Consider the following 144,179-nt stretch of genomic DNA (forward strand, 5'->3'; position numbering starts at 1 on the left):
TCAGATTGTAACCCTGAAATCACTCTCTTATCTAAAGCCGAATACTCTATGTAACGGACCGTTTCAGCATAAAAGGGGAAAAATCGGTTTAGGCGATAATCCCCTTTTTCCCAAAAAGGCACAGCTACTGTAAAAGCACCAAAACTCACGAACTGGATATAGGTGAATAAGGTAGCACTCCAGCTGGAACCTCACAAATAGCTGCTAGCAGATGAATAGGAAAAGCAGACATCAGCTTACACTCCTAGCAGTCAAATCTCCAACAGCATACAGTGAATCCCCCCAAGAACGAGACAAGGCTCCGTGTTGAAGGTCAAGCAGTGGTCTGAGGTGCTGGGCACCCAGCCTGGTTTCTATTACATGAGTACACATACAGGCCACACCCAGGGGGAGGCATAAAATAACCAATCACATACATGGTTCAGCCCACACATCCCCTCCCCTCAGATAACATTAAACCCAATTATCCGGTACACTTTTCCAGCCAAGTTCTGGATGTACCCCAAAAACAGGGGGTACACCTTTAAATCCAGCATCGCTGGATAGCCCTTATTCAGGGGGGAAACATATCCAAGATTCAAGTCATTCGGATGAACAGTTCGGCAGATATGGGTTTCCAAAGATTTGACCGACCGCATGGGTAAAGTATCCGAAAACAGTTCCATGCATTTTGGCCCTGCGGTCGGTCACAAACAAGGGAATGAAAACAGATGAATTGCCTGTGTTATAGAGCCTGGAGAGGGTTTGAATGAATTCCCTTGTTTGTGGGGTTCTTTCTACCGAACGGCGGGTCATTCGGTAGTTTCCATACGAATTTCTGGAAGTATGGAGGTCTCAGCGGTGTTTGCCTAGTCAAGTGTCCGATTTTAGTTCCAGACACTCGACGGCAAAACACCGCTGTTCGGTAGTTTAAGATGGCCGCCGCCACGTGTTTGTTTCCCGAATGGCGGCCACCCAGAGGACAAAGAATACATTACATGGATTGCCAATTACCTGTTTGCAACATTGTTGCAAACTGTAATTGGAGGCACACTTATTCCTGGGTGGTCTGGTTGTTCGGTAGTTTCACTCAATATAATGAATGGAGTGATTCTACCGAACAATCAGATGAATGCTGCATACATATCACCCAGGTTAAACTTAACACATGAATACATATACAATATTACAGGCAGTACACTAGAATATGCTTCACAGTCTTAAAGGGACAGTAGTCCCAAAAGTCCCAATCTGTTCATAGATGATTTTAAAGGGCCAGTAGCAGCCATATACATTATTACATGCCCAAATATAGTTTTTATAGAGCAATATGTCCAGGGGCCGTAGTCGCAGGGCAGGAGGCGGGCAACCAGGCTCCTCCAAAACAATGTGGCAAGATTGGTTTCGTCACACTCTGCCCTAGCATACACCTTGGTAGGAGTCCCAGGCTTAGCACTGTATAATACCCGAGTAGTGAATGCTATAGCCTGTTCCCTTGCAAAAGGTTTGAATGCCACTTTACAGGCCCTAGAAGACCTACTTATGGACAACCAGGCAAATAAGAAGGCAATCCTTGAGAATAGAGCAGCCATTGACTACGTATTAATGAAACATGACTTAGGGTGTGAAGCTATTGAAGGTATGTGCTGTTTTAACCTATCTGACCGTGGCATTATGATCCATAAACATATAAAAGATTTACATGACTTAGTACAGGATATCAAACAAGATACTGGCTTCTTTGGGGATTGGGATTGGACATTTGGGCTAGGAACATGGTTGACTTTACTAATTAAGAAAATTTTGTACTTTAGTTATTAGCTGTATTCGTCATTATGGCCATTTTTCTAACCTTTAGATTTTTTTCATGTCTACTAACCTCTCTATGTAAAAGCAAACCTACTGTTGGTCGTACCTTAACTTACATTCCAGCTCCGACTTCTGAAGGGTTTTATGATGTTACCTCACCTAACAAATGAAGGAACTCTCCTCCGCTGATTCTGGTGGTCTCTCAGTCCAAGGGAACCGTGGTGAAGCAATAAATGAAAGTCCCACAGGCTTTGGCTAGCAGGCCTGGATATACCTTGGACAATTGCATGACCCTTGGATCAAAAGAGGGGATTGCGATAGAATTTATCTTGATTCCAAGGCTCAAGCTTATAGGTGTCATATAATGATATCCTATATTAAAATTGGCTAACTTGGAATCAGGAAATGCTTGATGCTTGAACAACACTTAAGACCATATATGTCTAAGTTCCGGGAGCAGAGAGCCCCCACCTAAGATGTCTCTACTCTAATCTTGTTCTCTCTTACCTTGAAACTTATTTGTTATGTGTACATGACGCTCATCCCTATGTCTTATCTGTACTCCCTTGCTATTACTGTTCTAAGAGTATTTGCAAGTAAGCATTTACTTTTTAATGTATAAAACCCAGCTGATGAATAAAACGTCAGAGGCTTATTTTGAATATCAACACGTGTCTGGTGTCTAATTCTCGCTTCTCCAAGTATACTTGCAACAACAATTTGGGCTTCCTCTGAATATAACAAAGATCATTATTTGGATCCACAACAGAGCCGACATGAAAAAAAAGATAGATGAGATGCTCAGGCATTGAGTCTTCCGATAGTCCCTGGGCGTCCCCAATAGTTTTGGTACCAAAGAAAGACGGCACTACCAGGTTACATAGTTACATAGCTGAAAAGAGACTTGTGTCCATGAAGTTCAGCCTTCCTCACATATGTTGTTGCTGTTGATCCAAAAGAAGGCAAAAAATCTAGTCTGAAGCGCTTCCAATTTTGCCACAAACTAGGAAAAAATTCCTTCTTGACCCCAAAATAGCAGTCAGATGTCTTCTTGGATCAAGCAGCTATTACCCCACTAATTAGAAATTATATCCCTGTATGTTATGTTTTTGTAAGTATTTATCCAATTGCAGTTTAAACCTCTGATTCTGTGGTTCTGTGTAGATTATCGGAAGCTCAATAATAAGACCGTGACAGACGCCTACCCAATGCCCAGGGTCAACGAGCTACTTGATCCTATAGCCAGGGGAAACTATCTAACTACCATCGACCTCTGCAAAGGTTATTGGCAGATCCCCCCGGCCAGGGAGGCTATCCCCAAGTCGGCATTTGTCACCCTGTTCGGCTTGTACCACTTTAAGGTTATGCCATTCGGGATGAAGAATGCCCCAGCTACATGTCAGCGCTTGGTTCCTTGATGGCTTCCAGGACTTTGCCTGTGCATACCTGGATGACATAGCGATCCACAGTGAGTCCTGGGAGGACCACTTGGCTTATGTAGGAATGGTTCTGGATCAGATTCAGGCCGCGGGCCTGACCCTGAAGCCAGAGAAATGTAATTTTGTGATGGCGGAGGTACAGTACTTGGGTCACCGAGTAGGATGTGGGAAGCAGCGACCGGAGCCAGGCAGGATAGAGGCGGTCGCAAACTGGCCCACACCCCGCACCAAGACCAAGGTCCTGGCCTTCCTGGGCACCGCTTGGTATTACAGGCGGTTCGTGCCTGACTACAGTTCTATTCCAAACCCAAACCCCTGACGGACTTGATGAAGAAAAACCTTCCCAGACAGGTCCTGTGGTCTCCCCATTTTCAAACCGCTTTTCAGGCTCTCAAAAATGCACTGATCCATGCTCCTGTCTTGACTGTATCAGCCCCTAATAAACGCTTTATCGTTCATACAGACACTTCCAAGTTTCGGACTGGGGGCAGTTCTCAGTCAAGTAGGAGAAGACGGAGGGGAACATCCTGTGGCGTACATCAGTTGAAAGCTTCTGCCACGTGATGTCAGCTATGCCGCAGTAAAAAAATAGTGTTTGGCCCTGGTGTGGGCACTAAAGAAGTTGACTCCCTACCTCTTCGGACAAGAGTTCACTCTGATTACAGACCATAACCCATTGGTGTTTCTAAACTGGGTCTCGGGCGATAATGGCAGACTATTGCAATGGAGCGTATCCCTACGGCCCTTTAATTTCACCATCTCTTACCGACCCGAGAAGCAGAACGGCAACGCCGATGGGTTATCCAGACAAACCGACCTCAGTCCGGAATAACTTCGATTCTGGACAGCCTTAGTTTGCCCCGAAAAGGGGTCAGACAGTGTCTGCCAGAGTGTTCCACAAGGAGGGAGCCATGTTACAGAGATCCCCTCTGTCGCATACATACAGTTACTTTGTTTTCACTTTGATACTTTGTTTCATACGAACGCATTATACCAGTCATTCGCATATATACGAATGACCACCCACCCGGCCCTTGGCGTGTGCCGCTAGTTAACCTTGCTGACCTTGAAACCACTGAAAGACTTGATGAACAACTGACCACCCTACCCCAGGAGAGTGCGGACAATTAACCACCCGGGAGCTGCGGTTTGAGGTTAACAGCCTAATTGACTGTCATCAGATGCACTTTTCTCTAATTGGTTAGGACATTGCACTGTCCAGTGTACCATCAGGTCCAGAGGGGCTGTCCTATGGCCTGATCACTTGCATAAATTATCGTTCATGAGTGCCATTAATGCCTGTTCGTTTTACTCTCAACTCGCAGCCTTGACTCGTGTTGTAGGGAACAGTGTATCCTAGCTCTACCATAGCTAGTGGGATGTTCTACATTTACAGGAATACTGGTGTATGCTGATCCGAGTGACGCTCTCCCTCTCCGGGTTCGGGAACCAGGATATCCAAGCGATCCAGCTTCCAGCTAGCCTGGAGGTAACCGTAGCACACACAAACTGCTGAATACATACAGACTGCTGAATACATCCACACAGAATGATGAGTACACATACAGACTGCTGAATACACACACACACACACAGTCTTCTCAATACACAAGGTCCGCTGAATACACACATACAGTCCGCTGAATACACACACATACTGCTGAATACACACACACACATACTACATGTGTGTGTTTGTGTGTATGGATGTGGAGTACTGTGTTTGGGTGGGTGCTGTGTGTGTGTTTGGGGGTGCTGTGTGGGGGAGGAGTGCTGTGTGTGGGGAGGAGTGCTGTGTGTGGTGGGTGTGCTGTGTGTAAGGGGGGTCGCTGCAGTTAGAATTTTTTTTCTTTTATAATCGCTAAAATCTCTATCCCCCTCCCTTCTTCTCACCTTTGGTGAAGGTGAGGGGGGCACAGCCTGCCCCGATGGTCCGGTGGTGGTAAGTACTGTATGTGTCTGGCTGCAGCTCTCCTGTCCTCCTGTGCAACGGTTTGTGGAGCATTGCCATTGGAACGCGCAGCAACACTCCTGACAACCTGCATTTTGTTAGACAATCTTTATTTGGTTATCATGGTTGTGGCGAAAATAACCTTGCCACTGGGTTCTGGAGAAGCCTGGTTGCTCGCCTGCTGCCTCAGGATTATGGCCCCTTTGTTAAAACCTTTGTTCTTCCTGGTAGAAAGGCTTGTACATGCTTTTCTATGTTGTTCGGTAAATGGAATTTACCAAACAAACCACCGAACAGCCAGGCCACCTACAGAGGGAGAGAGGCAATTTACCACCCAGAAGCTGTGGTTAACCGCAGCTTAATTGTCGAACGCTGGGTGGCCGTCGTTTGTATAGCTAAACACGTGGTGGTGGCCATCTTAAAGAGTCGAACGGCCAGCGGTGTTTGTCAACAAATCTCTGGAACTAAAAACAGATACAATTTCATACAAACACCGCTGAAGCCGCCGTCCCCCTTCGTTCTTGTTACGGTTGCCTCCAGGCTGGCTGGAAGTTGGACCGTAGAAAGGATGCTCCTAGCGCTTTCCAAAGGACCATCAGCACCGTAGCCACCATAAGCACTACGAACTCCACGAACCACCGCTGCTGGGCTGGTATCTCGCCGTCTGCTCTGCGCCCTGGACCTACGACCAGGCTCCAGGTTCCAATAGGCGAACCTCTTCCTTCTGTAGAGCGAAGCAGGATCAGGAACAAGAGCTCTTACAAGAGCTCAGTAGCTAAGGGAGTATGAAGAGCATAACAATCCCTGTAGTGATTATAGCTGTCCCCTACAAACATGAGTCACGGCTACAAGTTAGAGGGTCAGAAGAGGTCTGAGGTGCTGGGGCACCCAGCCTGGTTTTTATTACATGAGTACACATACAGGCCACACCCAGGGGGAGGCATAAAATAACCAATAGTATCACGGGTGCAACCCACACATCCCCTCCCCTTAGTGTGACACATAATCCCATTATACATACAGTAAAAATACAGTTTCCACACATACTCTGTAACTTTAAAACCATACATCACATTCACATAAAAATACATATCCTCAATCGATCCATTCAGGGGAATGTCAGGGTACCTGTGGTCTCTACCTCCGAAAGAGGTAGAGACTTAGCTGTTCCTCCATCCAGAAGGTCTGATGGCTCCCTTCCCCGCGGTCTATCCGGTCATGCTAGGCCGGCCGCGAGGGAGTGACTGCCTTTTACAGCATCTAGGCAGGAAGTAGTCATCAGGACACTCCCCCGGAACGACCTGTCAGTCAATTGCTGCAGGACCAATCAGGACGCCTCGGAGGCGTGGTTACTGCTCTGAACAGGGTATTTAACAGAGCTTCTTTCATTAGCTCATTGCCCTGTCGTGGTTCTAGCTTGTTCTAGTCACTCAGTGCTTGTGTATTCTATTATCCCTTTTGGTTTTGACCCGGTTTGTTTACCTTACTCTGCTTATCTCTGTTACCCTTGATTCGGCTTGTCTCTCGCTTACCTGTCTTCTGTTACCCTCGACCTCGGCTTGTCTTTGACCATTCTATACTGTACTACTTACGTTAGTCCGGCCATTCTAAGGTCCGGTATACGTATCTGGCTACTGTTTGTACTCTGCGTGTTGGATCCCTGTCCCGATCCTGACATTACGACAGGGCCAATGGATCCTGCAAGTACAAACAGTCAGCTGGCTGCTCCTGATCCTAGGTTTGAAGCCATGGATCACAGAATGGATCAGATGGCGCTTGCGCTACAGGCTCTATTAGCTTGTGCCAATAACCCACCAGAGGAGATACGTAATACTCCTGTTTCTCCTGTCGGTTCAGGTCTAGAGGTAGCCACAGTGGGTGCTTCTTCTCGCATTACCCCCCCAGTACGCTATGGTGGGGCTCCTGAGAAGTGTCGTGGTTTTTTAAACCAAATTAGTATCCACTTTGAATTGCAACCTCGCTCTTATCCTACAGATAGGGCAAAAGTAGGATTTATTATCACCCTACTCATTGAGAAAGCTCTGAGATGGGCCAACCCACTATGGGAGAACGATAACCCATTAGTTTATAACTATAACGCATTTGTAGCTGCTTTTAGAAGAACATTTGACCCTCCAGGTAGAAAGGTTAATGCAGCCAGATTACTGTTGCGCCTGAGACAGGAGAACCGAACACTGGTGGATTATGCACTAGAGTTCAGGTCTCTGGCGGCAGAAATAAAGTGGAATGAGCAGGCGTATATGGATGTATTTTTGAATGGCCTATCTGATGTAATCCTTGATGAGGTTGCTACCAGAGAACTCCCTGAGAATTTAGAGGATTTAATTTCGTTCATCTCTCGTATAGATGAACGTCTAAGAGAGAGACAGAACACTCGAGAGAGGAACCAGAGACCTTCTTTTAGGTTAGCTCCCGCTTTTCCAAGTCCTGACTCCACGATATCTTTGCTTACTGAACCTATGCAGATAGGGTATACCCGCCTCTCTGAGGAGGAAAGACAGCACAGGAGAAGAGAGGGTTTGTGTATGTATTGTGGAGCCAAGGGTCATTTACTCTCGAACTGTTCTAACCGCCCGGGAAACGCTCGCACCTAAGTCTCTCTAGAGGACAGGCCTTGGGTGTTTCTATTTTGTCCTCTACTCCTAATTATAAAGATCACAGGCTTCTGCTACCAGTTTCCTTAACTTGGGGGAAGGAAGTAGTAAGGGCTATGGCATTGATAGATTCCGGTGCTGCTGAGAATTTTATCGACCAAGCCTTTGCTAGTAAGAACAATCTCCCATCCCAGCTAACGGAGACACCATTGGCCGTTGAGGCCATAGATGGTAGACCACTACTAGACCCTGTTATCTTTCGTGAGACCATACCCATTGATTTAAATGTTGGTATCCTACACGTGGAGAATTTATCTCTTATGCTCATTTCATCTCCTTCCGTTCCCATAGTTCTGGGGTACCCATGGTTGAAGAAACATAACCCTATTATCGATTGGGAGTTAGGAGAGATACTCTCGTGGGGCCAGGGCTGCCAGGATCGGTGTTTGTGCAAGGTTTCTCCATTAGCTAATATTAACATACCGGAGAATCCTACTCAGTCCACAGAAAGACAAATACCAGACCTTTACCTAGACTTAAGGGCAGTGTTTGACAAGAAGAATGCCGATTCTTTGCCTCCACACAGGTCATTTGACTGTAAGATTAAGCTTCTACCCGGCACTATGCCTCCGAGGGGCCATGTATATCCTTTGTCTGTTCAGGAAAACTCGGTTCTAGAGGAGTATATTCGGGAGAATTTAGAAAAGGGATTCATCAGGAGGTCTTCTTCTCCGGCCGGGGCTGGGTTCTTTTTCATTAAGAAGAAGGATGGCACGCTGAGACCTTGTATCGATTACCGAGGCTTGAATAAAATAACTGTCAGAAATGCCTATCCTATCCCACTGATTACTGAGTTATTTGATCGTCTTAAGGGCTCCAAAATCTTCACCAAGTTAGATCTCAGAGGGGCTTACAATTTGGTGAGAATCCAGCAGGGTCACGAGTGGATGACGGCATTCAATACCCGGTATGGCCATTACGAATACACTGTTATGCCATTTGGACTATGCAATGCTCCTGCAGTATTTCAAGATTTGATTAATGAGGTACTTAGGGAGTTTCAGCATGATTGTGTTATTGTTTACCTGGACGACATACTAATACACTCTAAGGAGATTGAGACTCACCATAGACAGGTCAGAAAGGTATTACACAAGCTGCTGCAACATGGTCTATATTGCAAATTGGAGAAGTGCAGTTTTGATCAGTCTCAGGTAGACTTTCTTGGATACGTGATTTCTGGGGAAGGTTTTAAAATGGATCCTGTAAAACTCCAATCTATTTTAGACTGGCCTTTGCCCAAAGGACTCAAGGCTATCCAAAGGTTTATTGGTTTTTCCAACTACTATAGGCGCTTCATTAAAGGATACTCCTCTATCATTGCGCCTATTACCAATATGACCAAACAAGGGGCTGATACTAAGTTCTGGTCTAAGGAAGCTCTTGGTGCTTTCAAGACTCTCAAGGAACTTTTTGCCTCGGCTCCCATTCTAGTCCATCCTGATACGACTCTGCCTTTCTTGCTCGAGGTCGATGCCTCTGAGACAGCAGTTGGGGCTGTTCTGTCTCAAAGGTTAGGGGTGGATAAACCGTTACACCCTTGTGGTTTCTTCTCTAAGAAATTTTCTGGGCCTGAGAGCAGATATGACATCGGGGAAAGGGAACTGTTAGCAGTCATTAAAGCCTTAAAGGAGTGGAGACATTTGTTGGAGGGGACCCTACACCTTATTACGATTTTGACGGACCACAAAAACTTGTCCTATATTGGGGAGGCTAAGCGCTTATCCTCTAGACAAGCTCGTTGGTCCTTATTCCTGACTCACTTCAATTATGTACTGACTTACAGACCTGGTTCTAAAAACTCTAAAGCCGATGCATTATCTCGCCAATATGAACCTTCTACTGTACCTGAACCAGTTCTTTCTTCTATAGTTCCGAAATGCAATATCATTGCTAATACGAATCTCAGGATTCATTCTCCATTACTGGCCGAGATCATTAAGTTGCAACATCTAGCACCTAAACAGACTCCTGCGGGCCGTCATTTCGTTCCTCCTGCTCTTCAACTGGAACTTTTACAGTGTTTACATAATAGCAAGATGGCGGGACATCCTGGTATTCGCAAAACTTACGCGTTGATCTCTAAGGACTTCTGGTGGCCTGCTTTACAGAGGGATATTGAGGAGTTCATCGCTGCATGTGAAGTTTGTACTAAAACCAAACAACCCCATACGCTTCCATGTGGATTCCTGCACCCCTTGGAGGTTCCAGAAAAACCATGGTCCTGTTTGGCCATGGACTTTATTGTCGATCTACCTATCTCTAAAAGACAGACTGTTATCCTCACCGTGGTTGACAGGTTTACTAAGATGGCACACTTCATTCCCCTGCCTAAACTCCCGTCTTCTCCCGAATTGGCAGAGATATTTGCTAAGGAGATTTTTCGCCTACATGGGATACCCTCTCAAATTGTATCGGACAGAGGCTCCCAATTTGTTTCCCGCTTTTGGAGGTCCTTCTGCTCTCAACTTGGTATTAAATTAAACTTTTCTTCTGCCTATCATCCTCAGTCTAACGGAGCTGCTGAACGTACCAACCAGAAAATTGAACAATATTTACGATGCTTTGTTTCTGAACACCAGGATGATTGGGTCGGTTTGATTCCTTGGGCGGAGTTTGCACACAACAATCTCGTTTGCGATTCTACTCATTCAAGCCCCTTCTTCATGAATTATGGTTTTCATCCGTCTATTCTTCCTTCGGATTCTCCTTCCCAGGGGGTGCCGTCGGTTGATGTTCATGTTGCCAATTTGAGGAAGTTGTGGGATCAAACTCGACAAATCCTTGTGCACAACTCTATGTTGGTCAAGAAACACGCTGATAAACGTAGAAGGGCGGCTCCGGTCTTTGTTCCAGGTGATAGGGTATGGCTGAGCACGAGGAACATCCGTTTAAAAGTGCCCTCCATGAAGTTCGCTCCTCGTTATATTGGACCCTACAGGGTGCTGACCCGTATCAATCCAGTTGCGTATCGTTTAGCTCTTCCTAATACCTTACGCATCCCGAACTCGTTTCACGTTTCATTGCTGAAACCACTCATATGTAACAGATTTTCCTCCACAATAGCCCCTCCTCGCTCCGTTCAGGTGGAGGGTCAGGAGGAGTATGAGGTTAACTCTATTATTGATTCTCGAATCTCCCGGGGGAGAGTACAATATCTGGTTGATTGGAAGGGATATGGTCCTGAGGAGAGGAGTTGGGTACCTCAGGAGGATGTTCATGCTCCCCGTCTCCGCAGGGCGTATCACTCTCGCTTCCCATCTCGTCCCGGTTCATTCCGCCCGGTGGGCGTATCTGAGAGGGGGGGTACTGTCAGGGTACCTGTGGTCTCTACCTCCGAAAGAGGTAGAGACTTAGCTGTTCCTCCATCCAGAAGGTCTGATGGCTCCCTTCCCCGCGGTCTATCCGGTCATGCTAGGCCGGCCGCGAGGGAGTGACTGCCTTTTACAGCATCTAGGCAGGAAGTAGTCATCAGGACACTCCCCCGGAACGACCTGTCAGTCAATTGCTGCAGGACCAATCAGGACGCCTCGGAGGCGTGGTTACTGCTCTGAACAGGGTATTTAACAGAGCTTCTTTCATTAGCTCATTGCCCTGTCGTGGTTCTAGCTTGTTCGAGTCACTCAGTGCTTGTGTATTCTATTATCCCTTTTGGTTTTGACCCGGTTTGTTTACCTTACTCTGCTTATCTCTGTTACCCTTGATTCGGCTTGTCTCTCGCTTACCTGTCTTCTGTTACCCTCGACCTCGGCTTGTCTTTGACCATTCTATACTGTACTACTTACGTTAGTCCGGCCATTCTAAGGTCCGGTATACGTATCTGGCTACTGTTTGTACTCTGCGTGTTGGATCTCTGTCCCGATCCTGACAGGGAACAACATATTAAAAATGGCATGAATCAGACCAGGGGTTCAAAAGTTAGTAAAAGTATCTTTTGTTCCCCCTGGCTGGCAGAAAAAACATCCCCACAATGCATCCTGGTTTCCCCCCTTCTGCCCTGGAGATAATTGGAGAAGTAATCCAATTATCCAGGACTAGAGGCAGACTCCATTAACCACATGGTTGCAAAACGACATAAAACACTTTAAAATACATAAAGTTACATTTTATACATTAAACACAGACATGTAACATATCCCCAGATAGCTCAGGTCTGTGTGCACATTATTAGGTGAATGGCACGCAGACCACACAAATACAGTTTAATTGCCATGGAGCCAAAGCATTTCCCATAGTCTTTCATTATATGAATAGGCTCCATGGCATAGCTATCTGGGGGTATCACTGCTCACACAGGGCAAGTACCGAATGGCCCCACTGTGTTTAAAGGGCCATAGTCATAAGGAAGGAGGCTGGCCATTAGGCTTCTCCACAATCCAGGGAAGCAGGGCAATGTTCCATTTAAAGGGCCAGTTACAAATAACGATTTGTAACATATCTCCCCTTTCGGAGGGAGACTAACCAGGCTCCTGACCTTCTGTCGGTCAGTGCCTAAGTTAGTCTCGCAGCCCACCCACAAATAAACATTAACAGCAAAGTAGCCCCCCCACAATAAGTAGTACTGGCCTGTAGGTCCCAGGTTGTAGGGTAACAATGCAGCACCCGCTGCCTTCCTGGCGCAGCTGGGCAAATAGCTGGTGGTACTTGGGGGGCAGGGGCCAGCGGCACTCTGCCCTGGTGCCAGCGCTTCTGCTGGGGTGGGGGGTTTGCAGGCCAGTCCTGTAACAAGGGGGTCTGTAGGGCAGAGGCCAGCGGCGCTCTGTACTGATGCCAGCTCTTCCGCTGGGGAAATTAGGGCATAGTCCTGCCCGGGGGCAAAGGGAACGTGGGGGTCATCTCCACTGTTAACCCTGGGCCCAAGTTAGGAGTTAGCTGGGGAGGGGGAGATTGGCTTACCTCCTCCTCCGGATACTCCTGCGGCCGTTGGGGAGGGAGGTCGATGCTCTCCGCTCCCTGTGGAACATGCTGTGGCTGGGGAGAGAGACCGGTTGTCTCCTCTCCCTGGAAGGCACACTCCGGCTGGGGAGGGAGGTCGATGCTCTCCCCTCCCTGTAGCTGGGTCTGCTGCTGGGGATCTGGGCCGCCTGCCCAGCATCCCTGTAGGGCCGGTAGAGAGACTGCGGTCCCATCTCCACCTGCCTGCTGTGGGTCCTTCCAGGACCAGTCTATGAGGCCTGCCGCCTCGGGTATCTCTGGTTGGGGTTGGGGAAAAAGACCGGTTGTCTCTTCCCTCTGCACGGTGCACTGCCGCTGGGGAGGGAGGTCGCTGCTCTCCTCTCCCTGTAACTCAGGCTGCCGCTGGGGAGGGAGGTCGCTGCTCTCCTCTCCCTGTAACTCACCCTGGGGTTGGGGATCTGGGCCGCCTGCCCAGCATCCATGTAGGGCCGGTAGAGAGACTGCGGTCCCATCTCCACCTGCCATCAGAGGTTCCTCCCAGTATACCTCTACGATATCCTGCCAGCTGAAGGGCTCTCGAACTGGCTCTGCTGCTGTGCTCTCCTGGAGTACCTCTGGATGCTGTGGAGAAAGGGGACCGGGTGTCTCTTCCCGGGACCCATTGATGAGGTGCTGGTACTTCCACTCAAGGTCCCATTCGATGGTGACTAGGTACCGCAGAACGGCCTCTAGGTTAATAGTTCTAGGGAGACCCAGCTTGTCTTCCCGGTCATCATACAGGTCCCAGAAGCGTGAATCTGTAGCCCTACCAAAGTCATCATCGTCCATATTCTCCCAGAATAGATCAGGGCCATCGTAATCCCCACACTCTGGGAATTCATACTCAGCCATCTCTGGAGCGAGCTGAGTTGCGTACCACTGTAGTGCCTGGTATGCGGTGTCGAGCCACAGTTCGTTGTATACTAGTTTCTCTAGTTTAGCTACCCACACTGGAAGGGGTTGTTTGCCCAGGAAGGGCATCCGCTCTGCCATTCGAGCCTGGATTTGCTGCTCTCGGCTGATACTACGATCTCCTCTCCAACGTTGAACTTCCTGTAGGGCTTCTTCCCACAGCTCAAATCTGGCCTCATGTCTGTACCCACACATCTCCTCTTCTGAGACTTCCCCATCTCTCCAGGATAGGAAGCCATTTCGGCTGCTGTGCACGGACTGGCTGGCTCCATGCTGCTCAAGGTAGGGACGCTGCGCAGTGGCTAGCGTTGCCCTCAATAACTCTCATACGATACCAGTGCTGTTGGGGTGCTGCTCCTTGCGCTAGGACGCCATCCCACCGCTGCCACCAAATGTTACGGTTGCCTCCAGGCTGGCTGGAAGTTGGACCGTAGAAAGGATGCTCCTAGCGCTTTCCAAAGGACCATCAGCACCGTAGCCACCATAAGCACTACGAACTCCACGAACCACCACTGCTGGGCTGGTATCTCGCCATCTGCTCTGCACCCTGGACCTACGACCAGGCTCCAGGTTCCAATAGGCGAACCTCTTCCTTCTGTAGAGCGAAGCAGGATCAGGAACAAGAGCTCTTACAAGAGCTCAGTAGCTAAGGGAGTATGAAGAGCATAGCAATCCCTGTAGTGATTATAGCTGTCCCCTACAAACATGAGTCACGGCTACAAGTTAGAGGGTCAGAAGAGGTCTGAGGTGCTGGGGCACCCAGCCAGGTTTTTATTACATGAGTACACATACAGGCCACACCCAGGGGGAGGCATAAAATAACCAATAGTATCACGGGTGCAACCCACACATCCCCTCCCCTTAGTGTGACACATAATCCCATTATACATACAGTAAAAATATATTTTTACACAACTTTCATAACTTTAAAACCATACAACACATTCACATAAAAATACATATCCACAATCAATCCATTCAGGGGAACAACATATTAAAAAATGGCATGAATCAGACCAGGGGTTCAAAAGTTAGTAAAAGTATCTTTTGTTCCCCCTGACTGGCAGAAAAAACATCCCCACAATCCATCCTGGTTTCCTCCCTTCTGCCCTGGAGATAATTGGAGAAGTAATCCAATTATCCAGGACTAGAGGCAGACTCCATTAACCACATGGTTGCAAAACGACATAAAACACTTTAAAATACATAAAGTCACATTTTATACATTGAACACAGACATGTAACATATCCCCAGATAGCTCAGGTCTGTGTGCACATTATTAGGTGAATGGCACGCAGACCACACAAATACAGTTTAATTGCCATGGAGCCAAAGTCTTTCCCATAGTCTTTCATTATATGAATAGGCTCCATGGCATAGCTATCTGGGGGTATCACTGCTCACACAGGGCAAGTACCGAATGGCCCCACTGTGTTTAAAGGGCCATAGTCATAAGGAAGGAGGCTGGCCATTAGGCTTCTCCACAATCCAGGGAAGCAGGGCAATGTTCCATTTAAAGGGCCAGTTACAAATAACGATTTGTAACAGTTCTGTTCACCAGTGCATACGAATGCCGGGCCATTCGGGACATATATAATACAAACGGAGCTACCCCAGATAGCCTTTCAATGAAAAAATGATGCGGAAGAATTTAATTCCATGGCGATTGAACTGTATGTATGTGATCTGAGTGCTATTCGGTAATATTGTGCGCTCAGATCTAAGATATCTGGGGATACGTTAAATGTGGGTGTTTCATTCGGTAGTTTTTGAATTATAGATTTTTATGTTTTTTTATTGTGTATGTAAAATGGAAGTTATGCTCTATCCCTGGAGGTAATTGAGTTACTTCCAGAACTTAACCCAATTATCTCCAGGATAGAGAGGAGGGTTTACAATGTTCCTGTGAGTGTTTAACCATGTGTATGTTTGTAATTGGTTGCTGTGTAAGCTTGTCATAGTTTTTCATCAGGTCCCTCTGGGTTGTGTCCACCTGGTGGAAGACATGCATAAAAGGCGGGCAGGTAGCACAGATCAAACAGATTCCTGCTTGACCCTCAATACAGAGCCTCGTCTCGTACTTGGGGGGGATTTATTCGTGTATTTTCCTGTTCGGCTGTTTGGAGTGTTCGGTAGCTGACTTCGTATTCGGGAAGGGAACATCTTTGGCGGCTCTAACCCCTTCTATACCAGGGGTGCCGTTACACCCCTCTCCTCCTCTCTCTCTCCATGTCCCCCCTCTCCTCCTCTTTCTCTCCATGTCCCCCCTCTCCTCCTCTTTCTCTCCATGTCCCCCCTCTCCTCCTCTTTCTCTCCATGCCCCCCCTCTCCTCCTCTTTCTCTCCATGTCCCCCCTCTCCTCCTCTTTCTCTCCATGTCCCCCCTCTCCTCCTCTTTCTCTCCATGTCCCCCTCTCCTCCTCTTTCTCTCCATGTCCCCCCTCTCCTCCTCTCTCTCTCTCCATGTCCCCCCTCTCCTCCTCTCTCTCTATATGTCCCCCCTCTCCTCTTCTCTCTCCATGCTCCCCCCTCTCTCTCCATGCCCCCCTCTCTCTCCATGTTCCCCCTCTCCTCCTCTCTCTCTCCAGGTTCCCCCTCTCCTCTCTCTCTCCATTTCCCCCCTCTCCTTCTCTCTCTCTCTCCATGTTCCCCCTCTCCATTTCCCCCTATCCTTCTCTCTCTCTCTCTCTCTCTCCATGGTCCCCCTCTCCCTCTCTCTCTCCCCATGTTCTCCTCTCCTTCACTCTCTCTCCATGGTCCCCCTCTCCTTCTCTCTCTCTCCATGCTCCCCCTCTACTTCTATCTCTCTCCATGTTCCCCCTCTACTTCTCTCTCTCTCCATGTTCCCCACTCTCCTCCTCTCTCTCTCTCTCTCTCTCCCCATGTTCCCCACTCCCCTCCTCTCTCCATGTTCCCCACTCCCCTCCACTCTCCATGTTCCCCACTCTCCTTCTTTCTCTCCATGTCCCCCCTCTCCTCCTCTTTCTCTCCATTTCCCCCTCTCCTCCTCTTTCTCTCCATGTCCCCCCTCTCCTCCTCTCTCTCTCCATGTCCCCCTCTCCTCCTCTCTCTCTCCATGTCCCCCCTCTCCTCCTCTCTCACCATGTCCCCCCTCTCCTCCTCTCTCCATGTCCCCCCTCTCCTCCTCTCTCTCTCCATGTCCCCCCTCTCCTCCTCTCTCACCATGTCCCCCCTCTCCTCCTCTCTCTCTCCATGTCCCCCCTCTCCTCCTCTCTCTCTCCATGCTCCCCCCTCTCTCTCCATGCCCCCCTCTCTGTTAATGGCTGCATGTTGCCCATACTGCCCTCATCCATCATGGTGCCGGACGGATCGTTCTCCGTGACATCACTTCCTTTCCCCATATCTTGGGATTCCTTAGCAGCTTGGAGTGACAGTGACATGAGAAAGCAGGAGAACCTTTTCATTGCTCAGCTACATGGTCATACGTTATATTTGGCGGCAAGATGTGTAAGACAAAGAACTTCTATATACATGATGTAATTAATAATTGCCTGTAGAAATGTGAGTCTTCAAAGGAATTCAGGCTTTCAAGGCTAGGTCAAAGGTTACTATAAACAAGCCCTTCAACATCACTCTTAAAGTGAACCAGATGTGGTCTCCATTCCTATACAATGAAAGTCTGTAATACTCTATAGGCCAAGGTATGGCTTCTCAATTTCAGTGTTCTGGAAGCAATCTGAATAAAACTTATAATATTTATATCAACACATTAAATACATTTAAAGTACATAAAAAATATTTTTCAAGCCCCTCTTTGATGCTTTATTTTAATGAATTTTAAAATATTGCATCATAATAACTTATACCAATTACTTATGGGATTTTAATTTTGTTTTCTGATATTGATCTAAGTATCAGTTTACAAGGAAAGGCCTTTTAACACAGCCATTTCCAGTTGTCTGTATTGCTTTTTACACTCCAAGAGGGAGAAGCAAGCCATTTTAACCCTTTCATTTCTGAACTCCTAAGAACAAAATTCTTGTTACGATTACCTTTACATTTTTCACTAATTCATTAATTTACCTTGGGCATTGATTTTACCTAACATTAATAATAACAGTATCATAGTTATTATGCTGTGCAATTGTATACAGTTAACATTAACCATAAATCACAATCGGTTTGATTTAGTCCATGAAATACTGTCCTCTCCAATCGAATCCACAAGCACAGTCTCTTTGAAAGTCCATAATGTCCTTTGAAAGTCCAAACAATTTGTCCTTTTATTTAAAATCATACAGGTTTTTGTCCATGTAAAACAGTATTAGTTCTGTAATGAAAAACAGATGGCAGTTTACTATTCTTATACATTAGTACATTTCTTATACCTTAGTACATTTCTTATACCTTAGTACATTTCTTATACATTAGTACATTTCTTATACCTTAGTACATTTCTTTTACATTGATCACTAGACACAAGAATTGATTTCTTACACTTTGTACCAATGTTTGCTTTTTAAACCTGTAACACAGTTTGTTCTAATTTTTATTCTTAGACCAACATAAGGACCATAAGGACCTTCCCAACTTGCTTTTCATAGACCTGGTGTTTTAAATGATTTACCATTGCCTTGTAACCGGGTTTAAGCATATCTGCATAATTTCCCTGTGTTACTTCTTTATATTTATTTAATTTATTTATATAGCGCCATCAGATTCCGTAGCGCTGTACAACTTCAAAACATAGTTTACCATAAGGGACGACATTTGAAGTAGCAAACTTCAAATCTAACAATAGATGTTCCTGTAATACTTTCAACTATTCAGCTTGTTCTGCTGTAACTTGGAACAAAAGGTTCATTAGGGAAAGTGATTACATAGTTCTACATGTCACTAACTCATGAGGTGACACTTGAGTTTGAATTTGCAGGAATAGACATTAATACTCCTGGTAAATATGTTAACCAATTACTCTTTATCTTTTTTTTTTTTTTTTTTTATTTATTTATTTATTTATTTTTTTGTTTTTTATTTCAGACAGTACCTGCCGATGATTTTCTGCTGCCGTTCATATAGTTCGGACTATGGTACTAAGTCATCATTAATATTTCACATTATCAAAAACAAAAAACATAAAGACAATACAATACAAACATATAGATGGTGACAAAGGTCCTCAGTAATATTCCCATAGTAATAATTAGAGTAACTAGCTGATTATCTTAACATTTATTCTTATTTTCTTTTCTTTTCTTTTTCCTTTCTTTTCATTTTTTTCCCCCTTTTTCCCTTCCCTTTTCTTTTTCTCCTATTTTCTTTATCAAATTAGAATGCGCACAGCTTATTTAGCCATATATCTATATCCATCTTTTTTTTTTTTTTAGATTTATATTTAAGCCGCTTTCCATTTTTAGCTGAAAGATTAACTGATTTTTTATAGTTTCCCAATTTGGTATACTATTAGTTCTCCATCTTCTAGCTATAGAGATCTTTGCCGCTATTAGCGCATGAGTAAGAAAGTATTGAAAATCCATATTATATTGGCTAAGATTTAAGTGTAGTATAAATAATTCTGGAGACAAGGGTATTTTAGTATCGATTATTTCTTGGATTTTGCCTGTAAACATTTTCCAAAATTCTATTATCAAGGGACAGCTCCACCAGATATGTAACATGTCTCCCGTCGCACTATCACACCGCCAACAAGTAGCTGATATGTTATGATCCATTTTATTCATGCGACTTGGGACCAGGTACAGTCTATTTATAATCTTAAAATGTAACTCAACTAAATTTAAGCATTTAATATGTTTAACCACAGACACCCAAGCTTTTTTCCAATCGCTTTTTTCCAATTTTTTCTTTATTTTCAAATCTTTCTCCCATTTCTCAATGGCCGGAAAAATAAGATCTTCTTCCTCGAGTCTTAGTATCGAATTACACTTTTTTAATAGATTTTTCGTGTCATTCGCTTTCAGCAGATGACATAACTTACATTTAACTTCTGAATGTTCTTTATCTAGTACTTTGCTTAAGTAACTGTTAATCCTTATGAAGTTATATTTTTCTTTTTCTGGAAGAGCGAATTCTGTACTTAATTGTTCAAATGATTTAAGATTTGATCCAATCATTAGGTCTTCTATATTTTGAATACCTGCTTTGGCCCAATTTTTTAAATTTAGATCTTCTATATTGTTTTCCAAAATTAGAATTGGTAAAGTGTTAATGATACGATTGTTAAGACCCATGTTTTTTCTTATTTTGTTCCATGCTTCTCCAATATTTTGTAACACTATACTTTCAGAACATGGTTGGCAGTTATCTTTCTTTTTTTGCGTCAACCAAAAAAGGGTAGACAGATCTTTATTATATGACATTTTTTTTTCTATTGCATACCATCTCTCATGTTTAGACTCTGTATGTTGTGAAATAATGCAATGAGAGAGAGTACTCGCTTGATAGTATTGTTGTATCAGCGCAAGTCCTACTCCTCCATTTGCTTGTTTAATTGCCAAGAATTTTCTTGCCAGCCTAGGTTTCTTTGATTGCCATATAAATTTAGAGAAGGATTGTTGAATAAGTGATAGCCAGCTGTCGGGTACCTTCAAAGGAAGCATTCTGAATAGGTATAACCACTTTGGTAGAACATAGGATTTAACTATATTTATACGGCCCCACCAGGAGAATTCCAGATTTCTCCAATCTTTTAATAGCTTGTTCATTTTTAGAAGTAATGGGAGGAAATTAATCTCAACAATTTTGCTTGGATCTGTACAGATGTTAATTCCCAAATAATTAAATGATTTTTCAATCCAAGTGAAGTCGAACCTCTTTTTTATCTCTTTTTTTTCTTCCATATTTACATTACTCGCCAAAATAGTTGATTTGTCTGTATTTAATCTGTAGCCAGAAACCTGTGAAAACTTTTCTATAGTTGTCATGAGCTGTGTTATTGATTGTAACGGATTTTCTAAAGTTATGATCACATCATCTGCGTAAAGGTTTATTTTTATGTTTTCTTTCTTATGGTCAAAACCCGAGATGTTTTCTTCTTGTCTAATGGCAGATGCCAAAGGTTCTAATGAGATTATATAGAGTAAGGGGGATAGCGGACACCCCTGTCGTGTTCCATTAGATAATGGGAACCACTCTGAGCTAAAGCCATTCCCCCTTATTCTTGCTGTTGGACCAGTGTATAGGGCAAAAATGTTCTCAAGAAGTCTTCCCTCCAATCCAAATCGCTGAAGTGTTTGTCTCATGAACTCCCAGTTGACCCTGTCGAATGCTTTCTCAGCATCTAAGGACAGGGTCAACATGGGAGTTCCAGTGGTCCAAGCGGAATCCAATATGTCAATCAATCTTCTGATGTTATGGGTTGAAGACCTCTCCGGGACAAACCCGACTTGGTCTCTGTTTATTATTTCTGATATAATTTTTTTTAAACGTTCTGCTATCATAGCAGAGTATATTTTAATGTCGGTATTCAACAATGAGATTGGACGATAATTCTTTATCTTCTCTGCATCCTTTTCTTGTTTAAGGATAGGCACTATATTTGCTTGTAACAGTTCTGCCGGTATGCTATTAGGTGTAACAAAGGAATTGAAAACTTCAATTAGGTCCGTTTTAATATTATTTCTTAACAATTTGTAAAAAAGGTTATCAAATCCATCTGGACCAGAGGATTTATTCTTTTTTAATTTGTTGATACAAAAAATCAGTTCTTCTTCTTGAAAAGTTTTATTAAGCTCCTGCAGTTGTATTTGTGAAATTTTTGGACTCTTTATGTTCTCGAGAAATGCACTAATGTTCGCCGTTTCGGTAGGATCTTTAATATTGTATAGATCTTGATAGTAATTTTTGAAGGCTTCTGCTATTTTTTCAGGTCTCAAGATAGTCTCTCCATTATCAATAATTTTGGTGATGATTCTTTTCGATTTTTCTTTTTTTATTCTGTTCGTCATTAGTTTTTCTGCTCTATTTCCGGTGTAGTACCATTTCTGTTTTAAGTAATGCAACGCATTATTAGCCTTTGTCATAAGGTGTTCATTAATTAATTTTTCAGTGTCTATAATTTCATTAGTAATACTCCGAGATGGTTTATTTTTATTTTGTTCAAGTAAATTGTCTAGTTTTATGTACAATTCAGCTAAATTTGCCTTTTTTTTATTTAATTTATTCTCTTTTGCTGCTAAGCTTATAAAAAGGCCCCTTATTACTGATTTATAAGCACACCAAGTCATTGCTGGAGAGACATCTTTGTTTCTGTTTTCTTTGAAAAAATAATCTGTTGTATCTTTGATTTGTTTAAGATTGTCTTCATTTTTAAGTAACCAGTCTTTCATTTTCCAGTCAGCTCTTGTTCTTTGATGTTGTTCTTTTATATCTAGGATGACCGGATTATGATCTGACCATGTAGTGGCTATTATAAAAACCTTTTTAATTTGGCTCGCTAAGTTTCTGTCCCCCAAAAAGAGATCAATTCTAGAATATGAGCAGAAAGCTTTTGAGAAACAGGAAAAATCCTTTTCCTTCGTATGAAATATCCTCCAATAATCTAAAAGTTGGGCTTGTTTAATTAATTCTGAAAATTTTTTAGCAGTCATCTTCAAGTTTCCATAGTTACTGGTTTTTGTTTTAGAACTTCGGTCTATCTCAATATCGGGTACGCAGTTAAAATCTCCCATAACCATAACTCGGCCCATTTTCACGCGTTCAGTTTTATTAAGCACTTTTTTAATAAATGCAATTTGTGATTGATTTGGTGCGTATATATTCACTAACGTATATTTTTGATTATTAATTTCTGCTACTAATATAATGTATCTGCCTTCCAAATCAATTTCTTGGTATATAATTTTTAATGATATACTCCTAGAAAATAAGAAGGCTACTCCTCTTTTCTTTTTTTGACTCATAGAGGCGCTAATTATAGTAGGAAAAAATTTAGATTTAAGATTGTTTTTATCTTGCGTTCTCCAGTGGGTTTCCTGTAGGGCTGCAATCTGGATTTGTTCTTTTTTGAGAAACTCAAGGATTGTATATCTTTTAAATTGTGAGTTTATCCCCTGTGCATTAATCGTCGCTAGCCTCATTTTATTTTATGTATCCTATTTCTTTTCCTTCGAGGACTGATAAGTTCACCATCTGTACTAACAAACATATAGAACACAACATAAAACGTACAATGTCTGCCTTTTACTAGGCAAAAAACTATGTATCTATTCCCTCCCTTGTGTTCCTCCCTACCTAGGCCTCCCATAGCCTTCGGGGGGAAGCCCTGCCAAAAACACAGGGAGAGAAAACAACAATCCAAAAACGACACCGACTCTCTAATCAGTGACGTCGAAAATGTCCCCATACTCTATGCTCGCAGAAAAGAAAAAGTATCGAGATCTGCGAGCTAGAGTTTCTCCTTGGCCGGACGGGTATAGTGGATAAAAATAATACCAGAAGGGAAAAAAATAAAAAATAAAAAAATAAAAAAATAAATAAATAATTATTCCCATTTCATACTTTTTTTTTTTCTTATTTTTTTGCTTCTTGTTTTGCCAAAATAGCTCTTTCGTTAAATTTTAGTGTAAGTTTAAAATTTTAATATATCTTTGTTTCTCAAATATTACATTTATTTGCATTTATTTTATATCAAAATATTTCTATAAAGTTACTTCTGATATTTATTCCCATTTCATTAGTTTTTTTTTTCTTTCTTTCTCCCTTTATTTGATCTAAATAGCCTTTTAATTAAACCCAAAAAATAGTTTTTAGTGTATTTAGTGTATTTTATATTTTAATATACCTTTAAGTCCAAGGTATTACCTTTATTTTGTGTCATAATCTTTCTATCAAATTACCTCTAATATATCGTGTATTTACTTATTATTATTGTGGTTAGTATAAACACTCCTGTTCTTTTATCTATTTTAGTTTTTTCCCCCTTTTTTTTTTCTCCCCCTTTTTTCTCCCTCTTTTCCCTTCTCTTTTCTTCCCTTTATCACTTCTTTCTCCCATTTTTCTTAGTTTTCAGGAGAGATTTAGCTTAATAGTGTGGGACCACTCTTTACATTTCTATGGCCTCTAGTGTAGCTTTAATCCTAATTTATTTGTTTTATGTTGTGTTATATATGTGCGAGGAAAAAAAAAAAAAATACCTTGTGCAATGACTTATTTTAAATTCCCTTCTAGTAGCCATTGTTCTAATTTCTGCGGTTTATCAAAGGTCAATCTTTGGTTATTATGTGTTAGGTTTATGCGTGTCGGAAATCCCCAGGCATATTTAATTGCATTTTTTCTAAGGACCTCTATCTGATTGGTAAAAAATTTCCTTTGAAGTCTGGTCTGGTATGAGAGATCTTGAAAAATCTTAATTTGATGGAAGATTGACCCCTTCAGGTCTTTTGTTGTCATTGCCTTCATAATTTGCGTCTTGAAACGGAATGATTGTAGGCAAATAATTGTGTCTCTCGGGGCTTGTTCTGGTACGTTACCAGGTTTATAAATTCTATGACATCTTTCAATGCCGCTTGTTCCATTATCTGAATTAACCCCCAGAAACAAAAAAAACTCTACACAATAGTCTTCTAGATTTGCATTTACAACAGTCTCCGGGATCCCCCTAATTCGGAGGTTTTGTCTTCTAGATCTATCTTCTAAATCCGTAATCTTCTTTTTCAGGGTCTCTAGAGTTTCATCCAATTTATTTATATTATCCGTATTGTTTTTTTGTTGTATATTTATTTGGTCCATCTTCTCTTCTAACAATACCACTCTTCTTCCTATATTTAGAATCTCATTTTTTATTTCTCTAGACTGCAGGTTTATTTCTTCTTTTATTTTCTCAAATTGGATCTCCAGGCATTTGGATAGATAACCGGCAGTGATAGATACATTTTCTTCCCATGAGCTATCTGACAAAGTTTTGTCTATCTCAGTCTCTTTGGGGTCCAATATAGGTATTGATTCTTCTTGTATAGATTTAGAACTACTCCCCTTGTTTAATTGGGGAGAGAAAAAACCTGAAGTCCTCCTTTCTATAGCTGGTTCTTGTTTTTTAGCAGTTCTTTTTAAATTCTGTTTACCTTCTGAGTTTTTTTTTGAGGCCATTTACTCCTCCTCTCTTTCCCTTCTCTTTCACTTTCTCTTTCTATTAGCGTTCTATTTCTTTCTCTGTTTTTTTTTTTTTTATATATTTTTTTTTTATATTTTTTTTTTTTTGTTTTATGTTCCTATATTTTTTTCTCAGTAAGGTTTCCTTTAAATCTTAATAGTTCTTAGTAAATGATTAAAGGAAGGTAAGGATATCGATTACTACGATAGTAGTGCAATAATAGTAAATAGTAATACGTAGTAGGGTATAAAACCTGAATATGGACCTTAATGTACACTTAGTGACTGAGTGACTGGGTGATATATAAGCTCTGTTAGCTAATACGTGGATATAGCATACATGTAGCATATATATATAGCAAACCAGCCGGTATACTTATCCACTTCTCCGTTTAAGTGTCCTGGGGGGTCACTCCCATCACTCCCATCACTCTTTTCCAGCAGTCACTGGGCGGACGGAATTAGTTTTCCACTTAGAAAAATAAGCGTTTGGGACCTGTCTTCTATCTCGACCGCTCAGCAACCGCTCAGCAACACCGCATCGCCCCGTACCGCCAACCGCAGCGGAAAGCAAATCAGGCGTCTTCCCTCACAACGCCCCGCTCTGCTCAGTGTCTCCCATCTTCCGGCCAAGGAAAAAAACCCGCGAGACGCGGCGTGCCTCCGTGCGTCGTCCCACGTCCTACGTCATCCCCCCCCTCCAATTACTCTTTATCTTAAAGCATTTTTATCTCTATTTTATTTTATTCATTTTAATTTAGAAATTAATTTATATAGAGTCCCATGGTCTTTTTGCCAAAGGAACTCTCTGAAATTTTGGTCTCTAGTATTTAGGTCTTGGATTAAATTGAGCACATATGAGACACTTCTGCAATATATTTCTACACTTTTTGTTTTATATTAGGATGATCCAATTTATTTTGCAGGACCTTAAACAGTTGTCCTGTACCCAAATGCCCTGTGTACGATGATTGAATACAATCAGCCTTGTAATAAGCCACTAGGTACAAATGTTTGTGTTTCATTGTGTTTAACCCTGTACATGCCAGTTTCAGTATCTAGATCCATTCGTTTTATACTGAAAGCTACATCCTTCCATTCTCTATCTGATCTTATAGGGTATTTGTTATTTGTCTTTTACTAACAGTTGCACTCATTACATTTTCAAGTATTACAACTCCTCAGACAAAGTTTCCTTTAATTCCTGATTTACAAGTCTGTTTCACAACAACAAGTTAAACCCTTTTTTTTCTTTTTCATAATTAAACAGTTCTGCCAGAATACCTGCATGTTTTAAAGCTTTATCCTGAGAATCTACCATTCCTCTTTTCTCCATATTGGGAGGTGAAGTGTTAAAGCTTTAACTACATGACTGCTGTCACTGATTATATTCACTGGGTCATATATTTCTAGAACTTTCTTTACAGACTCTAACTCCGCTTTCTGAGCAGACATATGGCCTGGCAGTCTATCTTTGCAATTTTTTGTTTAATCGTCATATATGACATAACCTGTGTGATGTGATCCATCAACATAAAATCTCGTTCCTCCACATACAAACTAGAAATCCCTTGTATTGTTTGCTTCTCAAAAGGAGATCTGGATTATATTTCCATTTCCTTCTGACATCAAATCAGGAATAACATATCTTTTACTGGTTTCTACCCTGGGTGGTTTATCTTGTAACTTCAATATTCAATGAGCTACCCTCTGGCTATATACTCCTAACTCAGAACAATTTTGTAACAGTTTTAGATATTTGGGGGGTTTGTAAATTTATCTGTCCAAATCCTGCCTTGTGTTGTGTTGCTTCTAAAGCTCATCATACAGCCATGAGCTGTTTTACACAGGAAAACATTCCTCTTTCCACTGGATACATAATTTTAGCAAAATATCCCAGTATTCGTAAAGATTCATGCTACCTTTGCATTAAACTGCTATTAATGAAGAGACACCTGCGTAACATTGAACAATATATGGTACTGTTTCAATGGGAGCAGCTAGCACAGGCGCTTGTGTGAGAGCATCTTTTAACAGATTTAACTCTTTTCAAATTCCCCTGTCCAGATGATCTTATCTTTTATATTTTAGCATATTGCATAAGGGTTTTGCTATCCCTGCCATATCATATATAAATTCTCTGCTAACATTTATCAAGCTTAAACATTTCTGTAGATGATACACTGTCATTGGCCTTGGCAATTGCTGCAATGCTTTAACCCTTGCTGTACATGGCGTTTTACATTCTGGATCTATATTAACTCCTAGGAAAGTAAATCTTTCCTTCAAGATCTGCACTTTGAATGTGTTCAGTTTTAACCCATTATCTGCCAGTGTTTGACAATTATCACACAGTATCTGCTCATGCTCTTCCCTTGTTACTGTTTGAACTTAACAGATCATCAATATATTGCAAAATCTTATTCCCATACCCCAGGGGTTCCAATACTTGAGCCATTGCTTTATGAAAGTAAGCTGGCGAGGATTGGAAGCCCTGTAGCAACACCTGGAACAGATATTGATGATTTTTAAAGGTAAAAGCATAGCAATACTAGCTATCTGGATTGAATGGTATAGAAAAGAACACATTGACTATATCCAATACAGAAAGTACTTAACATTAGCATCTATTTGCGCCATGATATCTGATGAGATTTACTTATTCACCACATACGTGTCTACAATTAAACCATAAGTGCCATTGGCTTGATTATTAGCCAAATGGTGACTTACATTTGGAATTACCCACTCTCAACACTCCTTGAGATACCAATGCTTTTATCACCTGATTCACACCTTCTTCTTATTCTTTGGGATCTTATATTGTTTAACTGCAGGGGGTCTAGAACTACAATTACAACTTGCAAATTCACTATCCCACAATCTTGTTTAGACTTAGAGCACACTGTGGGGTATTTAGTTTTAAGATATGGTACAACCTCATCATCTTGTTGTATAGAAGGTGACACTTCACTCTGTTTTACAGTTATATCATGACTAAACTATCTTAAATTATTAGGTTTAAGCACTCAACCTGTTTTGCTCTCACCTAAAGCTTGCCATAAAACCAAATTTAATAAATCCACATACAATTTTTTTTTTCCATTGACAACATCCATTCCCATAATAGTACAGTGTGAGGAGAGGTCGACCCATAAGTCACAATTTATTTTACCTCCTTCAAACTCAACGTCATTATCAGTGGATAGAATTGCAAGTGCATGTTTTCCATTAAAAACTTAGAAGGGATTTGTTGATATGCTTAAATTTTTAAAGGCAAGCGTGTTTTATTAGAGTCATTCCTGCTCCTGTTTCTAATAAAACTCTGTTATTTTTCCCTCTAGTCTTCCATAAATATATGGTCGCCTATCTTCACTTCGTTATCAGCAAGATAGATCTGATAATAGCTAGGGGTTACACATCCCTATTTATTGGTGAGTTTAGGCAGATTTTACTTGTCGATTTGTGACTGCCTCCACCTTTCTTTCGATGGCATTTAACATCAGTATACACTCTTCACATGAATTTGATATGTGAGGGGGTTTGGTTGAAGATGTATGCTCTGTTTTTTACAGCTGCCACTCTCTGTAGATTCTTATGGTCTGGGAAATTAAATTTTCTTTCCCTTTCACTGGGTAAGTTTTTTCTTCATATTTAGGACAATATCTCCTAACATGACCTTATTGGTTGCAATTATAGCATACCATAGAATTACTCTAATAAAACCCTATAATATCTATCTTGGGGTGTGGCCGAATAGTTTTTAGTACCCTGGTAATTTTGTTAATTTTGTGGTCTTTCCTTAAACCTCACTCTAAAATTACCATATTCAATTAATAACCTCATTTCTCATTCTACCTTCTTCACTAGACACATTTTTAATAGGGGCCAGTCCTGCTGAAGTATCCCTAGACAAAAGTGTGACTGTGCAACATTGTAGTTATTCCTGTGTTTTTCCTTTTTAACAATTGCAAGGATTTCATAATTTCCATAGCAGTAAAATCTCTTAATCTAGCTCATTTGGTTACCCTGATATTCTAGAGACAATTCACTAACATTCTGCCTATGTTACTCTTTAGACATAGCAGACTGTTTTGTGTCAGTAATCAAATTCCATGCCTTATTCCTTAAATTAGCACAAACATGTATATCATAATTTTCTCCATTTAAATTAATCAAAAATAGAAAATTCAAAACTATCCTAACCAGTTGCACACTGTACAACCATTAGCAATATATTTGGAAACAATCCCTGCAACTAAACTCTGGGCTTTTCACATTCTTTATCCTCCAACACATCAATGAGTTAATTTTTAACCCATTCACTTAATGAGGCTGGCAGCCAGATCAAACGACATCTGGTGGCTACCACATCACTAAATTTTTATTTTATTCATTTCACCTTCAAAAACCCACATATTGTAAAAAGGTCCTCTCTGCTCATCATATTTAGACACATTTTTAATCAATCTGGCTAATCTGAGAGTATCCATCTGACCGTTTTTCTTGCACAATTTCCCCATTTTCCTATATCTTTTCTTCTCTTCTGCCCTTTTCACACAACTTCTACTTTAATCCAAATCTTTCAGATTTTTCCACAAATATCTATAACATTCCCCAGACTAACAATTTTTGCAAATTGTCAAAATTAGTAACAACGTCTAATATTGGACATGTGAGACATTGTTTTATGGGTTCTATTTAACAGATCAGTCTGATTCTTAAACATTTCTTTCATTATATTAAAATCTTAATTTCCTTGACATTACTTAATCCTTTCAACAACTGCCGAGAGTCTGAGGTTTTGTTTCAACTAATGTTGCATCCAATGCACTCTCAAAAGAGAGCCATGGGGGGCGATTTCCTTCTTTTAACACTTTTAAGGAGATTTACAGTTTAGCTAGAGGCTAGGTAAATTACTAGACCTTGCAACAACACATATATTTTTCAATTGTTTTTAACAACACATTTCTTTTTTTGTTTCGATGTATTACAAACATAACAATTACTGGTCTTTTTAAGTTGACACCATTCCTTTATAGAATCTTTAGTTTCCAGAAAGCCTTTTGCCAGTAATGCAACTTTTTCTTTCCCTTTTAACCACATTGCTTTGCTCATTACCAGTTAATCTGTCTAACCATTTCAATACACAATAGCGTTTTCAGGATTAACTCTTTTACAGACAGATCCTGTTACATTTGACAGCAGTCTTTTGCTGCCAATCCATAATTAACTAAACAGTTAATACAATTTGTTTCAATATACATATGAGCAACTTCTACAGACATGTTAAAGACACATACCCTTGAAGTATTTGATTTCCACAGGTGTGCGCATCATCTGATGGAAGAATACTTTTTGGAATATGTAGTTATTTCTTGAGAATCCTCCGAAATGCCATCTTCGATCTGCAATTCGTCATAACATTTATTTCTTCATAAATAAAGTATGGATAAAAGGATCCAGATTGTCATCTCAATTATTATCGTCAAAATTATAATATATTATCAATATATTATCGTCAAAATTATTCTTCCTTCAGTACTGAGATTTCCACGTTCGAACGATTTTTCCCCTGCGCAACTCTATTTTCGCATAGTAAAACTGAATGTTTAAATAAAGGATTTTTGGGATGCCATCCTGCTGTATCAGTCACTTGTGTTTCTCCTGTTTCAAGCCGGGTACTAAAGCTTTTTCTTCAGGGAACAATTTCAACTTTTCTTCAGTGAGTTTCTTGTCTTCTTCTTGTAATCTTCTTGTAGCTTGTAGCAGTCATAATTCAGGCTTAAATCAAAAGTTTGCTGTTGTTGGTGTTGGTGCCCGCATTCTCCACCATTAAATGAAGGAAATTGGCATTCCGTGAAATCTTTGTTTGTCACATATCAGTTTTATTAACAATCGAATCAAGTATCTTGCAGTTAACTTATGTTTATTCAAACATAACAATCCATCTGGTAATAACAAATGTCTTTAACATTCTTTGTCCAATACAGAGAGCAATTTTCCAGTTGTTATCCATTTTTGATGTTAAAGGTATTGGCCACGAATTCTAAACTACAATTAGTTTTATGGGTTTAAAATTCAGTTACAGAGGGGAGTATACATAAGATTGCCTTACTTTAAAATAAGTGGCTATCTTAGAAAAAGGGGAGTTACTTAGCATCATTTGAAATCTATGATTAAAGTCATACGTTATATTTGGCGGCAAGATATGTGAGACAAAGAACTTCTATATACATGATGTAATGAATAATTGCCTGTAGAAATGTGAGTCTTCAAAGGAATTCAGGCTTTCAAGGCTAGGTCAAAGGTTACTATAAACAAGCCCTTCAACATCACTCTTAAAGTGAACCAGATGTGGTCTCCATTCCTATACAATGAAAGTCTGTAATACTCTATAGGCCAAGGTATGGCTTCTCAATTTCAGTGTTCTTGAAGCAATCCGAATAAAACTTATAATATTTATATCAACACATTAAATACATTTAAAGTACATAATAATATTTTTCACACACTGCCGCTGGGGAGGAAGGACGGCACCTTCAGCTCCCTGAGATACAATCTGCCGCTGGGGAGGAAGGACGACACCTTTAGCTCCCTGGGACTTACTCTGCCGCTGGGGAGGATGGACGACACCATCAGCTCCCTGGGTTACACACTGCCGCTGGGGATCTGGGCCGACTGCCCAGCATCCCTGTAGGGCCGGTAGAGAGACCTCGGTCCCATCTCCACCTGCCTGTTGTGGTTCCTCACAGGACCAATCTATGAGGACCCCTACTTCGGGTTCTTCCTGCCGCCTCGGGGGGGGGGGCGGCTAACCTCCTCGGATGCAGCCTCTACTCTGCTGCTGTACCACTCTTCCTGCTCATCATACTCTTCGTCCATCTTTGAGTTTTGCTCAGCCATGACCTGGTTCCAGATCCCCTGGAATGTGTCCATGGATATATAACCCCCATACTGGGCCACTTGCTGCCTCACCTTGGCCATAAAATCATCTTCAGCGTCAGAGCCTTCCATACTTGTCTGCTCCAAGTCGCTGGATACCTCTGCTGCCAGGGGCGCTGCACGAATGCTAACGTTGCCCTCAATTTGTAACTCCAAGGAATTGGTGTTCTGTAGCTGTCCTTCTGGCTGTGGGAACAATCCCGCAGCTTGTTGGTTCCTCTGCGTCGTTCGCAGCATGAGGTACGCCTGTACATCGTTGTAGACCCGGTCTGCCATCCGCTCCGCTCGGGCTGGTGAGAATAGAGCCATCCTGCTCCTATATTCCCTGGCAAACTCGGATTCCTCCTTCTCCCTCGGAGGTGCTGCAGCAGCTGCGACTCTGTCTCCTTCCATTTTCCTGATTTCCTTTGTAGATAGGGTCGCTGTACGGATACTAGCGTTGCCCTCAATTTGTAATCCAGAAATGGTGTTGTCTGTAGCTGTCCCTCTGGTTGTAGGAACGATCCCGCCGCTTGCCACCAATTGTAACGGACCGTTTCACTTACAAGAGGATAAAACCCAGTTTAGGCGATAATCCCCTTTACAGATGCACAGGCAGCTACTGCAAACACCATTCTCCCGACTGGAACCACACGAACACTGGGACAGCTGAACAAGAAAAGCAGACATCGGCTTACACTCTTGGCAGTCAGCATACAATCCCATTCCCCCAAAGACCGAGACGACACATCGCTTTGAGGGTTAAGCAAGAACTCAAGACTGGGACACCCAGTCTGGCTTTTATTACAAACAAGTACATACAGGACACTCCCAGGGGGAGGATGAAATTAACCAATCACATGGACGTACCTCCCACACATTTCCTCCCCTTAGATTAACACTTAACACAATTATACCGTACACCTTTTTCCCCAATTCCTGGATGTACCCCAAATACATAGGCTACACCTCCAAAACAGGTATCCCCTGATAGCCCTTATTCAGGGGGACAACATATGCAAGAATCAGCCCATTCGGATAAACGGTTCGGGAGTTATGGGACTTTAAAGTATTGACCGACCGCATGGGTAAAGTATCCGAAAACAGTTCCATGCATTTTGGCCCTGCGGTCGGTCACAAACAAGTGAATGAAACAGACGAATTGCCTGTGTTATAGAGCCTGGAGAGGGTTTGAATGAATTCCCTTGTTTGTGGGGTTCTTTCTACCGAACGGCGGGTCATTCGGTAGTTTCCATACGAATTTCTGGAAGTATGGAGGTCTCAGCGGTGTTTGCCTAGTCAAGTGTCCGATTTTAGTTCCAGACACTCGACGGCAAAACACCGCTGTTCGGTAGTTTAAGATGGCCGCCGCCACGTGTTTGTTTCCCGAATGGCGGCCACCCAGAGGACAAAGAATACATTACACTGATTGCCAATTACCCGTTTGCAACATTGTTGCAAACTGTAATTGGAGGCACACTTATTCCTGGGTGGTCTGGTTGTTCGGTAGTTTCACTCAATATAATGAATGGAGTGATTCTACCGAACAATCAGGTGAATGCTGCATACATATCACCCAGGTTAAACTTAACACATGAATACATATACAATATTACAGGCAGTACACTAGAATATGCTTCACAGTCTTAAAGGGACAGTAGTCCCAAAAGTCCCAATCTGTTCATAGATGATTTTAAAGGGCCAGTAGCAGCAATATAAATTATTACATGCCCAAATATAGTGTTTATAGAGCAATATGTCCATGGGCTGTAGTCGCAGGGCAGGAGGCTAGCAGCCAGGCCTCTCCAGTTCACAGTGGCGAAGCTGGTTTCGCCACAAATACTATCCTAGCAACCTACCTCTCTACTCTACCCTCACCTTTGTGTCACTAAACCCCATTCCCTCTAGCATGTAAGCTCACTGAGCAGGCCCTCAATCCCTCTGTTACTGTGTCACTATACCCCACTCCCTCTAGCATGTAAGCTCATTGAGCAGGCCCTCAATCCCTCTGTTTCTGTGTGTCTAACTCGTCTGGTTACAAATACGTGTCTGTTAGTCCACCCATTGTACAGCGCTGCAGAATTTGTTGGCACTTTATAAATGATAATAATATACATTCATAGACATATAGACCCACATAATTACAGTTACACAATCACAGACATACACACTCATAATCTTTGTTACAGAGATCCCCTCTGTCCACTACAACCCAGTTACTTTTGTTTCCCCTTTTTGCTACTTTATATCTGAACAACCCTTACAAACCCTTCGTATACACGAAGGACTGACCACCCGGCCCTTGGCGTGTGCCCCTAATTAACCCCGCTCACCGAACCAACCGATGAACGGATGACCACCCTACCTGAGGAGTGTGCCGACAATCAACTACCCGGGAGCTGCGGTTTGTGGTTAACCGCAGTCTAATTACCTGGCATCAGGGTGGTCACCGTTCGTATATAAAAGGTCGAACGGGGTACCGAACAACGAGCCGAAATTACTACCGAACAACCGACCACCCGGCCCCTGGCGTGTACCCCTAATTAACCACCTGGAAGCTGCGGTTTCTGTGGTTAACCACAACATAAGTACTTATCGACAGGGGGGTAGCCGTTCGCATGCCAAACACGTGGCAGCAGCCATCTTTTGTCGTTGAACGCCCAACGGGACTTGATCAGCAAACTCATGGCACTATTCTCGGACAATAGTTTACACAAACCCCACTGGGATACAGCCTGCCCCGTCCGTTCGAACAATAAGTCACGAAAGACATGACATTCGACAAATTGTATCTCCGAGAGTATACCGACCCCTGGCCAGATCCCCTGGCTGAGGACACCCGGGTTGTTACCAGTTGAGTAACCATACAGGTATGTTTCATCCTCATGGCTTTAGTACACAATTCGTATGATCTGAGCGCAATTCGTATATTTTGTGTGCTCAGATCCAAGCTGTCTGGGGATGGGTGAAGGTGACATTTAAGTGTTATAATATAAAAGATGTGTATTTTTATCCTATTTTTCTGTATACAATAAAGTGTGGTTATTTCATGTACCTGGAGGAAATTGAGTTACTGTAACAGTTGAGACCAATTATCTCCAGGGGAGGGGGGAGTGTTTTATAAAATGCTCTTTGTTCAATTTATCCTGATACTTGTTCACAAATCTCTACATAATGCTGCTCCCACCTACTTATCCTCACTAATACACAAATATGTCCCGTCTAGGCCCCTACGTTTTGCCGGAGACCTATGTCTAACCTCTGTCCGTACTCCTACCTCTGATGCTCACCTTAAAGACTTCTCTAGAGCTGCACAATTCCACAAATCTTATTGATTTTTTTGATTGGGTAACTAAAATTATAGATCAGGGTGGTGCAGTAGACATTGCTTACCTCGATTTCAGTAAGGCTTTTGACACTGTTGCACATAGAAGGCTTATCAACAAACTACAATCTTTGAGTTTGGATTCCAATATTGTTGAATGCGTAAGGCAGTGGCTGAGTGACAGGCAACAGAGGGTTGTAGTCAATGGAGTATATTCGAAGCTTGGGCTTGTCACCAGTGGGGTACCTCAGGGATCTGTACTTGGACCCATTCTCTTTAATATTTTTATTAGTGATATTGCAGAAGGTCTTGATGGTAAGGTGTGTCTTTTTGCGGATGATACTAAGATATGTAACAGGGTTGATGTTCCAGGAGGGATAAGCCAAATGGAAAATGATTTAGGTAAACTAGAAAAATGGTCAGAGTTGTGGCAACTGACATTTAATGTGGATAAGTGCAAGATAATGCATCTTGGACGTAAAAACCCAAGGGCAGAGTACAGAATATTTGATAGAGTCCTAACCTCAACATCTGAGGAAAGGGATTTAGGGGTGATTATTTCTGATGACTTAAAGGTAGCCAGACAATGTAATAGAGCAGCAGGAAATGCTAGCAGAATGCTTGGTTGTATAGGGAGAGGTATTAGCAGTAGAAAGAGGGAAGTGCTCATGCCATTGTACAGAACACTGGTGAGACCTCACTTGGAGTACTGTACACAGTACTGGAGACCGTATCTTCAGAAGGATATTGATACCTTAGAGAGAGTTCAAAGAAGGGCTACTAAACTGGTTCATGGATATCAGGATAAACTTACCAGGAAAGGTTATAACATGTATAGCTTGGAGGAAAGACGAGACAGGGGGGATATGATAGAAACATTTAAATACATAAAGGGAATCAACACAGTAAAGGAGGAGACTATATTTAAAAGAAGAAAAACTACCACAACAAGAGGACATAGTCTTAAATTAAGGCCAGGGACTAATGAAAGTATTTAGAAAACTGGGCAGACTAGATGGGCCGAATGGTTCTTATCTGCCGTCACATTCTATGTTTCTATGTTTCTATGAATGCCCTTCCCCTTTCTTTTAGACTTTTACCCAATCTCCACTCCCTCAAAAAATCTTTGAAAATGTACTTCTTTAGCAAAGTGCATCAATTAAACTGAGAACAGCTTTCCCTCCCTGCACCCTGATTCCTCTCCTGCAACTGTCATCAAGACAAAACACTAAACCCTCAGTAAATACTATCCTAGCAACCTACCTCTCTACTCTACCCTCACCTTTGTGTCACTAAACCCCATTCCCTCTAGCATGTAAGCTCACTGAGCAGGCCCTCAATCCCTCTGTTACTGTGTCACTATACCCCACTCCCTCTAGCATGTAAGCTCATTGAGCAGGCCCTCAATCCCTCTGTTTCTGTGTGTCTAACTCGTCTGGTTACAAATACGTGTCTGTTAGTCCACCCATTGTACAGCGCTGCAGAATTTGTTGGCACTTTATAAATGATAATAATATACATTCATAGACATATAGACCCACATAATTACAGTTACACAATCACAGACATACACACTCATAATCTTTGTTACAGAGATCCCCTCTGTCCACTACACCCAGTTACTTTTGTTTCCCCTTTTTGCTACTTTATATCTGAACAACCCTTACAAACCCTTCGTATACACGAAGGACTGACCACCCGGCCCTTGGCGTGTGCCCCTAATTAACCCCGCTCACCGAACCAACCGATGAACGGATGACCACCCTACCTGAGGAGTGTGCCGACAATCAACTACCCGGGAGCTGCGGTTTGTGGTTAACCGCAGTCTAATTACCTGGCATCAGGGTGGTCACCGTTCGTATATAAAAGGTCGAACGGGGTACCGAACAACGAGCCAAAATTACTACCGAACAACCGACCACCCGGCCCCTGGCGTGTACCCCTAATTAACCACCTGGAAGCTGCGGTTTCTGTGGTTAACCACAACATAAGTACTTATCGACAGGGGGTAGCCGTTCGCATGCCAAACACGTGGCAGCAGCCATCTTTTGTCGTTGAACGCCCAACGGGACTTGATCAGCAAACTCATGGCACTATTCTCGGACAATAGTTTACACAAACCCCACTGGGATACAGCCTGCCCCGTCCGTTCGAACAATAAGTCACGAAAGACATGACATTCGACAAATTGTATCTCCGAGAGTATACCGACACCTGGCCATATCCCCTGGCTGAGGACACCCGGGTTGTTACCAGTTGAGTAACCATACAGGTATGTTTCATCCTCATGGCTTTAGTACACAATTCGTATGATCTGAGCGCAATTCGTATATTTTGTGTGCTCAGATCCAAGCTGTCTGGGGATGGGTGAAGGTGACATTTAAGTGTTATAATATAAAAGATGTGTATTTTTATCCTATTTTTCTGTATACAATAAAGTGTGGTTATTTCATGTACCTGGAGGAAATTGAGTTACTGTAACAGTTGAGACCAATTATCTCCAGGGGAGGGGGGAGTGTTTTATAAAATGCTCTTTGTTCAATTTATCCTGATACTTGTTCACAAATCTCTACATAATGCTGCTCCCACCTACTTATCCTCACTAATACACAAATATGTCCCGTCTAGGCCCCTACGTTTTGCCGGAGACCTATGTCTAACCTCTGTCCATACTCCTACCTCTGATGCTCACCTTAAAGACTTCTCTAGAGCTGCACAATTCCACAAATCTTATTGATTTTTTTGATTGGGTAACTAAAATTATAGATCAGGGTGGTGCAGTAGACATTGCTTACCTCGATTTCAGTAAGGCTTTTGACACTGTTGCACATAGAAGGCTTATCAACAAACTACAATCTTTGAGTTTGGATTCCAATATTGTTGAATGCGTAAGGCAGTGGCTGAGTGACAGGCAACAGAGGGTTGTAGTCAATGGAGTATATTCGAAGCTTGGGCTTGTCACCAGTGGGGTACCTCAGGGATCTGTACTTGGACCCATTCTCTTTAATATTTTTATTAGTGATATTGCAGAAGGTCTTGATGGTAAGGTGTGTCTTTTTGCGGATGATACTAAGATATGTAACAGGGTTGATGTTCCAGGAGGGATAAGCCAAATGGAAAATGATTTAGGTAAACTAGAAAAATGGTCAGAGTTGTGGCAACTGACATTTAATGTGGATAAGTGCAAGATAATGCATCTTGGACGTAAAAACCCAAGGGCAGAGTACAGAATATTTGATAGAGTCCTAACCTCAACATCTGAGGAAAGGGATTTAGGGGTGATTATTTCTGATGACTTAAAGGTAGCCAGACAATGTAATAGAGCAGCAGGAAATGCTAGCAGAATGCTTGGTTGTATAGGGAGAGGTATTAGCAGTAGAAAGAGGGAAGTGCTCATGCCATTGTACAGAACACTGGTGAGACCTCACTTGGAGTACTGTACACAGTACTGGAGACCATATCTTCAGAAGGATATTGATACCTTAGAGAGAGTTCAAAGAAGGGCTACTAAACTGGTTCATGGATATCAGGATAAACTTACCAGGAAAGGTTATAACATGTATAGCTTGGAGGAAAGACGAGACAGGGGGGATATGATAGAAACATTTAAATACATAAAGGGAATCAACACAGTAAAGGAGGAGACTATATTTAAAAGAAGAAAAACTACCACAACAAGAGGACATAGTCTTAAATTAAGGCCAGGGACTAATGAAAGTATTTAGAAAACTGGGCAGACTAGATGGGCCGAATGGTTCTTATCTGCCGTCACATTCTATGTTTCTATGTTTCTATGAATGCCCTTCCCCTTTCTTTTAGACTTTCACCCAATCTCCACTCCCTCAAAAAATCTTTGAAAATGTACTTCTTTAGCAAAGTGCATCAATTAAACTGAGAACAGCTTTCCCTCCCTGCACCCTGATTCCTCTCCTGCAACTGTCATCAAGACAAAACACTAAACCCTCAGTAAATACTATCCTAGCAACCTACCTCTCTACTCTACCCTCACCTTTGTGTCACTAAACCCCATTCCCTCTAGCATGTAAGCTCACTGAGCAGGCCCTCAATCCCTCTGTTACTGTGTCACTATACCCCACTTCCTCTAGCATGTAAGCTCATTGAGCAGGCCCTCAATCCCTCTGTTTCTGTGTGTCTAACTCGTCTGGTTACAAATACGTGTCTGTTAGTCCACCCATTGTACAGCGCTGCAGAATTTGTTGGCACTTTATAAATGATAATAATATACATTCATAGACATATAGACCCACATAATTACAGTTACACAATCACAGACATACACACTCATAATCTTTGTTACAGAGATCCCCTCTGTCCACTACAACCCAGTTACTTTTGTTTCCCCTTTTTGCTACTTTATATCTGAACAACCCTTACAAACCCTTCGTATACACGAAGGACTGACCACCCGGCCCTTGGCGTGTGCCCCTAATTAACCCCGCTCACCGAACCAACCGATGAACGGATGACCACCCTACCTGAGGAGTGTGCCGACAATCAACTACCCGGGAGCTGCGGTTTGTGGTTAACCGCAGTCTAATTACCTGGCATCAGGGTGGTCACCGTTCGTATATAAAAGGTCGAACGGGGTACCGAACAACGAGCCGAAATTACTACCGAACAACCGACCACCCGGCCCCTGGCGTGTACCCCTAATTAACCACCTGGAAGCTGCGGTTTCTGTGGTTAACCACAACATAAGTACTTATCGACAGGGGGGTAGCCGTTCGCATGCCAAACACGTGGCAGCAGCCATCTTTTGTCGTTGAACGCCCAACGGGACTTGATCAGCAAACTCATGGCACTATTCTTGGACAATAGTTTACACAAACCCCACTGGGATACAGCCTGCCCCGTCCGTTCGAACAATAAGTCACGAAAGACATGACATTCGACAAATTGTATCTCCGAGAGTATACCGACACCTGGCCAGATCCCCTGGCTGAGGACACCCGGGTTGTTACCAGTTGAGTAACCATACAGGTATGTTTCATCCTCATGGCTTTAGTACACAATTCGTATGATCTGAGCGCAATTCGTATATTTTGTGTGCTCAGATCCAAGCTGTCTGGGGATGGGTGAAGGTGACATTTAAGTGTTATAATATAAAAGATGTGTATTTTTATCCTATTTTTCTGTATACAATAAAGTGTGGTTATTTCATGTACCTGGAGGAAATTGAGTTACTGTAACAGTTGAGACCAATTATCTCCAGGGGAGGGGGGAGTGTTTTATAAAATGCTCTTTGTTCAATTTATCCTGATACTTGTTCACAAATCTCTACATAATGCTGCTCCCACCTACTTATCCTCACTAATACACAAATATGTCCCGTCTAGGCCCCTACGTTTTGCCGGAGACCTATGTCTAACCTCTGTCCGTACTCCTACCTCTGATGCTCACCTTAAGGACTTCTCTAGAGCTGCACAATTCCACAAATCTTATTGATTTTTTTGGGTAACTAAAATTATAGATCAGGGTGGTGCAGTAGACATTGCTTACCTCGATTTCAGTAAGGCTTTTGACACTGTTGCACATAGAAGGCTTATCAACAAACTACAATCTTTGAGTTTGGATTCCAATATTGTTGAATGCATAAGGCAGTGGCTGAGTGACAGGCAACAGAGGGTTGTAGTCAATGGAGTATATTCGAAGCTTGGGCTTGTCACCAGTGGGGTACCTCAGGGATCTGTACTTGGACCCATTCTCTTTAATATTTTTATTAGTGATATTGCAGAAGGTCTTGATGGTAAGGTGTGTCTTTTTGCGGATGATACTAAGATATGTAACAGGGTTGATGTTCCAGGAGGGATAAGCCAAATGGAAAATGATTTAGGTAAACTAGAAAAATGGTCAGAGTTGTGGCAACTGACATTTAATGTGGATAAGTGCAAGATAATGCATCTTGGACGTAAAAACCCAAGGGCAGAGTACAGAATATTTGATAGAGTCCTAACCTCAACATCTGAGGAAAGGGATTTAGGGGTGATTATTTCTGATGACTTAAAGGTAGCCAGACAATGTAATAGAGCAGCAGGAAATGCTAGCAGAATGCTTGGTTGTATAGGGAGAGGTATTAGCAGCAGAAAGAGGGAAGTGCTCATGCCATTGTACAGAACACTGGTGAGACCTCACTTGGAGTACTGTACACAGTACTGGAGACCATATCTTCAGAAGGATATTGATACCTTAGAGAGAGTTCAAAGAAGGGCTACTAAACTGGTTCATGGATATCAGGATAAACTTACCAGGAAAGGTTATAACATGTATAGCTTGGAGGAAAGACGAGACAGGGGGGATATGATAGAAACATTTAAATACATAAAGGGAATCAACACAGTAAAGGAGGAGACTATATTTAAAAGAAGAAAAACTACCACAACAAGAGGACATAGTCTTAAATTAAGGCCAGGGACTAATGAAAGTATTTAGAAAACTGGGCAGACTAGATGGGCCGAATGGTTCTTATCTGCCGTCACATTCTATGTTTCTATGTTTCTATGAATGCCCTTCCCCTTTCTTTTAGACTTTCACCCAATCTCCACTCCCTCAAAAAATCTTTGAAAATGTACTTCTTTAGCAAAGTGCATCAATTAAACTGAGAACAGCTTTCCCTCCCTGCACCCTGATTCCTCTCCTGCAACTGTCATCAAGACAAAACACTAAACCCTCAGTAAATACTATCCTAGCAACCTACCTCTCTACTCTACCCTCACCTTTGTGTCACTAAACCCCATTCCCTCTAGCATGTAAGCTCACTGAGCAGGCCCTCAATCCCTCTGTTACTGTGTCACTATACCCCACTTCCTCTAGCATGTAAGCTCATTGAGCAGGCCCTCAATCCCTCTGTTTCTGTGTGTCTAACTCGTCTGGTTACAAATACGTGTCTGTTAGTCCACCCATTGTACAGCGCTGCAGAATTTGTTGGCACTTTATAAATGATAATAATATACATTCATAGACATATAGACCCACATAATTACAGTTACACAATCACAGACATACACACTCATAATCTTTGTTACAGAGATCCCCTCTGTCCACTACAACCCAGTTACTTTTGTTTCCCCTTTTTGCTACTTTATATCTGAACAACCCTTACAAACCCTTCGTATACACGAAGGACTGACCACCCGGCCCTTGGCGTGTGCCCCTAATTAACCCCGCTCACCGAACCAACCGGTGAACGGATGACCACCCTACCTGAGGAGTGTGCTGACAATCAACTACCCGGGAGCTGCGGTTTGTGGTTAACCGCAGTCTAATTACCTGGCATCAGGGTGGTCACCGTTCGTATATAAAAGGTCGAACGGGGTACCGAACAACGAGCCGAAATTACTACCGAACAACCGACCACCCGGCCCCTGGCGTGTACCCCTAATTAACCACCTGGAAGCTTCGGTTTCTGTGGTTAACCACAACATAAGTACTTATCGACAGGGGGGTAGCTGTTCGCATGCCAAACACGTGGCAGCAGCCATCTTTTGTCGTTGAACGCCCAACGGGACTTGATCAGCAAACTCATGGCACTATTCTCGGACAATAGTTTACACAAACCCCACTGGGATACAGCCTGCCCCGTCCGTTCGAACAATAAGTCACGAAAGACATGACATTCGACAAATTGTATCTCCGAGAGTATACCGACCCCTGGCCAGATCCCCTGGCTGAGGACACCCGGGTTGTTACCAGTTGAGTAACCATACAGGTATGTTTCATCCTCATGGCTTTAGTACACAATTCGTATGATCTGAGCGCAATTCGTATATTTTGTGTGCTCAGATCCAAGCTGTCTGGGGATGGGTGAAGGTGACATTTAAGTGTTATAATATAAAAGATGTGTATTTTTATCCTATTTTTCTGTATACAATAAAGTGTGGTTATTTCATGTACCTGGAGGAAATTGAGTTACTGTAACAGTTGAGACCAATTATCTCCAGGGGAGGGGGGAGTGTTTTATAAAATGCTCTTTGTTCAATTTATCCTGATACTTGTTCACAAATCTCTACATAATGCTGCTCCCACCTACTTATCCTCACTAATACACAAATATGTCCCGTCTAGGCCCCTACGTTTTGCCGGAGACCTATGTCTAACCTCTGTCCGTACTCCTACCTCTGATGCTCACCTTAAAGACTTCTCTAGAGCTGCACAATTCCACAAATCTTATTGATTTTTTTGATTGGGTAACTAAAATTATAGATCAGGGTGGTGCAGTAGACATTGCTTACCTCGATTTCAGTAAGGCTTTTGACACTGTTGCACATAGAAGGCTTATCAACAAACTACAATCTTTGAGTTTGGATTCCAATATTGTTGAATGCGTAAGGCAGTGGCTGAGTGACAGGCAACAGAGGGTTGTAGTCAATGGAGTATATTCGAAGCTTGGGCTTGTCACCAGTGGGGTACCTCAGGGATCTGTACTTGGACCCATTCTCTTTAATATTTTTATTAGTGATATTGCAGAAGGTCTTGATGGTAAGGTGTGTCTTTTTGCGGATGATACTAAGATATGTAACAGGGTTGATGTTCCAGGAGGGATAAGCCAAATGGAAAATGATTTAGGTAAACTAGAAAAATGGTCAGAGTTGTGGCAACTGACATTTAATGTGGATAAGTGCAAGATAATGCATCTTGGACGTAAAAACCCAAGGGCAGAGTACAGAATATTTGATAGAGTCCTAACCTCAACATCTGAGGAAAGGGATTTAGGGGTGATTATTTCTGATGACTTAAAGGTAGCCAGACAATGTAATAGAGCAGCAGGAAATGCTAGCAGAATGCTTGGTTGTATAGGGAGAGGTATTAGCAGTAGAAAGAGGGAAGTGCTCATGCCATTGTACAGAACACTGGTGAGACCTCACTTGGAGTACTGTACACAGTACTGGAGACCATATCTTCAGAAGGATATTGATACCTTAGAGAGAGTTCAAAGAAGGGCTACTAAACTGGTTCATGGATATCAGGATAAACTTACCAGGAAAGGTTAAAGGATCTTAACATGTATAGCTTGGAGGAAAGACGAGACAGGGGGGATATGATAGAAACATTTAAATACATAAAGGGAATCAACACAGTAAAGGAGGAGACTATATTTAAAAGAAGAAAAACTACCACAACAAGAGGACATAGTCTTAAATTAAGGCCAGGGACTAATGAAAGTATTTAGAAAACTGGGCAGACTAGATGGGCCGAATGGTTCTTATCTGCCGTCACATTCTATGTTTCTATGTTTCTATGAATGCCCTTCCCCTTTCTTTTAGACTTTCACCCAATCTCCACTCCCTCAAAAAATCTTTGAAAATGTACTTCTTTAGCAAAGTGCATCAATTAAACTGAGAACAGCTTTCCCTCCCTGCACCCTGATTCCTCTCCTGCAACTGTCATCAAGACAAAACACTAAACCCTCAGTAAATACTATCCTAGCAACCTACCTCTCTACTCTACCCTCACCTTTGTGTCACTAAACCCCATTCCCTCTAGCATGTAAGCTCACTGAGCAGGCCCTCAATCCCTCTGTTACTGTGTCACTATACCCCACTTCCTCTAGCATGTAAGCTCATTGAGCAGGCCCTCAATCCCTCTGTTTCTGTGTGTCTAACTCGTCTGGTTACAAATACGTGTCTGTTAGTCCACCCATTGTACAGCGCTGCAGAATTTGTTGGCACTTTATAAATGATAATAATATACATTCATAGACATATAGACCCACATAATTACAGTTACACAATCACAGACATACACACTCATAATCTTTGTTACAGAGATCCCCTCTGTCCACTACAACCCAGTTACTTTTGTTTCCCCTTTTTGCTACTTTATATCTGAACAACCCTTACAAACCCTTCGTATACACGAAGGACTGACCACCCGGCCCTTGGCGTGTGCCCCTAATTAACCCCGCTCACCGAACCAACCGATGAACGGATGACCACCCTACCTGAGGAGTGTGCTGACAATCAACTACCCGGGAGCTGCGGTTTGTGGTTAACCGCAGTCTAATTACCTGGCATCAGGGTGGTCACCGTTCGTATATAAAAGGTCGAACGGGGTACCGAACAACGAGCCGAAATTACTACCGAACAACCGACCACCCGGCCCCTGGCGTGTACCCCTAATTAACCACCTGGAAGCTGTGGTTTCTGTGGTTAACCACAACATAAGTACTTATCGACAGGGGGGTAGCTGTTCGCATGCCAAACACGTGGCAGCAGCCATCTTTTGTCGTTGAACGCCCAACGGGACTTGATCAGCAAACTCATGGCACTATTCTCGGACAATAGTTTACACAAACCCCACTGGGATACAGCCTGCCCCGTCCGTTCGAACAATAAGTCACGAAAGACATGACATTCGACAAATTGTATCTCCGAGAGTATACCGACCCCTGGCCAGATCCCCTGGCTGAGGACACCCGGGTTGTTACCAGTTGAGTAACCATACAGGTATGTTTCATCCTCATGGCTTTAGTACACAATTCGTATGATCTGAGCGCAATTCGTATATTTTGTGTGCTCAGATCCAAGCTGTCTGGGGATGGGTGAAGGTGACATTTAAGTGTTATAATATAAAAGATGTGTATTTTTATCCTATTTTTCTGTATACAATAAAGTGTGGTTATTTCATGTACCTGGAGGAAATTGAGTTACTGTAACAGTTGAGACCAATTATCTCCAGGGGAGGGGGGAGTGTTTTATAAAATGCTCTTTGTTCAATTTATCCTGATACTTGTTCACAAATCTCTACATAATGCTGCTCCCACCTACTTATCCTCACTAATACACAAATATGTCCCGTCTAGGCCCCTACGTTTTGCCGGAGACCTATGTCTAACCTCTGTCCGTACTCCTACCTCTGATGCTCACCTTAAAGACTTCTCTAGAGCTGCACAATTCCACAAATCTTATTGATTTTTTTGATTGGGTAACTAAAATTATAGATCAGGGTGGTGCAGTAGACATTGCTTACCTCGATTTCAGTAAGGCTTTTGACACTGTTGCACATAGAAGGCTTATCAACAAACTACAATCTTTGAGTTTGGATTCCAATATTGTTGAATGCGTAAGGCAGTGGCTGAGTGACAGGCAACAGAGGGTTGTAGTCAATGGAGTATATTCGAAGCTTGGGCTTGTCACCAGTGGGGTACCTCAGGGATCTGTACTTGGACCCATTCTCTTTAATATTTTTATTAGTGATATTGCAGAAGGTCTTGATGGTAAGGTGTGTCTTTTTGCGGATGATACTAAGATATGTAACAGGGTTGATGTTCCAGGAGGGATAAGCCAAATGGAAAATGATTTAGGTAAACTAGAAAAATGGTCAGAGTTGTGGCAACTGACATTTAATGTGGATAAGTGCAAGATAATGCATCTTGGACGTAAAAACCCAAGGGCAGAGTACAGAATATTTGATAGAGTCCTAACCTCAACATCTGAGGAAAGGGATTTAGGGGTGATTATTTCTGATGACTTAAAGGTAGCATATTACAAGAAAGGTAATAGGGAGGAGTCGGGCAACTATAGGCCAGTAAGCCTAACTTCAGTAGTGGGGAAAGTGATGGAAACCATGTTAAAGGATAGGATTGTTGAACATCTAAAAACACATGGATTTCAAGATCAGAGACAACATGGGTTTACTTCAGGGAGATCATGCCAAACTAATCTTATTGATTTTTTTGATTGGGTAACTAAAATTATAGATCAGGGTGGTGCAGTAGACATTGCTTACCTCGATTTCAGTAAGGCTTTTGACACTGTTGCACATAGAAGGCTTATCAACAAACTACAATCTTTGAGTTTGGATTCCAATATTGTTGAATGGGTAAGGCAGTGGCTGAGTGACAGGCAACAGAGGGTTGTAGTCAATGGTGTATATTCGAAGCTTGGGCTTGTCACCAGTGGGGTACCTCAGGGATCTGTACTTGGACCCATTCTCTTTAATATTTTTATTAGTGATATTGCAGAAGGTCTTGATGGTAAGGTGTGTCTTTTTGCGGATGATACTAAGATATGTAACAGGGTTGATGTTCCAGGAGGGATAAGCCAAATGGAAAATGATTTAGGTAGACTAGAAAAATGGTCAGAGTTGTGGCAACTGACATTTAATGTGGATAAGTGCAAGATAATGCATCTTGGACGTAAAAACCCAAGGGCAGAGTACAGAATATTTGATAGAGTCCTAACCTCAACATCTGAGGAAAGGGATTTAGGGGTGATTATTTCTGATGACTTAAAGGTAGGCAGACAATGTAATAGAGCAGCAGGAAATGCTAGCAGAATGCTTGGTTGTATAGGGAGAGGTATTAGCAGTAGAAAGAGGGAAGTGCTCATGCCATTGTACAGAACACTGGTGAGACCTCACTTGGAGTACTGTACACAGTACTGGAGACCCTATCTTCAGAAGGATATTGATACCTTAGAGAGAGTTCAAAGAAGGGCTACTAAACTGGTTCATGGATTGCAGGATAAAACTTACCAGGAAAGGTTAAAGGATCTTAACATGTATAGCATGGAGGAAAGACGAGACAGGGGGGATATGATAGAAACATTTAAATACATAAAGGGAATCAACACAGTAAAGGAGGAGACTATATTTAAAAGAAGAAAAACTACCACAACAAGAGGACATAGTCTTAAATTAGAGGGACAAAGGTTTAAAAATAATATCAGGAAGTATTACTTTACTGAGAGGGTAGTGGATGCATGGAATAGCCTTCCAGCTGAAGTGGTAGAGGTTAACACAGTAAAGGAGTTTAAGCATGCGTGGGATAGGCATAAGGCTATCCTAACTATAAGATAAGGCCAGGGACTAATGAAAGTATTTAGAAAACTGGGCAGACTAGATGGGCCGAATGGTTCTTATCTGCCGTCACATTCTATGTTTCTATGTTTCTATGTAGCCAGACAATGTAATAGAGCAGCAGGAAATGCTAGCAGAATGCTTGGATGTATAGAGAGAGGTATTAGCAGTAGAAAGAGGGAAGTGCTCATGCCATTGTACAGAACACTGGTGAGACCTCACTTGGAGTACGGTACACAGTACTGGAGACCGTATCTTCAGAAGGATATTGATACCTTAGAGAGAGTTCAAAGAAGGGCTACTAAACTGGTTCATGGATATCAGGATAAACTTACCAGGAAAGGTTATAACATGTATAGCTTGGAGGAAAGACGAGACAGGGGGGATATGATAGAAACATTTAAATACATAAAGGGAATCAACACAGTAAAGGAGGAGACTATATTTAAAAGAAGAAAAACTACCACAACAAGAGGACATAGTCTTAAATTAAGGCCAGGGACTAATGAAAGTATTTATAAAACTGGGCAGACTAGATGGGCCGAATGGTTCTTATCTGCCGTCACATTCTATGTTTCTATGTTTCTATGAATGCCCTTCCCCTTTCTTTTAGACTTTCACCCAATCTCCACTCCCTCAAAAAATCTTTGAAAATGTACTTCTTTAGCAAAGTGCATCAATTAAACTGAGAACAGCTTTCCCTCCCTGCACCCTGATTCCTCTCCTGCAACTGTCATCAAGACAAAACACTAAACCCTCAGTAAATACTATCCTAGCAACCTACCTCTCTACTCTACCCTCACCTTTGTGTCACTAAACCCCATTCCCTCTAGCATGTAAGCTCACTGAGCAGGCCCTCAATCCCTCTGTTACTGTGTCACTATACCCCACTTCCTCTAGCATGTAAGCTCATTGAGCAGGCCCTCAATCCCTCTGTTTCTGTGTGTCTAACTCGTCTGGTTACAAATACGTGTCTGTTAGTCCACCCATTGTACAGCGCTGCAGAATTTGTTGGCACTTTATAAATGATAATAATATACATTCATAGACATATAGACCCACATAATTACAGTTACACAATCACAGACATACACACTCATAATCTTTGTTACAGAGATCCCCTCTGTCCACTACAACCCAGTTACTTTTGTTTCCCCTTTTTGCTACTTTATATCTGAACAACCCTTACAAACCCTTCGTATACACGAAGGACTGACCACCCGGCCCTTGGCGTGTGCCCCTAATTAACCCCGCTCACCGAACCAACCGATGAACGGATGACCACCCTACCTGAGGAGTGTGCCGACAATCAACCACCCGGGAGCTGCGGTTTGTGGTTAACCGCAGTCTAATTACCTGGCATCAGGGTGGTCACCGTTCGTATATAAAAGGTCGAACGGGGTACCGAACAACGAGCCGAAATTACTACCGAACAACCGGCCACCCGGCCCCTGGCGTGTACCCCTAATTAACCACCTGGAAGCTGCGGTTTCTGTGGTTAACCACAACATAAGTACTTATCGACAGGGGGGTAGCCGTTCGCATGCCAAACACGTGGCAGCAGCCATCTTTTGTCGTTGAACGCCCAACGGGACTTGATCAGCAAACTCATGGCACTATTCTCGGACAATAGTTTACACAAACCCCACTGGGATACAGCCTGCCCCGTCCGTTCGAACAATAAGTCACGAAAGACATGACATTCGACAAATTGTATCTCCGAGAGTATACCGACCCCTGGCCAGATCCCCTGGCTGAGGACACCCGGGTTGTTACCAGTTGAGTAACCATACAGGTATGTTTCATCCTCATGGCTTTAGTACACAATTCGTATGATCTGAGCGCAATTCGTATATTTTGTGTGCTCAGATCCAAGCTGTCTGGGGATGGGTGAAGGTGACATTTAAGTGTTATAATATAAAAGATGTGTATTTTTATCCTATTTTTCTGTATACAATAAAGTGTGGTTATTTCATGTACCTGGAGGAAATTGAGTTACTGTAACAGTTGAGACCAATTATCTCCAGGGGAGGGGGGAGTGTTTTATAAAATGCTCTTTGTTCAATTTATCCTGATACTTGTTCACAAATCTCTACATAATGCTGCTCCCACCTACTTATCCTCACTAATACACAAATATGTCCCGTCTAGGCCCCTACGTTTTGCCGGAGACCTATGTCTAACCTCTGTCCGTACTCCTACCTCTGATGCTCACCTTAAAGACTTCTCTAGAGCTGCACAATTCCACAAATCGTATTGATTTTTTTGATTGGGTAACTAAAATTATAGATCAGGGTGGTGCAGTAGACATTGCTTACCTCGATTTCAGTAAGGCTTTTGACACTGTTGCACATAGAAGGCGTATCAACAAACTACAATCTTTGAGTTTGGATTCCAATATTGTTGAATGCGTAAGGCAGTGGCTGAGTGACAGGCAACAGAGGGTTGTAGTCAATGGAGTATATTCGAAGCTTGGGCTTGTCACCAGTGGGGTACCTCAGGGATTTGTACTTGGACCCATTCTCTTTAATATTTTTATTAGTGATATTGCAGAAGGTCTTGATGGTAAGGTGTGTCTTTTTGCGGATGATACTAAGATATGTAACAGGGTTGATGTTCCAGGAGGGATAAGCCAAATGGAAAATGATTTAGGTAAACTAGAAAAATGGTCAGAGTTGTGGCAACTGACATTTAATGTGGATAAGTGCAAGATAATGCATCTTGGACGTAAAAACCCAAGGGCAGAGTACAGAATATTTGATAGAGTCCTAACCTCAACATCTGAGGAAAGGGATTTAGGGGTGATTATTTCTGATGACTTAAAGGTAGCCAGACAATGTAATAGAGCAGCAGGAAATGCTAGCAGAATGCTTGGTTGTATAGGGAGAGGTATTAGCAGTAGAAAGAGGGAAGTGCTCATGCCATTGTACAGAACACTGGTGAGACCTCACTTGGAGTACTGTACACAGTACTGGAGACCGTATCTTCAGAAGGATATTGATACCTTAGAGAGAGTTCAAAGAAGGGCTACTAAACTGGTTCATGGATATCAGGATAAACTTACCAGGAAAGGTTAAAGGATCTTAACATGTATAGCTTGGAGGAAAGACGAGACAGGGGGGATATGATAGAAACATTTAAATACATAAAGGGAATCAACACAGTAAAGGAGGAGACTATATTTAAAAGAAGAAAAACTACCACAACAAGAGGACATAGTCTTAAATTAAGGCCAGGGACTAATGAAAGTATTTAGAAAACTGGGCAGACTAGATGGGCCGAATGGTTCTTATCTGCCGTCACATTCTATGTTTCTATGTTTCTATGAATGCCCTTCCCCTTTCTTTTAGACTTTCACCCAATCTCCACTCCCTCAAAAAATCTTTGAAAATGTACTTCTTTAGCAAAGTGCATCAATTAAACTGAGAACAGCTTTCCCTCCCTGCACCCTGATTCCTCTCCTGCAACTGTCATCAAGACAAAACACTAAACCCTCAGTAAATACTATCCTAGCAACCTACCTCTCTACTCTACCCTCACCTTTGTGTCACTAAACCCCATTCCCTCTAGCATGTAAGCTCACTGAGCAGGCCCTCAATCCCTCTGTTACTGTGTCACTATACCCCACTCCCTCTAGCATGTAAGCTCATTGAGCAGGCCCTCAATACCTCTGTTTATGTGTGTCTAACTCGTCTGGTTACAAATACGTGTCTGTTAGTCCACCCATTGTACAGCGCTGCAGAATTTGTTGGCACTTTATAAATGATAATAATATACATTCATAGACATATAGACCCACATAATTACAGTTACACAATCACAGACATACACACTCATAATCTTTGTTACAGAGATCCCCTCTGTCCACTACAACCCAGTTACTTTTGTTTCCCCTTTTTGCTACTTTATATCTGAACAACCCTTACAAACCCTTCGTATACACGAAGGACTGACCACCCGGCCCTTGGCGTGTGCCCCTAATTAACCCCGCTCACCGAACCAACCGACGAACGGATGACCACCCTACCTGAGGAGTGTGCCGACAATCAAGCACCCGGGAGCTGCGGTTTGTGGTTAACCGCAGTCTAATTACCTGGCATCAGGGTGGTCACCGTTCGTATATAAAAGGTCGAACGGGGTACCGAACAACGAGCCGAAATTACTACCGAACAACCGACCACCCGGCCCCTGGCGTGTACCCCTAATTAACCACCTGGAAGCTGCGGTTTCTGTGGTTAACCACAACATAAGTACTTATCGACAGGGGGGTAGCCGTTCGCATGCCAAACACGTGGCAGCAGCCATCTTTTGTCGTTGAACGCCCAACGGGACTTGAGTGTTATAATATAAAAGATGTGTATTTTTATCCTATTTTTCTGTATACAATAAAGTGTAGTTATTTCATGTACCTGGAGGTAATTGAGTTACTGTAACAGTTGAGACCAATTATCTCCAGGGTAGGGGGGAGTGTTTTATAAAATGCTCTTTGTTCCTATTGACTGTGACAATGTATTGCCCTGTGTACCATCATGTCCAGAGGGGTGTTGCTCTGGCCTGAAAACTTGTATTTAAAGCCATGCATGAGTACCCATTAAACAGTTTTACCCTCAACTCGCAGCCTCGACTCGTTGTGACAAGCTGCCAAATGCCACTGGCTTTCTATGTGCCAAACTGCTCTGTTCCCCTGGCTTACGGAGAAGCCTGCTTGTCAGCCTTCTGCCTCATGACTATGGCCCTGGAGTGTATGGCCCTTTAAGAATGGTCTATGGGCATACTGCGACTTTTGGAAACAATGCCCCTTTTAGACCGTGTCCCCAGACCTTTAAAATGCTGTGTGAATGTCCTTTTCTAATGTGGTTCGGTAAATGGAGCTTACCGAACCACTTACTGCACAGGCAGACCAAGTAGAATTGTGCAGGCAATTTACCTCCCAGGCTGGCGGTTAACCGCAGGTTAATTGCCAACCGCTGGGTGGCCACTGTTCGTACAGTCTAACACGGCCATCTTTGTTTAGTCGTACGCGGTCAGCGGTGTGTGCCGGCAAATTCATGGAACTAAAATCGACTACACATTTGCACAAACAACGCTGACCCTTACCTTCTCCTCCACTTCGACGCTTCGGATGGAATCAAATTGCGTTCGACAATTTGAACACACAGTTTAACGGCGTCCATTCGTGCATTCGAATAGTCATTTTTCTGCATAAAATAGACCGACTAACGTCCAACTAACTTTTAAACCACTGGAGGGAATTGTATGATTTTTGGGTATGTTTGTATTTGAAGTATGCTGATTAATAATATGTAACTATGGAGATTGTATGTATATTTTTAAAGTTATAGTAAATGTGTAAAAAGTATATTTTTCCTGCCTGTGATAATTACGTTAACCCATTGTGTACAGTAATTATATCACAGGCAGAAGGGAGGATTTTGCTGGAATGAATGGGAGTGTTTAACTGTATTGTACGTGTTTAATTAGCTATTCTACAAAACCATGTGGGTGGTAACATTGTGTAAAAACCTGTATAAAAGAAGCAATAAAACCACAGCTCAGTCTGTTCCTGCTTAACCCTCAATCTAGAGTCTTATCTCTTATCGGGGGAATTGCTATATCACTACAAGGGATTGCTATGATCTGCATGCTCCCTTGGATAATCACTTCTAAGCTCTTTTTTTTTTTTTTTTTTTTATTCTTTATTTTTGTTGTGCAGTTTATTACATATTTTGACATACGCCACAACAGCGTGTTTGTAGATGCATATAAGTTTGACAGTGGCATGAGACATTGCACATTTTTATATAGTTATAACAGGCTTTGGCTAAACAGTGAGATCGTTGTGATATTATAGTAAGGTGATCACCGCTTTATGGTGCTAGGTTGGCATAGCTAGTGTCGTTATAATGTGGCATTATAATTTGCATTAGGGCAGTATCCGGGTAATCAGCACATTTTAGTTTTTTATGTTACATGAAGATATCAGGCTTCTAGGCATCATTTTTATGGCCTAACATGCTAGGCTAGACATGCATATAACAAGCTAATTGCGCTTAAGATTATAAATGTATTGCACATTTTATAAAATAGTACTAGTAATCAATTATCTATTGTAACACAAGCTTGCGACCTATAGTGCTATGATATTCACTCATGAGTTAGCTGTTACTAAATTATGCCCATAAGCTGTTGCCCTTGCTAATTACGCTTAATATGCAGGTAGAGTCCTGAGTATAAGAGCACCCCAACACCCCAGCGGCAGGCTGCCAGGTACTTGTACCCCAAGGAGGTAAGTTATGCAGGCTTCGCTCCCCCAGTGAGTCCAGAATTGTTTAGTGCTGTGATGTGGAGCTCCCTTCCGTCGCTTTCCTCCAGCTGTCCGGTGCCTACTCCCTGCGGTCCGGCTGACTAGTTTCACTGCGTCGTTATGGAGGTGGTGTAGGTCAGCTCCTCGGGATGGGGTTATGTTGTGCACTCTGTGCAAGTCATCTGGGCAGGTCCGAGGGATCTGTTGGGTCTGGGACGATAGGTCTGTGTTTTTCTGGTTAGCAGGTAGTCGCTCCCGCCTTTTTTTCGTCTTATCGCTTGTAAAGCTGTCACTGAGGCTGTGGGTCAGTTGGTACTGATCCGTTTCTGCAGGCGTGCAGTGCTTGCATGGGATTCTGGAGGGTGCCCTCCTCTCGGAAGCCAGAGGCGCTCGTGTGAGCCAGCAGGGTCGCTGCGCCGCCATTTTAGGTGCGGTCAGGTTTGTGTTTTGGCGGTCTGTCGGGGACTCAAAAGCTCCGATGTAGCAGGAGCCACAGGGCGTACAGGGTGCAGGCCGGGATCACCCCCACCGGCCCAGAGGGGGGGGAACAGGGCCCAGGTCGCCTAGCCGAAGGAGCCTGGGTGAGTAGCATTGGGCAGGATAGCGGGCGGCGGCCGTCCGCCTCACTCACCGCCTGAGTAGGCCTCATCCAAAAGGAGCGATGCGTACTCCACCGGGGGACTAAAACATCAGCTGCAAGCCTCTCCCCGGGTCCAGCGTCTCCATAGGTGCCTGCCCACCGCGGTAGGTCAACAGGGGGAGTTCAACGGGTCCAAATTGTAAGTTTTTAAGCCAAGATTAATTTTAAGCCAAGGCTAGCTCGGCGGCCAGGCCCCGCCCCCTTCTAAGCTCTTTTAAGAGCTTGTTCCTGTTTCAGTAAATATTAGAAAAAAAATGACTACAGAGTTAGAAAAAACTAGCTCTGGAGTCAAACGGACTAGATGGGCAGCATACATGGGCATAACCCAGAACGATATAAACTGAGAGAAGAAATCCCAAGTATTAGGGTAGATGGAAGGGAGAGCACGGGTCCTGCTTCCAAAGACCACTAATCGAGGGTGTGCCCATACAGGGGGGTACAAAATTAACTAAAGTCCCATGGCTGAATATTACAAGTAAACGTAAATAAATAAATAAAATAAAAAAGTATTTATTAAGAAGTAAAGTTGCTAAAAAACAAAAAATTGGTCCCCAAGAAGGTGCAAAAAAACTGTGAAAAAAACGGGAAGGGGGGGGGGGGAGAGGGGGTATGTATGTGAACACACGTGCTACACACACTAGGTCTCAATCATGAAAGTAAAGGTCACATAGGTATACCCCTTCGAAATAATATACTATGTGTAAAGTATATTGTAGGGGGACCATACAGTGGCCAAGGGCTAAATATAGCAAAATGAAACTCAGCGGTAAACTAGCAATAGTATAGACAGGCAGAGGATTCCATGTACGTGAATAAAGCTCCACTACGTTAGCACAGCTCAATAGCGTGATACAGTCAACTCTATAGACCATAAGGTGAGCCGACCCCTGGTATGAGCTGCCCACCTAGTACAGATAACAGTAATGGTGAAGATGTCACCTCTATAGTTCTCCTGGGGCAGCAAACAACCAGCGGGTGACCTCTACAGTGAGGTATGTAGGTACAGGTAGAGCTGAAAGTCAGTACAGCTATAGAGGCGCCTCTAACTGACCCCCATCTTACAATACACATAGGAAGACAGGCTCCACTTATATAAAGCAAAAAAGCCCTCCTTGTAGTTTATAGTATGAAGGGTAGATTGCCTAAACTCCTAACTGCATACAATACTCGAAGTGCTTGATAGCCCTATCAGAACAGATATAGAGTTCCAGGCTATTCCAATAGGAGATATCGGCAGAGGAGTCCCTAAGAGACGAACTCCTAGGAGGTAGGTAAGTAGATGCAAGCCTTCCTAAAGCCTTACTAAAGCTATTGCAGGCTATTCCAATAGGAGATATCGGCAGAGGAGTCCCTAAGAGACAAACTCCTAGGAGGTAGGTAAGTAAAATGCAAGCCTTCCTAAAGCCTTACTAAAGCTGTGTGGCCAACATGCCATGCAGAGTGCAGTCCATAGTCTAATAACCGCTAAAAATCATATCGATGGCTACCGGAGAGACCAAAAGTGGTAAGTGAGAACCCCAACACCCCAGCGTCTAGCTCGACGCGCGTTTCGGCGCTATGTGGCGCCTTTGTCAAGAGCAGTGAAAGCTACTCGTAACCCGGCTGGTTTATATGAGGGAGAACCCGCCCCTCATACTACGTCACGCGGCCAATCTAATTCTGCCGCGTCACGGAGGGGGGGGGGGGGGCAGGTATAGGACGGGCTGGGAGCATAATGCCGACCGAGATAGGGAAGAGGCGGCTGCTCGCTACACTGCCACGTCACGAAAGGGGAAGGGCTACTGTTGCCTAAAAAATAAAACATAATGTTACAAAATGAGGCAGCATGAATCGCCCAAAAGACAACATGTTGCCTACAAAGATACTTGATGTAATCACTAAATGTGCCGATGAATACTTGAACGGCAAGGGCAACATGTCTAAATTGGAGTAGAGCAATCACAAAAAAGGTCCCAAAATATTATTATAGGCACACATAAAAGAGCCCAACATATTATGATAATATGTGGTAAAACAGGGAATAAGATCCCCTGTATAGAGTTGGGGTCCTACAGTGTGCTAATATAGATACAGTGACAATATGACCTTCCTGGATGATAATTGTATTGAGAGCAATGGGAGAATATATAGGTTAATAAGAAAATACCAGTAAAAATGTGTGATAGTGCATAATAATAATCATAGTCTAGAAAAATAAGCACATCTAAAGAGCTGACAGGGGATGGGGGTTCAGAGAAAGGGGGAGAAGGAAAAACCTTCGTTCAGACCTCTAGGACTTAGGGTACTGAGCTGGTAGATCCAAAAACATTCCCTTTGTCTAAGGAATCTGTCATAATCTCCCCGTCTTGGATTCTTTTTAACTAGTTCCAAACCACAAAAGCGTAACTCCTTGGGATCGCTATTGTGGTGTTCGCGGAGGTGTCTTGAGATTGGGTTGTCAGTCAGATTTCTACAGGATCTAACATGTTCCTGTATCCGTTTCTTAAACGGGCGGAATGTTTTGCCCACATATTTCTTATTACATCCGCAGGTCAAAAGGTACACAATGCCAGCGGTGTTACAGTTAAAAAATGAGGTTATTGCGAATTCTTTTTTCCCCGAGGTGTCTTTCACTTTTTTGGAATCCCTTTTTATGAATTTACACGAGATACATCTCCCGCATCCAAAGGTACCAACCAAAGGGGTCTGTAGCCATGTTGTAGGGGGAGGTCCTGTTTTTAGATGGCTGGGAGCAAGTAAGTCTCTGAGGTTTTTTCCCCTCCGGGCCGTGATAGTCACGTTTGGTGCTAGTACCTCTTGGAGGTGTGAATCATTAGTCAGAAGAGGCCAAAACCATCTGAGAGAGTTTTTAAATTCTTTATTTTCTTTGTGCAGGAAGTAACAAAGCGTTTGTCAATGCCACAACAGCATATTCGAAAGATATAGACACAGTAGTTGTACATTTGTGGCATAAGAATATCGGCACATTTTTTAAATGTTATGTTTTAAACACGCTATGTGTAGTAGATTATACATGCTTTAAGTAGTTAAGTTGTGAGATCGTAGCAGGGATTTCAACAAAAGATAACAGTATGATTAGTTATACATTGAGAGACTTCAACGCGAGGAACAGTGTTAATATACTATTGGTAGAGATGAGTGACCAAAGTGAGTAAGACAGGCTAATAAAAACATAGTAAGAAAATAATATTAAGCCAAATAATAAGGTGGTAATCGCATGTGTGCTGCTGGGTCTGTTACAGCCTGGGTTAGAGTTCCTGTCAGATTTAGCAACAGCCAGCTCCTAGTTGGAGAGTCAGCCGATTCCTTGGCTGGGCACCCAGCTTCCACATGTGCACTGTCCACAGGCGTGAGCCATGCTGCGTTTCAGGGTAGAGGCATTCTCCATACCCCAGGCTAGTTCCAGGGCGTGCACCGTGTTGCTGTGAGCTTGGCGGTTCCCTGAGTCCCAGTTCCATCAATCCAGGGGTTTGTAGGTGCCTCTGCCGTTTTGGGGTAGGTGTCTGGGTGTCGGTCCTCTCTGCTTGTGTGTTCGGTGCTTTGGGGGTGATCTCCGGGTGGCCCCGGGGAGGCGCAGGGTGGGATGTTTGGCTTTGGGAGGTCTCTTGGGCCTTATTCCGCCGCGTGTCTGCTTTCTCACCCTTGGTAGTGTTGCAGGGGGTGCCCGCTTCATCCGGTCCATTAAGGCTGCCCAAAAGCGGTTGAAGGCTGCTTCCAGACGCTCTTCAATGTGGCTAAAGGGGTCCATGAGGTCGGCTTGAAGCGGCACTGGGTCCCATATAACAGGCGCGGGTGCATCCGCCATTTTGTGAGCCGCCGCTCGACTCTCATATTGTCGTTGCGGCATCTCCCACCATGTCTGGGGGGCCTCAGCGTGTAGCCCAGCGGGGGCCGGGATAACCCCCACCGGCCCAGAGGGGGGGGAAGCGGGACCCAAGCTGTCTGCAGGGTGGATGGTGGACGGGGGACCGGCCGCATCCCCCGCCCTGTAGGAAGTTGCAGGCCTCAGGGAGCCCTCATCTTCAAGAGTGCACTCTGCCTTCGAGGTTTCACCCCTATAGGTTGCCCACACACTCCCCTGTCGATGCATGCCCATGTCAGGAGGAATTGGGGGGTAGATTGTCCTTTTTTTCGCTTTGTAAAGTATTTAGGCTGAGGAGCTCCCTCAACCTGCGTCCTGCTCAGTCAGTGGCCCGGCCCCGCCCCCCTCTGAGAGAGTTTTTAACACTCTCCCAGCCTGCATCATAAGTTGCAATGAGACGTATAGTCCCTTTGGTGTCTTCTGAGTTTTTCCGTGTATTATCTGTAATCAGATCGTTACGGTCCGAATTGAGGGCTCTCTTGTATGCCCTCTTGAGACATCTGTTTGGGTATCCTTTCGCTTTGAAGAAACTCCTTAATTCACCTGCCTTGGCTCTGTATTCTGAGATGGAGCTGCAGTTGCGTCTCATCCTGAGGTATTGCCCTGTAGGAATACCTAGTTTGAGAGGGATCGGATGGAAACTGTCCCATCTCAGTAGGTTGTTAGACGCAGACGGCTTACGGTAGAGGGTAGTTTCTATTTTGTTGTTGTCTGTGATGGAGATTGTTAAATCTAAAAAGTTTAGATTCTGATCGCCAAACTCGCTTGTAAACTTTAAATTTTCATCATTGATATTAAGGATTTGTACAAACTCCTTGAACTCCTCAGAAGTCCCTAGCCACACCATAAACACATCGTCGATGTAGCGACGCCATAGGTAGATGAGGGGAAGATATTGTGAAACTCCTGTCTGTTTGGATAGGCTTTCCTCCCACCATCCTAGGTGGAGGTTAGCGTACGATGGGGCACAAGCTGTCCCCATCGCAGTCCCCCTGATTTGGTGGTAATATTTATTTTTTAAAGTGAAATAGTTATGTGTAAGGATGTATTCGAGGAGTTCCAAGCAAAAAGTCGTATGTGCTGAGTCTGTCTCCCCTCTTTGTTCTAAAAAGTGGCGTATGTGTCTAATGTCATTCGAATGCGGGATTGATGAGTACAAAGCCTCAATGTCAAGGCTGCAGAGTTTGGCTGTGGGTGGTACTTCAAGGTTAGATAGAAGAGCCAGGGGCTGCTTAGTATCTTGCAAATAGGATGGAAGTTTTTCAACCAAAGGTCTTAGGATTTTATCTAGATACAAGCTCCCGTTTTGAGTTAAATTCTCTATGCCCGAGACGATCGGGCGGCCCGGGGGTGATGTCAGACTTTTGTGTACTTTGGGCAGGCAGTAGAAGGTTAGGGTAGCGGTTGAGGATGAACCCATATTCATCCTCTGATAGCAACCCTCCACTGCGGCCTTTGTCCAAAATTTCCTTGTATTTGTTAAGGAAAGCATTGGTGGGTCCGAGCCTAGGACTTTGTAAGTATTCCCATCCTCTAAAACATTGAGTACCATTTCCACATATTTTGCAAGGTCCAGGAGGACAATATTGCCGCCTTTGTCTGCGGGTTTCAGAATAATCTTGGTGTTATTTTTGAGGGATTTTAGTGCTGCTTGTTCATTCCTCGACAGATTCATGTTTGGATAGAAGTCTAGGGATCTAGTGTCTAGTTTGTCAATTTCATCTTTCATGGTTTCTAGGAACAAATCAATATTGCGGTAATTACCCAGATATGGAGTGAATTTACTCTTTTGTTTAAGATTAGTGTATTTTAGTTGACTGGTCTCATTGTTTTCTTCCCATAGATCCATGAGAGTCATAAGGCAATCGTATTCCCTGGTTGACATACCATGGGATTGGGCCTTTTTTTCTTTGTTGATTACATGAAATTTGTGGAGGGCGAGTTTTCGAGCGAACAGGTGGAGATCTTTGACCCACATGAATTTATTAAACGGAGGTACTGGTACGAAAGATAAACCTTTCTCTAGTAATGAGAGGTGGTCTTTATTGAGGACCTGTGTAGATAGATTAACAACTCTAAGGTCCAGATTCAAGTCCTTGCTGGGGGTCAAAATCTTCTCCTGCCATTTCCCCTTCCTCTGCTCCCTTCTCTGTTCCGTGTGGAATACCTGTTTCTGCGTGTTTGTATGCCATCTGCGTGGCCCATCTCTAAAAAATTAACCCCTTTCTTAAGTATCCCTTTTGGGTTAGTATAAATGGGAGTATTCTCGATTTGTGGCTGGGAACCGGATGGGACACTACTAGTTAGATCGCTATCCGTGTCAGAGGACTCATAATCTGATGTCAAATAATTGTCAGAGTTGGTCCTTACTCTCCGGTTAAACTGACCATACACATTGTTGGTTTGGTAGTCTTTAGTGTCCCTAATAAATATTTGATGTTTGCGGATTTTGATGTTATTTTGAAACTTGTCTAGATTGTTTTTAAGTCTAGATTCAAACTGCGTAAATTCAGGATGGGATTGATATTGTCGAACTATAGCAATCTCTTTCTCCAAATTGGAGTTGACTTCTAGTACTTTTTCTTTCTCAAATTTTATTAAGATTTCCATAAAGTGTTTAGAGCATGTTCCCGCTGCAACCTCCCATTCTTTCATCAACTCAGCATTCTCTGTATGAGATGATGGTACATTACGAACTCTCAAACCCCTGGGGATCATCTCCTTCTTGTTATAATTCTCAAGAGAAGAGATCTCCCAGCTAGATTTGATTTGTTTTTTATAGAGGTTCTGTAAGGTGTTGAAAGACTGGTTTATGTCAGGAGCAGAGGAGGAGTATTCTAGTTGTTCTATTGAAAACACATTCTCTGAATCCCTACACCATAGGTTGCTGTCGGGTTTATTAGACAGGAATCCTGCCATAGTATATCCGGTATGTATAAAAAGACGTGCTTAGTGCAATTTTATTAACTGGTAATTTAGTCCTGGTACTGAAACCACGAAATTAAGTAAATATAAGAAAAAAAAATTAATACAGAGTTAGAAAAAACTAGCTCTGGAGTCAAACGGACTAGATGGGCAACATACATGGGCATAACCCAGAACGATATAAACTGAGAGAAGAAATCCCAAGTATTAGGGTAGATGGAAGGGAGAGCACGGGTCCTGCTTCCAAAGACCACTAATCGAGGGTGTGCCCATACAGGGGGGTACAAAATTAACTAAAGTCCCATGGCTGAATATTACAAGTAAACGTAAATAAATAAATAAAATAAAAAAGTCTTTATTAAGAAGTAAAGTTGCTAAAAACCAAAAAATTGGTCCCCAAGAAGGTGCAAAAAAACTGTGAAAAAAACGGGAAGGGGGGGGGGAGAGGGGGTATGTATGTGAACACACATGCTACACACACTAGGTCTCAATCATGAAAGTAAAGGTCACATAGGTATACCCCTTCGAAATAATATACTATGTGTAAAGTATATTGTAGGGGGACCATACAGTGGCCAAGGGCTAAATATAGCAAAATGAAACTCAGCGGTAAACTAGCAATAGTATAGACAGGCAGAGGATTCCATGTACGTGAATAAAGCTCCACGACGTTAGCACAGCTCAATAGCGTGATACAGTCAACTCTATAGACCATAAGGTGAGCCGACCCCTGGTATGAGCTGCCCACCTAGTACAGATAACAGTAATGGTGAAGATGTCACCTCTATAGTTCTCCTGGGGCAGCAAACAACCAGCGGGTGACCTCTACAGTGAGGTATGTAGGTACAGGTAGAGCTGAAAGTCAGTACAGCTATAGAGGCGCCTCTAACTGACCCCCATCTTACAATACACTATACTAAAGCTGTGCGGCCAACATGCCATGCAGACTGCACTCTGCATGGCATGTTGGCCGCACAGCTTTAGTAAGGCTTTAGGAAGGCTTGCATCTACTTACCTACCTCCTAGGAGTTCGTCTCTTAGGGACTCCTCTGCCGATATCTCCTATTGGAATAGCCTGGAACTCTATATCTGTTCTGATAGGGCTATCAAGCACTTCGAGTATTGTATGCAGTTAGGAGTTTAGGCAATCTACCCTTCATACTATAAACTACAAGGAGGGCTTTTTTGCTTTATATAAGTGGAGCCTGTCTTCCTATGTGTATTGTAAGATGGGGGTCAGTTAGAGGCGCCTCTATAGCTGTACTGACTTTCAGCTCTACCTGTACCTACATACCTCACTGTAGAGGTCACCCGCTGGTTGTTTGCTGCCCCAGGAGAACTATAGAGGTGACATCTTCACCATTACTGTTATCTGTACTAGGTGGGCAGCTCATACCAGGGGTCGGCTCACCTTATGGTCTATAGAGTTGACTGTATCACGCTATTGAGCTGTGCTAACGTAGTGGAGCTTTATTCACGTACATGGAATCCTCTGCCTGTCTATACTATTGCTAGTTTACCGCTGAGTTTCATTTTGCTATATTTAGCCCTTGGCCACTGTATGGACCCCCTACAATATACTTTACACATAGTATATTATTTCGAAGGGGTATACCTATGTGACCTTTACTTTCATGATTGAGACCTAGTGTGTGTAGCACGTGTGTTCACATACATACCCCCTCTCCCCCCCCCCCTTCCCGTTTTTTTGCACCTTCTTGGGGACCAATTTTTTGTTTTTTAGCAACTTTACTTCTTAATAAAGACTTTTTTATTTTATTTATTTATTTACGTTTACTTGTAATATTCAGCCATGGGACTTTAGTTAATTTTGTACCCCCCTGTATGGGCACACCCTCGATTAGTGGTCTTTGGAAGCAGGACCCGTGCTCTCCCTTCCATCTACCCTAATACTTGGGATTTCTTCCCTTGTTCCTGTTTCACTCTCTTGGAGGAGAGGTTCACCCACAGGATTCCTGGATCCTTGTCATAGGTCCAGGGTGGGTAGGAGACGGCGAGACCCCAAACAAACTGCGGCGGTTCGTGTGGTCTGCGGTGGTTGTGGTGTCTCGCGGAGCACTTAGAGCCCTCGGGAAGCGCTAGGAGCAGTAACGGAGCTACCCAGTCAGGGTGCCAGGCGGTGTAGGGAAAGGTGTTATACTAGCTCTGCTCATAGCTAGTGGGGAATATCTACATTTCCAGGAATATTGCTGTATGCTGATTGGAGCGACGCTCTCCAAGACCGTGAATCAGGACATCTAAGTGGTCCAACTTCCAGCCAGCCTGGAGGCAACTGTAACATTTGGTGGCAGCGGCGGGATGGTCCTGGAGTTCCTAGGGGAGACCCAGAACGAATGTAGAGCACCTATGGTAAATTGAAGCACACCACCTTAAAGGATTTACTGGAGAGCCGAAGTGGAACCGCCAGCAATCATCCTAGGAGGGAGCTGATTGCGGAGTTAACAGAGTTGGACCATGGCAGAGACCCCGGTGATGGCTGGTGATGAAAAGACAAGGATTGTCTAGGAGAGACTCCCCTTCTATGGGCCAAACCCTATTATAGAGCTGGTACAGCAGCTGATGGACGAGGCAGATATACGGGCGTCTAGAGCCCACGAGCTCAGTCTTATCAACGCTCAACGAACGACCACCCCGTCAGAGACCACCGGGAGGCGAAAGATCCCCTATGCGGCTTTCAAGCCCTTCCTAGAGAGCGAGACTGGGATCGACAAATTTTTAACAGACTTCGAGAGGCAATGTGCGCTCCACCAGATCCCCATCGAAGAATGACCCACCATACTTGACGGAAAATTATCTGGGCAAGCCTCGGACGCATTCCGAACACTAACTTCAGAGGAGGTGACCCAATATGTGGAAATCAAAGATACACTGCTAAGGCATTATGCTGTAATCCCCGACACGTATCGCAGACAATTTTGGAATAAAAAACTGAAACTGAATGATACACATACCGAATGGGCTCACAGGATGTGAAGGGTTGCCACACATTGGATCAATGGGTGCCAGGCAATAACGGCTTCAGAAATACTTGAGCTGTTTTTATTGGAACACTTTTACGATGGCATAGACCAGAAAGAAAGAGAATGCCTAAAAGACAGGCGGCCAGGCACCCTTAACAAAGCAGCAAAATTGGCCGACGAGCATCAAAATTCTTGGCTACAAGAGTCCGTAAACTCCCAACTGGTAAGCAGAACGGAGATCAGGGATAATTACAGAGCAATGACCCAAAATAATTTTCAAGCCCCTGGGCCAGCGGGACCTACCCGATACACGGGACCACCCAACAACCACCACGCTGACTGCCCACGACCTACTTGCTACCAGTGCAAACAACCCGGGCACCTCATTGCCAACTGCCCCCTCAACAACAACCGCCAGTACCACAGGCAGAAAGTATGGCTGGAGGGTCACTCCGCTGAAGGACTAAGGGACACCGGCGCTACAATCACATTAGTCCAGAGTTGCCTAGTCTCAGAGCACAAACGGTCAGGTCAAACTGTGGCTGTTCCAGTGGGGGGAGGGGATGTATACAAGATTCGAACGGCTACCCAGGTTGTAGATGGGTATCTGCCGTTGGAGACATCCTTCTGCCCGGCAAGATGCTGTGCTGTAGTGTAGTCACGATATCCCATCCGCTGGTTCAGAAGAGAGAGAGATTCAGAGCTCTTAAAAGACCTAATGATTAAACTGAGCAGGTTCCATTTCAATAATGAGATGAGGCTACGTTTTGAAGGGTTAAGCAGAACTGATTTAATGACCAAACAAGCAGCTTCTTTTATGCAGGTTTTACAGTAAGTTTACCACATGGACCTGGTGGGGCACTGAAGGTGAAAATACAGCAGCCAATCAGTTACAGATTTACAGTAGAAGCACATCCATTAATCACTGTACATTCCTCCCCTCTGCTTAGGAGATAATTGAGTTAATCATTATATTAGCTCAATTATCTCCAAGTTAAAAAAAATATATACTTTTTCACATTTTCTGTAACTCTAAAACTATGCATACAATTTAACACAAGTTACATTTTCATAACCAGTCCAATCAGGGAAACAACATATCAAAAAATGAGTCGAATTGGACCGGTGGTTCGGGAGTTAGTTAAAAGGTGGATGTGACCAACCGCTCGCATATTTCCCTGCCCAAAGCCGTTCCACAGATTTAGTCTGTGCGGTCGGTCTATTTTCCCTTTATAATAATGAAGAACCAGTTACAAAAGGCAGTTTGTAACATATCTCCTCTTTTGGGGGGAGACTAACCAGGTACCTGACCTTCTGTCGGTCAGTGCCTAAGTTAGTCTCGCAACCCACCCACAAATAAAAATTGGCAGAGTAGCTCCCCCACAATAAATAGGTTGTAGGGTGAAGGTTCACCACCTTCGGCCTTCCCGGTGTAGATAGGTAAATAGCTGGGGATACTTGGGGGCAGAGGCCAGCGGCGCTCTGCCCGGCTGCCAGCACTTCTGCTGGAGTGAATGTTTTAAAAAATAAGACTTCCAGTTAATTCCTGAACTGATCTGGGTGATTTTTTTATATGTTTGCCACCAAGATCAGGGCTATCAGGGGATGTAACATTTGTGGGGTTTTATGTATTTTTTAGGGTGCTTTTGGGGTGTTTTTAAAAAGTTAGTTTTTTCTGTGCTTGGAGATAATTTGCTTAGAATTAGTACAGTTACTGATTCAATTATCTCCCAAGCAGAGGGGAGCGATTGTGTGCTGTGTGTGGGAGTGTCGTACCTTGTGACCTTATTGTTATTGATCTGTGAAGTCTAAAATCAGTCCCCCACAAGATCCCGGTGGGCGTACCCCTTGCATGGGGATGGTCATATAAGGCCAAGTGTGGCTCCCATTAAAGAGATCCATTTACCCCTTCATGAAGTGTTGGCTCATGTTTGGGGGATTGGAGAATGTAACGGATAACCTGGCACCCCGACTGGGTACCTCCGTTGAAGGATGCTCCTAGCGCTTCCTGAGGGCTCCAAGCACTCCGCCAGACACCATAACCACCACAGACCTCCCAAACCGCTGCAGCTTGGTTGGGGTCTCGCCGTCTCCTACCCACCCTGGGACCTACGACAAGGCTCCAGGCTCCAGTGGGTAAACCTATTTTCCAAGAGAGTAACACAGGAACAAGCACTTAAAATAACTTAGTGATTATAGCAAGGGAGTATGAATAGCATAGCAATCCCTTGTAGCAGATTCCCCCAATAAGAGACAGGACTCTAAAATGAGGGTGAAGTAGAACTGAGGTTTAATGACACATACTATGCTTTTATGCAATTCTTCCATGCAAGGGAACCCACAGACAATTAGGAATTAACCAGTCACCAACTGGTTACCTCCCACACATCCCCTCCCCTTAGCTTGAGAGATAACATAATTAACCGTACAGTTTAAACACACACTTTTACCCAATTACCATAACTCCAAAAGTACACATCACATTCAAATACATTATTAGAAACAGCATAGTTATGGGAACAACATATCCAAATTTCATTCAAATCCGTTCAGCTGTTAGGGAGTTGGCCGGAAGTCTCTTTTGACCGACCGCATGCTCATTCTCAAGAGATGTTTTTTTCAGAATATGTACTACAGTGGCATGTTTAAGGTCAGCAGGAACAGTGCCAGACAGGTTAAAGATGTGTGTTAGGGTAGGCACAAGACAAGGGGAGAGAGATCTGATGAGGTGAGATGGGACAGGATCGAGCGGGCAAGTGGTGGGGCGAGAGGAATGGAGAAGTGCAGCCACCTCTTGTTCAGTAGCCAGGGAGAAAGTCTGGAGGGTAGGGAATGCATGATTTACGTGTGGTTGAAAAAAAGAATGGCAAGGAGGGAAGAATTGTTTCCTTAGCTGTTCAATCTTGTCGGTAAAGTGAATATTTTTGTTCGGTATTTACAGATGAAAATGAAGGAGAGGGACCTCGGTTAATAAAAAGGATAAATTAGTTATTTATTACACATGCGTTTACAGAGGAATAGGTTCTATTTCAACTGTCAAAAGTAAAGACAAATAAGTCAATGGGACCTGATGGAATACACCCAAAGCTATTAAAAGAGCTTAGTGGTGTACTAGCAAAACCATTAACAGATTTTTTTAACCCCTTAACCCCTTAAGGATACGTGACATGTGTGACATGTCATGATTCCCTTTTATTCCAGAAGTTTGGTCCTTAAGGGGTTAAGGACACATGACATGTGTGACATGTCATGATTCCCTTTTATTCCAGAAGTTTGGTCCTTGAGGGACTAACCAATCATTGATAACAGGAGTAGTGCCAGAAGATTGGAAGTTGGCGAATGTTGTGCCCATTCACAAGAAAGGTAATAGGGAGGAGTCGGGCAACTATAGGCCAGTAAGCCTTACTTCAGTAGTGGGGAAAGTGATGGAAACCATGTTAAAGGATAGGATTGTTGAACATCTAAAAACACATGGATTTCAAGATCAGAGACAACATGGGAGATCATGCCAAACTAATCTTATTGATTTTTTTGATTGGGTAACTAAAATTATAGATCAGGGTGGTGCAGTAGACATTGCTTACCTAGATTTCAGTAAGGCTTTTGACACTGTTGCACATAGAAGGCTTATCAATAAACTGCAATATTTAAGTTTGGATTCCAATATTGTTGAATGGGTGAGGCAGTGGCTAAGTGACAGGCAACAGAGGGTTGTAGTCAATGGAGTATATTCGAAGGTTGGGCTTGTCACCAGTGGGGTACCTCAGGGATCTGTACTTGGACCCATTCTCTTTAATATTTTTATTAGTGATATTGCAGAAGGTCTTGATGGTAAGGTATGTCTTTTTGCTGATGATACTAAGATATGTAACAGGGTTGATGTTCCAGGAGGGATAAGCCAAATGGCTAATGATCTAGGTAAACTAGAAAAATGGTCAGAGTTGTGGCAACTGACATTTAATGTGGATAAGTGCAAGATAATGCATCTTGGACGTAAAAACCCAAGGGCAGAGTACAGAATATTTGATAGAGTCCTAACCTCAACAACTGAGGAAAGGGATTTAGGGGTGATTATTTCTGATGACTTAAAGGTAGGCAGACAATGTAATAGAGCAATATGTAAAACAAGATACACCTAGATAAAACAAAAGCAGAGAAAACCCATAGGGAAACACAGTTTAGTGTATATGTCCCTGCTATGAATATTTTGCACTCACAAAATAAAGGAGTATTTCAAGCCCATCAGGTGTCTTTAGATCTTGAAGTATAATTCCTCAGGAGTGCATGCAGAAAAAATAAGAACTGGACATAGTGTGAAATCTTAATTGTATAAAAAATCACATTTAATGGAAAAACTTACAGAAAATCAGAAGTAAAAATGCTCATCAAAGATTAAATTCCTCCCTCTGAGATGATGAATGGAAGGAGCAGGTTGCAACATTTATGAAGCAGCTCTACGCGTTTTGTCTATATGTTAGACTTCATCAGGAGCAATAACAATCAAGTATATAAAACAATAATAAAATACAAATACATCAATAAAAGTCCAGTGTCTTCAATTCTTCTTATATAGGTCCTCTGTCAAATTCCACGCCAGAAATTCGCCAATCCGTAAGTCCCATAGCAGCTGTTGTAGATCTTTTCAAATTCGAGTCCGTCTATGGACTTCCGCATTGTCACTGTGGAACGCACATGCATTCCACCTACCCGGAAGATATCCTCCCTTTTCGACGCATTTCCAAATACGTCATCTTTCCACATGCGTTCCACCTCAGCCGCGGCCGAGAGATGTGAATACAGAAGGAGGAAAAAAATGTGTATGAGTACATAAATTCACATAAAATAAAGTAATTAACATAAATAAAAGGCATAAGTGAATGCCCCCATCACTGGTTCAGACATTAAATATCTATAGATATGCTTGATGGAATTTACATCTAATCTAAATAGTATATAAAATAAAAAATACATAAAAAGAGTAAATGGGGATATTAGAAGGGAGGGATACTGGAATATGCAAACTATAATGAAAATAAACATCAATGAATGAATAAAATACATAATAAAAATAAATATAAAATAAAATAAAAATAAAAAATAAATAATAAAGATAATGATGAATTAAAAATAATAGTAATTAAAAAAAACAAATTAGGTCAAAATCCACATTCAACCCGTAGGGTTGAAGTGTTCTAAGTTTGTGGATCCAGTATCCCTCTCTTTGTTTAAGTCTTGTGATAATATCTCCTCCTCTTACACCAAGAGAAATTTGCTCTATGACCACCCAAGAAAGATTGCGTGAATGGAATTGCAGCTATCCATTACAGTGTACTGGTACAGAATGATTTTTTTACATTTTTCCTGATATTATTTTTATGTTCTAAGAAACGAGTTTTGGCTGGTCTCCCCGTTCTCCCCACATACTGTGCACCACATCCACATGAGAGGAGGTACACAACATGCGAGGAAGAACAGGTGACTCTTCCCTGAATGAGGAAAGTCTCTTTAGTGATAAAACTTGAGAAAGAGCGTGTATGGGATGGTAATCCTCTGCACGCTTTACATGAGCCACAAGTGTAGAATCCTCTGCTACTCTCTATTTTTCTATTGATTGTATTCTGGAAGTGACTAGGTGTTAAGTATGTAGACAAGCTCTTGCCTTTCCTATAAACAATGTGAGGATATTTGGGTAGTTGTGGACCTATAAATTCATCAAATTTTAAAATATTAAAATGCTTTTTGAAAATTGTATTAATGGCAAAGGCCTTAGAATTATATTGAGTGTGAAATGAAAACTCAAAACGCTTATTGGAATTATTTACCGGTTTAACCTTATCTGCCAAAAGATTACCTCTATCAGTGTTTTTGACCCTTTCCACCTCTCTATCAAGTATTCCCTTCTCGTAACAATTTTCGATGAATTTATTGGTCAGGATGGCAGCCTGTTCTAAATATACATCTTGATTAGAGCAGTTTCTTCGTAATCGAGTATACTGGCTCGCATGTTGTGTACCTCCTCTCATGTGGATGTGGTGCACAGTATGTGGGGAGAACGGGGAGACCAGCCAAAACTCGTTTCTTAGAACATAAAAATAATATCAGGAAAAATGTAAAAAAATCATTCTGTACCAGTACACTGTAATGGATAGCTGCAATTCCATTCACGCAATCTTTCTTGGGTGGTCATAGAGCAAATTTCTCTTGGTGTAAGAGGAGGAGATATTATCACAAGACTTAAACAAAGAGAGGGATACTGGATCCACAAACTTAGAACACTTCAACCCTACGGGTTGAATGTGGATTTTGACCTAATTTGTTTTTTTTAATTACTATTATTTTTAATTCATCATTATCTTTATTATTTATTTTTTATTTTTATTTTATTTTATATTTATTTTTATTATGTATTTTATTCATTCATTGATGTTTATTTTCATTATAGTTTGCATATTCCAGTATCCCTCCCTTCTAATATCCCCATTTACTCTTTTTATGTATTTTTTATTTTATATACTATTTAGATTAGATGTAAATTCCATCAAGCATATCTATAGATATTTAATGTCTGAACCAGTGATGGGGGCATCCACTTATGCCTTTTATTTATGTTAATTACTTTATTTTATGTGAATTTATGTACTCGTACACATTTTTTTCCCCCCTTCTGTATTCACATCTCTCGGCCGCGGAAAGAAGAGGTATTTGGAAATGCGTTGAAAAGGGAGGATTTCTTCCGGGTAGGTGGAACGCATGTGCGTTCCACAGTGACAATGCGGAAGTCCATAGATGGACTCGAATTTGAAAAGATCTACAACAGCTGCTATGGGACTTACGGATTGAAGACACTGGACTTTTATTGATGTATTTGTATTTTATTATTGTTTTATATACTTGATTGTTATTGCTCCTGATGAAGTCTAACATATAGACAAAACGCGTAGAGCTGCTTCATAAATGCTGCAACCTGCTCCTTCCATTCATCATCTCAGAGGGAGGAATTTAATCTTTGATGAGCATTTTTACTTCTGATTTTCTGTAAGTTTTTCCATTAAATGTGATTTTTTATACAATTAAGATTTCACACTATGTCCAGTTCTTCTTTTTTCTGCATGTACTCCTGAGGAATTATACTTCAAGATCTAAAGACACCTGATTGGCTTGAAATACTCCTTTATTTTGTGAGTGCAAAATATTCATAGCAGGGACATATACACTAAACTGTGTTTCCCTATGAGTGTTCTCTGCTTTTGTTTTATCTAGGTGTATCTTGTTTTACATATTGGTTTGTGAGGATCTGAGGAATCCTTTGTTACAGCCTAGACCCAGAGGGAAGTAATCAATCTTTCCTCCCTAACCTATTGCTGCACCTGGGTGGTTTTTTTGTGTGTGTATATATATATATATATATATATATATATATATATATATATATATATATATATATATATATATATATAATGTAATAGAGCAGCAGGAAATGCTAGCAGAATGCTTGGTTGTATAGGGAGAGGTATTAGCAGTAGAAAGAGGGAAGTGCTCATGCCATTGTACAGAACACTGGTGAGACCTCACTTGGAGTACTGTACACAGTACTGGAGACCCTATCTTCAGAAGGATATTGATACCTTAGAGAGAGTTCAAAGAAGGGCTACTAAACTGGTTCATGGATTGCAGGATAAAACTTACCAGGAAAGGTTAAAGGATCTTAACATGTATAGCTTGGAGGAAAGACGAGACAGGGGGGATATGATAGAAACATTTAAATATATAAAGGGAATCAACACAGTAAAGGAGGAGACTATATTTAAAAGAAGAAAAACTACCACAACAAGAGGACATAGTCTTAAATTAGAGGGACAAAGGTTTAAAAATAATATCAGGAAGTATTACTTTACTGAGAGGGTAGTGGATGCATGGAATAGCCTTCCAGCTGAAGTGGTAGAGGTTAGCACAGTAAAGGAGTTTAAGCATGCGTGGGATAGGCATAAGGCTATCCTAACTATAAGATAAGGCCAGAGACTAATGAAAGTATTTAGAAAATTGGGCAGACAAGATGGGCCGAATGGTTCTTATCTGCCGTCACATTCTATGTTTCTAAGTAGCTTGCAAAGCTATCAGCTGTAAGGTTAGTTTGGGGGGTGGCCACAGCAGGACGGAGAAGGGAATTAAAGGTGTCAAAGAAACGTCTGGGATTGCGGGAGCATGAACTACTGAGAGAGCAAAAGTATGATTGTTTTGCGAGGGCAAGGGCAGCGCTGTATGAAAGCAACATGAATCTGTAATGGAGAAAGTCTGCCTGGGTGCGAGACTTCCTCCAGGAGCGTTCAGCACAACGGGAGCAACTCTGCAGATAGTGTATTGATTTATTATGCCAAGGTTGGGGTCGTGTCCTCCTCGAGGTGCATGTTTGGAGCGGGGCTGCAGCGTTCAAGGCAGATGTGCGGGTAGTGTTTGTAGCGGACTGGACTCTGCACCAGAGTCTGCCCCAGTTTGCTGGAGGGACTGCTTGCTAGCCTCCTGCCCTGCGACTATGGCCCTGGGATGGATTGCCCTTCAAGGCACCATATTTGGGCTTATGGACCTTTATTGTACAGTGCTGGTCCTTTTAAAAACAGTGTACGGACTCATGGAAACTTTTTTGACACCTTTTCTTCCTCTGGGAAGGTGAGGCTCTTCGCCTCCCCCAGCTCCATTGTTCTCCAGCAGGGCGTTGTCCCAGGGACACTGCCAGACCAGTGGGAACTGGTTTTGGCAGGTAAAGCCATGCTGGTAAGTGATAATAAAGGGACCTGACCTAACTTTTTAACCCTAGATGGATTCATGTGATTTTTACATATGTTGCTCCCCAAGTTATGCTGATCACAGAAATATAATTTTATTCGTATGTGATGTAAAATCAGGGACTTATGAAAATTTTATAAAAGTGTAACTTTTCAGCTTGGAGATAATTTAGTAGATACAGTAATTGATTCAATTATCTCCTAAGCAGAGGGGAGGAATATGCTGGGTGTGTTTCTACTGTCCCATTGTGTCTGATTGGCTGTTGTACTTGCATTGTATGTGTGGTAATGTGTTTATTGGTTGTTCTGCAAAACCCTGTGGGCAGTATTATGTTTTGTGGATGGTAAATAAAAGAGGCTGTATGTGCCAGCACAAGGAGTTCCTGCTTAACCCTCAAAGTGAAGTGTCGTCTCATTATTGGGGGAGGATTTATTGTATGCTGTTCCAGTTTGACTGCTAGGAGTGAAAACCTATAGGTATGGTTTCCTATTCAACTGTCTACAGCATTTATATGCTTGAGAGTACTCATGCGCTTCTCTGATTCGGTGGTTGTGGTGTCTGTTGCAGTGCTCAGGAAACGCTAGGAGCATCCTTCAACGGTGGTACCCAGTCGGGGTGGCAGGCGATCCGTTACAGTGTTGTATTTGGATATGGCCAGTGAGGGACAGGAGAGGGAAGGGATGGATAGCAGTTGTGAATCAATGTCAGCTGACAGCTGCTGGGGGTCAATAGAGTTAAGGTTCCTTCTGAGCTGAGGGGGGTTAGGCCGAGGTTGTTGGGTGAGGGGGTAATTGAGAGCAACCGATAGGAGCTGGTGATCAGAGAGAGGAAATGGAGTGTTGCAGATATTAGATACTGTGCATGACTAAGAGAAAATAAGGTCGAGGGTATTGCCAGCTACATGAGTGGGAGAACTAGCCCACTGCAATAGTCTAAGGGAGGAAGTAATTGAAAGTAGTTTAGAGGTGTAACGGATCGACGGGCACCCCGACTGGGTACCTTTGTTGAAGGATGCTCCTAGCGCTTCCTGAGGACTCCAAGCACTGCAGTAGACACCACAACCACCGAACCGGAGAAGCATATGAATGGTCTCACGCATATGAATGCTGTAAACAGCTGAACAGGAAAAGCATACAATCCGCTTACACTCCTGGCAATCAGCATACAATCCAATTCCCCCAATAACGACACGACACTTCATTTTGAGGTTAAGCAGAACTGACTGTACTGGCACATACAGCCTCTTTTATTCAGAATCCACAAACATAGTACTGCCCACAGGGTTTTGAAATACAACCAATCAATCCGTACAATACACACAGACACTCCCACACAAAATCCTCCCCTCTGCCTGTGATATGACTACTGAACACAATGGGTAATATAATTATCACAGGCAGAGAAAAACAGTTTTTACAATATATTCATAACTTCCAAAATATACATGCCATTCACATAAAACATACATTTTCAGAATCAGCATGCTTGAAATATACACACTCAAAAATCAGGGCAATCGATTCAGGGGTTAAAAAGTTAAGGGAAAGTCCTATTTGACCAAATGAAGCATGGCTTTTCTGCCCAAAACCAGTTCCACAGAGTCTTCCATCCTGGAGATAATTGGGAAGTAATCCAATTATCTCCAAGGACAGAGGCAAAACTCCATTAGCCACGTGGTAGCAAAATACAATCAAATACATAAAAATATTTAACTGTGCAGCCATTGCATAAAACAGGTACATTCAACATATCCACAGATAGCTTAGATCTGAGCGCACATTATGACTGAATGGCGCTCAGATCACTTACATACAGTTCAATCGCCATGGATGTTTACTAACACTCGTTGCAGGGAACAGTTTTACTTTTTCTTCAGTTATCTTCTTGTAATCTTCTTGCAGCAGAATCTTTTTAGTTATTCATTAAGACTTAAATCTTGCCCATGCTTTCTCCACCAGTAAATGTAGGAAATTAGCTGATCCTGAGATGTTTGTCACATCAGAGTTCCAATAATCAAATCGTCTTGCAGCCTTAAAATGTATATTTATTCAAACAATACACGGCATCTCAAAATAACATAAAATCTTTGCACACATCTGTACCAATACAGCAATATGTATGCACTTAAGTTAATATCCATTTTTGATGTTTAGTATTGGTGATGAATAGCTATCTGCAAAAGGTATTACATGTCATCTAAGAATTCAGTTAATTAGGATAAGGTTATTTGATTATTTAAAATAAGTTTAAAAAAGGGATGTGGCTTAATCACCATTCTGTCCAATCTATTATTAAAGTCATACGTTATAATAATGGTTACACTTGGGAGGTTAAATAGAATTTACACATATATTTAAATGAATACATTCAGAAAAATGCCTTTCTTAATACACATGGGAGTCTTGCCTGGAATGCTGGGTCGAAGGTTATATTAACAGTGGGCCTTCATCATTGATATACAATGGACATATGTTCTACAACTGATATTAGATGTCTAGGTAGGGCCTCTCAGTTCCTGTGTATGAAAGAAGTCGGAAATCATGTAATTTGCAACTAATACAAGAATGCTAATAATAATATTACAAATATAAAATCCTAAAACACATTAGATATTTTAAAGCTCATTAAATATTTTTAAGAAGGTTGACATTTGACTCCAAATTATGAGTGACTGATTGGCATATGACACAAAATTAGTATATTTATTAGTTATGGTCTCAGCTGCATTGTATGCCCTAAGAAAACCCTAGAAAATTTGAAGTAAACATAACCTTTGCTTGAAGTCTGTATTAACATGGGGGTTGGGGGAAGTAGCATTTCACTCTGTAACAGACAGAACATACAATCACAATGTATCCTGAGTTGCTGGAAAGTCATCATATGTACGTTAATAATCAAAGTGATAAGACAATAGTATACACACTAACAACAGAATAATAAATCTGCTAAATTGAAAGGGTCCCAGGTGTACCTCACTAACACCCAAAATAGTAAACAGTGAAACCTCATCCAATAAGCATACACTATTAAGATACAACCTGGAGAGTAAAAACCAAGTGGAACTGAACAGCAGTGTGATGGGAATTGTCAACTGGAGAGAATTCCAACTTGGGCAATGTGTTTCGTCCAAACTTTGTATCATATCCCTGAAGAAGTCCCTGATACAAAGTTTGGACGAAACGCGTTGCCCAAGTTGGAATTCTCTCCAGTTGACAATTCCCATCACACTGCTGTTCAGTTCCACTTGGAGATATGTTTCCTAACATCTTTATGTCTGTAAGTGCAATCTAATAAATATATTTTGTATTTTTCTTACATACTTCATGATGTATGGTTCTTTTTATCCATTCCTTTGAAGATATTCATATTGCTTGAATCTACTATCAAGATACCCAAACCCCAAGGGGGTGAGAGGCCTGATTTCTACTTTTGTTTGTGAGTTTGCTACTAGCACCACATTTCTCACCATTATAATACTGGATTATGCTATGATTTGTATTTTTTCATTATTTTAGATTCAATATTATTCTTATATAGAATATTCCAGCTCTAGTTTTTACTCTCCAGGTTGTATCTTAATAGTGTATGCTTATTGGATGTGGTTTCCACTTTTTTGTTTCATCATACGTACGTTGACTGCTACTATCACAGTTACTACGTACAGTGTCAGCATGATCAAAATTCACAATACAAGATATTTTATTTCTCTGTTAAGGCATGGATGACTTATACAATTTTAGAGTAGATGGTGGGAACCGCACTCAATCCAAACGGCCAAGGTTGCTCCAGATCAGGACCAGCAATCCCAGGACAATATACAAAGAAGAAAAGATCACAGGCACTCCAAATGTTAAGCCGTATGCAGCTTTAATGTAACAAAATGCAACGCAACGTTTCGATCTAAAAAGACCTTTGTTGGTCGAAACGTTGCGTTGCATTTTGTTACATTAAAGCTGCATACGGCTTAACATTTGGAGTGCCTGTGATCTTTTCTTCTTTATACAATTTTAGAGACTCATCACCTGTGTGAGATCTCTGATGTCTATCAAGATTAGGTTAAACGAAAAATCATTTTCCACATTCAGAACATGAAAACGGTTTCTCTCCTGTGTGAGTTCGCTGATGACTGACAAGTTTTGATTTATTGATAAAACATTTTCCACATTCAGAACATGAAAACTGTTTCTCTCCTGTGTGAGTTCGCTGATGAATGACAAGATGTGAATGTTGCCCAAAACATTTTCCACATTCAGAACATGAGAACGGTTTCTCTCCTGTGTGTGTTCTCTGATGACGGAAAAGATGTGAATGTTGCCCAAAACATTTTCCACATTCAGAACATGAGAATGGTTTCTCTCCTGTATGAGTTCTTTGATGATCTACAAACACTGATTTTCTACGAAAACATTTTCCACATTCAGAACATGAGAACGGTTTCTCTCCTGTGTGAGTTCTCCGATGACTGGCAAGACTTGAATGTTGCCGAAAACATTTTCCACATTCAGAACATGAAAACGGTTTCTCTCCTGTGTGAGTTCTCTGATGACTGACAAGACTTGAATGTTGTTGAAAACATTTTCCACATTCAGAACATGAGAACGGTTTCTCTCCTGTGTGAGTTCGCTGATGACTGACAAGTTTTGATTTATTGATAAAACATTTTCCACATTCAGAACATGTGAACGGTTTCTCTCCTGTGTGTGTTCTCTGATGAATGACAAGAGTTGAATGTTGCCCAAAACATTTTCCACATTCAGAACATGAGAACGGTTTCTCTCCTGTGTGTGTTTTCTGATGACTGACAAGATGTGAATGTTGCACAAAACATTTTCCACATTCAGAACATGAGAATGGTTTCTCTCCTGTATGAGTTCTTTGATGATCTACAAACACTGATTTTTTAAGAAAACATTTTCCACATTCAGAACATGAGAACGGTTTCTCTCCTGTGTGAGTTCGCTGATGACGCACAAGCGCTGCATTTTTGCTGAAACATTTTTTACATTCAGAACACGAGAACGGTGTCTCTCCTGTGTGAGTTTTCTGATGACAGACAAGATGTGAATGTTGCTGAAAACATTTTCCACATTCAGAACATGAGAACGGTTTCTCTCCAGTGTGAGTTCGCTGATGACAAACAAGCTCTGCTTTAGTGACAAAACATTTTCCACATTCAGAACATGAGAAAGGTTTCTCTCCTGTGTGAGCTTTCTGATGACGGACAAGCACTGCTTTAGTGACAAAATATTTTCCACATTCACTACAAAAGAAAGTTTTCTCTCCTGTGTGAGTTCGCTGATGACGGACAAGTTTTGATTTATTGATAAAACATTTTCCACATTCAGAACATGAGAACGGTTTCTCTCCTGTGTGTGTTCTCTGATGAATGACAAGAGTTGAATGTTGCCCAAAACATTTTCCACATTCAGAACATGAGAACGGTTTCTCTCCTGTGTGTGTTTTCTGATGACTGACAAGATGTGAATGTTGCCCAAAACATTTTCCACATTCAGAACATGAGAATGGTTTCTCTCCTGTATGAGTTCTTTGATGATCTACAAACACTGATTTTCTAAGAAAACATTTTCCACATTCAGAACATGAGAACGGTTTCTCTCCTGTGTGAGTTCTCCGATGACTGGCAAGATTTGAATGTTGCCGAAAACATTTTCCACATTCAGAACATGAGAACGGTTTCTCTCCTGTGTGAGTTCTCTGATGACAGACAAGAACTGCTTTAGTTACAAAACATTTTCCACATTCAGAACATGAGAACGGTTTCTCTCCTGTGTGAGTTCGCTGATGACGCACAAGCGCTGCATTTTTGCTGAAACATTTTTTACATTCAGAACACGAGAACGGTGTCTCTCCTGTGTGAGTTTTCTGATGACAGACAAGATGTGAATGTTGCTGAAAACATTTTCCACATTCAGAACATGAGAACGGTTTCTCTCCAGTGTGAGTTCGCTGATGACAAACAAGCTCTGCTTTAGTGACAAAACATTTTCCACATTCAGAACATGAGAAAGGTTTCTCTCCTGTGTGAGCTTTCTGATGACGGACAAGCACTGCTTTAGTGACAAAATATTTTCCACATTCACTACAAAAGAAAGGTTTCTCTCCTGTGTGAGTTCGCTGATGACGGACAAGTTTTGATTTATTGATAAAACATTTTCCACATTCAGAACATGAAAACCGTTTCTCTCCTGTGTGAGTTCTCTGCTGTCTAGCAAGAGTTTCTTTATGACTAAAACATCTTCCACTTTCAGAACATGAGAATGGTTTGGGGTTTATGTTTACTATCTCCTGTGAGAACATATAGGAATCTGAGAAAATGCTTGATTTTTCAGAGTTAAAGTCCTTGGTTCTGTTATTAAAAGATTTCTTCATAGCATTGCTTCGTGTATTTCTTTCAGTAAAACCTCTCCTGACAAATACTCCTGAAAGAAAAATACTGGGAATTAAAGGAAATCGGTCACTAGAAATTATTGTTTGACATACTAATTACAATATTTTTTTTTTAATAGTTAAGAAATACAACCATAAGGTGTCAGTGACTGAGAAGAAATTAAAGCGGCACTGTCATGCCGAACTTACCTTTCCCCAATCAATTCCTCTTCTCTCCCTCTGTCAGGATCTGTTATTCATGTCTTCCGGTCTGCTCTAGTTTTCTTTAAAACATAAGACAAATTTCACTTGCCTTGTGGAAGTTTCCTACACCATGACCAGCGGAGGAACAAAGTGTGCTTTATTTCCGGTGGTCAGATACATTTTCCCATAATTCTTAGCTTTCCTCCCTGTTCCTACCATGCTTCCTGTCAGTATTGCCGAACGTTCTGTCACCAAGACAGAACGCCGGCAAAACTGCCAAATTGCGTCCTATCATAATGAGAACAGTATCTCCATTTGTGTTAGAACGCAATTCGCGACTTTGTTCATATCGGAATTTTATTCGAATTAATGAAACTCCAATCCTATTAATTACCACGGCTGCATCTTGCATTACTTTAGTAGATAGCTCCCTAATACCGTGGGAATTAGGGAGCTATCTACCAAAAGGCTGAATGACCTTGTAACAAAAAACCCTGTTTTATCCTTATAATTGCTGCATGGAACTGTGAACAAAGACTATTTGTTTTATTTAGCATTCCCTCGAAAGGACTGATCGTGCATTTGGCTATACTGTTCGTATACAGAATTTTCTGTTGAACGACCGACCACCCAGAGTAGGAGTGTGGCACCAATTTACCCCGTTGACCTGTGGAATACCGCAAACACCTTAACATTCTAATGGATCAACAGGGTGGTAGGCATTTGTTTATGCATTTTGTCTAGTCTAACGCACTCAGCGGTGTTTGGTCAGCGACCGCGTGGAACTGATTTTGACTACCTTTTTCCACGAACACCGCTGAACTTCTACCTTCTGTGCTTTCAACTAGAACCCTACGATCAAGGCGCTAATTTGTGAACGTATACATCCGAACAATCTGCGTTCAATGATGGGAAGTACGAACGGTTCCATTTGTGCATTTTACACATATTACAAAGGAAATATAGACAGACTGCAGAGATTGAAATTGTGGAACTATTTTGGGCAGAGAAACATGCGAACAGTCGTTCACATCCACATTTTGACTAACTCCCGAAACCCTTGTCCAATTCGTGCAATTTTTGGATATATTGTTCCCCTGAATGTATTGGTTATGATATGTAACTTTTGTTAAAACCCCAGGCATATTTTTTAAGTTTTGAAAAATTTGGAAAAGATTTTCAGCTTGGAGATAATTGAACTGATACGATTAACTCAATTATCTCCTAAGCAGAGGGGAGGAATGTCTTGTAATTAATGGGTGTGCTTTTACTGTGATATTGTAACTGATTGGCTGCTGTACTTTCATTGTTGGTGCCCCACCAGGTCCAGTGGATGGTAACATTACTGTAAAAACCTGCATAAAAGCAGATGCTGTGTGGTCATTAAATCAGTTTTACTTCACCCTTCAAAACGTAGCCTCGTCTCGTTATTGAACCTGCTCAGCATAATCACTAACTCTTTTAAAAGCTCTGCTTTTTTCTCTATTCTGATCCAGCGGATGGGATATCGCAACTCTACTACAACACAGCGTCTTGACAGGAAGGACGTCTCCAACGGCTGATACCCCTCTACAATCTATCAACCTCTACAACCTAAATTGGTCTTTCAGCCAAATTTACGAATACTAAGTAAAGATGACTTAGTATTAAGTAAATTCTGCCCCTACTCGCTATATTGTGAGTAGGGGCATGCCTAGTAAACAGTGAGCAGCCAGTGGTGGGGGGGGGGCTATTGTCCTCCCCCCGAGCGGCAGGTGGGGCCCTAAATAACAATAAGAGGGGTGGGTTATTGTCCTCCCCCACTCCCCACCCTACAGCAGTGAGTGGGGGTCCTAACGAACAAGCTGAACAGTCGCAAGATAGATGGGCTCCTGCTCTAAAAGCCGATTACCGGTGAATACTCAAAATAATCGAGACTCTACATGAACCAGGGCGCAAAACCTGGGTCCAGGACACGCTGGAGACCATCCTGATACTTTATCCGAGTGACTTCGGTGATCAGAGACCCGAAGTGGCACAGCACGGCCTGCTTGTGACGGAGCTGGGGAGAGACGGCCGCTCTCCTCGCCCTTACTGCGGGGGTGTGAAACCACTGAAACTCTACCCGTTCCACCCCCGGACCGGCGGGGGTTAACCCGGTCCGCTTCTAAGAGGCGACCCACCTGTAAAAAAAAAAAAATCAAAAAATAGTGCTGGGCGAGCAAAACATGCGGGCAGAGCCAAGCAAAATGGCGGACGCCACGTGTGATGTCAAGCAACACCGATAACAGCCTGACTTGCTGACCAGGATAAGCGACCTATTTAACGCCTTCTGGGGAAAATTAGCACTTAGGGAGCAGCAGGCTAAAAGACACAAACAGGAGGAACACTTACCAAAGGCGCAGCCGACACAATCCCTTCACAGGTGCGCACACCCTCGAACACAGAGGGCCCAGACATGGCGCCGAAGACCCCACACGGGCATACAAGCTCACAGGCCGAAACCCAATGCTGGCTAAGTTCCAACACAAGGAAAATCCGAACCCACCTAAATCCAGAGAACCGCAGCAAATCCAGAGAAGTGCAGCTACTCCTGCCCCTGAATACAGGGCAAGCCAAGACTTGGATGGTGCAAAGCACCCAGTGCGGGTCTCAGGACCACCCGGACAGCCCCGACGAGCTTCACAATGCCCGCTCCACATCCACACTAAACCTGTGGGTCCCTCCACTGGAAGGCTACTGAACCTGGCAAAGACACACTCCGGGCTGGTAATACCGAGACAGCGGGCCGGGAGGGCCCTTCAAGTAAAGCTCACTGATAAAAGTTCCCAGGGACTGTACTAGGCACTCAGAGGGGATCGGCTGAGCGTAGGCACACGAACGAAGCCTGCCAGGCATACACCTCGCTACAACTGGACTCCCTCACCACACCTCATAACATAAGACCTGCATTTATATGTTAGATTAGTGTACAGTAATAGTCTTTAACCTGCTGTTATTTTATTTTACTTTAATTCCTACAGAATTTTTGCCTTTGTTTTTTCTATGTGATAACCTAAATTGCATTGCATTAGACCACTTGCCAACATAACTTAAGGCAGCAATCCAAGCCTGTTTATATATGGCATAACACTGATGGTTTACTTTTTTTGTCTAAAACATGCTGTTACTGAATTGAGCATAACGGCATCCTCTTTAGCAGGAAAAGCAATGTTATATGTTTTGCTGCCTTTGTTTGTTTCTTTAAAGTGAGAATTTATTCTGAGTTCCATATGTTGTGTATTAAGCGCCGAGTAACATACTAACGCTCACCTCCTTAGCAAGTACTCCTAAGCAATAATTTCCCTATAACCCTGACACCAAGGCATTGATGACCATAACTTGTGGCGCAGATCAAATATTGTTTTATGGCACTATGTCCTATCTAAGCGTGTACCTCTCTAGTCCTGATAACAGACCGGGAGAAGGTGCCTGAAAAGCAATATCAATGCAGATACAAACAGATACAAAGATAACTGCTCACCCAAGCAATGTTAATACTGTACGCCTGCATGGAAATGCTCTAACCTCTAGACCTAATCTTACGTTATTTCATTTTACATGCTCTATTATTGTTGCCTTGTCAGATTAACGCATCAATCTATACCATATTAAAAAATGTGCACTGTTCAATCATTAAAATAGTGAGGGGGAAATAAGATAACTAACTTGTAAAGAAAAATAAAACTTACCATTTGATTTCTTCTTTTTTCAAAAATCTTTTGAATTTTTCTTAAATCTTCATTTTTCAGCCCCAAAAAAGGCCAAATAAAAAACCATCATACTTGTCGAACTTAAAATAAAATAAAAAACCCGGGCGCAAAAACAAAAAAACCTGACGCTAATTTTTTTTTAATTCACCTCCATGGGTGAAGATGGATTAATTTTTTTTAGCGTCAGGTTATTTCTTTTTGCACTCGGGTTTATTTTATTTTAAATTCGACGAGTATGATGGTTTTTTATTTGGCCTTTTTGGGGGCTGAAAATTTAAGATTTTAGAAAAATGAAGATTTTAGAAAAAAACTGCAATTTTACTCACCGTAAATTCCTTTTTCCTTAATATGGTGGCAGCACAATAGGGATGTACTCTTTCCATAGGCAAGCATCTGAAAGAAATCATCAATTAACATAAAAAGTCCCCCCCCCTACCAGGTATAAGAGACCCTGCAGCCTTAAGACCTCAGTACGTGTCAAGAAAACCACAGCGGAATCACAAAAACCTCAAAAAAACGTATTAATTAGATAAAGGGAGGGTGTGCTGTACTGCCACCATATTAAGGAAAAAAGAATTTACGGTGAGTAAAATTGCAGTTTTTCCTGGCATATGGTGGCAGTACAATAGGGATATATCGAGATCCCAAGTAAGTATTTCCTATTGCAAGGGCCTTGATTCCGCTCTGGCCCATTTTACTGCTGGAATCGTAGAGGTCAGATGACCCAAAACCTGCATGGCTTTTCTTACGGAACATTCTGATACCTGAAGAAGTTTCATTATCAACCTCTTAACTTTGTCTTCTTCTTGCTTGAAAGATGAATTGACAGGGTATCTGACTTGATCAAAAACCCTAAAAATAGGATGGACTTTGAAGGGGTAAGATGTGACTTTTCTAGATTTATAATTAGGCCAAAACAGCTTATAACACCTTGTGCCCGAAATCAGCGTCAGAGGCAGAGAATACATCTAGTCTGTAATGCTTCACAAAGGTGTTGAAATAAGACCAGGTAGCTGCTTTACATATCTCTTCCGGAGATGCACATGCTTTTTCGGCCCAAGACGTAGCCATGGCTCTAGTGGAATATGCTTTCAAGGAAGTAGGCATAGGAAGGTTCGATGAAGAATAAGCCAACTTTATAAACTCTACCAGCCATCTTGCCAACGTGGCTTTGGACACTACTTGACCTTTGAATTTTCCAAAGAAATTCACAAAAAAAGATCAGTTTTTCTATATGTAGAGGAGCGTTCTAAGTAGATTTTAAGCGACCTTCCTACATCCAGTAGGTTCCAATCAAATTCCCAATCCGGCTCAGCTGGACTAATGAAGGAAGGCAGACAAATAGGTTGGTTAATAACTTTGGAGGAGATGACTTTTGGAAGAAATGAAGGCTTAGGGAAGATAACCACTTTATCCGGATAAAACTTAGTAAAGTCAGGCGAAGAGGACAGCGCCTGCAGTTCCCCAATTCTCCTAGCTGAAGTAATTGCTACTAGAAACACGGATTTTAGGGCCACATTCTTCAAAGAGGCGTTTTCTAGCGGCTCAAAAGGTTGAGAACAAAGAAATTTCAAAACTAAGGACAAATCCCAAGAGGGAAACCAGACTTTTATAGGAGGCCTTTAAAAATCTCCTAATGAGAGGATTAGAAGCCCAATTCTTTACCAAAAAATGACTCAGAGCAGAAGCTTGGACCTTGAGGGTAGACCGACTAAAACCCTGTAAAAGACCATCTTGCAAAAAATTAAGGATTGTGTCAGCAGACGGATGGGATCTAATGCCATCTTTAGTAATGCACCAGTGAAGAAATCTTGTCCAAATCTTCAAGTATATAGAAGAGGTAGAGCTCTTAGTGGAGTTTAAAAGCAATTGAATGTTGTCTACCCCCCGAATGTGAACGGCTGAAATGTCTTCCAGATGGTACTGAGCCCAGGACATAAGAAGATACTTTTTTTTACTTTTGTACTGCCTTGTTTGTTCAGGTAGGACACAGTAGTCGGATTGTCCGACTGGATCTTTACAGCTTTCCCGAAATTGAAAACTTCGAACTGTTGAAGGGCGTAGAAGACTGCTAGCATTTCTCTGAAATTTGACGATTCCTTTCTTTCGTCTTTTGACCAAACACCCTGTCTTAAGTGATAACCTAGGTGAGCTCCCCAACCTGTTTTTGATGCGTCTGTTGAAATAACTACCCAGGATCTTAGGTGAAAGGACCGGCCTTTTGTAACAAATTTTTCCTGCAGCCACCAAGGGATTCTTTCTTTTGTATGATTTGATATACACATGATTGCATCCAAGTCTTCTTCCTTTTTCGACCACTGCGTAAGTATTTCCTATTGCAAGGGCCTTGATTCCGCTCTGGCCCATTTTACTGCTGGAATCGTAGAGGTCAGTTGACCCAAAACCTGCATGGCTTTTCTTACGGAACATTCTGATACCTGAAGAAGTTTCATTATCAACCTCTTTATCTTTGTCTTCTTCTTGCTTGAAAGATGAATTGACAGGGTATCTGACTTGATCAAAAACCCTAAAAATAGGATGGACTTTGAAGGGGTAAGATGTGACTTTTCTAGATTTATAACCCACCCATGTTCTTCCAGGGTTTTTAGAGTGTAGGCCACATCTGAATTCAGTGTGGTTCTTGTATCTGCTTTTATCCACCAGTCGTCCAAATAGGGTACGATTGTGATACCTCGTAGCCTTAGAAGTGCAGTGATTGGCGTGAGGATCTTTGTAAAAATCCTGGGTGCTGAGGCTAGCCCGAACGGGAGAGCCCTGAACTGGAAATGATGGATACTCTTTCCTTTCTTTATAGCAAACCTGAGGTATCTTCTTGAGCTCACATCCATAGGAACATGCAGATAGGCATCCTTTAGATCCAAGGTGGCCATAAAATCTCCTCTTCGAAGGATATGAGTGACAGACTATTGTTTCCATTCGGAAATGTTGATAAGAAATGAGTTTGTTTAGGGATTTTAGATCTAAAATTGGGCGAAAAGACATGTCTGGTTTTGGAACAAGGAACAAGCGGGAGCATACCCCTTGATAAACTTGAGAATTTGGAACCCTTTCTATAACACCTTTTCTTAAGAGGGAAACAGTGGCGGTAAAAAGGGCTTGTTTTTTTAATCTTGACTGGTAGGAGGAGACAAGGAATTTCGACCTTGGAAAATCCAAGAATTCTATTCGGTAACCATTTTGGATTATATTCAAAACCCATGGATTTGTAGTTGTTTCTCTCCATTTGTGAACGAAACTCTGTAACCCTCCTTCTACTCTGATGGCGTCAGAAATGTTTGTTTCTGTCAGATTTGTCTGTTTGAGTGTCAAACTTCTGATATCTCTTTTGTTGACGAAAACCCCTGGGTTTGACTTGAAAACCCCTCCGGTGCATGAATTTGAAATTTCTGTACCTGGGCTTCCAGGAATACTTTCTGTCTTGGGGCAAGGCCTTCTTAGTTTCTGACATTTGTCGTACCAATTCTTCTAGGGGAGACCCAAACAACTTTTTTTCTCCAAGGGAAGTTCACATAATGCAGCTTTTGAAGCAGTGTCTGCTGCCCAGGCCTTAAGCCACAGTGCCCTTCAGGTTACAGATGACAAACCCATGATACGAGCTGATAGTTTAATCACCTCTGCAACAATATCCATAAGATATTAATTTGACAACCTCAAATTTTGGAATAGGAGGGACAGGCCTTTGTCCTGGGTATCACCCAGACCTTCTTCCAAGGTATTCAACCAAAGATTCTGAGCTCTTGCCACTGAAGCCCCGGCTAATGCAGCTTTTGCCTGAAAACCTGCTGCCTGATAAGCCCGTCTGCTGGAAGTTTCAGCTCTCTTATCCATAGGGTCTTTCAGACCCGAAATCTCCCCAATAGGTAAAGTAGTTTTTTTAGACAATTGCGCAACTTGTACATCAACTACTGGAAAATCTTCCTATTTATCATCCTCCTGTATTTTAACAATACTTTTAAAATGACTGGAGATAAAGGCCCTTTTTTCTGGGTTCTTCCATTCCCTGAAAATTAAATCCAGCATCTTTTGTTGGATTGGAAGAAATTTACTCCTGGTTTTATCAGCTGTCTCATCAGCAAGGACCATAGTAACCTCTTTAATAAATTTCCTCAGCTCGTCACGAGGAAACCCCACATCATTATCAAAAGATTCACTAGAAGATCTGAATCTGAAAAGGAACATTCCCAAGAAGAGAGTTCTGAACCAGATGGTGTCCTCTTCCTTTTAGCTCTCTGCTTATTAGTTATAACAGGAGAAGTCTGAGCTGTTTCTTTAAAAGACTCAAAGGTCTGGGCTAGATTATCCTGAAACCAAGACAAAAAAGACTTCATTTCTTGTTGCTTGGATTTTTCTAGCGATAATGAGGAGCAATTATTACAGATTTTCCTTTTGAACCCATCTGGCAAAGGAGTGGAGCATTCACTACAACAGAGATGTTTAGACTTGGAACTGGCTTTTCTATTGTCCGTAGAAAAAGGGCTAGACATATAAATTTAAACAATATTTGAATTGGACTTGAATCAATCTATCTAGAAAGTTTTGAAGAATAGAAGCCATCAGGATCCTACCTCTAAAACCTCTGACCCGTGTGGGGGGGCTGGTGACACGGGAGATCCTCAATGCCAAGCATCCATGCTGACAGACAGATCTGCACAGCATTATATGCAGCTTATTTCAAATTTGGCGCCATTGTTTGGGGAGTTCAAACCACGCATGCGCGATAGCGCGGTTGGAACTCCGGTGGAACGCAAAACCACCCGGGCGTGCGTTCAACCGCTGTGCGCATGCTCCTCCGAGGGACAGGGATTCGCTGCCCTAAAGGACTGGCTCCTTGCTTAGCCGGTGACCTCACGCGGCATAAAAGCAGGCTTTCATACCTGCCTCCGTAACTGCAGTATGTCCAATGGCCGTTCAGCACTCCACCCGGGAGGCTATCAGGCCGGATCCCCCTGGCAGCAACCCATGTGCCTCACCACTGCTCTCCATCTTCCAGATGCCGACAGTTCCTGTTGGAACAAGAAAGAACTGAGGTCCTAAGGCCGCAGGGTCTCTTATACCTGGTAGGGGGAGGAACTTTTTATGTTAATTGATGATTTCTTTCAGATGCTTGCCTATGGGAAGAGTACATCCCTATTGTACTGCCACCATATGCCAGGAAAATGAAGATTTTAGAAAAATTAAGACATCAAATGGTAAGTTTTATTTTTCTTTATAGGTTAGTTATTTTATCCCCCCTCTCACCAATTTTAGGGTGAGGGGGGTAGGTAGGGGATTGTTTTTTATTTGGATGGGGGGGCTGACGTGGGGCTTGGGGACCACTAGTCAACTTGGGGGGGGGGGGAGGGATTTTCATTTAGAGCCCCCACCCGCTCCTCAGGGTTGGGGGCCAGAGGGGGAGGACAACAGGTCCCCCCGCCCTTATTGTTAATTAGGGCCCCCACACATCGCTCAGGGGCGGGGACCCTTATAGCTATTTAGAGCCCCCACAGGCTGCTCACTGTTAAGTAGACATGCCCCATATAGCGAGTAGGGGCATTTTGGAGATTTTAATCTCCCTTATCCTATTATGGGGGTCCACAGGAACTTCCTCTACCCACACAAAGATGACGTCACCTTGAATATAGAACGGGGAAGAAAATAAAGATTAGAAAATAGGTAATATGGGTGGCTTAGGGAAATTTGGGGGTGACTAAGTGGTCAGTTAGATGTAGTGGAGTCGGGAGGGGGGGTTAAAAAAAAACGTGATTCGGCCATGACAGTGCCGCTTTAAGTATTTTGTGTGCTTTACCCCCTTCCCTAGCAAAATTATGTATACTCTCTTTTACTTTAATTTGCTTTGCAAAATTCGATTTAGTCCATAAAGCCTCACTTATCTACATTCTAAACACATGCAGCATCTACTACCTAAGGTTCTGATATTGAAATTGTAGTAGATTCCTTGTTTGACCTGCCAGTGGAAATGAAAATAGTAAAACCCATACATAGAAAAACTGACAATATTTTTTCTGGTTTATGGTTATATACATTTTTAGTTCAGTAATAACAATTTGTTTGTATATTTATTAGGGATGCAACGAAATCAAAATTCTGGTTCGAAACCGAAAAATTCAGGATGTCCTTGGCCGAAAACTGAAACCGAAAATGACTTTTTCCCCCCCAAATGATTTAAAAAAAAAATTGTTATTTTTTCTATAATTTTTGTAATATTAGACTTTTTAATAAATTTAATTAATTTAATATAAAAAAACTTCCCTTCTCTTTTAATGGTCATACTGCGTTAGGGCGAATAGAGGTTCTACTTGAATGTTCTAACTAGCGTATTGTTCGCCCCTCTCCTCCCCTGTGTCCCATAGTGTTCTTTCCCCCCTCCTCTGTCCCAAAAACAAAATGTATTTTTTATTTTATTTTTTGCCAAATTTGACCCTTTTTCAGCCAAAACGGGATAGGCCCATTGTCGGCCGGAAATTTTGTTGCATCCCTAATATTTATAACACATATACCTAGTGTTTTTCAGCAAAAACAACACACCTTTCTCACCACTCTATGGGTTTTGACATGTTTTTGTTTTATTATGATTTTCAGCTCTTTACAATTAATATACATTTAGAGCCAAGGGATGTGCATGTGATTGGGTTTTGAAACTAATCAAACAGAAAGGAGGATATAAACTAATAATGAACATGTCGCTCTGTATAATAATACTGAGTATCTATACGCTGATAATAAACATGTTGCTCTGTATAATAATACTGAGTATCTATACACTGATAATAAACATGTGGCTCTTTATAATAATACTGAGTATCTATACGCTGATAATAAACATGTCGCTCTGTATAATAATACTGAGTATCTATACACTGATAATAAACATGTCGCTCTGTATAATAGTACTGAGTATCTATACACTGATAATAAACATGTCGCTCTGTATAATACTGAGTATCTATACAGTGATAATAAACATGTCGCTCTGTATAATAATACTGAGTATCTATACACTGATAATAAACATGTGGCTCTTTATAATAATACTGAGTATCTATACACTGATAATAAACATGTGGCTCTTTATAATAATACTGAGTATCTATACGCTGATAATAAACATGTCGCTCTGTATAATATTACTGAGTATCTATACGCTGTTAACCCCTTAAGGACACATGACATGTCTGACACGTCATGATTCCCTTTTATTCCAGAAGTTTGGTCCTTAAGGGGTTAATAAACATGTCACTCTGTATAATAATACTGAGTATCTATACGCTGATAATAAACATGTCGCTCTGTATATTACTGAGTATCTATACGCTGTTAATAAACATGTCACTCTGTATAATAATACTGAGTATCTATACGCTGATAATAAACATGTCGTTCTGTATATTACTGAGTATCTATACGCTGATAATAAACATGTGGCTCTGTATAATAATCCTGAGTATCTATACACTGAAAATATTCATGTCACTCTGTATAATACTGAGAATCTATACACTAATAATAAACATGTCGCTCTGTATAATAATACTGAGTATCTATACGCTGATAATAAACTCAATGCTCTGTATAATAATACTAAGTATCTATACACTGATAATAAACATGTCGCTCTGTATAATAATACCGAGTATCTATACGCTGATAATAAACATGTGGCTCTGTATAATAATACTGAGTATCTATACGCTGATAATAAACATGTGGCTCTTTATAATAATACTGAGTATCTATACGCTGATAATAAACATGTCGCTCTGTATAATAATCCTGAGTATCTATACGCTGATAATAAACATGTCACTCTGTATAATAATACTGAGTATCTATACGCTGATAATAAACATGTGGCTCTTTATAATAATACTGAGTATCTATACGCTGATAATAAACATGTCGCTCTGTATAATATTACTGAGTATCTATACGCTGTTAATAAACATGTCACTCTGTATAATAATACTGAGTATCTATACGCTGATAATAAACATGTGGCTCTTTATAATAATACTGAGTATCTATACGCTGATAATAAACATGTCGCTCTGTATAATAATCCTGAGTATCTATACGCTGATAATAAACATGTCACTCTGTATAATAATACTGAGTATCTATACACTGATAATAAACATGTGGCTCTTTATAATAATACTGAGTATCTATACGCTGATAATAAACATGTTGCTCTGTATAATAATCCTGAGTATCTATACACTGATAATAAACATGTCGCTCTGTATAATAATACAGAGTATCTATACACTGATAATAAACATGTCGCTCTGTATAATAATTCTGAGTATTGCGCTTGCTGCCGGACCCCCCACAGTACTTAACAAGCCACCGGACCACCAGGGAATACAATATCCCCCCTCCCTGGTAAGAAGCAGGGAGGGGGAGGGGGGGGGGACTAAAAGAAACAAAAACAACACAATTAACGTGTATGCCCCGAACACAAAACAACACCAATTCCTAGGACGCACGCTGAACACCTTGATGAAATTCACAGAAGGCACTCTAATAATCGGAGGAGACCTGAACCTGGCGCTACACCCGGACAAAGACTCCTCATCCCCACAGAACGCAACCCCGCACAACAAGTACGCGAACACACTGCGCCTCCTCCACCACCACCAATTAGCAGACTGCTGGCGGGCTATGCACCCTACGACCCACGATTACACCTTCTACTCAAGGACCCAATCAACTTACACCAGGCACAACTACTTCCTCACGCCGCACCGAAACTTGACCTTACTCACCAGCGCAGAGATCTTGCCGATGACATGGTCAGACCATTGCCCGATCCGCTTACGGCTGCAGTCACCACTGTTCAGACCCAGACAAATGTTGTGGCGGTTGAATGAATCACTTCTATCAGACAAGACGGTGGTAGATAAAATCGGCAACTCCATACGGACATACTTTGAGGTAAACGAGACAGACGACGTGACGCCGCTGACATGTTGGGAGGCACACAAAACAGTGATACGCGGCCAGATCATCGCACTCAGCGCATCCCGCAAGAAGGCAGCGACACAAGAGATCCTCGACCTCAGCCAAGACATAGCAACCATAGAAGCTAGACACAAACGCACTCTGGACGCGACAACGTACAGGGACCTGGTGGCCAAACGAGACCAACTCACCACACACCTCAACCGTTCGATACAACGCTCATACCAACACTACAAACACATGATACACGAACACGGAGACAAGTGCGGGAGGCTACTAGCGAACCTCCTCAAACACCGCAAAACCCAACTCTACATTCCGAAAATCAAGGACACAAGACAGCAACTCAGACACCGACCAGACCACATATCCACAGCGTTCCGAGCATACTACCAGAACCTGTATAACCTCCGCCGAACTGCCCCAGGAACTTCGCGGGCGAGCATAACTGAAAACATTCGAGACTACTTGAACTCCGCAAACGTGCCTGACATAGGCGACACAGCACGAGAAGCGCTGCAAGCACCCATTACGGCAGAAGACATAGCGTATGCCATCAAGAGAGCGAAAACCGGCAGAGCACCAGGACCAGATGGCCTCCCCCTCCAGTATTACAAAACATTTACACTAGACACGACACCGAAGCTCCTGAAGGCACTAAATTCCATCCAAGATGGGGCCTTACCGACGGCCCAATTCACTTCGGCCAACATTACCCTGCTCCCGAAAGAGGGGAAGGACCCAACACTGTGCCCCAGTTATCGCCCGATATCAGTACTTAACACGGACCTTAAGCTTCTCGCTAGTATCCTCGCAACCCGGCTGGCGCCACTGCTCCCCGAATCAATCCACCCAGACCAAACGGGTTTCATCCCAGGTAGAGAAGTACGGGACAACACCATCAGAGCCCTGAACATCATAGCCCACGTCAAAACACAACGGACGCCAGTGCTACTCCTGTCAACTGACGCGGAAAAAGCGTTCGACAGGGTAGACTGGGACATGATGTTCGCCACCCTACGACAATTCGGCATAGGGGCAAGATACCTCACCTGGGTGACGGCACTCTACACTCACCCGACGGCAAGGATCAGGATAAATGGCGCATTATCAGACCCGTTCCACATCCTCAACGGGACCAGGCAAGGCTGCCCACTATCGCCCTTATTGTTTGCAATGACACTGGAGCCCTTCCTCAATAGGATCCGACAGAACACAGATATACAAGGAATGAGGATTGGACACTCGCACCATAAAATCCTGGCCTACGCGGACGACCTCCTGTTCGTGGTCACGAACCCGGAGACCTCCCTCCGGGCCATACAGGGGGAATTTGAACAATACGGCCGACTATCGAACCTCCAAATCAACTACTCAAAGTCGGAGATCTTAAATTTAAACATCAACCACGCACTGAGTGCCACGATCCGGAGACAACACCCATATCGCTGGTGTGACCACCGGATGAGATACCTGGGGGTCTGGCTCACGCCCAACCCAGCAGACCTATACACACACAATTACCTCCCCATGCTAAAAAAGGCAACGGAGGAACTGCACAAATGGAACTCCTACTACATATCATGGCTAGGAAGGGTAAATGCGGTCAAAATGACGCTGCTTCCCAAACTACTATTCATATTTCAAACAGTCCCGATAGCAGCCCCACTAACCTTCTTCAAGACTCTGAAAACGGAAGTCCGTAAATTCATATGGAAGGGCAAGTCTCCCCGGGTAGCGCACGCCCAACTAATCCTCCCCAAACTCCGCGGGGGACTGGCACTGCCAGACTTTGAAAAGTACTATCACGCGGCACACCTCACGAGAATCATCAGTTGGACGGTGGCCAGCGGCACGAAACCATGGACCCAACTAGAGTCAGACACGACCAACTGCGACCTCAGAACACTACCTTGGATCCCAAAAGAAGCATACAAACATAAACACATCAACAACCCATTTGTGGCGGCCACCATGCGAGTCTGGCACGGACAAGGCACAAGGCAATACCTAACGACGGACCCAGGCCCACTCCTCCCCTTGAAAGGCAACCCAGATTTCCCGGCAGGGGACATGGGCCCAACCCCATACCCAATAGGGCACAAGCCAATCATCCGCATGAAGGATGTCCTTCGGAACCCCTTCGACATCCGACCGCTGAACGAACTATTCCCGGATAGACCGCATACATTTGCGCACACACTCCAGAGGGCACAAATGACACGATACGCCCGATCCATCCCTCAAAAACCATCTCTCCTGAGAGACCTAACAACGTTTGAACACATCTGTATGCAAGACAAAGAGCCGCCGCGCGCCATATCACAAATCTATACGCTCCTAATCACGAGCAGATATATACTAGCACCCCCGTGCATCAGACAGTGGGAGGAGGAACTAGAAGAACCCATGACAGAGGCGGAATGGAACACCCTCATCACCTTGATACCGAAAACACCAGGCTCAGCACGCCTACAGGAGAACTCCTACAAACTCTTCACCAGGTGGTACTTGACACCAACAACGCTCCATGCAAGAAACTCGGAGATACCAGACACCTGCTGGAGATGCGAGGGGGCAGTGGGGACGTTCACACACATCTGGTGGACATGCCCCAAGATCCGCCCATACTGGGAGACGGTCCGGAAAACTATACATGAAGTAACGGATGAATTACTGCCTGAGACCCCAGCCGCCTTCCTTCTACACAAAACCACCATGCCGACACAGACATACATCAGATCCATTATTCCCAGACTACTCAATGCAGCCAAAGCGACCATCCCCATCTACTGGAAGCAAACTACTACACCCCCACTGAGTCGCTGGATAGAAGAGGTGGAAGCGACGCGAAAATTTGAGGACCTGAAAGCCGACACCACGCGACAAAGAGATCGCTACACTCAACGCTGGTTTCACTGGCTACACCACACCGCGTCGGACCCCTTCCAAAGCCGCCTCGCAGCAAACACCCCTGAGAGGAACGAGCGAGAGGGAGAGGGAGACAGGCTCGAGCGGGAGTCCGGGGAGCCCGGGGGCTGAACGGAACGGGGCGGCGACGGGGGACTGGAAAACAGAAAACAGGCCACCAACCCTCCCCTCACCCACCCATCCATGACACATCCACACACACTAACATACTCAAAATTCGACTTCGGACACGAGAGAAAGTTACACCACCATATGAAGTGAAGGGGAAGCACACCGCGACCACAACCAACCACAGGCCAAAACGATACACGCATGACAAACCTAACCCACACAACACAAACACCGGAGTACATTCCGAGAGCTTACGACGAACAAACACGGTATGACCAAGACGTGACAAAGTAATATAATTGCTCCCACACCACAGACTCGAACACAGGAGACACGGGCCGCGACAACGACCACCCCATCCCACACATCAAATTAAAAACTAAATCCTGACCCGCGCATTAGCTGAACAACCAGTTAGGTAAAAGCGACAACATGACCAAAGAATGAGACACGCCCAGACCAGAGGAACTACATAGCGACAACCCAAGGGCATGAACCCACCTGGAACACTGGATACAGTGCTGCCCATAGGACCGCAACAAGCCCCGCTCACACCACGCACCCATACAATACACAACCACACACTGCCTTCAAAACGCTCCAACCGCACATAAGGCAGGCGGCCACCTCTGTAGATACGACACACAGCGCTACAACACGCGACAAAACCCAAAACACACACAGGAACACGCTCACACTCATCGAACTACACACACGCACGAACCAAACTAAAGGCAACACACGCACTATGACAGATGATAAAGATGCAAGAACAGCCCCCGAGCGGGCAACCAAACGCTACACCAGACGTAAGGAGAACCATGCCTCAGTGCAGGTAGCAAAGCGTTATGTACAAAGTTATGAAAACGAAGCCTCAGCGCAGGCAACTAAATGTTGTGTTTGATGTAATGAGTAAAAAGCCTCTGCGTAGGCAACTGTATGTTGTGATGGATGTAATGAGTAAACGCCTCTGCGCAGGCAACTGCATATACAGATTGACGCAAAGAGAAACATGCCTCTGCGCAGGCAACCGAACGTAATGATTGAATGCAATGGTAACCCACGCTTATGACATGATACCAATAAAAATATGTAAAACAAAAACAACACAATTTAAATATTAAAAACAATAATAATAATTAACATAAAAAAATCCCCCCCTCCATTTTACACAAATTACATCACTACACAAACACACCCACACACACACACACACTGCATTACATACATACACACTACACAAACACACACACTCACTGCATTACATACATACATACACACTACACAAACACACACACACACAAACTGCATTACATGCATACACACTACACAAACACACACTGCATTACATACATACACACTACACAAACACACACACTGCATTACATGCATACACACTACACAAACACACACACTGCATTACATGCATACACACTACACAAACAAACACTCCATTACATGCATACACACTACACAAACACACACTCCATTACATACATACACTACACAAACTGCATTACATACATACACACTACACAAACACACACAAACTGCATTACATACATACACACTATACAAACACACACAAACTGCATTACATACATACACACTACACAAACACACACACTGCATTACATACATACACACTACACAAACACACACACTGCATTACATACACAAACACACACACACTGCATTACATACATACACACTACACAAACACATACACTGCATTACATACATGCATACACTACACAAACACACACTGCATTATATATACACACTACACAAACACATACACTGCATTACATACATGCATACACTACACCAGTGGTAGTCAACCTTTTTCTACCTACCGCCCACTAATGCATCTTTTTGGTTGAAAAAATTTCCTTACCGCCCACCAGTTTTCGCGCAAATGCAGAATATTTTTAAGAAAGGAGGGTGTTTTTAAAAAAAATAAATGTACGTACATTTATCTTTTTATTTCTACTTAATGCAGGTTTATAAGGTTTTTAACTTTATAACGTTTAATGAGAAAACAATAAAGTAAATTGAAATAACCTTTACTAGTGATTAATGAGATCCATGAGGTTGATGCTGCGAGACTAAATATTTGATTTCTGGTTCGATTTTCGTAAGGAACAAACGAAGGTCTCTTTCAGTGATATTCAGACGACTTCTCTGTTTGCGCATAATATGATTTCTCATTTGTGCGTCAGCTCATCTCCTCTCCCTCCTCAATTCCCCTCCCCACCTTTTTTTCCCCTTTTTTCTATTTTTTAACCGTCCTTATAGCAATGCCCAGTAGGAAGGCTGAGCTAGGTAGCCCACTTACTATAGTCCACTATAACATACAGACACACAAAAAAGACACACACACATACAAAGACACAGACAGGCACACATACAAAGACACAGACAGGCACACATACAAAGACACAGACAGGCACACATACACACACACACGTATGTGTGCCTGTCTGTGTCTTTGTATGTGTGCCTGTCTGTGTCTTTGTATGTGTGTCCTGTGTGTGTGTCCTGTGTGTGTGTGTCTGTATGTTATAGTGGACTATAGTAAGTGGGCTACCTAGCTCAGCCTTCCTACTGGGCATTGCTATAAGGACGGTTAAAAAATAGAAAAAAGGGGAAAAAAGGTGGGGAGGGGAATTGAGGAGGGAGAGGAGATGAGCTGACGCACAAATGAGAAATCATATTATGCGCAAACAGAGAAGTCGTCTGAATATCACTGAAAGAGACCTTCGTTTGTTCCTTACGAAAATCGAACCAGATATCAAATATTTAGTCTTGCAGCATATACATACAAACAGACAGGCACACATACAAACAGACATGCACACACACATAAGACATACATAGACACACACAAATGCAGACACACATACAATGAGACATACATACAAAGACAAGACACGCATACATACAGACAGACACATACACACACACAAGACACATACGACACACAAGACACATACGACACACACAAGACATACATACAGACAGGCACACATACAGACACACAAGACACATACATACAAACAGACACACACAGACATGCACACACACATGCAGACATACATAGACACACACACATGCAGACACAAGACACACATACAATGACACATACATACAAAGACAAGACACACATACATACAGACAGACACATACACACACACACACAAGACATACATACAGACACACACACATATATACACAGACAGACACATACACACACAGAAGACATACATACAAAGACACATACAGACAGACAGACACACACACACACGACATACCTACAAAGACACACACACACATTATATTTAAGTCACCCTCCTGTTTCCTACCTTTAAGGTGCAGGAGGGTGACTTTCCCTGGGGTCCAGTGGTGGCTCAGGTGGATGGGAGTCAGAGTTCCCACTCTGACTCCCTGGTGTTCCTCCCGCGCGGCTCTCAGTTTTAGCTGGGAGGAGTGACCGGGGAATCACTTCCTCCCAGCTCTGATGTCATCACAGGGGGCCCGGTCACGCTGTTAAAGCGCCCAGCGCTGACCGGGCCCCCTTACAATCCGCATCCATCGGGTGGCCCTGACAGCGTGGGCCACCCGATGGACACTTTGGAAGGCGGCCCCGGCGGTTTACCGGGCGGGCCGGAGCCGCAAATGGTCACGGCGGTACCCAGTCGCACGGGTACCGCCGGCTCGCACCCGCCCGCCCGATCAACCTGGAAATCCCTACCGCCCACCTGGAATCCTGGAACGCCCACTAGTGGGCGGTAGGGACCAGGTTGACGAACCATGCACTACACAAACACACGCTGCATTATATATACACACTACACAAACACACTGCATTCCATACACATACACACTACACAAACACACACTCTACACAAACACACACACACTACACAAACACACACACTGCATTCACTTTACCCACACTACATTCACTATACACACACTACATTCTATACACACACTACATTCACTTTACCCACACTACATTCACTATACACACACTACACAAACAGACTCTGCATTCACTATACACACACTACACAAACACACACTCTGCATTCACTATACACACACTACACAAACACACACTCTGCATTCACTATACACACTACACAAACACACACTCTGCATTCACTTTACACACTATACAAACACACACTCTGCATTCACTTTACACACTATACAAACACACACTCTGCATTCACTATATATATATATATATATATATATATATATATATACACACACACACACTACACAAACACTCACTGCATTCACTATACACACTACACAAATACACACTGCATCCACTACACACACAGCTCCCCTGCCTAAATACACTTCATCCACTACATGTGGCATGTATATTTTGTGCATTTACCGTTAGAAAGAGTTTATTTTTTCAAAATGGTAAAAGTACAGAATAACGGCAAGTTATCGGCTATCGGCCTGAAGGTTCACAGCTTATCGGTATCGGCTCTAAAAAAATCAATATCGGTCGATCCCTACTGATAATAAATGTGTCGCTCTGTATAATAATGCTGATGTCATGCCTTAATTATAATATCCCCTTACTTCCTGGTTCCACGGAGCTTAGCCACACCTCTTCATGACCCGGTCTCCCTACTTAATCTGACCGCACCAGCTGATCGAGGCTGGATTAATGAACTACGTTCCGTACTCACGAACCGGCTGCAACATCGTTGTGAAAGCCCTCTGTTACCGGACCGGACTGGAAGACTTCAAGTTCCCTTCACCTTTCCTCATCCACGGCTAAAGCTGAACTCTATCCATGCAGGATAATCCGCCTCTGAGGAAATCTCGGGAACCAGTGTTCTATGTGCCGGAAGCTAAGTAAAACCTCTGTGATAAGCGTTGCATCTCAAAGCTGTTATTTCCTGTCTCCAAAGTCCTTCGTTAAAGCCAACCGTTACAGCTAACTTCAACTCATACTTGTCTCAGTTAGCTGCATCTATCTTTCTTCAGTTAAAGTCTATGGAACAGCTATTGTAACTTCTTATCATCTAATTAATTAATACTACTAAAGGACTCTTGCTGCTTCAGTTACCGTTTACTCCTTAAAGCTACAGTGCATATAATTGTGGACTTCAGTTATCGTTTACTCCTTAAAGCTACAGTGCATATAATTGTGGACTTCAGTTATCGTTTACTCCTTAAAGCTGCAGTGCATATAATTGTGGACTTCAGTTATCGTTTATTACTTAATGCTACAGTACCTGTAAATTGGAATTAAAGTCAATACCAATTACTTTCTAATAAATATTCGAACTATAAGAAATCTGCAGTTGTGTTCCTTCATAACAAATGTTTAAACGTGACAGCTGAGTATCTATACGCTGATAATAAACATGTCGCTCTATATAATGATGGCGAGTATCTATACACTGATAATAAACATGTCGCTCTGTATAATAATACTGAGTATCTATACACTGATAATAAACATGTCGCTCAGTATAATAATACTGAGTATCTATACGCTGATAATAAACATCTCGCTCTGTATAATAATACTGAGTATCTATACGCTGATAATAAACATGTCACTCTGTATGATAATACTGAGTATCTATACGCTGATAATAAACATGTCGCTCTGTATAATAATACTGAGTATCTATACACTGATAATAAACACGTCACTCTGTATGATAATACTGAGTATCTATACGCTGATAATAAACATGTGGCTCTGTATAATAATTCTGAGTATCTATACGCAGATAATAAACATGTCGCTCTGTATAATGATATCGAGTATCTATACACTGATAATAAACATGTCGCTCTGTATAATAATACTGAGTATCTATACGCTGATAATAAACATGTCGCTCTGTATAATAATACTAAGTATCTATACGCTGATAATAAACATGTGGCTCTGTATAATAATACCGAGTATCTATACGCTGATAATAAACATGTCGCTCTGTATAATAATATTGAGTATCTATACGCTGATAATAAACATGCCACTCTGTATAATAATAATGAGTATCTATATGCTGATAATAAACATGTCGCACTGTATAATAATCCTGAGTATCTATACACTGATAATAAACATGTCGCTCTGTATAATAATACTGAGTATCTATACGCTGATAATAAACATGTCGCTCTGTATAATGATACCGAGTATCTATACGCTGATAATAAACATGTTGCTCTGTATAATAATACGGAGTATCTATACACTGATAATAAACATGTCGCTCTGTATAATAATACTGAGTATCTATACACTGATAATAAACATGTTGCTCTGTATAATAATACCGAGTATCTATACACTGATAATAAACATGTCGCTCTGTATAATGATACAGAGTATCTATACACGGTTAATAAACATGTCGCTCTGTATAATAATTCTGAGTATCTATACGCTGATAATAAACATGTCTCTGAGTATAATAATACTGAGTATCTATACGCTGATAATAAACATGTAGCTCTGTATAATAATACTGAGTATCTATACGCCGATAATAAACATGTCGCTCTGTATAATAATACTGAGTATCTATACACTGATAATAAACACGTCGCTCTGTATAATAATACTGAGTATCTATACACTGATAATAAACACGTCGCTCTGTATAATAATACTGAGTATCTATACGCTGATAATAAACATGTTGCTCTGTATAATGATACCGAGTATCTATACACTGATAATAAACATAACGCTCTGTATAATAATACCAAGTATCTATACACTTATAATAAACATGTTGCTCTGTATAATAATATTGAGTATCTACACGCTGAAAATAAACATGTCGCTCTGTATAATGATGGCGAGTATCTATACACTGATAATAAACATAACGCTCTGTATAATAATACTTAGTACCTATATTCTGATAATAAAACTGTAGCTATATATAATAATACTGAGTATCTATACGCTGATAATAAACATGTCGCTGTATAATAATACTGAATATCTATACGCTGATAATAAACACGTCGCTCTGTATAATAATACTGAGTATCTATACACTGATAATAAACACGTCGCTCTGTATAATAATACTGAGTATCTATACGCTGATAATAAACATGTCGCTGTATAATAATACTGAATATCTATACGCTGATAATAAACACGTCGCTCTGTATAATGATACTGAGTATCTATACACTGATAATAATCATGTCGCTCTGTATAATAATACTGAGTATCTATACACTGATAATAAACACGTCGCTCTCTATAATAATACTGAGTATCTATACACTGATAATAAACATGTCGCTCTGTAAAATAATACTGAGTATTTATACGCTGATAATAAACATGTCGCTCTGTATAATAATACTGAGTACCTATAATCTGATAATAAAACTGTAGCTATGTATAATAATACTGAGTATCTATACACTGATAATAAACATGTCGCTCTGTATAATAATACTGAGTATCTATACACTGATAATAAACATGTCGCTCTGTATAATAATACAGAGTATCTATACGCTGATAATAAACATGTCGCTCCGTATAATAGTACTGAGTATCTATACGCTGATAATAAACATGTCGCTCTGTATAATGATCGAGTATCTATACGCTGATAATAAATATGTCACTCTGTATAATAATACGGAGTATCTATACACTGATAATAAACATGCCGCTCTGTATTATAATACTGAGTATCTATACGCTGATAATAAACATGTGGCTCTGTATAATAATCCTGAGTATATATACACTGATAATAAACATGTCGCTCTGTATAATAATACTGAGTATCTATACACTGATAATAAACATGTCGCTCTGTATAATAATACTGAGTATCTATACGCTGATAATAAACATGTCGCTCTGTATAATAATACTGAGTATCTATACGCTGATAATAAACATGTCGCTCTGTATAATGATCCGAGTATCTATACACTGCTAATAAACATGTTGTTCTGTATAATAATACTGAGTATCTATACACTGATAATAAACATGTTGCTCTGTATAATAATACTGAGTACCTATAATCTGATAATAAAACTGTAGCTATGTATAATAATACTGAGTATCTATACACTGATAATAAACATGTTGCTCTGTATAATAATACTGAGTATCTATACACTGATAATAAACATGTCGCTCTGTATAATAATACTGAGTATCTATTCGCTGATAATAAACACGTCGCTCTGTATAATGATACCGAGTATCTATACGCTGATAATAAACATGTCACTCTGTATAATAATACGGAGTATCTATACACTGATAATAAACATGTCACTCTGTATAATAATACAGAGTATCTATACACTGATAATAAACATGTCGCTCTGTATAATGATACTGAGTATCTATACACTGATAATAAACACGTCGCTCTGTATAATAATACCGAGTATCTATACGCTGATAATAAACATGTCGCTGTATAATAATCATTAGTATCTATACACTGATAATAAACATGTTGCTCTGTATAATAATACTGAGTACCTATAATCTGATAATAAAACTGTAGCTATGTATAATAATACTGAGTATCTATACACTGATAATAAACATGTCGTTCTGTATAATAATACTGAGTATCGATACGCTGATAATAAACATGTCGCTCTGTATGATAATACTGAGTATCTATACGCTGATAATAAACATGTCGCTCTGTATAATAATACTGAGTATCTATACACTGATAATAAACACGTCACTCTGTATGATAATACGGAGTATCTATACGCTGATAATAAACATGTGGCTCTGTATAATGATACCGAGTATCTATACGCTGATAATAAACATGTTGCTCTGTATATTGATACTGAGTATCTATATGCAGATAATAAACATGTGGCTCTGTATAATAATTCTGAGTATCTATACGCAGATAATAAACATGTCGCTCTGTATAATGATATCGAGTATCTATACACTGATAATAAACATGTCGCTCTGTATAATAATACTGAGTATCTATACGCTGATAATAAACATGTCGCTCTGTATAATAATATTGAGTATCTATACGCTGATAATAAACATGTCACTCTGTATAATAATAATGAGTATCTATATGCTGATAATAAACATGTCGCACTGTATAATAATTCTGAGTATCTATACGCTGATAATAAACATGTCGCTCTGTATAATGATCGAGTATCTATACGCTGATAATAAATATGTCACTCTGTATAATAATACGGAGTATCTATACACTGATAATAAACATGCCGCTCTGTATTATAATACTGAGTATCTATACGCTGATAATAAACATGTGGCTCTGTATAATAATACTGAGTATCTATACACTGATAATAAACATGTCGCTCTGTATAATAATACTGAGTATCTATACACTGATAATAAACATGTCGCTCTGTATAATAATACTGAGTATCTATACGCTGATAATAAACATGTCGCTCTGTATAATAATACTGAGTACCTATAATCTGATAATAAAACTGTAGCTATGTATAATAATACTGAGTATCTATACACTGATAATAAACATGTTGCTCTGTATAATAATACTGAGTATCTATACACTGATAATAAACATGTCGCTCTGTATAATAATACTGAGTATCTATACGCTGATAATAAACATGTTGCTCAGTATAATAGTACTGAGTATCTATTCGCTGATAATAAACACGTCGCTCTGTATAATGATACCGAGTATCTATACGCTGATAATAAACATGTCACTCTGTATAATAATACGGAGTATCTATACACTGATAATAAACATGTCACTCTGTATAATAATACAGAGTATCTATACACTGATAATAAACATGTCGCTCTGTATAATGATACAGAGTATCTATACGCTGATAATAAACATGTCACTCTGTATAATAATACGGAGTATCTATACGCTGATAATAAACATGTCGCTCTGTATAATAATACTGAGTATCCATACACTGATAATAAACACGTCGCTCTGTATAATAATACCGAGTATCTATACGCTGATAATAAACATGTCGCTGTATAATAATCATGAGTATCTATACACTGATAATAAACATGTTGCTCTGTATAATAATACTGAGTACCTATAATCTGATAATAAAACTGTAGCTATGTATAATAATACTGAGTACCTATACACTGATAATAAACATGTCGTTCTGTATAATAATACTGAGTATCGATACGCTGATAATAAACATGTCGCTCTGTATGATAATACTGAGTATCTATACGCTGATAATAAACATGTCGCTCTGTATAATGATACTGAGTATCTATACACTGATAATAAACACGTCACTCTGTATGATAATACTGAGTATCTATACGCTGATAATAAACATGTGGCTCTGTATAATGATACCGAGTATCTATACGCTGATAATAAACATGTTGCTCTGTATATTGATACTGAGTATCTATATGCAGATAATAAACATGTGGCTCTGTATAATAATTCTGAGTATCTATACGCAGATAATAAACATGTCGCTCTGTATAATGATATTGAGTATCTATACACTGATAATAAACATGTCGCTCTGTATAATAATACTGAGTATCTATACGCTGATAATAAACATGTCGCTCTGTATAATAATATTGAGTATCTATACGCTGATAATAAACATGTCACTCTGTATAATAATAATGAGTATCTATATGCTGATAATAAACATGTCGCACTGTATAATAATACTGAGTATCTATACGCTGATAATAAACATGTCGCTCTGTATAATAATTCTGAGTATCTATACGCTGATAATAAACATGTCGCTCTGTATAATAATACTGAGTATCTATACACTGATAATAAACATGTCGATCTGTATAATAATACTGAGTATCTATACGCTGATAATAAACATGTCACTCTGTATAATAATAATGAGTATCTATATGCTGATAATAAACATGTCACTCTGTATAATAATAATGAGTATCTATATGCTGATAATAAACATGTCGCACTGTATAATAATACTGAGTATCTATACGCTGATAATAAACATGTCGCTCTGTATAATAATTCTGAGTATCTATACGCTGATAATAAACATGTCGCTCTGTATAATAATACTGAGTATCTATACAGTGATAATAAACATGTCGATCTGTATAATAATACTGAGTATCTATACAGTGATAATAAACATGTCGATCTGTATAATAATACTGAGTATCTATACGCTGATAATAAACATGTCGCTCTGTATAATAATACTGAGTATCTATACGCTGATAATAAACATGTCGCTCTGTATAATAATACTGAGTATCTATACACTGATAATAAACACGTCGCTCTGTATAATAATACCGAGTATCTATACGCTGATAACAAACATGTCGCTGTATAATAATCATGAGTATCTATACACTGATAATAAACATGTTGCTCTGTATAATAATACTGAGTACCTATAATCTGATAATAAAACTGTAGCTATGTATAATACTACTGAGTATCTATACACTGATAATAAACATGTCGCTCTGTATAATAATACTGAGTATCGATACGCTGATAATAAACATGTCGCTCTGTATGATAATACTGAGTATCTATACGCTGATAATAAACAGGTCGCTCTGTATAATAATACTGAGTATCTATACACTGATAATAAACATGTGGCTCTGTATAATGATACCGAGTATCTATACGCTGATGATAAACATGTCGCTCTGTATAATAATACTGAGTATCGATACGCTGATAATAAACATGTCGCTCTGTATGATAATACTGAGTATCTATACGCTGATAATAAACAGGTCACTCTGTATGATAATACTGAGTATCTATACGCTGATAATAAACATGTGGCTCTGTATAATGATACTGAGTATCTATACGCTGATAATAAACATGTTGCTCTGTATATTGATACTGAGTATCTATATGCAGATAATAAACATGTGGCTCTGTATAATAATTCTGAGTATCTATACGCAGATAATAAACATGTCGCTCTGTATAATGATATCGAGTATCTATACACTGATAATAAACATGTCGCTCTGTATAATAATACTGAGTATCTATACGCTGATAATAAACATGTCGCACTGTATAATAATTCTGAGTATCTATACGCTGATAATAAACATGTCGCTCTGTATAATAATTCTGAGTATCTATACGCTGATAATAAACATGTCGCTCTGTATAATAATACTGAGTATCTATACACTGATAATAAACATGTCGATCTGTATAATAATACTGAGTATCTATACGCTGATAATAAACATGTCACTCTGTATAATAATAATGAGTATCTATATGCTGATAATAAACATGTCGCACTGTATAATAATACTGAGTATCTATACGCTGATAATAAACATGTCGCTCTGTATAATAATTCTGAGTATCTATACGCTGATAATAAACATGTCGCTCTGTATAATAATTCTGAGTATCTATACGCTGATAATAAACATGTCGCTCTGTATAATAATACTGAGTATCTATACAGTGATAATAAACATGTCGATCTGTATAATAATACTGAGTATCTATACGCTGATAATAAACATGTCGCTCTGTATAATAATACTGAGTATCTATACGCTGATAATAAACATGTCGCTCTGTATAATAATACAGAGTATCTATACACTGATAATAAACATGTCGCTCTGTATAATAATACTGAGTATCTATACGCTGATAATAAACATGTCGCTCTGTATAATGATACCGAGTACCTGGTATGTTTGATGATAGCTGACTTACAATAACATACCGTCTATTAATCAGCCTGGATTTATTGATCACAAGTCACACATTATGTTCGATCCCTTTGTTGATATACACATTCCTGCTGTAACATACACCCAACATGGCCGAACTCCATACACACACTGGGAAGAGAGAGCAAATCTAGGGGGTGTATCCAACCCAGCATGCCTTGCACACTTACTACAGGAGCTGGTTAGGGACAAACTGTGCATTGTGCAAAGCTCCCCTAGAGGGGACTGCTGGTATACACCACAGTATCCACCTAATAATTCTGAGTATTTATAAACTAATAATAAATATGTCGCCCTGTATAATGATACTGAGTATCTTTACACTGATAATAAACATGACGCTCTGTATAATGATACTGAGTATCTATACGCTGATAATAAACATGTTGCTCTGTATAATAATACTGAGTATCTATACGCTGATAATAAACCTGTCTCTCTGTATAATAATATTGAGTATCTATACGCTGATAATAAACATGTCGCTCTGTAAATTAATACTGAGTATCTATACACTGATAATAAACATGTCGCTCTGTATAATAATACTGAGTATCTATACGCTGATAATAAACATGTCGCTCTGTATAATAATACCGAGTACCTGTTATGTTTGATGATAGCTGACTTACAATAACATACCGTCTATTAATCAGCCAGGATTTATTGATCACAAGTCACATATTATGTTCGATCCCTTTGTTGATATACACATTCCTGCTGTAACATACACCCAACATGGCCGAACTCCATACACACACGTGGAAGAGAGAGCAAATCTAGGGGGTGTATCCAACCCAGCATGCCTTGCTCACTTACTACAGGAGCAGGCTAGGGACAAACTATGCATTATGCAAAGCTCCCCTAGAGGGGACTGCTGGTATACACCACAGTATCCACCTAATAATTCTGAGTATTTATAAACTAATAATAAATATGTCGCCCTGTATAATGATACTGAGTATCTTTACACTGATAATAAACATGACGCTCTGTATAATGATACTGAGTATCTATACGCTGATAATAAACATGTTGCTCTGTATAATAATACTGAGTATCTATACACTGATAATAAACATGTCACTGTATAATAATACTGAGTATCTATACACTGATAATAAACATGTCACTGTATAATAATACTGAGTATCTATACACTGATAATAAACATGTCACTGTATAATAATACTGAGTATCTATACACTGATAATAAACATGTCACTGTATAATGATACTGAGTATCTATACACTGATAATAAAACTGTAGCTATGTATAAAAATGCTGAGTATCTATATGCTGATAATAAACATGTGGCTCTGTATAATAATACTGAGTATCTATACGCTGATAATAAACATGTCGCTCTGTATAATGATACCGAGTATCTATACGATGATAATAACCATGTCCCTCTGTATAATAATACTGAGTATCTATACGCTGATAATAAACATGTCGCTCTGTATAATAATACCGAGTATCTATACACTGATAATAAACATGTTGCTCTGTATAATAATACTGAGTATCTATACACTGATTATAAACATGTCGCTCTGTATAATAATACTGAGTATTTATACGCTGATAATAAACATGTCGCTCTGTATAATGTTTCCGAGTATCTATACACTGATAATAAACATGTCTCTCTGTATAATAATACTAAGTATCTATACCCTGATAATAAGCATGTTGCTAAGTATAATAATACTGGAGTATCTATATGCTGATAATAAACATGTCGCTCCGTATAATAATACTGAGTATCTATACGCTGATAATAAACATGTCTCTCTGTATAATAATATTGAGTATCTATACGCTGATAATAAACATGTCGCTCTGTAAATTAATACTGAGTATCTATACACTGATAATAAACATGTCGCTCTGTATAATAATACTGAGTATCTATACACTGATAATAAACATGTCGCTCTGTATAATAATACTGAGTATCTATACGCTGATAATAAACATGTCACTCTGTATAATGATACCGAGTACCTGTTATGTTTGATGATAGCTGACTTACAATAACATACCGTCTATTAATCAGCCAGGATTTATTGATCACAAGTCACATATTATGTTCGATCCCTTTGTTGATATACACATTCCTGCTGTAACATACACCCAACATGGCCGAACTCCATACACACACTGGGAAGAGAGAGCAAATCTAGGGGGTGTATCCAACCCAGCATGCCTTGCACACTTACTACAGGAGCTGGCTAGGGACAAACTGTGCATTGTGCAAAGCTCCCCTAGAGGGGACTGCTGGTATAAAACACAGTACCCACATAATAATTCTGAATATTTATAAACTAATAATAAACATGTCGCTCTGTATAATAATTCTGAGTATCTTTACACTGATAATAAACATGTCGCTCTGTATAATGATACTGAGTATATATACACAGATAATAAACATCTCGCTCTGTATAATAATACTGAGTATCTATACACTGATAATAAACACGTCGCTCTGTATAATAATACTGAGTATCTATACGCTGATAATAAACATGTCGCTCTGTATAATAATACTGAGTATCTATATGCTGTTAATAAACATGTCGCTCTGTATAATGATACCGAGTATCTATACACTGCTAATAAACATGTTGCTCTGTATAATAATACTGAGTATCTATACACTGATAATAAACATGTTGCTCTTGATACCGGAGAAACTGACGGAAGCGAAGCACAGAGAGATGGACACAGGTTTCTTCAGGAAGGAAGAGATTCTTTATTGGATCACCGATCGGGACTCAGAGGGACTAATGTCACCAAAAATACAGCAAGTTCTGAGCCCCGGACAATAGTGCAGGCTCCTTATATAGGCACATAACTCCTCCCATATTAAGCTCCACCCGCACATTCTCTTAACCAATCAACACAAATAAGAATTAACTTCCTGCGTGACCGCATGGCTTGTCCAACACAATGGAGGAGGGGAATACTATATCCTGTATTCTTGCACATGCTCCGTACACTACTGATCGTATCTTGCCTCGTGCAACCAACTGATCGATACGTCAGCATATGCACGTACACATGCCACGTGGTAATCTCGGCCTACTAAATTTATTTTTACCGAGATTCCACCACATTCCCCCCTTTGATGCCTCTTGATATTTCACAATTACTTGAGGCATCACTTAACCTTAGTTTGCATACACCACAAGTTACCTTGAACCAGACCAGACTTATCTTATGATGTGAATCTTCAACACTCATCTTCCTGCATTGGTTCTCCCTGATCTAGAGCCTCATATTTATAAATTGCCATTATCTGTGCAGCAGCCTTTCTCTCTGCTATATTTTCTATCAGGCTTTGCACAGACCTAACTACTAAGGGTATAAGACACGGCAGGAGTAGACACAACATTAAAATCAGTAGGACTCCACCTACCAGTGCCTTAAGCCCTCCAAACCACTCATACCAGCTACCAAACCAACTACTTGGATTATACCCTTTCCATACCTGAGTAGGCACATGCGCTAGTTTAACCATATGGCTAGTAAGCTCAGCTATTGCTTGCCCTTCGTCATCTATTTGAAGACAGCAATTGCTCAGGTTAAACTTCCCACATACACCTCCCTCTACTGCCAAAAGGTAATCCAAGGCTAATCTATTTTGGTAGACTGCTGTCCTCATCCTGGTATTATGCTTCGCTAGAAGATTGAGCGCTTGTGATGTCTCGTTAGTAATAATCTCAACCACCGCCTGTAATCGTATAATACGGTTGAGCATATAAATAGGGGTTCTATAACCAAAGGTACCATCTTCTGCCCACGTGGCTGGCCCATAATAATCTATAATACGCTGGGGATTCATTATCTTCCCAGGCGCCTATCTCTATGGGTCCCCTTTTCTTCCTATGATTCACATCATACACTTTAACACCTAAAGTCTCACCTGTTTCAATAGGTAACAAGAAGAAGGATGGTTTGAGCATACCCAACACACATGCCCCTTCCCAGTCCTGTGGCAACTCCGAATAGGCTTTCTTACCACAGATCCAGTACAAATTTGCTGGGGCTCTCCAGGTAGATATGATGGATAGGTCAAACCACACATCCTTTAAATTGGCGTATCTAGCAAACGGGTTAGATGGTTCTGAGACATTTGAAGCCGACCACCAAGTTGTATTCTTTGTATCATCATCATAAGCTTTTTGCCCTAGACAAGTTAATTCTGCTACAGAAGTATTATACATCATTCCTTTCCTTGCTATGCAAACATAACCTATGATGGAGGTCTTTAATCTCCACTCAGATTTACCTCTAACACTCATATGATAATCGGCTTGTGTAGATATTAATTGGTCAACTGCCTCAGAACCGGACATTACCTCCTTTGCTTCCCAAGGCCATTGGTCTCCCATGTTAGTACCTCCACACACATAGCAGTTGGTAACATTAAGACTACCGGCAATACTTTCGGCTAAATCAATGAACAGGTTTTTAGCATTATGGGGGATCTTATTATCTATACTCATCTCTTCATAAAAGGAATGGTATACTTGATGAGTTTGGGAGGATACCGTATCAGTCTCTATCCCTATAAACAATACTGTCCCAGGATCTAAACCCGTCCCATATATTTGAAACCCAAATAAATTACCATACTTGTCTAAGAACTTGTCGGGGTTATTTATAAGTATATGGACTGGATTGCATTCCATAGACTTACAATATGGGCTGGTAGGCAACTTAGTCACTATCATGTCCTTGTCTACTGTCTGTCCCCAAGTTGCCCACCCCACACAAGACCAATATGGGCAAACGTTATAATCTCTATTTGGGCATCTAGGACTCACATATTTATTTTTATTACTGGGACAAATATATTTATCATTAGACCCATACGATCCTCTCCCATCTAAGATCCCCACATACATTCCACGGCTTTCTACCACTTGATATCGCCTTACATGCATCAAATAGCAGAACACCCGAAGAATGTACGGATTCTAACACCGTCTTATTAATTAGGGTCCCCTGAGGATCTCCATTCCTGAGAGTCAACCAAATTGTACGAGGTTGATACTCCGGACTGAAGCACTTAGGTTCTCCTACTCCTAAATGGCACACACTATATTCTATATTTAGGTATCTACATCTTGATACATCTCCTTTACACTCGTATTGTGAATGCCAAATTAGGGTTTGGGAAATATGGTTACCTGTTCTTGTAGTCTTAATGCATACCTCACAGCTAGGAGTGTCGGTACCTCTACCTTCCTGAATATAAAAACACACATAAATAAACATTATTAAGAACACATCTTTCGTCGTCATCCTCAGTCTTCGTCCGTGCGAAGGCACCTCAGCTTCCAGGGTGTAAGGGCTGCAGGGAATGGAGTTCTGCTCGTCTTCACAGGAGTCCCTTCGAGACTTTCCTGGCTTATACACTATACGTCGGTGAGCGGACAGGCTTTATTATGGCCGTCTAAACACTCACTTCACCAAATCTCTGTAACAATAAAATTTGTAATCCACAAAGTTCCTCGTTACTCCGACTGAGTCGTGCGTTTCAACCGGATCTTGCAGGGATTCTCTGGATCTGCTGTAACTTGCCAAGAATCAACTGCTGCTGGTTTAACCCTGGAGTGATGTATCCACGGAGTCACTTCGGCTACTTTTATCGCTGTAGTGGTAGACAAAAGAACAACATAAGGACCTCTCCACTTGGGCCCTAACGGTACATTATTCCACTCTTTAATCCACACTTGATCTCCTGGGTGGTAACTATGAACTGGGGGATAAATATTCACAGGTAATCTATCTTGTACCCATTTCTGTACCTCCTCCATAGTCTTACCCAACTCTACAACCTGCTGCCGGGTAATTCCTTCTCCCAACTGACTCAAATCCCCCCTTAAGTTACCAAGTACGGGAGGTGGTCGCCCATACATGATTTCAAAAGGAGAGAGGCCCATCCTTCTGGTAGGGGTACAGCGGATTCGCAATAGAGCTATGGGTAAGAGAACGTTCCACTTAAGTTGGGTTTCCTGACACATTTTAGCCAACTGATTCTTGATAGTTCTATTCATTCTCTCTACCTTACCAGAACTCTGGGGTCTATATGCCGTATGAAGCCTCCACTTTATACCAAGCATATGAGTCAGTTGTTGTAGGCACTGATGAACAAAAGCTGGACCATTGTCCGATCCTATAGAGCAGGGTAGTCCATATCGAGGTATTATTTCTCGTAGCAGGAATCTCACAACTTCTCCTGCTTTCTCTGTACGAGTAGGACATGCTTCTACCCAGCCTGAATAGGTGCACACAATTACCAGCAGGTAACGATGTCCACCCGATTTAGGCATCACTGTATAGTCTATTTGTAGATCGGACATGGGGAGTCCCCCCATAAACTGGACTCCTGGTGGCTTTACTGGTCCTTGTCTTGCATTATTTTTAGCACACGTTACACATCTTCGTACAATGGCCTGAGTCAAGTTGGACAATCTTGGTATGTAGAAATGTTTTCTGAGAGATTCTTCTGTGCTGTCTCCCAGAATGTGTCCCGTTGTGATAGTTTTGGACAATTTCTACCGCTAGTGATGCTGGAATGACTATTCTTCCATCTTCTAACTGATACCATTTGTTCTCCAAATACTTTCCAGGTTCAGTCTTTAACCACTCCTCTTCTTGAGCTGTATAAACTGGAGTCCATTGAGACAGTGGAGTTGGTATAAGAGCAGCTATATGCCCCACATACTCCTGTCTTCCCGATTCAGCGGCACGCTTAGCTGCACTATCTGCCATCCGATTTCCTTTGATCACATCACCATCTCCTCTCAGATGCGCTCGACAATGAATAATACCGACTTCTTTCGGCTCCCACACTGCTTCCAATAGTTGTAGGATTTCAGCTGCATACTTGATTTCTTTGCCTTCTGAATTCAATAGTCCTCTTTCTTTATACAAAGCTCCGTGGGCATGAGTGGTTAAAAACGCATACTTGGAGTCCGTGTAGATGTTCACTCTTAAACCTTCAGCCAATTGTAACGCTCGTGTCAGTGCTATCAATTCTGCCTTTTGTGCTGATGTTCCTTTTGCTAGTGGCCGAGCTTCTATCACCTTGTCTATTGTTGTTACTGCATATCCTGCATAGCGGATCCCTTCTTTCACATAACTACTGCCGTCGGTATAATATTGAACATCGGGGTTCTGGATGGGAAAATCACGAAGATCTGGTCTACTTGAAAATACTTCATCCATTACTTCCAAACAATCATGTTGACTTTCAGTAGGTTGTGGCAAAAGGGTAGCTGGATTTAAGGTGTTTACAGTCTCTAAATGCACTCTTGGGTTTTCACACAACATTGCTTGATACTTGGTCATACGGCTGTTACTAAACCAATGATTTCCTTTGTAATCCAACAACGTCTGTACTGCATGTGGGACTCGTACATAAAGTTCTTGACCCAGAGTGAGTTTATCGGCTTCAGCTACTAGCAGGGCGGCTGCAGCTACGGCTCTTAGACAAGGTGGAAGTCCGCTGGCCACTGCATCCAATTGCTTAGACATTTAGGCGACAGGTCTTTGCCATGATCCCAAGTACTGTGTCAATACTCCCACAGCCATTCTTCTTTGCTCATGTACATACAGGTAGAATGGTCGTGTGTGATCAGGTAGACCTAATGCTGGGGCACTCATCAAAGCCTTTTTCACATCTTCAAATGCCGTTTGCTGTTCTTGAGTCCATAAGAAGGGGTCGTGCTCTGTACCTTTGATAGCTGCATACAGAGGTTTTGCCAGTATCGCGTAGCTGGGAATCCATATCCTACAGAAGCCTGCTGCCCCCAAGAATTCTCGCACTTGTCTTCTATTCTTGGGTATCGGTATTTGGCACACAGCTTCTTTTCTCTCTGGCCCCATAATTCTTTGACCTTCAGAGATATGGAATCCCAGATATTTGACAGTTGGCAAACACAACTGAGCCTTCTTTCTAGACACCTTGTATCCTGCCTTCCAGAGAATGTGTAGTAGATCGTGCGTTGCTTGCTGACATATTTCCTTTGTAACTGCTGCTATCAACAAGTCATCTACATATTGTAACAATACACACTCTCCTGGGATGGACTCGAAATCCAGTAGATCTTGACTTAGAGCTGAACCAAATAGGGTAGGTGAATTTTTAAACCCTTGGGGCAGTCTTGTCCAGGTCATTTGGCGTTTTGAGCCCGTTACAGCGTTTTCCCATTGGAAAGCGAAGATACATTGACTTTCTGTGGCAATTCGGAGGCAAAAGAAGGCATCTTTGAGATCTAAGACTGTAAAGTAAGTAGCCCCGCCCGGAATTAAAGCAAGCAGGTTATATGGATTGGGTACAACTGGATGTATACTAACAACCGCATCATTGACTGCTCTCAAGTCCTGCACAGGTCGATACTCATCTGTACCGGGCTTTTGAACAGGCAGCAATGGGGTGTTCCAGGGGGAAGTACAGAATTTTAGGATATCATACCGTATGAACTTATCCAGATAAGATTGGATGTTCTTCTTAGCCTTCTGCGGGATGTGGTATTGTCTTAGGCTCACTGGATAAACCCCAAGTTTTAGTTCAATTTTAATAGGTGGAATATTGCGGGCCAGTCCTGGTGGGTTGTTCTCTGCCCAAACTCCTGGTATGTTGAATAAGGATTCATCACTCCTAGGGTTTTGGCTAGTCAACGCTGTATAAAGTCGCCACTCTTCTTCCTTTGGTACGGATAATGTCATAATACCTGAAGGTCCATTAAACTTTAAGGATGTTGTTCCATTTGGTAGGAACGTAATCTGCGCTTGTAATTTAGATAGCATATCACGTCCCAGCAATTGGACTGGACATTCAGGCATATAAAGGAATTGATGTTTTACTACGTGGCCTCCCAATGTACAGAGTCGACTTTTAAGAACCGGTTTTTCAGCACTTCTTCCAGTTGCTCCTATCACAGTAATAGTCCTTCCAGATGGAGGAGCAACTAGGTTAGTCACCACCGAATGTTCAGCACCAGTGTCGATCATGAACGCACTCCTTTTTCGACCAAGGGGGATGGAGCCCGGTCGGTATCAATAGTCCTCCATGACCGTGTCAGCCAATCCTACAAAGTCCCTACCTTCTCTATCGCGGGACCTTTGCGCTGCTGGAAAATACCTATCTTCCCTAACACTTCCTCTGTTCCCTTTGCTCCCTCTATTACCATTACTCCCTCCGGGGCCTCCTCTACCTCTCGCTCTGCCTCTAAAGTTTCCATAACCTGTCCTAGGTCTGTCTCTCTCATACTGTTCTCTTCGCGGACACTCATTTCTCCAATGCCCTTCTTCCCTACAGTATGCGCACTGATTTCTACTTAAAGGTTCCTCATTCCACTTACTATCGCCTCTATCTGGGCCCCGTCTATCTACGCCTGTGATCGCTACCGCTAACATATCTGCCTTTCTACGCATCTTGCGCTCTTCCTCTTTCTTACTTTCTGTTTCCCTGTTCATATATACTTTATTCGCTACCTCCATTAGTTGGGTGATTGACATACCTGCAAACCCTTCTAACTTCTGTAGCTTGCGCTTAATATCTCCGTAAGCTTGGCTGACAAAGGCGGAGTTCACCATTCGGGAATTATCTGCGTCTTCCGGATTAAAGGGGGTATACAAGCGGTATGCCTCCAATAATCGGTCATAAAAGACACTGGGCGCTTCATCACTTTTCTGAATCACCTCAACTGTCTTCGACATATTAATGGCTTTCTTTCCTCCGGCTTTCATGCCAGCAATTATAGCGTCCCTATAGGCTCTGAGTTGAACCATATCAGCACCATTTACATTCCAGTCGGGATCGGTGTTAGGATAATGTGTTGCGGCCCATGCTGCTGGATTGGCTTGATTCAAAGCACGGGCTCTATCCTCTGGCGCTTTAATGGCCGCTTGATTAATCCTTGTCCTTTCCTCATTGTTAAACAAAGTCATTAATAACTGCTGGCAATCAGCCCATGTTGGGTTATGTGTCTGAACTATTGAGGTGAACAGATCGGTCATAGCTTGTGGTTTCTCAGTATACGAGGAATTGTGGGTCTTCCAATTTAAGAGATCGGTTGTCGTGAACGGGACATATACGAAGACTGGGTCAGCATGTGCCATTTGACCTGCGGCATCGATATAGGCTGACCCGGGATTCAGACGTAGAGGCATCTGATAATGTTTTAATTGTTGGGTACCGGTCAGTTGTCGGGTTAGTATGGGGCTACGTAGAGGGGCGTCAGTTAGAGGTTCCGGTCGGGGGGTAATAAGGCATGAGGATGGGGGAGGTTGGTTTTGGGAAAAGGTAGTAAATAAAACACTTCAAGCCGAGCTAGAAGAAGCTTGACCGGAAGTCTGAAGTGGCGCCAAATCAGGATATTCAGATCTAATGGGGGTTGGTTCTGGTTCCTGAAGGTGAGATTTAGTACGAGAGGGGGTGGATTCTGTACTGGAGGAGGAAGCGGAAGTGGATGAGGGCAATGAGGGGAGGGGTGCAGGACTTCCTGCATTTGCGTCACTTCCTCTTAAAGGAAAGTAAAGGGGCGGCAAAGGGATCTCGGACTCAGGGGGCGTGTCCAAAATGGGCCTAACACCAGTCCTAGTGGACAAACAAGTCCTAGCCACCATGAGGCGACATTGCTCCTCGTGGCATGTCTGAATCCATTTTGGCGAGTCATTTACGGCCTGTCTCCAACAATCAATATAAGGAAACTGCCCGTAAAGTTCAGGCCTACCTGATACAGCCACGTGTAAGCGCTGTACCAGAGTTGGATCCAAACTGCCACGTGGCGGCCATGCCGCAACCAAAGTAGGCCACTCCCTAGTACACAAAGTGACCAAACGTACAGGAGACATTTTAACCCCAAAATCACAAGTTTTGAATCCCTTTTTAAAATTCTTCACCATACAACCTAAGGGATCCGGAATCGTTGACTCCGACGCGCCCATACTTATCAATGGAACGTCGTTGACAACGAATACTATGCACACGCACTTTTCAACAGTCACACACGTTTCCTCTGGCAACAGCACCACGTGGTACGGTTACCAAGTGAAACGTACACAATAACACAATAAACACTCAGGGAATTCCCGTACACGCACAGCTGTTACACCAGTCACTAGATAATCAATATTATGCCCTTTGGCGAAACTATACAGTCACCCACGCTATAATTCTCTATATATGAATTACCCGTCTATAACACACCCCAGTAACATCGTCTTTTACAAATAGCGGTTACAGTACGGTTAGCATAGGTCAAAGCACAATTTAAGGTCACAATACAATTATTAGTGGTTATGGTGTTAAACATGCAATGGACGACAGTGATTAGTACTTATATACAGTGTCAGTAAATATACAGGGTTATGGTACCGTGCACTATGATACAGCAACACACTATTAACACTCTCGCTAGACGGCTGAGCTCGCGCTATCTAACAAGATATACACTTTACTAAACAATCTTTAACACATTTACAATTCCCAACTAAACTATTGGCCAGTACCTTGAATGGACTACCTAAAACTATCTACATCCGTTTTGGTTAGCCACACTGCCCAAGCACCACATATAGCGAGCTAGAGGACCGAATTTACACAGACGCCTCTTAGTCGATAACTATCAAAAATCTAGTGGGTTCCAAATTTACACGCCTTCCCACATAGCCAAGATAGGTTGAGAGCTAGCGAACCGAATTTACACAGACGCCGCTTAGTCTCCCGGTCCCTCCGACCTAGCGAACAAAATATACACCCTAGAATGCTAGTCTAGACAAGACACCGGTGTCCGGCTAGGGATATTTACACCAGAACCCCGCCTGACTAACAAAATCAAACGGTCTGACTAAAGAGCGTTCGATCGAGCGGTGCGCCTTCGCTCCTTCCCTCCGACAGAGGGGGCAGATTCCATACACAATTCAAACCCCTTATGGGCCTACCGCACAATCGGTATACCCCTAGTGGGTCTGCCGTCTAAAACAGCAGTTGTCTTACCTCCTCGTTCCTGAACCTGAGTTCACACTCATCGACGGGGACACCCCAGCACTTCTTACGTAGAGGCCGATGATCTCCTGGACAACAGACCAGTGGCGCCGAGACGAAGGGAGGTCCACGCAGAAGTTCAGGGGTGCAGCCGTAGAGAACGTGGGCAAAGATAGACCGTCTCACGCCTCTGCCTCTCAGCTACCGTTGAACGATGAGTTTCCCGGCCAATGCACCAAATGATACCGGAGAAACTGACGGAAGCGAAGCACAGAGAGATGGACACAGGTTTCTTCAGGAAGGAAGAGATTCTTTATTGGATCACCGATCGGGACTCAGAGGGACTAATGTCACCAAAAATACAGCAAGTTCTGAGCCCCGGACAATAGTGCAGGCTCCTTATATAGGCACATAACTCCTCCCATATTAAGCTCCACCCGCACATTCTCTTAACCAATCAACACAAATAAGAATTAACTTCCTGCTTGACCGCATGGCTTGTCCAACACAATGGAGGAGGGGAATACTATATCCTGTATTCTTGCACATGCTCCGTACACTACTGATCGTATCTTGCCTCGTGCAACCAACTGATCGATACGTCAGCATATGCACGTACACATGCCACGTGGTAATCTCGGCCTACTAAATTTATTTTTACCGAGATTCCACCACACTCTGTATAATAATACTGAGTACCTATAATCTGATAATAAAACTGTAGCTATGTATAATAATACTGAGTATCTATACGTTGATAATAAACATGTCGCTCTGTATAATAATACTGAGTATCTATACACTGATAATAAACATGTCGCTCTGTATAATAATACTGAGTATCTATACACTGATAATAAACACGTCGCTCTGTATAATAATACCGAGTATCTATACGCTGATAATAAACATGTCGCTGTATAATAATCATGAGTATCTATACACTGATAACAAACACGTCGCTCTGTATAATGATTCTGAGTATCTATACACTGAGAATAAACATGTCGCTCTGTATAATAATACCGAGTATCTATACACTGGTAATAAACACGTCACTCTGTATAATAATACCGAGTATCTATACGCTGATAATAAACATGTTGCTCTGTATAATAATACTGAGTACCTATAATCTGATAATAAAACTGTAGCTATGTATAATAATACTGAGTATCTATACACTGATAATAAACATGTCGCTCTGTATAATAATACTGAGTATCTATACACTGATAATAAACATGTCGCTCTGTATAATGATACCGAGTATCTATACGCTGATAATAAACATGTTGCTCTGTATATTGATACTGAGTATCTATATGCAGATAATAAACATGTGGCTCTGTATAATAATTCTGAGTATCTATACGCAGATAATAAACATGTCGCTCTGTATAATGATATCGAGTATCTATACACTGATAATAAACATGTCGGTCTGTATAATAATACTGAGTATCTATACGCTGATAATAAACATGTCGCTCTGTATAATAATATTGAGTATCTATACGCTGATAATAAACATGTCACTCTGTATAATAATACTGAGTATCTATACGCTGATAATAAACATGTCGCTCTGTATAATAATACTGAGTATCAATACGCTGATAATAAACATGTCGCACTGTATAATAATACTGAGTATCTATACGCTGATAATAAACCATAGGCGTGCACACGGGGTGCCTGCAGGCACTCAGCGCCACCCTTCCTCCCCCCATGCCCCCCCTGTCATGGATGGGAGGGGGGGGGGCAAGAGGTTATGGAACAACCCCCCCCCCCCCCCCGGTCGGCTCTCTCCATATCAGCCGCGGCGAGTGAGCTGTGTGCTCTCTGCTCCCTCTCGCCGCGCGGGCTGTCTGCTGTAGCCCTCGCCGCGGCTGATATGGAGAGAGCCGCCCGACCCACTGGACCCCAGGGACAAGTCCACGCCAGCACTCCAGGTAGGGAGGCTGGGTGGACATTTTTTTAATTAAAAAAATAATAATTTGGGTGTGTGAATGTGTGTGTGTGTCTGTGACTGTGTGTGTGTGTCTGTGACTGTGTTTGTGTGTGTGTCTGTGTGTGTGTGTCTGTTTGTGTGTGTGTGTCTGTTGTGTGTGTGTGTGTGTGTCTGTTTGTGTGTGTGTGTGTGTGTGTGTGTGTGTCTGTGAATGTGTGTGTGTGAGTGTATGTGTGTATGTGTATCTGTGAATGTGTGTCTGTGAATGTGTGGCAGTGTATGTGAATATGTGTGTCTGTGAATGTGTGTGTCTATGAATGTATGAGTGTGTGTGTGTCTGTGAGTGTATGTGTGTGTGTTTGAGTATGCGTGTCAGTGTGTATATATATATATATATATATATATATATATATACACACACACACACACACACACACACACACATATACATACACACACTGGAGTGTATATTATTTTTTGGGGGGGTGGGAATCTTGGTTCCCACACTTTATTCCCCAGGACTTTATTCTCCCCTGTCGGCTCACGCAGAACCGGCGCTGAGTGTCGGCTCTGCTCTAAGCCTCCATGGGCCGGCGGGGAGATCAATGATCTACCTCACCGGCCCACAGCAGCATGAAGGGAGGCAGAAGAGGACCCGGGGAGCTCTAGACAGCAGCTCCGCCAGGTTCCTCTGGCGAGATCTGAGCGTTGCCGCGGCAACGCTCAGATCTCACGAGAGTTAACTCTAGCCCCGCAGGCTAGAGTTCACTCTCCACTGGACCACCAGGGATGGCACATGGCAGCAAGGATCCCCCCTCCCTACATAAGGTAAGAAGGGAGGGGGGATATTTACTAATCTGCCCCCACCTCCACAATCTGTCCAAACATACAGCACACACACACACATATGGCACCCACACACAAAAAGCACCTACAGACATACAGCACTCTCACACAAACAGCACACACAGCACCCTCACACACACAGCACCCAAACAGCACCCACACACATACAGTACACATACAGCACCCTCACACACACAGTACACTAACCGCACCCTCACAAACACACACAGCACCTTTACAAACACACAACACCCTCACACACAGCACACTAACAACACCCTCGCAAACACACACACACAAACAGCACCCTCAGAAATACAAGACACCCACACACATCACACAAACAGCACCCTCACACACACAGCACCATCACACACACATCACACAAACAGCACCCTCACACACACAGCACCCTCACACAGCACACTAACAGGACCCTAACACACACACACACAAACACCCTCACACACAAACAGCACCCTCACACACACACACACACACACACACACACACACACACAAACACCCTCACCCACATAGCACACTACCAGCACCCTCACACATACACACACACAGCAGCACCCTTACACACGCCACCCTCACACAGCACACTAACAGCACACACACACACACACACAGCTGTGTATGTATATATGTGTGTGTGTGTGTATATATATATATATATATATATATATATACATATACATGCGGCGTGTGTTTGTGCTTTAGGGTGCACACCCTAATGCAATAGGCTGCGCACGCCTATGTAATAAACATGTCGCTCTGTATAATAATACTGAGTATCTATACACTGATAATAAACATGTCGCTCTGTATAATGATACCGAGTACCTGTTATGTTTGATGATAGCTGACTTACAATAACATACCGTCTATTAATCAGCCAGGATTTATTGATCACAAGTCACATATTATGTTCGATCCCTTTGTTGATATACACATTCCTGCTGTAACATACACCCAACATGGCCGAACTCCATACACACACTGGGAAGAGAGAGCAAATCTAGGGGGTGTATCCAACCCAGCATGCCTTGCACACTTTTTTTTTTTTTTTCTTGAACCATTCAGTCATAGAGCATTTCCTCCAGATAAAGTTCAAGGAATCTCTCGGATAACATCCTCATGATTCTTTTCAATAAAATTTTATAAATATTTACATCACAGCAAAACCACAGCAAAGCCCCTCCACCTCCCCTTAAACACCACCACAACCCACCACCCAACACACCAAAAAAGGCACAGCAAATTACTTACCCCAACCTCATATAGCGCAGTCATCCATCCATTCATACTTACCCCCAACATAGTAATACAAATTTCATTTACTTTTCTACAATATTTACATTTCTACAATATTTACATTATTTTCATTCTACATTAAACCACCTAACCCACCACCCTGCCTTACCAATACCCATCACTTATCCTCTATTACCCCTCCACCCACCAATAAAATTTATCTTCACAAACCTAAAGAAAAATACAAAATAAACATGTTATTCACATGAAAAGAATGCCATCTCTCCCACTTTTGATATATTTTCTCTCAAAAAATCCCATATTTACGCACACCATTTATTAAATTTTTTCGTCTTCCATACACCTTCCGCATCCATTTCTCCATTTTTCCGAACATCTCTCAAATAATACAAATATACTTTCCCTCTTACCATACGTACACATGCATCCACCGTTAAACATTCATGTCTAAAAACTAACAAATTACGAACATCCCACAACGACTCTTTTATACATGCCTTAATAGTCCACAACACTCTCTCACTTTTCTTCTCTATTGAACACATACCAAATAACAATACATCAAATGAAAATACAGAAATCCCAGTCAAACCTATTACCAATTTCAACAATCTTTTCAACACTTCTCTCACAAAACCACAATTCCAGAAGACATGCACCACATTCTCTCTATCTCCACACCCTTCCCTCGGACACATCTCTGTTCTCCCTAATCTTCTTCCATACTGTACCTCTCTTGTAGCCAGACAATTGTGTATCGCCATCCATGCTATATCCTTTAGCCTATTCAAAATTTCTATATCACTCAATCTCTTCCATACGTCCTTACTCATATTTTCAGTCAATCCATCAATCCTTAACACAGTTTCTCTGTCATTCAAAATTTTAAAAACGTTTTTCTTCTCACACCAATCCTCCCACTTCACATTCTGAACTTCATACTTCTTTAAACACACCTCAATCTTTCTGTAAAACCACGGAATATTAAAACACAAAGGTTTCATTTGATCAAACTCATGCAAACCATACCTCCTCAAACACATCCCAGCTGCATACTTCAACATACATGCAATCAAACTATCCTTTTTACAAATCCTAACACACATTCTTACATAGTGCACCATTAAAAATCTTTCCACATCCGGGACATTCATACCCCCATTCTCTCGTAATTTCACTACTTTCTCTCTACTCAATCTCTCCATGCGACTACTCCAAAAAAATAAAAAGATTATCCTAATCAATTTCCTCAAACTCTTCTCATCCGGGGGGAACACAAAACTCAAATACAACATAATAGGGATCAAAACAGATTTTATTATCAACACTTTACCTTCAAACGACAAAATCCTTACACTCCACAATCCAATCTTTTGATTCACTCTATTAACAACTTTCTTCCAACTTTCTTTCCCTTTCAAATCCTCATCAAACTTCACTCCCAAAACCTCAATCTCATATTCAGCAACCGGCCATCCACACAACTCCAATTCCCTCCATTCACCAAAAGCCTTACACTTACATTTATCCCAATTAACTCGAAATCCACTCGCCATACAAAAAAATTCCACTATCAGTTTCACCCTCCTCAAGCCCGCCTGTGATCTACATACAACCGTGACATCATCCATATACCCAATTACTTTCATGCATCTTCCACCACTCCCAGGAATCTCAACCCCTTTCACAATCTTATCATTCATTAAGTTACGCAACAAAGGTTCAATAACACAGATAAAAATAACAGGAGATAAAGGACAGCCCTGTCTAACTCCCGAACATACCTTAAAACTATCAGTAAACCATCCATTAACTTGCACAACACTTTCAATATCTCTATACATACACTTTATCCAATTTATCATTTGCCCAGGCAATCCCGTTCTCTCTAAAACACGAAACATAAATTCATGTGCTACCCTATCATACGCTTTCTCAAAATCTATCGTTGCAATCGCTACCTCTATCTTCCTTACTTTACAAAACCATAGCACATCTCTCACACCAATCAAGCTTTCCGCTATTTGTCTGCCAGGAACCGCACAAACTTGCTCGTCACCTACCATACTTTCAATCACTCTTTTCATTCTATTAGCATCATCTTAGCAACAATCTTATAGTCAACATTCAGCAACGTAATAGGCCTCCAATTACCCAAATCATACTTATCACACTTCTTAAAAAGCAAAACAATCACACCTTTCTTCATTGAATCAGACATCACACCTTTTTCCAACACATACTTACAAACATCCAAAAAATCATCCCCAACAATCTCCCAACACATTCTATAAAATTCCACAGGCAAACCGTCACTCCCAGGTGTTTTATTCAACTTAAATTCAAAAACAGTTTCATACAACTCCTTCTTATTCAATTCCCTCACTAACCAGCTAACATCCTCCTTACTTACACCATTCTCAAGTTTATCAAACATCTCCTCTTCCAAACTCTCATCACGCCTTTTTTCCATGTATAAGTTCTCATACAATTTTTTAACCTCATTCAAAATCTCATTTTTACCATGCAGCACTTCCCCACGCTCATTCAACACACCCTCCATACCTTTTCTACAATCATACGCTTTCTTAAAAAAATATCTCGTACACTTTTCATCACACTCCAAAACATTCAATTTTGCTGCAAATACAATTTTTCTACCTTTCTCTTCCAAACATTTACGCCTCATTTCTCTTGCATCCTCAAGTTCAATTTCAACATCCCAACCTAATTCTTTCAATTTACTCAAGTAATCAATTATTTTCCTCCAATCATCCCAAACCTCTCTCTCCATTCGAGCCTTCTTCCAACTTTCTCTCATAAAAAATACTTTTGTATTTTCCTTCACCCATTCCCACCATCCTAATACACAATCAAAACTTGCTTTACATTTACGCCAACATTCATACTGTTTACTATACTCCATTCTCACTTTTTCATCCTTTAACATGCTCACATTTAATTTCCAACTACTTTTTCCATATTCCATTTTCACATTCATCCTTACCTCACATACCAAAAGCGCATGGTCCGAAAAAGCCACTCTCTGTGTGCGTAAAGACTCTAACTTAAACCCCTGTGATAAAAAACAAAAATCAATGCGAGATCTTACAGTACCCTTATCGCTATAAAAAGTAAACTTATCATAATTACCAATAACCTCCACCGCATCAGTTAAACCAAAATCCTTAACTAAATTGTTCAAAACCTTACCCGTACTATCTAACTTATACCCATCACCAACCCCCATCCTATCCTCCCTCCTTATTATGCAGTTGAAATCCCCACACAAAATAGTTAAATCCCTCCCTGGTAAATTCAACCCAACACATTCAAACACATCCATTCTCTCTTTTTTATCTACTGGTGCATAAACATTTAATATCCTACACAAAACACCCCTAAACAAAAAATAAATCAATAAAACTCTCCCTGAAACTAATTCTAACACCTTCACAATATCAAATTCCCACCCCCTAAACAATATAGCTACACCAATATTTTTCCCCACCCCAAAAGAATAAAAAGACGGACCCAAATCCCACTTTATACCAATTGGCTCATCCTGTAAATGACATTCTTGTAGGCAAATAATGTGAAATGAAATTTTACAAAGGAAGTCAAAAATCACAGCTCTCCTAACATTAGATTTTAAACTCCTTACATTAAGAGAGGCGACTTTAAACATAAATCAGAGGTAATTAACCCTCATCATATCATGTCCCTTCATCGGACTCAGTAGTCTCTAAGACCCTAGAGAAACCAGATATGTCAAACAATCTTGACACCGCATGGACGTCAAAGACAGGAGAAGCAGGTCCCGAAGTTTCTGACTCTGACCTCTCCCCAGGCTCCGGAGAGGATACCATTAAAACATTCGGATATTCTCTAGACAGAACTTCTTTACTATTTCTCTTTAATCTTTTTGACTGAAGAGCATCTTTAACCTCCAACTCACTAGATACACTAGCCGAAGATGGACTAGCTTCCAATTCCACAACAGAACTTGACTCACCACACTCCATAACTTCTGCTGCACTCTGGGCTTCTTCTTTCTCTTTTTCAGCTTTCTTCTTAGCATCTTCATGCATAATGTTTGCGTGTCGTTCTTCATGCTCAGCTAAAGAACGCAATTGCGTGCCATACGATGGAATAAATGCGACCCTAGGCGCTTGCAAAGCCTTCTTACCTGCATCCTCCAGAACTGCTTCCTTCAGTTCCAGGTTTATTGCGTCCACAGCCCGAGCAGCACCTACCAACAAACTTGGACATAATTTAGCCATATGGTGCTCAGACCCACAAAGATCACACTTACTGAAAAATATTATTATGTACTTTAAATGTATTTAATGTGTTGATATAAATATTATAAGTTTTATTCGGATTGCTTCAAGAACACTGAAATTGAGAAGCCATACCTTGGCCTATAGAGTATTACAGACTTTCATTGTATAGGAATGGAGACCACATCTGGTTCACTTTAAGAGTGATGTTGAAGGGCTTGTTTATAGTAACCTTTGACCTAGCCTTGAAAGCCTGAATTCCTGTGAAGACTCACATTTCTACAGGCAATTATTCATTACATCATGTATATAGAAGTTCTTTGTCTTACACATCTTGCCGCCAAATATAACGTATGACTTTAATCATAGATTTCAAATGATGCTAAGTAACTCCCCTTTTTCTAAGATAGCCACTTATTTTAAAGTAAGGCAATCTTATGTATACTCCCCTCTGTAACTGAATTTTATACCCATAAAACTGATTGTAGTTTAGAATTCGTGGCCAATACCTTTAACATCAAAAATGGATAACAACTGGAAAATTGCTCTCTGTATTGGACAAAGAATGTTAAAGACATTTGTTATTACCAGATGGATTGTTATGTTTGAATAAACATAAGTTAACTGCAAGATATTTGATTCGATTGTTATGAAAACTGATATGTGACAAACAAAGATTTCACGGAATGCCAATTTCCTACATTTAATGGTGGAGAATGCGGGCACCACCAACAACAGCAAACTTTTGATTTAAGCCTGAATTATGACTGCTACAAGCTACAAGAAGATTACAAGAAGAAGACAAGAAACTCACTGAAGAAAAGTTGAAATTGTTCCCTGAAGAAAAAAGCTTTAGTACCCGGCTTGAAACAGGAGAAACACAATTGACTGATAAAGCAGGATGGCATCCCAAAAATCCTTTATTTAAACATTCAGTTTTACTATGCGAAAATAGAGTTGCGCAGGGGGAAAAATCGTTCGAACGTGGAAATAAAATATGCTCAGTACTGACGGAAGAATAAAACGATAATAATTGAGAGGACAATCTGTATCCTTTTATCCATACTTTATTTATGAAGAAATAAATGTTATGACGAATTGCAGATCGAAGATGGCATTTCGGAGGATTCTCAAGAAATAACTACATATTCCAAAAAGTATTCTTCCATCAGATGATGCGCACACCTGTGGAAATCAAATACTTCAAGGGTATGTGTCTTTAACATGTCTGTAGAAGTTGCTCATATGTATATTGAAACAAATTGTATTAACTGTTTAGTTAATTATGGATTGGCAGCAAAAGACTGCTGTCAAATGTAACAGGATCTGTCTGTAAAAGAGTTAATCCTGAAAACGCTATTATGTATTGAAATGGTTAGACAGATTAACTGGTAATGAGCAAAGCAATGTGGTTAAAAGGGAAAGAAAAAGTTGCATTACTGGCAAAAGGCTTTCTGGAAACTAATGATTCTATAAAGGAATGGTGTCAACTTAAAAAGACCAGTAATTGTTATGTTTGTAATACATCGAAACAAAAAAGAAATGTGTTGTTAAAAACAATTGAAAAATATATGTGTTGTTGCAAGGTCTAGTAATTTACCTAGCCTCTAGCTAAACTGTAAATCTCCTTAAAAGTGTTAAAAGAAGGAAATCGCCCCCCATGGCTCTCTTTTGAGAGTGCATTGGATGCAACATTAGTTGAAACAAAAACTCAGACTCTCGGCAGTTGTTGAAAGGATTAAGTAATGTCAAGGAAATTAAGATTTTAATATAATGAAAGAAATGCTTAAGAATCAGACTGATCTGTTAAATAGAACCCATAAAACAATGTCTCACATGTCCAATATTAGACGTTGTTACTAATTTTGACAATTTGCAAAAATTGTTAGTCTGGGGAATGTTATAGATATTTGTGGAAAAATCTGAAAGATTTGGATTAAAGTAGAAGTTGTGTGAAAAGGGCAGAAGAGAAGAAAAGATATAGGAAAATTGGGAAATTGTGCAAGGAAAAGGGTCAGATGGATACTCTCAGATTAGCCAGATTGATTAAAAATGTGTCTAAATATGATGAGCAGAGAGGACCTTTTTACAATATGAGGGTTTTTGAAGGTGAAATGAATAAACAAAAATTTAGTGATGTGGTAGCCACCAGATGTCGTTTGATCTGGCTGCCAGCCTCATTAAGTGAATGGGTTAAAAATTAACTCATTGATGTGTTGGAGGATAAAGAATGTGAAAAGCCCAGAGTTTAGTTGCAGGAATTGTTTCCAAATATATTGCTAATGGTTGTACAGTGTGAAACTGGTTTGAATAGTTTTGAATTTTCTATTTTTGATTAATTTAAATGGAGAAAATTATGATATACATGTTTGTGCTAATTTAAGGAATAAGGCATGGAAGTTGATTACTGACACAAAACCGTCTACTATGTCTAAAAAGTAACATAGGCAGAGTGTTAGTGAATATGTCTCTAGAATATCAGGGTAACCAAATGAGCTAGATTAAGAGATTTTGCTGCTATGGAAATTATGAAATCCTTGCAATTGTTAAAAAGAAAAAACACAGGAATAACTACAATGTTGCACAGACACACTTTTGTCTAGGGATACTTCAGCAGGACTGGCCCCTATTAAAATTGTGTCTAGTGAAGAAGGTAGAATGAGAAATTAGGTTATTAATTGAATATGGTAATTTTAGAGTGAGGTTTAAGGAAAGACCACAAAATTAACAAAATTACCAGGGTACTAAAAACTATTCGGCCACACCCCAAGATAGATATTATAGGGTTTTATTAGAGTAATTCTATGGTATGCTATAATTGCAACCAATAAGGTCATGTTAGGAGATATTGTCCTAAATATGAAGAAAAAACTTACCCAGTGAAAGGGAAAGAAAATTGAATTTCCCAGACCATAAGAATCTACAGAGAGTGGCAGCTGTAAAAACAGAGCATACATCTTCAACCAACCCCCCCTCACATATCAAATTCATGTGAAGAGTGTATACTGATGTTAAGTGCCATTGAAAGAAAGGTGTCACAAATCGACAAGTAAAATCTGCCTAAACTCACCAATAAATAGGGATGTGAAACCCCTAGCTATTATCAGATCTATCTTGCTGATAACGAAGTGAAGATAGGCGACCATATATTTATGGAAGACTAGAGGGAAAAATAACACAGTTTTATTAGAAACAGGAGCAGGAATGACTCTAATAAAACACGCTTGCCTTTAAAAATTTAAGCATATCAACAAATCCCTTCTAAGTTTTTAATTGAACAAATGCACATGAAATTCTATCCAATGATAATGAAGTTGAGATTGAAGGAGGAAAAATCTTTTGGTGATTTATAGTTGCACCTCTCCTCCCACTGTACTATTATTATGGGAATGGATGTTATCAATGAAAAAAAGTTGTATGTGGATTTATTAAATTTGGTTTTATGGCAAGCTTTAGGTGAGAGCAAAACAGGTTGAGTGCTTAAACCTAATAATTTAAGATAGTTTAGTCATGATATAACTGTAAAACAGAGTGAAGTGTCACCTTCTATACAACAAGATGATGAGGTTGTACCATATCTTAAAACTAAATACCCCACAGTGTGCTCTAAGTCTAAACAAGAGTGTGGGATAGTGAATTTGCAAGTTGTAATTGTAGTTCTAGACCCCCTGCAGTTAAACAATATAAGATCCCAAAGAATAAGAAGAAGGTGTGAATCAGGTGATAAAAGCATTGGTATCTCAAGGAGTGTTGAGAGTGGGTAATTCCAAATGTAAGTCACCATTTGGCTAATAATCAAGCCAATGGCACTTATGGTTTAATTGTAGACACGTATGTGGTGAATAAGTAAATCTCATCAGATATCATGGCGCAAATAGATGCTAATGTTAAGTACTTTCTGTATTGGATATAGTCAATGTGTTCTTTTCTATACCATTCAATCCAGATAGCTAGTATTGCTATGCTTTTACCTTTAAAAATCATCAATATCTGTTCCAGGTGTTGCTACAGGGCTTCCACTCCTCGCCAGCTTACTTTCATAAAGCAATGGCTCAAGTATTGGAACCCCTGGGGTATGGGAATAAGATGTTGCAATATGTTAATGATCTGTTAAGTTCAAACAGTAACAAGGGAAGAGCATGAGCAGATACTGTGTGATATTTGTCAAACACTGGCACATAATGGGTTAAAACTGAACACATTCAAAGTGCAGATCTTGAAGGAAAGATTTACTTTCCTAGGAGTTAATATAGATCCAGAATGTAAAACGCCATGTACAGCAAGGGTTAAAGCATTGCAGCAATTGCCAAGGCCAATGACAGTGTATTATCTACAGAAATGTTTAGGCTTGATAAATGTTAGCAGAGAATTTATATATGATATGGCAGGGATAGCAAAACCCTTATGCAATATGCTAAAATATAAAAGATAAGATCATCTGGACAGGGGAAGCTGAAAAGAGTTAAATCTGTTAAAAGATGCTCTCACACAAGCGCCTGTGCTAGCTGCTCCCATTGAAACAGTACCATATATTGTTCAATGTTACGCAGGTGTCTCTTCATTAATAGCAGTTTAATGCAAAGGTAGCATGAATCTTTACGAATACTGGGATATTTTTCTAAAATCATGTATCCAGTGGAAAGAGGAATGTTTTCCTGTGTAAAACAGCTCATGGCTGTATGATTGGCTTTAGAAGCAACACAACACATGGCAGGATTTGGACAGATAAATTTACAAACCCCCCAAATATCTAAAACTGTTACAAAATTGTTCTGAGTTAGGAGTATATAGCCAGTTACAAAATAAACCACCCAGGGTAGAAACCAGTAAAAGATATGCTATTCCTGATTTGATGTCAGAAGGAAATGGAAATATAATCCAGATCTCCTTTTGAGAAGCAAACAATACAAGGGATTTCTAGTTTGTATGTGGAGGAACAAGATTTTATGTTGATGGATCACATCACACAGGTTATGTCATATATGACGATTAAACAAAAGAATTGCAAAGATAGACTACCACGCCATATGTCTGCTCAGAAAGCGGAGTTAGAGTCTGTAAAGAAAGCTCTAGAAATATATGACCCATTCAATATAATCAGTGACAGCAGTTATGTAGTTAAAGCTTTAACACTTCACCTCCCAATATAGAGAAAAGAGGAATGGTAGATTCTCAGGATAAAGCTTTAAAACATGCAGGTATTCTGGCAGAACTGTTTAATTATGAAAAAAAAAAAAAGGGTTTAACTTGTTGTTGTGAAACAGACTTGTAGATCAGGAATCAAAGGAAACTTTGTTTGAGGAGTTGTAATACTTGAGAAATGTAATGAGTGCAACTGTTAGTAAAAGACAACAAATACTCTATAAGATCAGATAGAGAATGGAAGGATGTAGCTTTCAGTATAAAAAGAATGGATCTAGATACTGAAACTGGCATGTACAGGGTTAAACACAATGAAACACAAACATTTGTACCTAGTGGCTTATTACAAGAGCTGATTGTATTCAGTCATCGTACACAGGGCATTTGGGTACAGGACAACTGTTTAAGGTCCTGCAAAATAAATTGTATCATCCTAATTTAAAACAAAAAGTGTATAAATATATTGCAGAAGTGTCTCATATGTGTTCAATTAATCCAAGACCTAAATACTAGAAACCAAAATTGCAGAGAGTTCCTTTGGCAAAAATACCATGGTACTCTATATAAATTAATTTCTAAATTAAAATGAATAAAATAAAATAGAAATAAAAATGCTTTAAGATAAGAGTAATTGGTTAACATATTTACCAGGAGTATTAATGTATATTCCTGCAAATCCAAACTCAAGTGTCACCTCATGAGTTAGTGACATGTAGAACTATGTAATCACTTTCCCTAATAAACCTTTTGTTCCAAGTACATTCAAAGTTACAGCAGAACATGCTGAATAGTTGAAAGTATTACAGGAACATCTATTGTTAGAATTGAAGTTTGCTACTTCGAATGTCGTCCCTTATGGTAAACTATGTGTTAAAGTTGTACAGCGCTACGGCATCTGATGGCGCTATATATATATAAAAATAAATTAAATAAATATAAAGAAGTAACACAGGGAAATTATGCAGATATGCTTAAGCCAGGTTACAAGGCAATGGTAAATCATTTAAAACACCAGGTCTATGAAAAGCAAGTTGGGAAGGTCCTTATGGTCCTTATGTTGGTCTAAGAATAAAAATTAGAACAAACTGGGCGTGGCTTGGACTCCGAGAGTGATGGCAGCCTGACTCCGGAGCTCCGCACCGAAGGCTCAGCAAACAGCCCTGTAATCAGCGATTACCAACAGCTCAGTCCCCCAAAAGTGAAGCCAGCACGAGCGGAACACCGGTGCTACCCTCACATCCTCCAACAATGTCACAGAGGAAAGCAGCGAAGAAACAGAGAGGGGATAATCCCTCCGTCGCGGACATGCTGTCCGCCATTAGACCTGCGCCACGTGGTACTCACGGAGCTGAAAGCCCGACGGGCGCTTCCTCCCCGAGCCCCCCAGCAACTCCGGCATCGCTTTATGGGCATGCCGAGGACCCTCAAAGTGCGATCCTGCACTCACTGGAGGAGGTAAAGGGGTACTTGGCAGGAGAGATAGAGAGGACGGCCAGGGAAGTGAAGGCCGAAATACAGGCAATCGGCATCAGAACGGAGGCCCTGGAAAGCAGGTTAGAAACTGTGGTTACAGCACACAACGATAACACCACTGCCACCAATGCGATCCTGACCAGGGTAGCAGAGCTCGAAATGGAACTAGAAGACAGTTCCAATAGAACAAGGCGCAACAACATGAGAGTACGCGGCCTGCCAGAAGAGGTACAAGATGGCGACTTGGAGCGGGTAATGGCGGAGTGCTTTCGCGCCAGCCTGCCACAGATCACGGACAACTTATGGCACATCGACAGGATTCACAGAGCATTGCGTGCCAAGGGCCCACAAAATAGCCCACCCAGAGATATTATTATCAGATGGCACTTCTACTCCACGAAAGAAGCAATACTTAAGCAGAGCAGAAATCACCAATACAAGTACAAAGGAGTGGTGCTCCAGATCTATCAAGACATCGCCCCAGCAACTCTGGCAAGGAGAAGGGAATGGAAACCCATAGCAGACCTCGTCAGAGCAAAAGGCCTACGATTCGCCTGGGGATTCCCCTTTAAGATGCTAATATTCAATGGCCCGAGACCTACAGTCCTAACACCATCTATGGACCCCAGGGGAGCCCTTCGTGAACTGGGCATCCAAGTACCAGAAGACCTCATCCTGCCAACAAGAGGCCCCAGGGCACTAGACCTCCTCCCCAGGGACTGGTCGGAGCACAGGGCGCACCACGCTTGAGCAGCCGTGGCGGCGGTCCGCACCGGAGGGACTTAAACAGCGGACATTGGGACACGCAAGTTGATTCATAGTTTAATGTTGACTTTATTTGCTTTACATATTTGAGACACTAAGGCTGGCAATACAGCACTAAGGACATGGGGAACAGAAGTGGCATGGGGATCGCGACACGGGGGGGGGGGGGGGGGAACAAAATACCGTAATGAGGGGGATAAAAAAAACAAAACTAAAAAAAAAAAAAAAAAAAAAACCAAAAAAAAAAAAAAAAAAAAAAAACACACACACTGGAAAGGGATATAGAAATACTTAGGTTGTGGTCCCACTCAGGGACAGACGTGAGTTGTCCTCCCTCGGCCGTGCATGGGTCTCGCCGGTAGTGGACGAGAAGGAGGCCCCCGTGGACCTGGGCTGGGGAGGAGCCGGCTCTATGCCACAATTTGGGGTGGGGCGGGGTGGGGGGGGCTCGTGGGACGGGGCGGGGGTGGGCACGCACAAGGGACCTCCCTGGGTAGAATGCGCCCTTTCCCCCCCCCTCTCCTCCCTCCCCTCCTCCCCCCCCCTCCCTCCCCTCCTCCCCCCCCCCTCCCCTCCCCGGAGACTGGGGGTCATGGGTCATTAGGCCGAGACAGTACCACAAGAACAGCACTCAAATGTCAGGATAAACGTCAGGAAAACATCCCCCCCCCCCCTCCCCCCGAGAGGGATAACAATCTAATAGAGAGCCGGACTCTGGGGGCCAGAGGCCGGGACTACCCCACGCCATGTTCATACAAGATTAGGTAGAAAGATGTTAAGAGCCTTGCCACGGTGCTCGATGGCTGTACACTCGCCCCGCCTGAGACTACCTCTCGACGCGGCGAGTGGCCACCCCCGATCGCCTGGCGGACAATAAGACCGGGATATTGGATTCGATGGGAAGGAGGTTGAGGAGGAAACGACCCAGGACAGGCCTGGGTCAAGGTTGTAAATGTTATGTTTCCTTGTTACAATGCAAGTTTTCTTACCCCATTTTGTGTCTTTCCCTACCCCCACCCTCACCCGCACGAAGACAAGGTTCACCCGACAACCACTCGGGGGGACCGCCGGGACGCACGCCGCACAACGGAGAACGCACAGTACTACGAGCCGTCAGCAAGCACAAGGTACAAAAGCACACTATCCATAACACAACATGGAGCTTAAACTGACCTCAATAAATGTCAACGGTCTCAATGTCCCGAACAAACGTAGACTGCTACTACGGGAGCTACATAGACAGAGGGCAGATATAGCGTTCATTCAAGAGACCCACATACCGAACACATCTAAAATACAAATCACAGACCACATATACACAAGAGCATACGCAGCCAGAACACTCCGCAAAACAAGAGGAGTAGAAATAGTCATACACAAACGATGTCCAATGGTGATACAGGCCACACAAAAAGACCCAGAAGGCAGGTACATCATAATCACGGGAACAATCAACTCCACAACATACCACCTCATTAATATATACGCCCCCAACACCCCAGAAGCAACATTCTGGAAGACGCTAGAAACCCTAATAACCTCACTGACAGGGGGCATACTGATCCTGGGGGGGGACATGAACGCAGCGCCGTGTCCCGCGGTCGACCGCAGCGGTAGGGCGGGTCAGCCCAGATCGCACGGTATGGGCGGCCAGGACCGCCTCCTTAACAAATTTATCCAGAACACGGGGTTGTTGGACCCCTGGAGACTGCAACACCCGAGTTCGCTAGACTATACCCACTACTCAGCAGTACACTCCACATACTCTAGAATCGACCTATTCCTCACAAACCAGCAGGGCATGAGATGGGTTAAGTCAACAGCAATAAACCAAATTTCGTGGTCAGACCATGCCGATATAGCCATTACCCTGAAAACACCGGGGCCCTACACCCCAGGGAGATGGAGACTAAATAACTCCCTTCTTAAAAACCCAGAGGTCCTGGAGCAGCTCCAGACAGAAATAAATAACTACTTCCAGCTAAACACCACCGAGGACCTACCCCCAACCATAATATGGGCAGCCCATAAAGCAGTCCTGAGGGGGACATTAATTAAAATAGCAACTTACCACAAAAAACAAAAACTAGCAAAGCTCATAGACCTGCAGACGGCTTTACGCACAAAGGAAATGCAACATAAACAGAATCCCACACAAGACAAACTAGACGAAATACAGAACATCAGACGAACCCTGAGGGACCTCCTCTTAGACGAGGTGAGCAGGGACATCACCCGGTCGAGAAGACTTTTCTATGAAAAGTCCAACAAGATGGACACGTTATTAGCTAGGGCCCTCAGACCCAAACAAAAACATAAACACATTACGTCCATCACCAACGACAGGGGCCAAACCCTTACATCTCCGCAGGACATAGCAGAAGAATTCACTAACTTTTTACAAAAACTGTATAACCACTCCCCCGGAATGGATGACACGAATAAACAACACGTTGAGGCAGTCGCAAAATTCCTAGAAGGGGTAAACCTCCCCAGGCCCAATAGGGAAGACCTAAATGACCTGGAGGCACCAATTACAATAGAAGAGGTGGAAAGGGCCATAGGGGCTATAGAGGGCAATAGGGCCCCGGGACCCGATGGGTTTGACGGGGCCTATTATAAAGCACTAAAGACAGAGCTAGTGCCAAACCTTACGGCTATGTACCAAGACTGGATGGAAGGGGGACGGCCCAATGCGGAGCTGGCCACGGCAGACCTGATACTAATCCCAAAGCCAGGGCGGGATGACAGGAAAGTAACCAATTACCGCCCCATTTCCCTCATCAATGTGGACACTAAAATCTACGCTAAACTCCTGGCCAACAGGCTGGGAAATATTCTGCCCAGACTGGTCCATGCAGACCAGGTGGGCTTCGTGCCAACCAGGCAACTGTACGAAAATACTAGACGGGCGGTGGACCTGATCTGGTGGGCCGGACAAACTCGAACGCCCTCTCTCGTCCTGTCTTTGGATGCAGAGAAGGCCTTCGACAGGATCCAATGGCATTACTTGTTCGCCCTCCTGCGCCATATAGGCCTACCAGACAACTACATCACAGCGGTAAGAGCACTGTACACATCCCCACAGGCTCAGATAGCCATACCAGGAGCGACCCCGAAACCATTCAAGTTAAGTAATGGCACAAGACAGGGCTGCCCGCTCTCGCCGCTTCTCTTCATATTGGCCCTAGAACCCCTCCTGCACAAGATCAGGGACCACCCTAAAATAAAAGGACTGACAATAGCAACAGAACAATATAAGGTCTCAGCATACGCAGACGACATCATGCTAACGATCACTGATTTGAAAAGTTCCCTCCCAAGCCTGATTCACCTACTAGAGGACTTCACACAGGTATCGGGGTATAAAATAAATCTAGAGAAGTCAGAGGCTATGCCGCTGGGGTTGACGGCAGAGGACGCGGCGCTGATAGGGACGACAACACATATCAAACTAAACCAACAACACATAAAATACTTAGGAGTACGACTGACGACGGACATCACACGACTATACCAGGAAAATTATACGCCAATGATAAAAACGCTAATCAAGGACTTAGAAAAATGGCATGAAAAGCCGATCTCCTGGATCGGTAGGCTTCACGCTATCAAAATGAATGTTTTGCCGAGGATGTTATTCCTGTTCCAGGCACTGCCCATCAAAGTCACGAAAGGGGATCTTCAACTCCTACAAACCACAATAGATAAGTTTGTTTGGGCACACAAAAGACACAGAATAGCCAGACGTACACTCTACAGACCAAAAGGACTGGGGGGATTGGGGCTGCCCAACTTCCATTTATACTATCTATCAGCACAATTAGCCCAAATAATAGAGTGGCATTCACCCCCCGAGACACGTAGATGGGCGGACTTGGAATCACTCATGATGGGATCGGACCTCCCCCAATACTGGATCTGGGTCCCAAAACCAGACAGACCAACACTACGCACAACCTGCCCAGCAATCACCAATTCCATCAGAATATGGAACGCCACCGCCCTTAAATACGCACTGACCAAAACACCCTCACCCCTCACCCCTTACTTGAGAAACAAAGCATTCCCACCCGGCATGAGGGCAAGCGACTTTAAAGGATTGGAACATACGGGCATACAAAGGTACCACCATTTATACAATGGGGACACATTTAAAACGTTTGAGGAGCTCAAACAAAATGCACCACTACAAACAAGAGACCTCTTCAGGTACATCCAATTACGCGATCTCGCAAAACACCCCGAAATAAGAAAGGCAGCTAGGGCCCCACTGACCAGCTATGAGAAATTATGCATCACAGAATCACCACGCAAGGGCTTGATCACCACACTATATGCACAACTCAGCGCCCCAGAAAGAGACGCAGAGCCCCTTACATACATCACCCAATGGGAAAAGGACCTACAACACACATTGGAAGGGGAGGATTGGAGGGACATCTGGGAAGCCGCAGCTAAGGTGTCCATATGTGTAACACTTCAGGAACAGGCTTACAAAACCCTCCTGAGGTGGTACACTACACCAGCCAAATTATATAGAATGGGGAAAACCACCACGGACACATGTTGGAGGGGATGTGGAGAGCGAGGATCCTACATCCACATGTGGTGGACATGCCCCAAAGTGGTAAGATACTGGTCGGACATTGAGACACTGTTGACGACAGTACTAGCTCGACCGATACACAAAGACCCATGGACCTATCTCCTAGCAAAACCACTCGACAACCTGACGGCAAGAGAACAGAAACTAATCAATAAAATTACCTTAGCAGCCAGAAGAGCGCTGACCCAGCAGTGGCTCAGCCCGGACACCCCTCCTATGCACAAAGTCATACACAAAATAAAAGACAACTGTTTGATGGACAAATTGACAGCACAAATACGGAACACCATGGGCACCTTCTCGAAAGTGTGGCAACCATGGGAGGACTATGTAGATAGGACGATACAGATACCATGAGACACACCAGACAGGCTTGACAACACAGTGTCTCATAAGTGCGGCGGGTGCACCCGGTGGGATCCCCTTTCCCCCCCCCCCTCTCTCCCCCCCCCTCCTCCCTAATTACCCTAAAATCAAGTTCAGTCTGGAGCGACAGCCTAAACGGCCAAAAGCAAGACGCACTCTTTGTAACAGGGGCATCAAGTGAAATCAACAGACCCCCATTCATACGTTGATAGAATGGACCTACAGCAGTAGTAGGCTTCATGAACAAGGTTATACCTGGGCGTATGCTCACTAAAGCCAGATCTCTAACAATACAACGCAGGACATGGGCACGCCAGGTAGCTTATTAGCACATCGATAGATAATCCACCGGGGTACACACCTAGGAGTAACAGATCAACGGGAGAATGGCAGAGGAGGAGGGGTGGATTACACACTTGTATTGCTCGTAAAATCAGAATAACGTGATGTGTTAATGCAAAGGTACACAGAGATTGGTTGCCACTGTATTGTAAGGAAGATAATGAGCATGTGTGAAAATTGTAATGCTCCATACCTGAACTCAAAAATAAAGAATTTAAAAAAAAAAAAAAAAATTAGAACAAACTGTGTTACAGGTTTAAAAAGCAAACATTGGTACAAAGTGTAATAAATCAATTCTTGTGTCTAGTGATCAATGTAAAAGAAATGTACTAAGGTATAAGACATTTACTAATGTATAAGACATTTACTAATGTATAAGAATAGTAAACTGCCATCTGTTTTTCATTACAGAACTAATACTGTTTTACATGGACAAAAACCTGTATGATTTTAAATAAAAGGACAAATTGTTTGGACTTTCAAAGGACATTATGGACTTTCAAAGAGACTGTGCTTGTGGATTCGATTGGAGAGGACAATATTTCATGGACTAAATCAAACCGATTGTGATTTATGGTTAATGTAAACTGTATACAATTGCACAGCATAATAACTATGATACCGTTATTATTAATGTTAGGTAAAATCAATGCCCAAGGTAAATTAATGAATTAGTGAAAAATGTAAAGGTAATCGTAACAAGAATTTTGTTCTTAGGAGTTCAGAAATGAAAGGGTTAAAATGTCTTGCTTCTCCCTCTTGGAGTGTAAAAAGCAATACAGACAACTGGAAATGGCTGTGTTAAAAGGCCTTTCCTTGTAAACTGATACTTAGATCAATATCAGAAAACAAAATTAAAATCCCATAAATAATTGGTATAAGTAAATTATGATGCATTATATTTACATAAAAGCATCACAGAGAGGCTTGAAAAATATTATTATGTACTTTAAATGTATTTAATGTGTTGATATAAATATTATAAGTTTTATTCGGATTGCTTCAAGAACACTGAAATTGAGAAGCCATACCTTGGCCTATAGAGTATTACAGACTTTCATTGTATAGGAATGGAGACCACATCTGGTTCACTTTAAGAGTGATGTTGAAGGGCTTGTTTATAGTAACCTTTGACCTAGCCTTGAAAGCCTGAATTCCTGTGAAGACTCACATTTCTACAGGCAATTATTCATTACATCATGTATATAGAAGTTCTTTGTCTTACACATCTTGCCGCCAAATATAACGTATGACTTTAATCATAGATTTCAAATGATGCTAAGTAACTCCCCTTTTTCTAAGATAGCCACTTATTTTAAAGTAAGGCAATCTTATGTATACTCCCCTCTGTAACTGAATTTTATACCCATAAAACTGATTGTAGTTTAGAATTCGTGGCCAATACCTTTAACATCAAAAATGGATAACAACTGGAAAATTGCTCTCTGTATTGGACAAAGAATGTTAAAGACATTTGTTATTACCAGATGGATTGTTATGTTTGAATAAACATAAGTTAACTGCAAGATATTTGATTCGATTGTTATGAAAACTGATATGTGACAAACAAAGATTTCACGGAATGCCAATTTCCTACACTTACGTTTTTCTGAACACTCATAGGCCGTATGCCCCTCCCCAAAGCAATTTCTGCAGCACATGCCCTTTTTGCAATCCTTACTCACATGTCCGAACTGGAAGCAGTTCCTACAATACATAGGTTGACCTGGGTAGAAAAGATATCCCCTGTTTCCCCCAAGGGAAAAATTCTGCGGGGGGTGTCTCACACCACTCACCTCAGTTGCATCTGGGCGAAGAACAACAAAAAATTCTCTTTTTCCATTGTATACTCCAAATTGATTGATCAGCTTAACCGGCTTGGATACCTGTACACAGTACCTGCTTAGAAAAACTGAAATTTCATCGTCACTAACAAACGGGTTATACATGTGTACAACAAGCGGAACCCGGGACACAGGTACATATGGCAAGAACGTCATACCTGCCAATAAAACATTACCATCTTTCTCTCTTAGCCTTTCCATCACAGTAGTAACGCAGATCTGATCCGTAAATGTAATGTCGTACATACCCCGTCTGGAAATCCTGTATGCAAAATAACCATTCCCGGGGTACCTTCAGCAGACCATCCAGAATCTCCTTCTGCACCGTGTAAAGGCCAACTTCACTCCGTCTCTCCTCCGTCACCAACAGCCGAACTGTCTTCGGATACGAGGGGGCACCTCTCTCCATCGCTGATCGCTTCCCGTTCCCGGAGTCAGCGCAGATCGCCCCCCAATAGCAGCATCCAGACCGTGTCCCCACTGGGAGAACACAGTAAGGAAGGCCGAGGGGCTAGCGTTGCTGATCCTCCGGGGCCTCCTGACTAGACCAGCTTTATTCAACAGCCTGATCCCCCAACTTTGCAAACCAATTCCTTCAGTGAGCAAGCCTGATGCACACCCTCCCCTCCCCACACCATCCCACCCCATGCTCATCATTACATTTATAGATTGTCTGTCACACCTACATTTTAGTTAGGTTTAAAAAAAAAATAAAGAACCTGCCTCTTATTAGTACACTCCTGCACTTTTTTAAACCATAAAACACATTTTTC

General features: G+C 41.8%; 1 protein-coding gene across 1 annotated transcript; it reads right to left on the reverse strand.

The window, feature by feature from the left end:
• Positions 1-77,342: 77,342 nt before the first annotated feature.
• On the reverse strand, positions 77,343-109,229 carry LOC134568449 (oocyte zinc finger protein XlCOF6-like). The gene is made up of 2 exons (XM_063427043.1): positions 109,125-109,229; positions 77,343-79,768 (listed from the first exon to the last, which is right to left on the reverse strand). Exon 2 carries the CDS (start codon positions 79,716-79,718, stop codon positions 77,397-77,399), a length of 2,322 nt encoding a protein of 773 aa, XP_063283113.1. The 5' UTR covers positions 79,719-79,768; positions 109,125-109,229; the 3' UTR covers positions 77,343-77,396.
• Positions 109,230-144,179: the final 34,950 nt, after the last annotated feature.

Source organism: Pelobates fuscus, chromosome 7 (assembly GCF_036172605.1).
Source record: "Pelobates fuscus isolate aPelFus1 chromosome 7, aPelFus1.pri, whole genome shotgun sequence".
Classification (NCBI taxonomy): Eukaryota; Metazoa; Chordata; class Amphibia; order Anura; family Pelobatidae; genus Pelobates; species Pelobates fuscus.

What these genes read in the sequence shown, in the direction of transcription:
- LOC134568449 (XM_063427043.1), bottom strand. Translation starts at nt 79,718, where the DNA reads ATGAAGAAATCTTTTAATAACAGAACCAAGGACTTTAACTCTGAAAAA.